General features: G+C 47.4%; 3 protein-coding genes across 5 annotated transcripts; 1 reads left to right on the top strand and 2 right to left on the bottom strand.

Moving 5' to 3' along the window:
* The first annotated feature begins 9,839 nt into the window (after positions 1–9,839).
* On the top strand, positions 9,840–40,495 carry LOC108937567 (rab effector MyRIP-like). Its single transcript, XM_029253529.1, has 16 exons — positions 9,840–9,909; positions 14,448–14,605; positions 23,254–23,475; positions 28,428–28,564; positions 30,722–30,796; positions 31,367–31,464; positions 31,549–31,629; positions 31,857–32,012; positions 32,956–33,133; positions 33,275–33,852; positions 34,260–35,387; positions 37,099–37,392; positions 37,564–37,725; positions 37,821–37,898; positions 38,022–38,121; positions 39,794–40,495. The coding sequence occupies exons 2-16, from the start codon at positions 14,493–14,495 to the stop codon at positions 39,838–39,840; spliced, it is 3,447 nt and encodes a 1,148-aa protein (XP_029109362.1). The 5' UTR covers positions 9,840–9,909; positions 14,448–14,492; the 3' UTR covers positions 39,841–40,495.
* A 7,609-nt stretch (positions 40,496–48,104) lies between these two features.
* On the bottom strand, positions 48,105–58,662 carry LOC108937566 (plexin domain-containing protein 2-like). Its single transcript, XM_018757581.2, has 14 exons — positions 58,383–58,662; positions 55,574–55,743; positions 55,223–55,369; positions 54,126–54,195; positions 53,159–53,281; positions 52,576–52,694; positions 51,860–51,928; positions 51,246–51,372; positions 50,482–50,563; positions 50,088–50,148; positions 49,588–49,789; positions 49,486–49,557; positions 48,588–48,787; positions 48,105–48,505 (listed from the first exon to the last, which is right to left on the bottom strand). Exons 1-14 carry the CDS (start codon positions 58,462–58,464, stop codon positions 48,386–48,388), a joined length of 1,644 nt encoding a protein of 547 aa, XP_018613097.1. The 5' UTR covers positions 58,465–58,662; the 3' UTR covers positions 48,105–48,385.
* Positions 58,663–63,208: 4,546 nt separating this feature from the next.
* LOC108937714 (MAM and LDL-receptor class A domain-containing protein 2) lies at positions 63,209–96,055 on the bottom strand. 3 transcript variants are annotated; one of them, XM_018757804.2, is made up of 53 exons: positions 95,698–96,055; positions 91,658–91,853; positions 90,916–90,963; positions 90,567–90,680; positions 90,174–90,302; positions 89,853–89,952; positions 89,484–89,646; positions 89,033–89,267; positions 88,392–88,523; positions 88,026–88,153; positions 87,487–87,721; positions 87,085–87,347; positions 86,244–86,334; positions 85,181–85,324; positions 84,836–84,967; positions 84,528–84,655; positions 84,276–84,447; positions 84,069–84,188; positions 83,296–83,450; positions 83,012–83,107; positions 82,793–82,883; positions 82,567–82,689; positions 82,362–82,464; positions 81,679–81,829; positions 81,338–81,554; positions 81,041–81,167; positions 80,816–80,945; positions 80,563–80,641; positions 80,015–80,176; positions 79,284–79,409; positions 78,902–79,117; positions 78,251–78,370; positions 77,988–78,149; positions 77,224–77,312; positions 76,955–77,122; positions 75,353–75,517; positions 74,454–74,562; positions 73,722–73,838; positions 73,535–73,634; positions 72,746–72,908; positions 71,939–72,041; positions 70,221–70,364; positions 69,862–70,049; positions 69,389–69,554; positions 69,083–69,301; positions 68,738–68,916; positions 68,402–68,633; positions 67,513–67,672; positions 67,218–67,332; positions 66,347–66,461; positions 65,073–65,163; positions 64,859–64,925; positions 63,209–63,711 (listed from the first exon to the last, which is right to left on the bottom strand). In XM_018757804.2, the coding sequence occupies exons 2-53, from the start codon at positions 91,683–91,685 to the stop codon at positions 63,631–63,633; spliced, it is 7,191 nt and encodes a 2,396-aa protein (XP_018613320.1). In that variant the 5' UTR covers positions 91,686–91,853; positions 95,698–96,055; the 3' UTR covers positions 63,209–63,630. The 3 variants fall into 3 exon arrangements, with proteins under 3 accessions (XP_018613320.1, XP_018613321.1, XP_018613322.1); XM_018757805.2 differs by having other exon boundaries at positions 83,012–83,104; XM_018757806.2 differs by lacking the exon at positions 80,015–80,176.
* Between the last annotated feature and the right edge of the window lie 5,192 nt (positions 96,056–101,247).

The following is a 101,247-nucleotide window of genomic DNA, read 5'->3' as shown; positions in this document are numbered from 1 at the left end:
AGAAGGATGCCAGACGTGTGCTCAGCGGTCTGGGGAACCACCTCTTGATGTCCCTCATTGAAAAGCCTCCTGCGTGGGGGGACTTCCTTGGCCCAGAGGGGAGAACTTTCCAGAATATGGCTTCTTATTTGAATTCCTCCTCTGTTTGTCTTGGTGCCTCTTCACCCTTTTGTCCTGGGGAACAAAGTGACCATGAGAATCACACTACTGGTTAAGTTAGTTGGGAAGCTGGTAGTGTGGTGGTTAGAGCTGCTGCCTTTGGACCCACAGGTTCAGTTCCCATCTATAGTACCCTTGAGCAAGGTACTTACCCCAAATTGTCTCAGTAGGGTTATCCAACTGTATACAGTAAATGCATTAATAATTCTAAGTAGCTGAATATTGTAAGTTGCTTTGGACAAAAGCATCAGCCAAATGAATAAATGTAAGTCCATAATGGAGCGCCACCTGCTGGATAGGGTTGGGTTTGGAGACATGCTCGTCGAAGAGTCTGATGTATGGACATACACATACAAGACGTGTGTGGAATCCTACACAAATGCAGGTTTACACATGTTTGTGCAAATTTGCGTGAAAATAAGATTTCCTTACTGAACTGAGAACGGAGAATGACCCTGGGTTTGGCTTTGGCTTTGGCTTTTTCTTCTTGGGTTTCATTTGTCTTTTCACCCTTTGGGCCTGTGGATGAAGGTCACGGTTAGGGTTATGATTAAGATTGGAGATAGGATAAGGGTTATGATTAGGATTATAATTAAGGTTAGGGTTTTGATTAAGATTAGGTTTAGGATTAAGGTTAGGGTTATTGTTAGGATTGTAGTTAAGATGAGGGCTATGATTAGGGTTAGGGTTATGATGAAGGTTAAGGTTCGAGTTAGGCTTAGGGTTAGATTCAATGTCCCTCCTCTGTTCACTTCCACAGAACATGGATCAGCGTATCACCTGCAGTGGTCTTGCTGTCTCTTTGTATGGTTTATACTGCAGACTTCTAGCGACCACAGTCACCCCAGAGTGTGTTCAGCCGGCCATGGAAACACACCTGTAAACCCCTCTCGTCCAGGATAGATACTTCTGGAACCACCAGTTCTGACAGGATCCTTGCATTCCCTACTGGCTGAGGGGGAGAAGAAAAAATGGGTGAACACCAAAAGTGATCTGTCTTACACCCAGTGGTCACCACCGCGATGCTGTACATTTTTATTAACTGCTCCTTTCTTCAAAGTCAATCACAGCATTAGCTTTGCACACTAAGCTACTTATACCAATTTACCTAGTTTTACAGCTCTGAATTTCTTACTGTATCAGTTCAGTTTGAGTATCTTGACCAAGGGAACTACGGCAGGAGTGCGGCTCAAAACATGGTCGAGGCCTGAACCACTATACCACCTGCTGCTCCTTCTTCACTTGCGATCTCATGCTGTTTTAAAATATACAGATAGAGCACCATAACTGTACTGTTATTCAACTTACAGAAACATTAAGCTACATACAGTTACTTACACAGCTGGGAAATTTTACTGGAGCAGTTTAAGGTAGGTACCAGAGGTACTACAGCTGGAGGCAGCAGTTTAAAACTGCAGTGCCTGACACTTTTTACCATACCATGTTTCTACCAGGCAGGCAGACAACTAGATAGATAGATAGATAGATAGATAGAAAACACTGTGCCAGGGGTTCCCTTGCGACCCAGGACCTTGCTCACATTATGTAACTCCAGGACATGGTGAGTTCCACAGTGAGTCACAGATTGGCCAAAACACCACAGTCAATACATACCAGAGCCCCCCCAACTCAGTCCCTCCTCCCTCCAGAAGAAGTGAAAGGACAACAAAGTGTGAGCCTTCCGTGTTGTGGGTACCAGTAAAGTGGTGAAGTTCTCTGATCTGTCAATTTAGCCAAATGAAACTCCATTTCCATACTGTGGGTCACGTGACGACGGGACACGGCGGGAGACACTGAACTCGTCAGCGATCTCGTTAATGGATTTTCATATGGAGGGAAACACCGAGGAGGAGAACCGATGACCTGCAGTCACTGGAGCATCTCGCTCTTAGCTGGCAGTTCTATAGAGAGCAATAATAATGCGGGTGTTTATGTGCTTCATTTATACTTCAGTACATTTTCTGTGCTACAGCGAAGCATTGGAAGTGAAAAGCTTAAGAAAAGTTTAAATGCCACCCTCCTAAACTTGTTTTTTCCATGTTTCAAGCTCCAGTCTCTTATTACAGACCAACGTTCTGTTTCCAAGAACTTTCCATGTTTGTTATTCTTCTGTTCAGTTCTTTTTTTCCTTCAGGCAGATGAAGTGAACATTCGACACCTTGGCTACTGACACTGGAAACCCTGACGACTCTCTTTACTTCATTGTCCACATTTCAGCAGTTGATGTGCAGCCGATCCTCACGCACAGCAGAGCTCAAACGCACTGGAGTGTGTTTCAAAGTGACTTACCCGCATTCTGCTGAGGTCCGCACCAGCGGTGACGGCCACAGGGTCTTGGTCCGAGTCGGTGCCTCCCCCCGGGGGAAGGAGGATGACGGTCGACACGTACCCCTGCAGACAGAGGAGGCAGACGAAGAGCATAACCTCCATGGCGAAGCACTGGGAGGTGTCCTCGCAACAGGCCCTTTTATACCCCCGCAGACTCACGTCGAGATGGGCTCCGCCAGGGGCCACTGGGTCAGAAAAACACATCAGACCTCCGCTGCTCTCCCATGGCTGCCTCTCATTTCCCAGAAATTACAGAACCCGGGGGGGCTGAAATAAACAAACGAAAGCAGTGGAAAAAATGCAGTAACATCTGTTCCGATTTGATCTCTCCTCATCAAGATAACATCACAGGGGGCACGAGGAGCTCAGCACACGTTATCTTACTTCCACTGCTCACCGCGGTGCTCATTTACTTCCATTTGTTCTGCTGAGGGAATTAACTTCATGGAAGAACCACAACAAACAAAGAGACTTGTACTATTTGGGGCGGTAGTGGAACATGTGTATGTAGTTTGGTGTGTACTCTAAATACAGCGCTGCTCCAAAGTATGGAAACCTCACGCGTCCCTTAGTTTTACCACATTCCATATGTTGCTTTAGAGGAAATGGAGTGTGTAGCAGAAACACGGAAGTAGTGCAATGGCAAAAACAAGTGAAGCCCAAGTTGCACTGGTTAAACCAAGTAGGTAAGTAGAGCGAGGTGTGTAAATCATAATCATTTATTAGTTTTAAACATATTTTAATATCAATATTTTACACAAGAATAATGACCATCCCTGTAGTCAGATACTTTAAAGCAGCACTATGCTGCAATTTTTATACTTGTGTTGGTTTTGTACTTAATGTTTCTATTTACTCCATAATGTTGAGATTCTGCTTTAAGCTTGCTGATATACCACGTTTTTGGGTTATGCTCATCACTGGTGGGAACTGGTGTGGAAGGATGCTGGGAAACACTTTTTGGGGTCGGCTGGTGGTTAGTTTGTGGAGAAACATGGAGGTTACTGGGGGTTAAAATTTTATTCCATTTCAAAATTTATATATAAATATGGGGTTTATATGGACATAGCCATGGGCTTGGGATAATACTTTTCCCTCAAATTTTCATTTTTGCAAATTCCAAATATTAGTTAAATACTTATAAATACACACACACACACACACACACACACACACACATACCACACACACTGTCTGAAACCATCTGTCCCGAGCGGGGTTCCGGTGAACCAGAGCCTAACTCAGCAACACAGGGCGCAAGGCTGGAGGGGGAGGAGGACACACCCAAGACAAGACACCAGTCCATCACTAGGCAACCCAAGCAGGACTCAAAGCCCAGACTCACCAGAGAGCAGGACCCGGTGAAGCCCGCTGCACCACTGCGCCCTCCTACTTATAAATACATAAATACAAATAATTATGTATGTCAGTCAATAGATAATTATGAAAAACATTTTGTCCTTCCCTTCTTAATAACTGAGATCTTTTTGCAGCTCACTTTTAAAAGCATTTTTAATATCTGAGGACATGTCGGTGGGCTGCGTTTGTGTCCGAACTCTTGGACCATCTGAAGGCCATCTGACAGACCTTCTCAGGAGATGAGAATGATTTTGCGCATTGCCGTTGCATGCAGTTGCCATGGCAGCAGCGAGTGCTTTGTGTGCAAAGCTACCTATTGAAAAGAGAAAGAAGGAGTAGAATGTTCCACTTCCTGGAAGGTCCCCATTCTGACTGGTTTATTAGCCTTTGTTGCCTGAAGTGGCTCTTTACCTGCTGACCTTTTATGTGTAACTTTCCATTTGTTCATTTATTGGGAACCCTTTTCCAGAACAGTTACAGATTTATTGCATGCAAATAGAGTGGATACATAAAACCAGGTATTTCTTGTATTTAAATACTCAGTTTACTTATAAATGCTGGGTGATTAGTTTATCCAACAACAGTTGTTTCAAACAGATGCACTGGAAATTAGCTTCAAACAAAATCAGGACCAAAGTCTGTTCGTAACTCAAAATGTTTGTAACTCCAAAGTCACTTTTACCACTAAACCACAATACATGAAAGGTTAATAATGGAGACATCCCCCAAAAAAACAAATTAGGTTCTGAAACTGTTGGAACCAGGCATATTTATATCAAATTATGTAAAAAATTTAAAATAATTTTAATATATGTCAACAAACTGACAGTATTAAAAGTAAAACTCAGTAAAAACACACACACACACACACACACACACACACACACACACACACACACACACACACTGTCTGAAACCGCTTGTCCCAAGCGGGGTCACAGTGAACTAGAGCCTAACCCGGCAACACAGGGCACAAGGCTGGAGTGGGAGGGGAAACATCCAGGGTGGGATACCAGTCCATCGCAAGGCACCCCAAGCCAGATTTGAACCCCAGACCCACCAGAAAGCAGGACCCAACCAAACCTGCTGTGCCACCATGCCCCCCTCAGTAAAAATAACTAAAATAAAAGTACAGTGTGTCTGATTGCAGATTAGTTCATACCAGAAACATGCACAAAAATTTCTCATCATGTCATTGGTCTCCAGCACTCAGGAGCACCAGACATGAGCTGTAAACACCCTGGAAGTGATGCGAATTTAGGGGGTCCCACACTCCTATTCTGCTTTACTGTCATCATTCTGCACACAGAGTTCAACACACATTGTGTTTCATGTGTCACTGACAAATTATAGAAAACAGGTACATGGAGAAAATGCAATTAAAAATGAATAAATTTGAAGCTGTTTGTATCCTTGAAAACCAGTAACTCGAATGTTCATCATACAAGGCGCCAGTTAATTTGTGAGGAAAATGCTAACAATAGAAGGAAGGAATACTGTTTTCAACACCCTTCCAGCTCTTTCTCTCAGTGACATTTTGCAGCCTTTCAGGAAAGTCAGATCCAAGCCAGTATCCAGTTAACAGCTTAATGAGATGTACGGATGGTCCTCTGGACAATGAGTGTCTATACAGCAGGGGTAGTGGGGCACAATCTGTGCTCCATATGCTTGGCTCCACCTCTCTGGCGTTCCTGCAAGTCTGATCACTTTAAACACAGCTTGTTTTCTTGTTCGGGTTTTCTTCCCTGCCCTGATTCTCGGCGTTTATTTCCATTTAGATGTGCGTCTAACATTGGTCAGCAGTTAAGAAACAACTAGCAGGACTGTGATTTTGAACCAATAGATGCCAAGCGCTGCACAGGGCGGGGGCTTTCGGTCAACACTAATAGGACCACTCAGGAGGACTTGAATTGACCGTCTTTGCCGAGAAGTGCAAACAACTTCTTTGAGTTCCTCGATTCCTTTACTGGGTCAATGTTCTCCTTAGTGGCCAGCAGGGGTTTGCAGTAGTTAAGAACCTGAATTTATGGCCAGCAGATTAAATCCCAGGAGAAGCATTGTAGTTACAGATATAAACTAGCTCAGTAAATTTTCAGGGAAGATCAAAGTAGAAAATGTAAAGCTAATGGTAAATTTACATTGCATTTAGATGATACTTTTCTGCAAAGCAACTTATTGATACAGCAAGGTAACTTTTACTGGAGCACAGCAAGAGGCGGGATTTAAAACCACAACCTCAAAGTCAAGCTCTAACCACTACACCACCTGCTACCCCGTAAAAGTTCTGTAAAATGCTATTCATATTTCTAACATGATGCACTGAAATGGTAGCAGCTGAATGAACAGTTAAAAGGCCAGAATGAATTTGTCTGTACCCTTTGTTTAAACATACACTCCTCAAAAAAATTAAAGGAACACTTTTTAATCAGAGTATAGCATCAAGTCAATTAAACTCCTGGGATATTGAGCTGGTCAGTTAAGTAGCAGAGGGGGTTGTTAATCAGTTTCAGCTGCTTTGGTGTTAATGAAATTAACAACAGGTGCACTAGAGGGGCAACAATGAGACGACCCTCAAAACAGGAATGGTTTTACAGGTGGAGGCCACTGACATCTTTTCTGACTGTTTTTCCACTAGTTTTGCATTTGGCTAGGGTCAGTGTCACTACTGGTAGCATGAGGCGATACCTGGACCCTACAGAGGTTGCACAGGCAGTCCAACTCCTCCAGGATGGCACATCAATACGTGCCATTGCCAGAAGGTTTGCTGTGTCTCCCAGCACAGTCTCAAGAGCATGCAGGAGATTCCAGGAGACAGGCAGTTACTCTAGGAGAGCTGGACAGGGCCGTAGAAGGTCCTTAACCCATCAGCAGGACCGGTATCTACTCCTTTGTGCAAGAAGGAACAGTATGAGCACTGCCAGAGCCCTACAAAATGACCTCCAGCAGGCCACTGATGTGAATGTCTCTGACCAAACAATCAGAAGCAGACTTCATGAGGGTGGCCTGAGGGCCCGACGTCCTCTAGTGGGCCCTGTGCTCACTGCCCGGCACCGTGGAGCTCGATTGGCATTTGCCATAGAACACCAGAATTGGCAGATCCGCCACTGGCGCCCTGTGCTCTTCACAGATGAGAGCAGGTTCACCCTGAGCACATGTGACAGACGTGAAAGGGTTGGAGAAGCCGTGGAGAACGTTATGCTGCCTATAACATCGTTCAGCATGACCGGTTTGGTGGTGGGTCAGTGATGGTCTGGGGAGGCATATCCATGGAGGGACACACAGACCTCTACAGGCTAGACAATGACACCCTGACTGCCATTAGGTATCGGGATGAAATCCTTGGATCCATTGTCAGACCCTACGCTGGTGCAGTGGGTCCTGGGTTCCTCCTCCTGGTGCACGACAATGCCCGGCCTCATGTGGCGAGAGTATGCAGGCAGTTCCTGGAGGATGAAGGAATTGATACCATTGAATGGCCCCCACGTTCGCCTGTCCTAAATCCAATAGAACACCTCTGGGACATTATGTTTCGGTCCATCCGATGCCGCCAGGTTGCACCTCAGACTGTCCAGGAGCTCAGTGATGCCCTGGTCCAGATCTGGGAGGGAATATCCCAAGACACCATCTGTCGTCTCATTAGGAGCATGCCCTGACGTTGTCAGGCATGCATACAAGCACGTGGGGGCCATACAAACTACCGAGTACCATTTCGAGTTGCTGCAAGGAAATTTCAACAAAATGGACTAGCCTGCCGCATCATTTTTTCACTTTCATTTTTGGGGTGTCCTTGAATTCAGCCCTCTGTAGGTTGATAATTTTGGCATCCTTTCATTCCTAACATATTACCCAGTCCATATCAGTATAGATATCCAGCATGATTTTCTTCCCCATTGAGATCTGATGTGTTTTCAAAGTGTTCCTTTAATTTTTTTGAGCAGTGTATATCGACAAGCACATTGCTGGTGAAAATGATAAAATGCATTAATGAAATATATTAAGAATGGCTTTTTCAGCTGCTTTTTTTATTATTACTGTTAATACCAATTTATAATTCTGCGCCGCTTCTCAGATATTTTCAGCACCGGCAGCCTAATCTGATCCGCTCTGATTCATTGCAAATTCGCATGTTTGTGACAAAAGCTTAGAGTTTATTTGGGTTGAGTCCCACGCAGACAGGAAAGCGGTGAAATCGGGCCTTAGCAGAGCCAGAGCCGTGTGACAGGAAACAAGTCACAGGTGTCTGACCGAGCCGGGCCTCCAAATGAGTGGTTACACAACGGACCCCTTGTGAAAGCTCTCACCCTCCTTTAGGAGCGCGGCCTTAAGTGTCCCTCATTTTGGTTATCCAATAGACCGGGGAAATTCTCAATCTCAATCTCAGACTCTCAATCCCAGGTTATGCCATTTTTATTCCTTCCTTACCCATGACTGTGGACAGCTGGTAGCGTAGTCTTTAGAGCTGCTGCTCTTAGACCCCAAAGCACAATGTCTTTGCCTCAGTTAATCGCACTTGCTACATGAATGAATGTAAGTGCAACTAACCATGCGTTTAGGCCGCGTCGACCGCGAATACTAAATCCTGCCTCTTATTTACTTACTGAGCTGCTCCACACAGTTTATTGGTAACGAGTAACAAAGCCAAGGGTTACTTCTCTGGGCCGTGGGACGTAATGCCACGTGAAGGACGACAGGGAAATGTTAGCTATTGAAATTACCGTGTTTCTGACGAACCAGCAGCCCAGTTTCACCTCTTTACATGCAGCAGGACTCTGTCGGATCAGAACGGGGTCGGACCCACTCACCCGTGCAACATGTTCCAAAGTTCCTGGGATCACATGATGGAGTAGTAACATGTACAGAGGGCAATGTGGGCCAGATCCTACACACACACACGCACCTCGACCGGTACCTGGTACATCACAAAATACGCGGTGCGGATGATACGCACCTGGGCGAACACGGACTATGGCGCTTTTCCAGAGCAAGAAGGGCCATGTGAGCGATTGAAAAGAGCGATTGCCACACAATAAGTCGGAAAATCCTGCTCGGCCTCGAGGTCTGCGTGCCAACCAAAGCCTTTAGCCGCCTGGACCGGCTGCGGACGGCTTGAGAAACTCAGAAAGGCCAATGTTGGCAGCCTACGACAAAAGATTTAACTATTTTGGGGTCATAAACTGAGCTTCTATGCCCACCACTGAGAGAAGGAGGGGTGTCGAAAAGCGCTTTACAAAGTATTTATTGTAGGAAAAGTGAACTACCACCAGGCAGGCAGGCAAGGGAGCTCCTTCCGGACTCGCTGAGGTAATAGAGCAAAAATGAGGCAACGTCACCGCGGTGTTTTGCGCAGGTAAACTTGTAAAAGTGTCGCGTGTTGGACTTCTCTGAATCACCGACTCACTCGCCTCGTCTGACTCCGCGCCAAGTTCGGACACACGACGGACGAGAGATGCTCCGCTAAGAGAGGACGAAGAGAAAGCGATCCTACGACGAGCGCTCCTTCCCTCCTTCTTCTCACGTCACGTCACGTCCGAACGGGAGAGGCTCCCACGAGACAAGTGAACACGCGCGCGGGCGGCTCCACGAGATGTTTCCGGCGGGAGATCACGACGGACCTGTCGCGAGCGTGCCGACGTGCGCGAGGCGGCCGCGCGCGCCCTTAATTATCTGCTTCGCGCTTCTACTTTAACAAAGAAAGAGGCGGATACTTATCGAGCGCGGCGGACTAAGACTTGTGTTCTTGAAATTGAGAACAAACGGGTCGGTGGACAGTGCAGAGACCACTGTGTCCGAGTGGACAATCAGAGTGGACAACCAGGACAACCGGAGTGGAGAACATCACACATGATGATCATGATCATGCGTGTGAACGGACCCTAGCGGAGCCAAAGCGGAGAGGGTGTGATTCTAACTCTAAGCGAAACCCGGATCAGTGTCCATCTCCCGCGTACGCCGGCGCACGACTGACATCCTCCTGCGTGCGTGTGCGTGTGACGGTGTGTGTGTGTGTGACTGTGAGAGAGAGAGAGAGACACCTGCCGGGTCCGAGCAGCGCTTCGAATTGCGGTGAGTGGCCAAATATCGCGACTTAGTTACTTCTCCGCGAGGAACCCAGGTGTCCGCGTGTGTGACCCGTGAGCAGTGTGTTCCCTGCCTGTGCTCATAGTACGTGTGTGTCCAGACGGGCGAGTGTGTTCCGTGTGTGTTGACGACTGTGTGACAAAGGGACGGCCGGCACTCCCTCAGTGACAGCGAACGAGTGTGTGTGTGTGCGTGTGTGTTAGCCCAGAATGAACTGAGGATTGCCTTCATAACGGGCAACTTCAGAGAGACTCTAAGTACAAGCTGTTCTTCACTATCTTTATATACAGTACAGCAGGTACATGGTCAGCAGGTGGCGCAGTGGTTATGGGCTGTCACTGAGTAGTCTGAAGGTGCTAGGTTTGAATCCCATTTCTGCTGTAGAACCAAATTACCCTGAACTGATACAGTAAAATGACTGCTGTATGAAAGGGAAAATCATTATAAAAGTGATTATCTACCAGTGGGGGGGTGCGGTGGGTTGGACCAGGTCCTGCTCTCCAGTGGGTCTGGGGTTCGAGTCCCATTTGGGGTGCCTTGCGAGGGACTGGTGTCCTCTCCCCCTCCAGCCCTACGCCCTGTGTTGCCGGGTTAGGCTCCAGCTCCTCGCGACCCTGTATGGCACACACGGTTTCAGATGATGTGTATGTATCTACAAGTGAGTCATTTTAGATGAAGGTATCAGATAAATAAACATTAATAATGATATAATATTACCTTTTCATTGCATCAGTATGTGCGCTTGGCCAGTATGTTTAGGTAAATATACCGAGTGTCCTATGTGTGAGAGTGCTGGAGGGCAAAAGCAAGGACATCTGTGCATCTTCAACAACCGCTTGGCCTGATCAGGGTCGCAGGGCAAAGGAAGGACAATGTTCGGGATTTCACAGTGAAATCCTCGTAAACTTCATTTTGGGAATAGGCTGTCTTTGGCCTTTGTCTTCAAACTCCAATAAGGGTGAGTGAAATTGGAGGAAATCAATCAAGTCCATCACATAATTACTGTCATTATTGCTGAAACCTTTAAAGATTCTGCATGGTGAGATGATCTGTCAACTGAGATCCATCAACTATCTAAAGACAGAAGGTGGAGCGCTCTGTGTCTGACCAACAACAGCTGTTAGGTGACTTGACCACTAAGGTGGATGCTGGACATCTGTCCTTGTTAATGTTATAGATACAAGAGAAGTACAACACAGGTAGGAGGCAAATAGGATATTGTTCTGTGTAGAAAATGAGTTGGACTTGGTCAAAGGCTGAAGATGTGCAGGATATGATGATGGTTAGAAGATGAACGGGATGTGATTATGGGTAGAAACCAAGGAGAATGTGGTAATGATATGAAATTGAGTAGGATGTGGTTATATAAGATGGGTAGAATATACTGTTGTTGGAACTGTGAAAAATATAGTAAATATATTTAACCAAAAATTTGAAGGTTAAAACAACACTTTATTTAGTGTTTTGTTCTCCATTCACAAGATAACTGTATTTATATAGTAGTGTCCTTCAGTACATTTGTCATGCATCATGTAGGGAGTAAAATCATTAACATTTTTAATGTGCATTTTTAATTTTACAGAGAGGAAAGAAACAAGTAGTAGTTCTTTGTTCCCATATTTTCTGAATAGTTTTCAAAAACATGTACTTTCAGCTTTAGCTGAAGTCCAGCAGAAGAGGCGGAATTTTACATGATGTCAGTACGTACAGTGCAGCAGAAAACGGGTATGATTTCCATCCCTTTGTGGATGGTGTGTAAGGGCTTGAAGAACGCAGAAATACGGGCAGAGCGATGTTGCCGGTTTGTGATGCGAAGTCATGAAGCAGGTGATTGCGGATCACGTGCCGTGTGAAGAAAAGGCCCGCGGCTGAGTTTGGGCCTGAAAGGTTGCCATCATTTCTGAAGTCTTGTCTCCATTCGACATAAAGACCACAAAGACCACGCTGTTCTCATATGATTCCTATCAAACTCAGGAATGTAGATCTCGAGATTCTGCTGCTCAGCCCCCAAAAAAATAATGTCAGAAGCCAAAGGTAAACGTGCACAGGGTCTCACTTGGGTTCCTATACAGAAAATGAGAACTCTATTATGGAAATGATGCTCTGATTTCCTACAGTGAGGCAGTTAGTGTAGACAGCGAGCGTATGAGGGTCGTTCTTGCGATCTGCAACCGAGCGCTTCTCAACACACACTATGCATGGTTAGTGAAAGTCACGCCAGGTTTTCAGCAGCTTCATTTTCAGAATCTATTTTTTAAAGCGGTAATTGTTTGCAGACGTTCGTTATTCATGCCGATGTGTTGCGCAATCGCTTGTTATAGTCCTGCTCTGCTGAGCATTAATACCAGTCTACTGCTTGTGTTCAGAACCAGATTAGCGATCCTCAGTGGGAAAATAACACTTCGCTAATCTGTCCCGTGATAGAATTATAGGCTGTCGCAGATGTTTACTTGGCAACAAATTGTTTTCAACACATAATTAAAATAAATGGAGAAAGAGAGGAGAGTTGGTTTTAATTATCCATAATGGGCCTCTCATGTCACTAAAGTAGTGAATGAAAATGGATTTTTCCAGAAGGCTATGTGAGGGTCCAGTCAGTTCTGTTCACTCCGCTCTTCCTTTCTTCCGTAACATCTGTGAGTCAACCTGCCACGTGCTGCAGGTGTGCGCTGTACCAGGTGAACTCTTGCTAAGAGATGCAGTCGATGATGCCCTGGCCACACCCACCTCTCGTTAAACTCGTTAAGGAAAAATGAGCACCGATAGCAGCCAATTAAATTTCGGCATAGTGGCAGTGAGTAGCACTGTTGTCTCACTGTGCCTGGGTGGTGTGAGAGGACATGGGTTCGATCCCCACTCAGTCTGATGGAGTTTGCATGTTCTCCCTGTGTCTGTATGGGTTTCCTCTGGGTACTCTGGTTTCCTCATACAAGTGCAAAGATATACTGTTCAGGTTCCCCCTAGTGTGTGAGTGACAGAGAGTGTGTTCCACTTGATGTATGGATGAGTGACCCAGTGTAAGTAGTGTATCTAGCAGTGTAAGTCACCTTGGTGAATAAGGTGTGTGGGCTCATAACACTACAGAGAGTTCATTGCAAGTCGCTTTGGACCAAAGTGTCTGCTAAATAAATAAATGTAAAGAGTATTAAAAAAGCAAGGGGGTGCGGTGGCGCAGTGGGTTGGACCGCAGTCCTACTCTCCGGTGGGTCTGGGGTTCGGGTCCCGCTTGGGGTGCCTTGCGACGGACTGGCGTCCCGTCCTGGGTTTGTCCCTCCCCCTCCGGCCTTCCGCCCTGTGTTACCGGGTAGGCTCCGGTTCCCCGTGACCCCGTATGGGACAAGCGGTTCTGAAAATGTGTGTGTGTGTGTGTGTGAGTATTAAAAAAGGAAGAGCTGAGCAGGTAGTTGCATTGTCAGTGGTTTTGTTCATTTCCCTTCTCCAGCTTTGTCTTCATTTTGGTGTGGCTAGTTTTATGCTATAATTTCTGACTTGAAACACTTCTTTTAGTATTTATGTTTGTCTCTGTTTTATCATGAGAATAAATAAACATAGTGCCTGGTCACTGTCCGGACCAGACGCTCGCCGATGTGCCACAGTGAACCTCTGGCCTTTTCCTTTATCAGGAGCTCGGACCCCCGACGTGGTACTTTGTCCAGACACTCCTGGGGCCGCTGAACTCAGGATGGTGCTGCTGCGTTCTAGTGTCACGTGAAACATAGGGGCCTGGGACAGCTGGACCCAAGTGCAGCCTCCTTTGTCCAGAGACGAGGGATGGAGCGAGTTATCGTGTGGGGGACAGGCGAAGGGTTGGTCGATTGGCAGTCGGGGTCAGAGCAAAGATCCATGGACGAGGTCAGGGGACTTAGCGAAGGGTCGGTCGAACAGGACAGGAACAAGGATCCGTGGACGTGGTCAGGAAACGAAGCAAAGCAAAGAGACAAAAACCAGAGGACGTGAATGAAGTGTCACGGGAAAGGGCGGTTGTCTCTGACGAGATTCCACAAAGGTCTGGGAGTTGCGGAGTGTCTTTTAAAGGGTACGTGCTGAACTGGAGTCAGGTGCTGTTGACTGAGTTGTGGGCGTGGACGTGACATCTAGACCCTTAGGCTAATTTGGCTCATGAGCTCATCATTATGGAGGAAAGAAAATTAATTTGTCATTTCTCTGAAGCTCTGTTGCTGAGATTTTGGAAATTTGAAATGTATCTGCACCAACTTAAAATAGGAAAAACATAAAAGTTATTCTGTGTAGACTAGTGGAGGAGTCCACCCACAAAGCCTCCGTTTGGCTTCTGGACAGAACCTCAGCATGTCCTTCATGTGTACAGGATGTCACCTGGTCTTCACATTGACAGGATGAGGCAGGAAACTGGTGCTTCTGTGTTTAAGGGGTTGGGGGCATTTACTGGAGTAAGTGTATTCAGGCGGCGTTCACCTCCCGATCACATATATGACATGGAATTAAGGTCTGAGACTAGATCCATGAAGGCTCCACCAAAGAGTGTCCTCTTGTTCCTGATCTAGAAGAGAACCCGGAACCACCCAACGGAGCAACTGCTAGCTGGGAACATGATGGGGAAGATGCTGGACCTCTCAGGCCTGACGGAGGAGGAAGTGGAGCATGTGCTGGAGGTGGTGAGGAGAGACATGAGGCTGCGCAGAAAGGAGGAGGAACGGCTCAGGTGAGAACAGCCCCGCCCACCACGCGCACCCCCAGCTCACCGATAGGTTCGGTGATGGAGGATGTACCTTTGTGGCCGTTCGTTCTGAGGACTCTCACTGACCGTGTCCTTTCTGGTTGAGCGGCTGCCCGGGGTCACTGAGTCTCCTCTCAATGCCTTGGTTGTGCTGATGCCACGGCAGGTGACCTTTTACCAGCTCCTGTCTGACTGCGTGATCCTGAGGAAAATGTGATTTCGTAGCCCTACGAGGTGTCGCTGCTTTGAGTGGGAGTCGTGTAAGTCCTCATGAGCGGCGCCCACAGCGAGAGGTGACAGATGGTACAGTCTTCAGGGCATCCTTCTGTGCCTCTGGGTAAAGTGGGCATGTCATTTCTGTGTTCCCTGGTAAACTGGGCACATCCTCGCTGTCTTACTGGGTAAACTGGGTTGTCTTCTAGTCCCAGTAATGTGGGTGTGTCCTCCCTGCCCTGCTGGGTAAACTGGGTGTCGAGCCTCTCTTTGCTTTCACACGTTGCCTCTACCTGCAGTGTGTTTCCCAGAGGCCTCAGAGGATCCCGTCCCCAGGTCCATGTGCAGTGCCAGGCTTCCTGCTCTGTGGGATTGTGGGTAGGAAACACTCATCTTGCCAACACAACAGGTATCGTGCAGAAAGAGCCCGATTATAGCTGACTCGGCAAAACCGCGGCCAAGCGGCTCGGAGTAAACGTTTTAAACATCGAGCGTATGCAGTAGAGCACTGTATATTGGGAATACACACACACACACACGAATAATAATGAGGATAACAGGAAGAAGAGTGATGGACTGTACACGCTCCTCTGGTCATACTGGGCTAGTGGAGCTCCCCGTGTTCCCGGGACTGTGCGACACAGGTCTCCCTTCCTGCTCCCTGCTGTTCGCAAACTTCTCCCCTACCCGGGACAGGAAAGACCCGGCCTTTCCCATTTCTCCAAGACCGATTTCCTGCGAGCGAAGACGGCCGTCGCCAACGAGCATGAGCGAGTCAGTGACAAACACAGAGCTGAGGGGGCGGTTACCCCCTCAAATGGTCGTTCTCACCCGTGCTGCTATCTGGGGTCCTGCCGGTTTGGCTCAACAGTATTTCATTTTGGATCAAGTAGATTTAAGTTTAAATGTTGCAAAAATAAAGGAAAAGCAGGGACAACAGGGGGCATAATAGTTAGGACTCTCATCTTATCTGAAGGTCCTGGGTTCAGATCACCATCACACAGAAGCTTTGATTGAGGTTCTTTCGCTTAATTGACACAGAGAACAACCTGCTGTATAAATGAGTAAATCAGTGGAAAGTTAATAACACAACAGTGGTGTCTTGACAGATACTACTCTGATTTCTCTGTTAAAAATTGATCTGATTTATTGTAAAAGTCAAAAGTGCCAGCATTCTGCTAAATGTAGAATGAAGGAACTTTTTTACATTTATTTATCAGACACTTTTCTCCAAAGCAACTTCTAATGAACTCTGTGTAGTGTTATGAGCCCACACACCTTATTCACCGCGGTGACTTACACTGCTAGATACACTACTTACACTGGGGTCACTCATCCATACATCAGTGGAACACACTCTCTCTGTGTCACTCACACACTATGGGGAAACCTGAACAGCATGTCTTTGGAGTGTGGGAGGAAACCAGAGCACTTGGAGGAAACCCACGCAGACACAGGGAGAACATGCAAACTCCACACAGACTGAGCGGGGATCGAACCCCCGTCCTCTCGCACCACCCAGGCGCTGTGAGACAGCAGAGCTACTCGCTGTGCCCCCATTATTTATATTAATTCAAGCAGAAGACATGAATGAAATCATTTGTATTGTTTCATACTTGAGATGTGTGACGTAATATTGATAAAATGAAACGGCGCTTGCTGACTGGGTGAGTTGGTGTACCTGTATCTGTAGCAGGTTGCAGGTGTAATTGGTTCCCTGCCCACAAGAGCTCCCTGTCTGACTGGCTTCTTGATGTGGACCAGGAGCTCATGTTTTCCTGGGAAAACCTCTTGGTTTCCTTGCACAGGGGGGCCTTTTTCTGTTCCATGCTGTTCCTCTTCCTTGACTCAGCGCTCTTTAAAATGCATATCATTCCATCCTTTGTTTGTTTGTTTATTCGGAGTGCGTAGCGCAGTCGACACTGAATAACAATGTGTAATTTCTTCATCATCAGAAGCGCACCCTTGCATAAATTAGCAGATCGTTCCCTGTCGGTGTCTTGAACATGAATCTAAACTCAGTCGTCCACATTCAAAAGTGCTACTGCAGGAACACCAGCCTGGGAACTGTGTGTGTGTATCATATATTGTTGTTATGTTGTTGTCTTACACATTGGCTCATTGTATCAACACAGAAATGGAACAGCTCATATTTATCCGACTACATTTGTATCATACCTCTCAATATTTTTAATATGCTCAAACTGGTGAGATCACAGAAAAGTGTAAGTGAAAATATTGTGGAGCTCGCCTGCGTTGTTCTCTGGGTTAGATGTTTCTCCTGAAAACCTCCCTAATATCAGAAAGCCCTTAACATTCCACGTGTCTAATATGTGAATGTCCCACCGTTTCCCATTAATCCTCCTCATCACTGGAGTGAACAGTAATCGCTGTGGAACAATGGGCCTCTTTTCATGTGGGTAAACCTGCTTAACGGATAGAGGTGTGTGTGTGTGTGTGCGTGTGTGGGGACATGGTGGCCTCTGGAAAGCCAGATGCTCCCTGGAACGGGCGCTGTGAACATGGACTTCGAAACGCGTTTCATTCCTCGTCTCGTTCCCACACAAAGGGAGGAAGCGCCGACGACGCAGAGTTAAAAATAGCAGTAAAGTCATATCCCTTCCATCCATCGCCAATGTCACGTATGTGTAGAGCGATACGGAGAGCGGACGCCGCCTTCCTCTCCGCCCTCGGTCTCCCGCCTCGTACTGTATGCGTGTGCAGTTTTATGGGTGGAGCTGTAGGTAGTGCTGGTGCCTCACCGCTCCTGGACTGTGGGTTCCAGCTCAGTCTGCCAGCATTTGTGTGGGTGTCCTCCTGGTGCTCTGGTTTCATGTGGTGGAACGACCTTCCCCTGTCACTCAGAACTGCTGAAACTCTGTCTACATTCAAGAAGGGTGTGAAAAGTCACCTTTTCCGGACTCACTTCGCCCATGATCTCCTAAGCCCGTGTAAAGTGTAAATGTTCATGCGCCGTAACTTTACGATCGTCCCCTGATAAAAATTTACACAGCCGCTACTCCTGTATGGTATGTAAATGTTTGCGTACCTTAAAAAAAAAAAAAAAAAAAATTGTAGGAAGGTGATCAGGATTAGTCTATCTGGAGTTTTGTGCAGTTACTTGAGCGATGAACATCGGTGCATCAAGTGGAAAGAAACAAACGAGGTTTACCCAAGAATCACATGTCTGCAGCCATGTCTCTCTTTCTTAGTGTAAAGCACAAATTGAATTTTCGCTGAGATGTTCGTCGCTTTGGAGAAAAGCGTCCGCTAAATGAATTACTGTAAAGGTAAATGTTTCCTCCCACAGCCCAAAGACATGTTTCAGGAGGATTGGTGACTAAATTGCCCTGAGTGTGTGTGTGTGTGTGTGTGTGTGTGTGTGTGTGTGTGTGTGTGTGTGTGTGTGTGTGTAAAAGTATCAATGGCTGTAGGGAGTCGAATACAGTCAGTCGAAAGCTGTAAGTCACCTTAGACTAAGATGTTCGCGAAATACTGTCTCCATCCCTCAGGAGAAGAGCATCTGCTAAAGGAGTGTAAATGTGAAGAAAAGGAGAGCGGATGGACAGAGGGTGTTGAAATGTGCCTCTAGATGTTCCACTGCTCCTTCCCTCCATTTCGGTTAAATACGCATGTAATTTTTTTTATCCCACACTTTTCCCCAAGGTGACTTACGATGTTGGCTTTGTGCACTGAGCTACGTACGCTGATTTACCTGTTTATGCACCTGGGTATTTTTTACTGTATCCGTTCCTGGTAAGTACCTTGACGTAGGGTACAACAGCAGGAGAACCTTGAGCGACTGCAAGGTGGCGGCTCTAAAGGCCGTGCCACCTGCTGCTCCTCTCGGTGCCATAGTGTCCAAAGAAAGGTCCGTTTCCACTTTTGCACGAGGGTCCTTCGCTTTCCTTACGTTCTTAAGGGAGTCCGTGGCTTCGGAACGGGTAAGAACCTCCGTTCCCCAGCGTTGACGGCAGCATTCCGATCGGGCCGGATAGACGCCTCCTCTCGCACGAGGAGAGCGTGTTCTCGGAGTTCACGTACAGCTCTGGTCTGGGGGCTCACCCGAAGCATGACTTCACTCATCGCATGGATCTCAAACTCTTTTCCCTCCCTCTTCCATAACGGAGATGAGAAATTAGTGTGAAGTTACTTGAAACTTTCCAGGTTTTCTTGAGCAGTTGGTCCCTGCACATTATACCCTGGTGGCTGACAGGAAATGCAGCTGGCGCCACCCACTGTCTACAGGAAGTGCCCCTTGATAACGGTGGTGATTGATGTACAGTTGACATCATTTCCGCTCCCCTGCTTGGCGGACAATGTCACACCACAGTACAGGACCACAGCCTTTACTCCCAGGGGTGAACATGAGTTCAAACCACCGCACTACTGAGGTCTGGGAACTACAAGCAGCCTGGCAAGAATGAGCTCTCAGCACAGTGGGAGGAGCTAAGGATGCAAATGATGTGATGTTACCAGAGGGTGGAGCTAATTAAAGAAGCTCACTTCTAGAGCTGTTGGGTCTCTTTTGTGTGGTGCTGATATCTTTTCTGGCACAGTGTCCCTTTCCAAGAACTCTGAGAATCTCTTGAGCTCTACTGATGGCAGTGTGGGGCAGCAGGTGGCGCTGCGGTTAAGGAACAGGACTGTTTGAGGGTGGTCCGCCGTCCATCCTGACATTTTGTCCATCGTTGTTGTGATTTATTCGAATATCATCTCTGGGTTTTGTGTGTGTGTGTGTATATTATTGACTTGGGTATGTCACATGCTCATACAGGCACGCGCACACAGACTCTCGCTGCGTAGATGCCAGCAAAGCAACGGACTCGCTGAATCAGACGTGATCATCCCACTCAGCAAAGTGCGATTAGTGCCTATAAGGCCCGTCCAACTTTATTTTTATTTTTATGTTTGAGTAGGATGTATTTATTTAATTTGGGCGAGTTTGATTTTGTAACTGTTGTCCGAGTTCGTCCAACTTCCTCTGAATCACAGCGCCGAGCCGAGATCCAGTCGGACGAGAACTAGGGTGAGGAAGCAGCGTCATTCAAACGCACGCAACTCTCCTTCACGGTTCGTGGATCCCCAGTACACTCCTGTACATTAACTACTGCTATGAAATACATATTTAATCCACAGCAGTTCACACTTTTATTAAACAGCTGACATGCAGGGATTTACTGGACACGGTGTTGTGTAGAGGTCAGGAGGAAAACATGAAACTACATTTACTTTTATTCATTTAGCAGATGATTTTCTCCAAAGCTAAGTACTAGTAAGAGTAAACATTGTATACTGGCAGGGATTCAGCAGCTCTGAGGGGCAGAGGGAGTTGATCCATTATTTACACACTTGACTGCTTCCTGGGCTGAGATGATGAGGTTGGATATCCACACCATGACTCCACATACCTACATACATTCATACCTACATATGAATTACTGCAATACAAACATTAAAATGTGCTGCAAAACTGTCTTGAAACTGAAACTCTATCAAAAGACAGCGTTTGGTTTTTTCGGGTTCTGTCAAAGAGCCTCTCGTCGAGGACGTTGGTGCAGGAAGAAGCTGTGCTTAGACAGTGAGGGGACGTGACCCAGTAGTGCTACTCAGCACATCTGCGCTATGCTCCACACTTTCAGCTGCTCATGTTTCCTCACACACTGCAGAAATCTTTGCTCAGTGAAAAATAATCCACAGGAAAACAATTCCGCAGCTATTCTTCCACCTGCTCAAGCAGATTCACAAGGGGTGGTTGTCATGAGGGTGATGTGATGGGTCTGGGTTGTCATGATTTAAGTGCAGCCTGGATGGGATTAGTCACCTTCTCCGGCTGGTCGCACACGGTTGTGTTTCTGTGTGTGTCTGTACATGTGTGCGGGTCTGAAGATGTGTGTGTGTGTGTGTGTGCTTACTGAAGGATGCTCTCCCGCGCGCCACATGTCACTGAGCCTTGGGATGCTGTAATGGAAGTTGTGGGTTGCCATGGAAACAGGGGTGGTTTGAGACTGGCAGCTGAATCCAGGGTGATGTGGTTCTGAGGAGGTCTGATGACCAGATCAAATGCTTAACTGAAACAGTCCTTCACGCATCGCATCTCACTGGTTTCACCACCGTGCTGCTCTGCTGGGGACCGACTGTGGGACAGCGATGCTGCTGCTGCATCTGGTTTACACTGAAACTACCTTGGAAATGTACTGGCAGTGATTGATTTGGAGGTTTTGTATTTGGATCTTTAAAAAACTTCTTCCTGCAGCAGACCAAACTCAACCTGTGTTTACCCTTTGAGTAGATGGATGGCAGTAAAGAGCTTCCAAACACAATGGGAGTGTGGGACCACCTTAATTCAACTCAGTTCCACAGTGCCTACAGTCTCAGATGAGAAATGTTGCACACATGTTTATGGGATGAATCGATCGACTGTTGGCATCGAGGGGCTGCACTGGTGCATCGGGTTTGGCCGGATCCTGCTCTCCGGAGGGTCTGGGGTTCAAGTCCTGCTTGGAGTGCCTTGCGATGGACTGGCGTCCCGTCCTGGGTGTGTCCCCTCCCCCTCCGGCCTTGCGCCCTGCGTTGCCGGGTTAGGCTCCGGTTTGCCGTGACCCTGCTTGGGACAAGCGGTTGAAGATATTATGCGTGTGTGTGATTGTGACTCGCGTTAAAAGCGACTGAGTTATGAACAAAACAAGTAATGAATAGAGTTTCAGTCCCAGCTGCATGTGCAGATGAAGGAGCTGGTGGATGTGGTCCTCGTGTCTCGTGCAACACTTGCTCCGCTGTGTATCTACACCACAGGCACACCTGGCAGCGCTGCTCCTGGCATTTGAACATTGAACACCCTCTGCTGTCAGGTTCTCCCAGCCCATCGTCACTCTTCTGACAGTTTTTTTTGCAGTAAACAACATCTGTACTTCTGCCCGCTTGCTTGTTTTTCCACGTCTCTCGTTAATCTGGAGAGATCAGCCCATGTCGGCTCCGTGCCTCGAACCATCTGCTGTCACCTGAATGGAGCGCAGAGATTGTGAGGGCGATGAGGAGGATGACTAAGGACTCAACGTGGTGAAATGGTAACGTTGGTGCTTTGCTTCCAGGTGGCTGTATTGTGTCGTGTTATTATTATAATATCATATTATTAAAATGACATCATTGTTATATCATTAAGATGCTGCGTGTGAGGTGTGAGCTGTGTTTGTTCATCACCGGAGTCAGCAGCCAGCAGAGTAGCAGTTTGGCAGTTTGGAAACGTCGCAGGCCTGCTGGTCCCGTCTTGACCCCCTGCAGCCTTCGTGAGGCGCTCTTCTCAGAGGAGCCTTCACTGGTTGACATGGTAAACATGGTGAAGGGCTGTCCCTGAACACACACACACACACACACACACACATTTTCAGAACCGCTCGTCCCATACGGGGTCACGGGGAACCGGAGCCTACCCCGTAACACAGGGCGTAAGGCCAGAGGGACCCCAAGCGGGACTCGAACCCCAGACCCACTGAAGAGGAGGACCCGGTCCAACCCACTGCGCCACCGCACGCCCCCACTGTCCCTGAACATGTTATCATTTTTAATAACCGGTTCATTAAGCATGTGTTACAATGGTTTGTGGTGCTTCTGGAAGCCTGTTGTATTTGGTTCTTTTTTTTTTTTTTTTTAAATATTTGACTGAATTGTACAACATTTAAAAAAAAATGTGTATCAGGTGTGGGTGATGTTAGAACCGGGGTAAGAGGAGACTTGCGGACACTCTGTAAGGGTTTTACCCATTTGTAGCTATTCTGATTTTAATCACTTTAAAGGTTTATATGTGTAAACTCCGAGAGTTTTATCTTTAGGGTCATATATTTGGAGGTTCTGGTCTCACTTGTAAGTCAGCGGGTTTGTGGTTCTCTGGTGATTTCAGCCGGAAGGTGTGTGAATGTGTTCCCACTGACTGGTGAATGAATGTTTTTGGTGGAAGTGTTTTTCCGTGCATTGTGATCGTTAGTCGCATCCTCGATGTATTATCATCACCAAGTTTTGTGTATTTGGCGTTTTCTCTTTTAATTGTTGTATCGGATTTAACGAAGTGGAGAAAAGTCTCACGCCGGTTGCGTGTTTTAGGCTTTTTATCTATTTGATGTGCTTCGTCAGTGCATTCTCTCGCTCGATCGCAATGGTGTAGGGTCACTGTGGGCATCCGCGTGTCCTATGGGTGCTGTGTGACCGGCGGTCGAAAGCCAGGGTTGAGTTGGGGGGCCATGTATAGGTCAACCAAAAATTCACTTATCCTTTTAGACTATTGCTCATTGACCATCTCTCTCTCTCTCTCTCTCTCTCTCTCTCTCTCTCTCTCTCTCTCTCTCTCTCTCTATTCCTCCTCGGCTTGTACTGTCCCTCTCTCACTCCCTCGTTCGCCCGCTCGCTCGCTCGCTCCACCCCGGCAGTGAGATGAGGCAGGAGCTCGAGGAGGAGGACACGCGCTGCCTGCTGCTGTCCAAGCAGGAGCTCTTCAACAAGCGCTGCTGCATGCGCTGCTGCTCGCCCTTCTCCTTCCTCCTGAACCGCAAGCGACCGTGCGCCGACTGCGGCTACAACGTGTGCCGCAGATGCCGGAGCTTCCACAAGAAGGAGCGCGTCTGGCTCTGCACCGCCTGCACGAAGAGCAGGTCTGTGTGTGTGTGTGTGTGTGTGTGTGTGTGTGTGTGTGTGTGTGTGAGAGAGAGGGGACATGCAAGGCAGGAGAATGAACGTGATCCTATGTGTCTGTGTGCGCTTCTCTCTGTGTTTCTGTGCGTGTGTGTGAGAAACTTAATGTGAATGTGTATTGCGTGTGTGTGTATGTGTGTGATTCTGAATCTGACCTGTGGTCTCTGTCCCTGTCTGTGGAGAAGTGTGGCATTCCAGGACACGGCAGTTCCAGCTGTTCTCTGCGGTCACAGTGACCGCGCGTTCAAGTCCAGGTGAAACACTCGCGGTGAGCAGCGGAGGATGGAGGATGGAGGATGGAACGGGCAGTGAGTGGGAGGGTCAGAAACGCATGCTCGCTGCAGTGGGCGGGGCCTGAGGAGACGTCAGGTGGTGCGGGGTGTTCATCCTTCCTCCCGTCCCAAAAGATTATCTGTCCGCTGGACACATGGGTCACGGAACTCACGGACTGGACGTAATTCCAGCCTCGTCGACATTCATTCATCGCCGCACCCCCCCCCCCCAGTTACTACGGTGCGGTCATGGTTTGTGTGGGTATCCTGACCAAGTTGCCTTGAGGTCATACCCCCCATGGTGCCAACTACTTCTACGCGTGAAGCATCGTCTTCATTTCAGTTTTAGGAATAACTTGACTCATATTGTGCCCTGTGATTGGACAAGGCCCTCCGCATGTGTGAAATGATCAGTTGATCAGTATGCACCTCCGGAGCAGAGCGAGGCTTGTTGGAAGGAAATGGAGCAGAGTGTGACTTTTCGAGCTCTGATGCTGTTTGGACGCAAAACCCTACTGGTCCACACATCTTGGTGGGCGCTCAGACGCTCAGGTGCTCTGGTACAGTCCCACAAAGGTAACACAGTCCACTCCTGTCCTTCAGCGACACAGCAGCAGGTGTACAGGATGAGTCCAGATGTCCTCGACAGGGTGCAGCTTCTCCGTTGTCCTACCAGCCAACACTTACCGCGGTAACATGGGCCATCGTGCCCATGTTTTCTAGGCTTTACTAGGGTGCCAATGAAAAATGCTCAAAATATTTTTCCAAGTCTCACCCCTGCATGTTATTCCAGTTTATATAAAACAAATATGGGCCAAATTTCAATGATTTTTAATAGTCGCTCAAGACTCTTGGATGTGTTAGGGATACATTTTATTGTCATTATTCACTTGTGCTAAAATTTTCAGTATAGAGGAATTCTGTGCTATACTGGTGCATTCGTGAAATATATTTTTGCACATGCAATGAGGCTGAATGCAAAATAAACAAACCTGTCTTGAGAAGAAAATCCGATTAATTATAACAAAACCATTACTATCCTATCCCAACGAGACAGGCGTGTTGCTAGTAGGTATTTAAACTAGAGAAGATGCTTTAAGTAAATAAACATCCTTTGTACAAATAAGTACATTTCAGCATTATTATATCCAAAAGGGATTTTTTTTATTCTAACAAACATTTAGCTGATGCTTTTCTCTAAAGTGAATTATAGTGTTAAGGTACCTACAATTATTTACCCCTTTGTACAGTTGTGTTGGGTAATTTTACTGGAGCAATTCAGGGTAAGTACCTTGCTCAAGGGTACTACAGATGGGATTCAAACCCATGATCTTCAGGTCCAGAGGGAGCAGCCCTAACCACTACACTACCAGCTGCCCCTGCAGTACCAGTACATTACAGTAATATAATATCACTGGTACAACATTAGACAGCGAGTGACTTTTAGACATGAGACATAACAGAAATTATTTTCCGCAAAACTCACTTTATGAAACGGAACCAGTCGAGGAGGTGAGACTCACAAACAAGCCACATTTTCTCCCCATCTTTCATGGGCACCCCTGTGTTTACATCTAAAACACGGAGCAATGCATAGAGATGGAGGGAGGGAGAAATGAAACATATTTCCATAATCACACCATGCGGAGCACCGGAATGTCTGTGGGATTTTTACATTTCAGTTTCCATCTTGCAAACATTTCCATAATTAACCAGGTCAGTGCAGAGCAAAGTATGAGCTCCGCTTTTCTGCTCCTCTGCTCCCTTGGGCCTGAGGAAAGGGTGGCCCCAACACCCTCAAAGTGCTGGTCCTCGTTGGAGCTGCCGTCCCATCGCGTCTCTGGACTGGACACCACACCCAGCCCTCGCTCTCCCTCGCTCGTCCTTGCTCGCCTCCGTGCCAAATCAGTCCTTCCTCCTGCCGTTCGCTGGGAAATGTGGGCCCGTCATTCATCGCGTTCCATCCTTCCGTCATTGGGCTGCGATCACACGTTGGGCTCCGTGTCCTGACCTCTCTGTGAGTTTCTCTGAGAGCACTGCCACATCACCCCATACCACATCAACGGCTTCGGAAGGTGCAGCTTTTGTTGTGTGATACCGGCCCAACTGTGTGACCGCTTTTTCTTTTAACAACCGTGGTTATTGCAGTCAGTGTTGATCGGCTGGGAAGGACAAGCAGTATAGATCGCATGAATGCAGAGGACTGGGAGGTAACGGTCAAGTGGACCAGGAAGACTGGGAGATAAAGGCCAAATGGACCAAGAGGACTAGGAGGTAAAGGTCAAGTAGGCCAGGAGAACTGAGAGGTAGGGGTCAAGGGGACCAGGAGAACTGAGAGGTAAGGGTCAAGTGGACCAGAAGGACCAAGAGGACTGGGAGGTAAAGGTCAAGTAGAGCAGGAGAACTGAGATGTAAGGGTCAAGTAGACCAGGAAGACTGGGAAATAAAGGTCAAGGGGACCAGGAGGACTGTGAGGTAAAGGTCAAGAAGACCAGGAAAATTGAGAGGTTAGGGTCAAGCGAACTGTTCAGGGCACCGTTCAGTGACCATGTGCTTTGTGGAACCCCCTTTACCACATTTCTGGTCTTCTCACTGTGCTCCATTTGGTGATATATCTGAAGATGGACTCATGAAAACATGGGCACAGAAGAGGAAACATGCTAATGAGCTCAATGTAAACAGTGTGCATATGGTGATTGTGGTAATTGTTTGTGAGTCATGCTTTGGGAGAATCCTGTCATCTTCGCTGTTGGGCGTCTTGTCTGAGTTGTGGCAGTGAGCGAAGAAGTTGTGAAGGTGTGAGGCACAATGGGGGAGTTGGACAGAGAGGGAGGCTGTCTTCAGAGTGTGTGTTCATCATTCCGCTTCTCCAGCAGGGGCAGCTGTCTCAGCCGAGCTCTTGCTCACGCTCACACCAGGAATTCTCTTTCTCCTCCTGCTCTCTCAGGATTTCTTCTCCAGGCTTCCAGATCTTACAGGTCCTGTTATCTCTCGTATGATTTGTTGATACTGGCTGAGGAGGAACCCACTTGCTTTGCTGTTGGCTGACGTCTCCACGCAGTATCTGCCCCCCTGGGGATTTGTTTATCTCGCTGTTAGGATCAGAATAAAGAACTATCAGACCTCCCAAGCTCCACATTCAGCATCTTATTTGCCATTCCTCGCTCACTTCGATTCAGAGAAGCATTTTTTTTTGGTTTGTCTTTGGAGCCCAATGGTCCAAAGTTCAGGTCTTAAGCAGCCATTAGAGTCTGAGTGTAGATCATTGTACATCTCTTCAGCTTTCGTGAAGATGTTTTCGAAGATATGAATGACAAGGCCACAGGCTATAAATATTTCAGAAGATTCTTTACCAAGAAAATACAATTTTAGTCCTCTGGTATGTTCCAGGATACACGTGTTGAGTCCAAAGATTTGTGGAGGTTTCAGTGTTTGAATAGATGCTTGTTTGAGACCCTGAGAGCCTTTACTCATGTCAGTGATTTTAATTCATCTCAAACCCATTGGCTCATCCCAAGACCAGTGAGTCAACAGGTGTCTCTGATGTTTCGTTGTCAGCTGCTGGAAACCATGCCAGATTCAGAGAGCCCTTTTCCACCATTAAGAAACCTGTCTGTATTTTGAACCAAGTCTCCGGTTACCTGTTCAGGGAGTTCCTGTGCAGATGGTGGTTTGGCACCCACGGATGCAAAGTCCTGAAATCTCAACTGCGAGGGGTGGTTCCGGTACTCCAGATGGCAGATGCTGGAGTGCTGTGATCTCACATTGTTACTGGGAACTAGGATCCCTTGTACATGAGGAGAGCAGCTGATAGGGAGGTGACTGCAAGAGGTCCTACGATCACCCTCTTTTTTTGGTCTCTTCTTTCTCCTCTAGGCTTTCTAATGGATTCTTCCTCAAGAACATCATACATGTTTTAATTTGTTCAGTTCTGTCAAGGCCTCCTCATTATTTTGTGATTCACATTATACTAAAGGCACATTTCAGACAGTTCATCGTGGAGGGTCTACTGGCATTTAGGCTGAGATGCTGGAGTGGAGCCAGGAGGCCTGGGAGTCAGGCTGTGGGTGTAGGGGGGGGTAGATGGAGTTTCAGCAAGCTGGTGGATTTATGAACTGCTTGGTGGCCTGCTGTGGACGAAGAAGGGATGGATTAGAAAGAGGAGAGTGACGGGGGTGAGAGATGAAGCAGCTTGCAGTGGGCTGAAAGAGCCAGAGCAGACTGGGCTTTGCTCCTGAGAGAAAAGAGAGTGGGAGGCGGGAGGAATGGAAGCAACCAGAGAGCAGGTCTGGGTACCAGAAGATGTCTGTTCTGAGCGGCTATTTCCATGACTGAACTCGTGTATCTTGGTGTCTGGGTGCTGAAGTCTCTTTATGAAACAACTTGAGAACAAGCAGCACAGACATCTACTTTCCTGTGAAGCATATCAGGGTCTGGCCTCACAGGATGAACATTGATAGACACTGTAGATCTCTTAATACCCTTGAACGTTTTTAACATATTGCATCTTATGATGTTAAAATGGGACTAGATTTCCCAATGTATCTACACAGCTTATGCTGGATCTTTGATATGAAGCAACAGCTGGAGAAATGTGGCAAAAGTAGCCAAGCCAAGGTCTTGTGGTTGTTCCTCCACAGACTCCTGAGGACGCGAGCTCTGGAGTGGTACTACAGTGTGCTGAAAAGGCGGTACCGACGCTTTGGGAGCACCAAGGTGCTGAAGTCGCTCTACAGGAAGTACATCACTGACCAGGGCATCCTGGCAGAGCTCGCAGGTACTGCAAACATCTCACTCGAGTTGGACACAAGGCCGAGAGCCTTGAAGAATCCATGACATGTCTGTACAAGACTATATGTCTTTCTAAGTGTCAGAGTCTAAGTGTGTTTGTATTTTCCTCATTTAGTCATTCGGTGTCGGATCAAGGTTTATTTTGTGAGATCAGGCTTTAACAGCGGGATTTTCAATGCTCTCAGATCAACTACCACAAATCAGCAAACCTGCATCATGTTTGCGGAGTGTGTCATTCCCCACATCCCAGCAAGAGATCTGTGCTCCTCATCCTCTGGACTCGTAGAGGTTCCACTCACAAATGGTCCAAAATCTAAAGTACATAGCTTTTTTTATTTTAACCATGATGTGGTGACATTAGCTCCCTTTGTCCCTCAGAATTGCTGAATCCCTCTGAGAAACCAAGAATGGTCTCAAACCCATCTCTCTCAGAGCCATCTCTCTCCTGACAGCTGCATAAATGAGTCCAACACCATCTGCTATGATTACCTATGTATTTGCTATTTGAATATCTTCTATAGGCAGCTACTTGAGGGATGTGAACCAGCAACATGGTGGTATCAGACAGATAAGCTGCGTGTCCATAATCCTGTGTTTAAAGCGCTCTTGTTGTTGATGCACTTTTTTTTGTCTCTGATGTATACATTGCCTTGGAGAAAAGTATCTGCAAAATTTATAAATATATAGTTGCAGCCCCCCCAACAGAGTTACTATATGTTTTACCTGACCTTCATTCCTTTCTTACATTCCTATAAAGGCCATTACAGTAATAAGAGTCCTCAGTCAAAGCTCAGGACCAGATGCTCCCTCATTCATCTCCTGGCTGCAGTTGCTGAACTGCACTGCAAAGTAGGAGAAATAAGATTAGATGCCTCTAAGCTCTTGTTTCACATAACAAGTTTGACAGATTAGACCATACCAGTCAGGAAATGGTTGAAAGCCCAATGGGCACTGCCTCTGGAGCAGATGGTAACCCGTAATGGGGTTGATGACGCAGAGTTGACAAAAAGAGGAGTAGCTGTGTGAGTGTGTAGGGATCAAAACACTAAATCCTTCCATGTTGTTGCACCTCATGACATTTTAGACTTTTTCTGTCAACCCTTGTGCTCAGGTGTGAGGACAAGTACATGTAGACACCCTCAGGATGTCAGGGTGACTCCTGAGTCCTTGTAGACCTCCTCCAAGCTTAAGGACAACTGAGGTAAATGTGGACACCATTGAGTTGCAAGGATGACTGAAGTACATGTAGACCCCCTCCTGGATTAAGGATGATTCAGAACTACGTATAGACACTCTCCAGGTGTGAAGATGTAGAGAACCTCCAGGCTTAAGGTTGACTGAAGTAGATAGACACCCTAGAGGTATAAGGATGACTGAGGAGCACATATAGACACCCTCAAAGCTTACAGATGACTCAGGGCTCCATGTATACATCATTGAGGTGAAGGATGACTGAGGAGTTCATGTTGATGCCCTCAAAGTGTAAGAGTGACTCAGGAATACAAAGACTCACCTTTGAGGTGTAAGGGTAACTAAGAGGAACATGGAGACACCTGTAAGGGGTCAGGTTGGCCTGGCTGGACTTACAGTTACTCTGGTGGACTCAGAAGGACATGTGGAGACATCTCAGATTTTTCCTCCTTGGAGAGCAATGTGGTGGTTGAACCTGGACCCAGCTAGAGTGGAAGTGTGGGCAGGAGGTTGTATGTCACAGCCCTGGGACACCCTCACCCTCAGGATGCCTTTTTCTAAAATGCCATGGATCTAGAGCAAGGAGCAGACAGCTTATGGACCCACCACACTAACTACGTTGGGACGTACGTCCAGGACCGTTTTTTTCTTGCAGACACATTTTTACGACCCTTGCAGTTTTGTAATGCCAGGATTTTCTTTACAAGGATAGATGCTGGAGTGGTTTATTTGCTGAGCTCCGCACATTGCTATCAAAAATAATATTCCAATTAATTCGTCAAACAAGGAAAATGATGGCACGATAAAGACACCAGTTCCTGTGTTCATGTTTTTCATATTTCACAGTGTTCGTGATGGATGATTTTTTTTTTTTTCCCCACGGAGAACTTTGTTACTTTTCTCTGAGCTGTGTTTATGAAGATGACAGTAGCTTTCTCTACCCCGCCTGCAGAGGGCAGTGTGTATGACGACAGTATCTACAATGAAGGGAGCGGCACCGAGTCGCCGTTCCGGAGGAACAGCGAAGGTGAGGATGAATGCTTCTCTGGGAAGCACGGCTGAAGAGCTGAAATAATTGTGTGGAGGTGTGGGGATATCCACTTTTAACAAGCATTGGGGGGGCAGCAGGGTATGGGATGGTGGCCCAGTTGGATCCATCCGTGGGTGGAGGAAGGGAGGGGTTAGGATCCTGCAGGTGTGAGACCAGTCTTGCACCCGTGTTCCTCACTACAGGGGTACTTGCTACTGCCCCCTAGTGGTCACCACAGAAACCTCAGCGCTGTTTGGTGTCATAACTATTTCTTTATTTGACTCATACAGAAACAGAAATTCTGACGCAGCCAGATTCTGACTGAAATCTACTGTACATACTAGTCTTTTTGTCGAGCACGACTGTATTTTGAGGCGGCCGTAAAGAAGAGAGGTTAGGGACCGTCTCCCTTTAATCTGAAGGCCTGATGCAGTAAAAGTTACCCTGCAGTATAAATAGGTAAAGCACTGTAACTGGTTATGTGTGCAGCCTTTGTAAGAGATGTTGGACAAAGGTGTCAAGGGCCTTTATTGATTTTACAATTTCTTAAAGTGCCCGTGTGTCCAGATCACAGCATGGCTGAGACGCTCAACGTTGCTCTCCAGGTGGCCGAGGAGGCGGTAGAGGAGGCCATCGCCAGGACCGAGGAACACTGTGACAACTTGGTGAGCCAACACCTGGTCACTCTGTCCAGCTGTCTCTCCTATCCACCTGTCTCCTACATACACCCACCTTCGTTTTTCCTGCAGGAGAAGCAGGACGAAGTGCGTTACTTGCAGGACAACAAGGATGAGCTGATCGAGGAACTCGCCACATCGATCGTGCAGAAGGTGAGGCTCCGCCCTTTGGTCACTGTGAACGTTAACCTCGCCATGCTGTCCGATGATCAGTCACCATGCTGAAGGCAGAGGCTAGTTTCTCATTGGATGCCTGCGAGTCCCGCTGTGCGCAGCCCCTGTGGGCTCCCCGTGTCCTGGGGGGCGCTGCAGTGGAGCAGTGACCTGGCACCCCCCTCCCCACAGCACGCCCTCCGTTCACCCTCCCCTCCCACCTCCAGATTGTCCGCCGTAGGAGGAAGCTGTCGCAGATGCAGCCCCAGTACGAGATGGATCTGCCCCAGCAGTGCGGTGAGGGCACCTCCTCCCCTTCCACCCTGTCTCGACAGAACACCATCCCCTCCCAGGCGAGCCTGAAGGGCGCCAACTCGCTCTGGGTAAGACAGCCCCCCCACTTGCTCTGGGTAAGACACCCCCCCCCTCGCTCTGGGTAAGACACCCCCATTCACACAAAAGGAAATTCACTGGCTCCTCATGTTACGAACGGTCGAGTTGCAAATTTTCAAATGCAGAAACGCTGCCCAGTTCATACATTTATAGTTGCATTATCTTCATTTATTTTCAGAAATTTCTGTCTTTGTTTACCCTCTGCACCACTAGATGGCAGTAAAAAGCAAGAGTAGTGTGGGACCGCCTTAATTCGACTCACTTCCACAGTGTTTACAGCTCGAGCCGAGTGTTCTTGAGTGTCGGATCAATAACAAGACGAGGAATGTTGCGTGTGTTTATGGGATGAATCCGTCAGCAGTCGACATTGGATGGGAGTTAGGGGAGATGGTTTTTTTTTTTTTTATTTTCAGTCATTTTAAGTTGGTTTTATTGTAATGTAACACAACTCAAATAAAAACGCTAAGTAAAATCTTACAACGTATTATTGCAAGGGGGGCATGGTGGCGCAGTGGGTTGGGCTGGGTCCTGCTCTCCGGTGGGTCTGGGGTTCGAGTCCCGCTTGGGGTGCCTTGCAATGGACTGGCGTCCTGTCCTGGGTATGTCCCCTCCCCCTCCCCCTCCAGCCTTACCCCCTGTGTTGCTGGGTTAGACTCTGGCTCCCCGCAACCCCGTATGGGACAAGCGGTTCAGACTGTGTGTGTGTGTGTATTATTGCAAATCATTATATCAATATCTGCGATATTTACAAGAATGAATCAGAGAATAGATGGAGTGAAGCCTGTATTATGAAGTTTTTCTGAGGGTGACTTAGTGATAAAAGTGACTTGGGAGTTAGAAACAAAAATGAGTTAGACAGAGACGAGGAGCTGGTGAATCAGGAAATCAATGACAGACCCGCATAAGTAAAGGTGCGTGTGGCCACGGTTCCAGCGGTCCCGCTCAGCGTTCTCCTTGACCAGTGAGGCGGCCCCAGATGAACACGTTCCCGAACCGAGGTCTGACAGTTCGGTGGAGGTGCGGGCGGCAGTGAAGGGCTACGCCTCACTGAGGAGGGACACCGTGGCGTCCCTGGCCAGCTGGAAGAGCGTTGACAGGCTGGACAACTCCAGTAAGTCCACAGTGTCTTTGACACGACATGATGGACCACAGGGAGTCTCACTGGGAACAGTGAATCGAAGGAACGCATAGTGTGTGGCTACACATTGTGTCAGCTGAGTCTGGATATCTCTCTGTGTGTGTGTGTGTTCAGTGCTCCAGAGCCCGGATGGGAATTGGATCGCTCTCCAGAGCACCCAACTGTCCCGGCCCAGTCTGCTAACCAAACGCAAGAGCCTTGTGTTCAGCGCGCTGGAGCAGGAGTCTGGCTCCATCTCCGCCTACCATGACATGGGCTCCGACACGGAGCCGGAGGCCGATAGCGGCTGGGGCGCCGCCCTGCTGGAGTTCCGGAGGAAGATGTCCCATCGGGAGTCAGAGTGGACAGACATTCGCGGGCCTTCCACTGGCCCGCCTTCTCCACAGCTGCCCCCGGAATTGGGAATGCCGGGTACGCCTGACACTCCGGGTACGCCGGGCAGCCCCGCTAGGTCCCAGGTTCAGCTGCTGTCCTCCTTGAGGAGGATGGGGCGCCGGCAGTCAATCCCGCGCTGCTCTCACGGCCTGGATATCAACCTGAACCCCGATTTCGCCGGTTCCGCATCGGTGGACAGCAGCGAAGTGGAGGATGGAAAGGGCGAGCGGGTCGGGAGGTCCCGCAGGCGCAGAACAAAGCACGAACGTTTGGAGCAGGCCGGGAGTCCCTGTATGCAGTACTCGTCATCCGTCCCGGTGAGCGACCCCCCCCCCCCAGCAAACAGGTTCCGTCGCTACATTCTGTACCTATCATTTAGAGTCTTCCTGAAGTCGTAAATATAGTTTTTCTTGCTGACTTGCTACCGAAACCCTGTAGCATCTCACTCTTCAGCGAGACTTTGAAGGAAGTGCAGTACTGCCCAGGGCCACTAGATGGAGCCAGTAAACTGATGACCACCTGTTTGTTGGTTTACCTGGATGTTGTGCTAAAATATGACAAAACTATCACCTTTACATCCCCAAAGTTTCTTTCAATAGCGGAACAGTAGCCGACTGTAACGTTTCTAGTTGTTAGTTTAGATCCTGCTCTTAAGGACACATCTGGTCACTGGAGCAGTAGGATGTGTTTGGCTGACGGCTGTTTCGGGTCTCCTTTTCCTCAGGATTACAGCAACTTATTGCTGAACGTCATAGTGAAAAACTTTAAGCTGGAAGGCCCACCTCCCTCGAGCAGTCCAGGCCACCCCATGACCCCTGACACCGTGACCTCCAGCGCCGCGGCACCTGATGTAAGAAACGTTGACTTCGCGGCCCACCGAGCAAAAGACGTGGGGCCCGTCGGCCTCCTCGAGATGGAGCTGCACTCTGAACTGCGCGAGCTGTCGGACCAACCCGCGGAGGAGCCAGGGGCGAGAGGAGCAGAACGAGAGAAGATGCGCAATGACACCAGCAAGGAGGGACAAAGATCAGAGGCGCAAGAGAGACAAGTGGTGACTGGGTGCAGTATGGAGTCAGTGAAGGCAGGTCAGGTGGGTGGGGAGGAGAACGTGAACATAGAGGTAAAAGGACCCAAAGAAAGAGAGGATCTGGAACATATTGGAGCAGAACCAGCCATGGATGGGAAGATAATAGATGAGGAGAGACAAGCCCATGCAGAGGCAGAAGGTAAACTAAAGGATCAGGCCAAAAGACTTTCGGTGCAACACGATGGTGGACAAGTTGAAGTGCAGAAGGGAAATCCAGAGAAGTCAGATGGAGGGAGACGTATAAAGGTGGAGACAGAGAAAGCTGAGGAGAGTGACGAAGTGATAGAGGTTCTCATAGCGGGTGAGGGTCTCCAGGAGGTGGATGGGGAGATAGAAGTTGGCGAGGAGGTAGGAATTCTTGCAGAGATGAACGTTGAGGATGGCCTTGAGGCAGTCTTAGACGATCCAGGACAAGCTGAAACGACAAATGAAAAAGTAGGGGAGTTAGGCAGCGAGAAAGGACCTCAAGTCGACCCGGAAGAACACGGGGAGTCGGAAAAAGGGAAACCTGGTGAGGCAGAGATAGAAGTCAAGGAGAAAAGCGGTGAGAGAGAAGCGGAGAGCGCAGAAAAGGTGGAGACTTTGAACAAAGTGGAGGAGACCGGTGAAGAAAAGACAGAAGTAGGAGGAAATGAACCAGTTGGTTTGGAGACATTGCAGCAGAAAGTCGAGATGATTGAGGGGGGAGACACCGAAGCTGTGGAGACCTCCATGGAGGGGATTCCATCAACTGTGGAGACCATATTGGCAGAAGACGTGCGCAGAGTAAGTACCTGTAATGCTGTCCTTCTTAGCCAATCCAGAGTGAGCACGTTCCCCTGACATCCACTCTTCGGCTCGCCGTAGGACACAGCCAATCAGGACAGCCAGCTGGTCATGCCACTAACCTTATTGGCCAGCTCCTGTTAGGCTTAGCCAATCAGATTAGCTAAATTGAGGCCTACCCCTTATTGGTCAGGTCTCTCTGAAGGGCATTATGGTGCTTAGCCAATCAATACAGCAATCTGAAACAGCTAAATCTGAGACAGCTAAACACTCTATCCACCTTATTGGACAGTTTGTATTAGAGAGCAGAGCCAATCAATATTGTTGCTTGAAAGCTCCTTGTTATTGATTGGCTACCTCTCGAGAGCACAGCCTATCAGCGTAGTTCCCTGAAAACCGTATAATTATTATAATAATAGTAATTAATACTTTAATATCCATAATTATTATATGGAATTATTGCCCTATTAAAGGAGCTCAAAAATAAGGTCTTCATAGTGTGCAGCTGATTGGAATTGAAAGCTTGACATAAAACCCACCGAATTCGGTCGTCTCTCCCTACTGCCAGCCCAGCGTTGGCACCTTCATCGCTGTCCCTTCCTGCTGTTAAATGCCAGGTGTAACGTACACCTTCTTTCTTTCCGTTTCCTATTGCAAAGACTTTCGTCCCGACTTTCCTGCTTCATTTCCTGCTCTGTCTCTCCCTCCCTTCTTCTCTGTGTCCTTCTCGTCCACCAGAAGAGACAGAAAGGCTGTGGTTCTGCGCGGACGCGGCGCTTCCTCTCCTCTGTGTTATTGCAAGTGAGAGCCCAGAAGTCCCACACGCGGCCCTTCTCGAGAGCCACAGCGCGTCACTTAGGTCTTTCCGAGCCTTTTATCTCGGCGTCGCCGGTTCTTCTCGAAGGGGTCATTAAGACCCCCCCCCCCCCGGCCACGATACATCGTGTGATCGTGCCGTGATTCGCGCTGCTTCGCCGTCGCCCTTTTGCGGTGTTTCTTACTAATGGTGCGCGCCGCTAATGGCCCTTCTGCCTCCTGAAAGCGAGACGCCGCTGCTTTCTGCCCTCTGGGCCTCGACGTCCTCCTCACTTTAATTAGTGGTGTTTCCACCAGAGCTGCGTTTACGTTCCTAAAAGTACAGGCTGCCGACCCGCAGCGCTTCATCTGCTGTACACCTGATCAGTGCCGGACCGATCCAGCAAATGCACGGATGGGCGTCTGTATTATTAAGGTTCTCTTTTTTGTGACTTGGTGTTAAACGTGACTTTAGATGTGTGAACCGAACTAATTACAAACACGCTTCTGGTCCCGCTTGTGTTCGTAAGATGATGATGATGATGACAACTTCACTTTATTTTTTAATTAACACAAAGGTCAAATTGTATCCTCACGCTTGTGGTGTTTTCTTTATACGTTTGCATGTTTTTTAAATATATCTAACTTTTGAAGTTTTAAATGACATATGGGAAAACGTGGGAAATTGTCCGTTTTTCACCGGTGCATCTTGAAACCTCCAGTTCCTAATGTGCTCCTAGAGCTCAAGTCTGCGATGTTTTCAGAACCACTCTTCGCACACCGGGGCTTCCTGGAGCGGCTCTCTCGCTCCGACTCGTGATCTTGCGGCGTCCGGGTAAATGAGGGATCACCATGGGAAAACGGTGGCGGTCCTGTTAGCTGCCCTGGCTTGCGGTCTTTGGAAACACACTTCAAGAATACTAACCAATCCATTTTAATCGCTAAAAAAAATCTGTCTACCCTGTGTGACCCCCCACCCCCCCACCCCCCCTTTCTTCCACGCGCGGGTCTGGAGCAGAAGCACTCGGCCGCTTCGCTGAGCAGCATCACCGCCGAGGTGCTGAAGGTGCTCAACGCTACGGAGGACCTGATCGAGGAGGCGGGAGGCGGCGGGCGGGACCAGGCAGCACCCAGCAGCGGCGAGACGCCCCCATCGGACCAACAGAGCGCCAAGAAGCTGGATGAACACCTCACCAAGCTGGAGGAGAATGTAAGAACCCCCGTGCCTGGTCGTTATGGACAGGAAGGAGGAGTGACGCACGTGCATACGCACCCGTACGCACTAATACGCAGCTATAATGATACACGCAAGCGTAGCGCCACTGCAACAGGTCCATGTCGAGAATGCGATGCCACAGGATTCGCTAACCGCCCCTAACAGGTGTACCTTGCTGCCGGTACCGTGTTCAAGCTGGAGGGGGAGCTGGTGGAACTCGAGGAGTGCGCCCGCAGTATCAGCAGCATCACCACGGAGGAGGAGCTCGCGCACCTGGAGGAACAGGTGGCCAGTGCTGCCGCGCAGGTGCAGCAGTCGGATCTCCAGGTGTGTTCCGCCACCTCCGCGGATCGGGGTCCGGCGTCTTCCGCGTACCGCCTGCCCCGCCCGGCCGTCACGCCCGTCCGTCTGCTCTTCCGCAGGTGTCCGGTATTGCGGCGAGAATCTCGGCTCTGAAGTCTGCCGGGCTGAACGTGGCCCCGAGCGCCGCGCCGCAAAAGGTAGAACCTGCAGCTTGGCCCGCTTGGCCCGCTTGGCCTGCAGCCTGCAGCGTGGCACAAATCACAGAGTGACCTCAACATTGCGACCGGGTCGTGATCATGTGATTGTCGTGTGCCACACAGACACAGGCACAGGCACAGACACAGACACAGACCCAGACGCAGACCATAGCTGTGTCGCGCCAGCAGAGGAGAAAACTGCCACATCCTCCCTCCCGGAAAGGTATACGTTCTTTCCCTCTCCTTGTTCATCATTATGTTATATTAAGCCAAAAGCGCTAACGAACCTTGTTTGTAACTCTGTTGTCACTTTTACCTCGAAGACATAGTCAATTAATAGTACAGATCCCCCCCATTTATTCACTAGGTGGGTTCCGTAAAATTCCAGGATGTAGCTATAATAAATAAAAATATTCTGTAGTACCATTTAATATGTTTATTAACTTTGAGCTACACTCAAATTCAAACTAATTTAAAAGAAGAAAATAAAAATACTTCATAACCACAAACTAAGATTATCAACAGGCTAATAATAACAAGAGGGGGGCACAGTGGTGCAGTGGGTTTGACCAGGTCCTGCTTTCCGGTGGGTCTGGGGTTCGAGTCTTGCTTGGGATGCCTTGTGATGGACGGGTGTCCCGTCCTGGGTGTGTCTCCTCCCCCTCCAGCCTTCTGCCCTGTGTTGCTGGCCTAGGCTCCGGTTTTCCGCCACCAGACAGTGTGTGTGTGTGTGTGTGTGTGTGTGTGTAATGGCAATTAATAGTACAAACATCCATCCACTGCTATAGGTATTTTTTAAAATAATTTGTCATGCTATTAAGGTTTTTATAATATTTTCAAGTTTGAGCTACATTACACACACACACACACATTTTCGGAACCGCTTGTCCAATACAGGGTCGCGGTGAACCGGAGCCTAACCCGGCAACACAGGGCGTAAGGCAGGAAGGGGAGGGGACACAGCCAGGACGGGACGCCAGTCCGTCGCAAGGCACCCCAAGCGGGACTCGAACCCCAGACCCACCAGAAAGCAGGACCCGGTCCAACCCATCGCACCACCGCCCCCCCCCGAGTTACATTACTAAAACAAATTTTAGAAGTACAAAATAAAAACATATCTTCTCAGCAAACTCCTATTCAGTTATTGACTGATTCATCCCGTGAACATGCGTTCATCTTGTTATTGATTACCGACCCTCAGGTACACCGAGCATGAGCTGAATCGGGCTTTTGCTCTGCTACAGACAAACTTTATAAAATAGATAAGGAAATGATATTAAAAATAAAGAGAAAAATGTTTATGCCTGAAAATGTGAAAATCAACAATTTAAACATTGAGGAACTAGTGCGCAGAGAACGGTGAACAGGACTGTGTCACATGCGGCACGTCATGGCAGCGCTTGCGACATGTTCAGCTTTGTATGAAATCTAAGAAAGAGTTTTTTTGAAGAACCACCTGGAAGTTTCCAGCATTTTCCCTAAACGGCAACGCGTGAAACGAGAGGTAAAAAGGAGAGGCGTGCGGAAAGGCGCACGTCCGTGCGAGATGTTGTGAAAGGGAACGCTCTTCAGCGGCGGGCCTCAATGGAGGTGTCGTGACCCGGCCCTCGTCTCGAGAGCCTTGAGTGCGACGGAGCCGAACGCACGCATTAGTCAGGGCCCGCTTTCAAAGGAAACTTGGAAACGCCGGCAGCGAGATGCGAACGCAAAAAGTCGGATTCATAAAGCGACTCGGTGAGAAAGAACACGAAAGGCTTCCATTTCCGTGACTTGTCCTTTGTGCCGTTCACTCAAGATGTTCGTGTATTTTCTGAGAGCTAATTACGGCTGATTTTGAGAACGTCCGGGTGCAGGCGAGGTGACGAGGCGCCGCGTCTTTCTTGTTTTTCTAACAGGGAGCGACCACAAGTCGGGGCCGAAGTCCAGGGCGCTGAGATCCTAGAGCCGTGCCTTTACCCAGCATGCCCCTCGCTCTCTGCTGCGGCCTGCTGCGCCGGAGGCACGGAGCTCTTCTGCCTTAACCGGAGCCTCAAACCCTGCACACGTACACGCCAAGCGTGTCCCTTCCAACGTCACATAACGTCCTGTAGGAAATAGTGCATGGCTCATAATAGAGATTTATCGCTAATTTTCATTCTCTTCTCTCTCATCTGATTTTAAGGAAATGATCCTTACGCTTGAAACTGGACTGGACTGTTCTTGGCGGGATCGTGTAAAAACGATATTCACACATTTATTGGAGAATTCGTTAGAAAACTGCTGTTTCCAGCATCTTTGGGTTTTTTTTGTGGAAATGAGGTTTCTGTTGATTTAAATAAAATATCCCTATGAAAACATGCGCAAAGGTTTATCGCCTTCAGAAGGACTCGGTACAGGTTCAGTTCGTTCGCAGAAATCGGGTTGCCAGGTGCGTCGTTGTAAAACAAACTTTTAACTGCCATTCATTTAAATGGAGAGAAAATGTGCTCCTGAACCATAAAACAGAGGAAAAGTCATTTAAAAAAGTATAGAACATTAGAAGATGAAGATTAGGGCGACACGGTGGCACAGCAATCAGTGCTGCTGTCTCACAACACCTGGGTAGTTCGATCCCCGCTCAGTCTGTGTGGAGTTTGCATGTTCTCCCCGTGTCTGTGTGGGTTTCCTCCGGGTGCTCTGGTTTCTTCCCACAGTCCAAAGACATGCTGTTCATGTTCCTCCATGGTGCGCGTTCCACTGATGTACGAATGAGCGACCCGCTGTAAGTAGTGTATCGAGCAGTGTAAGTCACCACGGTGAATAAGGTGTGTGGGCTGATGACACTACATAGTATCATTGTAAGTCGCTTTGGAGAAAAGCGTCTGCTAAGTGAATAAATGTAATGCCTGACACCTTTATTTGGCTTGCCCTGCTCGTTGTATTTTACCATGTTTCAGATGGAAGGGTCAGGCTTTCCTTTGCCTTCCGAATATCTTTTAGCGCTCAAACTTATTTTTTCACTCATAGCTCCTTATGACAGATGGTGGTTTTAGCTTATTTATTAAGTCATGACTTGTGTGAGACGCATGTGGGGGGGGGCTATGTGCAACGGGATGACTGACATGTGCGGGAGAAGCCACGCTATGGTCACCTTGTGTGGGACTCTGCGTCGCCGAGGCTTGTGTTTCGAACCGAAATGCCTGTCGTCCATACTGTGGCTCACTATGCAAATTTTAGAGTACAAATGATGCGCTTCTAGCAGCAAATCATAAGCGTCGGTGATGTGGGGGGAGGACTCTGTTGTGCTCTTCTGCTTGATGAAGCCAAAGAACCGTTGCTTCAGCGAGCAGGTTTTAGCCTGGTAACCGGGTTCCCTGTCACCATGGCCGTGCAAACACAGTCCCCACCTTGAACACACCTTGTTACGTGAGCTTTGATCGATTGGAAGCGTATCGATGACACGTGGGTTATAAATATGGATCGCTGACCGGAAAGCTGCCAGTTAAGGTCCAGGCTGGAATCCAGCCATAATTCCGTGGAGAAAGACACTTGTCACGAATTACTCCAACAATGTATCAACATTTCTAATGTTAAGTGTCACCTCAGCAAATGCATCACCTGACGCACCGCGATAATAGTGCTGATCCACCATGATAAATCGTTACTGAACTGAATATGTAATGTTTCGGTGTCATATTTTGCTTTGTCGGATTGGTTTTTCGATGGATGTGTGGGTCAAGTGGAAGTCGCGCGTAACGGAGCACATGGTGTAAAAACTGCAGATCTGGCAGCAATAGACTCCGTATCTCTAAGTGAGCCTTTAAAACAGAAATCCTTCCGTTGGTTTGGCTTCAGCTGTGCTCTTTCGCGCTTCTTTCACTCACCTGGATGATGTTCTGCCAAAATCCTCCAAGGTCCATGTTTGGGTGTATCACTGTAGAGCTGCTGTGGGAGAACAGTGATTCTGCAGACTCTTTACAGGTCTTAAAGTGCCTGTATTCTCTCTCAATATTCATTTTTTATAAAGCTTTTCTTTTTCTCTCAGATTGTTTTCAATATGAAACTGTGATTTTTTTTTTTTTTTTGAGTTTAAATGAAGCACAAGATTCGCAAGATTTCCTTGAGATGTTCTCTGAACCGCCTTCTGCCGTCGTCTTTTAAGGTTGATTGAACTTTTCAGAACATACTTGCAAATTTAAACCGATCTCGGTTTCAACAAAAAAGCGCAACCAAGGTACTGATCATGAACAAGCCGAGTAATTTTATATACCGCAGTATTTTGGTTCCACTTTTTTAAATACAAAAGAAAATTGTATAGTGAGATGTGACATTTTAATGTAGTGGTGTGACACGGTGGTCAGATTGCAGCGAGCTCAGCAACGTGAAGACAAGATTTGTGCGGTTGTGCCAAACTATTCTAGCCGGGGAAAGATGTAAATGAATAAAAATATGCATCCTGAAATTTGTTGGTTTTATTTCTCTTCAGTCAACTCTAAGCGATTCGCTATGAAGTTCACATCTACAGCTCTTCGCTATGAATTTTATTAATGCACTCAGAACACTCCCTTATTTCAGTGGAAAACAAATGTAGTTTAGTTTCATTTTAAACTGAACAAAAACATTACCTTCAAACACGATTTTAAAAGATGAATCTTTGAAAATATATTTTCAGTCTTACGAAACACATGCACAATACACTGAAACTTAATTGTAACTTTATTTTAATTTGCTCTCATCCTGACAATGTACAGTATGTTCTATAAGACAAAGGCAGCTACCAATAAAAAGCAAAAATTTTGCCATATGTGTCTAGGTTCACGTCTCATGTTCTTTACACAGAATAGTTGCAGCCCATTTGGAGAAATATAATGTTATAAACTTAATTTCACTTCATGTCAACACATGACTAACAATTCCCTTAACGCAATCTTTTTTAAATAACCCTCTATACTACACACTAAGAAACACCAAAAAAGGAAAAAAAAAAAAAATCTGGAAGTTCCAAAAACACAAATTCTCTATTCAACACTTTCAAAAATCTCATCTTTGTTTCACTGGAAATTCATAGTACCACACACACACAAATTAAAATTCTCACATTCTAAATTCACCTTCAAAATTTAAAAAGAAATTGTTTTTCACATGCATTGCAGATTTAATAGAGGTCCATTTTCGTTTCAACAAATGAGGTTACGATCGTCTAACTGATTTATTACTATTCTACTGATGACATTTTTTTTCATTCATTTTAATACACATTTATGGGGAGGCCTGGAGATACGAAAATAACGTACATAGTCGGGAGGAAAGTTTAGACATAAATATTTATGCAGACCAATGATTCTCGGATTTTAATATGTTTAGTGAAACGGTCACAACAAAAAAAAAAAAAGTCAGGAAAAGGATAATATTGGGAAAAGTTCAAATAATTTGCATCAACACGCTTGTTTTCACACACAGCTTTTCCAGACCGGGGTGCGACGATTCGTTCACACGTTTAACTTTAATCGTTCACATGGACCGTCACGCGCTGACACCGGTGCGGTAGCAAGGCCGTCGTCATGGCAACCAGGGGTTTCTCCGCGGGCTCGGCCCCCTGCGGCCCAGGAGGCTGAGGAGGGTCTCCAGGCTCGTGAGCAGCGATGGAGCGGCGCTCTGCCTCTTGCCGAAGCGGCCGATGGGCCTCACGCCACGGTCCACGTACCAGTAAGGGTCCACCACGAGGCCTGGGCGCGCACACGTACACGTACACGCACACGCACACGCACACAAAGAAAGGGGGTAAATGCAGGATCTGGGTATCGCACTGTGTCCCGTTTCGCCAGCCACAGGAGTGGTTGGGATCAATCAATAAATCAATCAATGGGCCAATTCCAATACAGGAATGGGCCAGACAACCCAAAAATGGGACACACGCAAATATTGATATACCATATTTATTAACATATACTGGGAAAAGCACGAGCAACAACTGAAAAAATTAAACCTGAATATGTCGAGTTATTGAATGTGAACATTTATGTATTTTGTATCTTAACTGTTTGCAAAAACACGTGTCATTTCACACAGTTGGTGAACCACCCGATTATATCTTTCTTTATCATAATATTTTTGGTCTAGAACCCATTCTGTACTCATTGTGACGCCGGCCAAGTGCAACATGTTATTAAAACGTGGAGCCAGAAGCGGAATTAACTCACTTCACACGTGCTGCGACTTAAAAGCGGACAGACAATAAAAATAAAGTAACGGGATTGTTTCCGTACCCTGTTATACCAGCCGCCCGATCGTATCCCACAGCTCATAAAATTACCTCCCACGTGACTGTAGACGCCCTGCGACAGGGTACCACACGCCTCGGTAATTATATAACCACTTGTAACCGTATTCCATAACCGTAGATTCGTTCGTCGGGTCCCTTCAGTTTTAGTGCGATCGAAAAAACCACTTTACTGTGGTACTTCACACCAGCACCGATCCGATTTACCGCAATGAGAAGAACACAGAGATCACGGATTTTATGCGTGTCACTTTACACACATACTGTACAGGTGTATTTCTGTGCGGGGACTGCGGGTGGCGAAGTCCTTAGAGTTGTCGCATGCACTCTGAAGGTGATGGGTTCGAGTCCCCGCTCTTACTATAGCGCCGTCGCACAATGAAATGGCCTTTTTGTTTAAATGTGGCTCATGCAACATTGGCAGCGGACAGCAGAAGACGTTTGACAGGAGTCAAGAGACGCAGGAGGGGCGAGAAAGTGCGACCCCCGCACGAAGCACACGGATTGAGTTTGTTTCGTTCGAGTTTGTTTGCACTCAAATTCCTTCAAAAATTGAAATTTTCTTACCTGTAAAAATGCTGAAAAATCAATGCTTAAAAAGTTTCAACGCGCAATTCAATCGGTGAAACAAGCAACCGATCTGCTCTTTTCCTGGGACTAAAACCAACAACCTACTGCTCCTGTTCGCTCATGTCTCCCAGCACACCTTCCACCCGCACTCACCGCGGTCCTCGGCGCCGTGGAAGCCCGCGAGCTCGGGTCCGAGGGTCGTGCCGCGCGCGACGGCCACGAGACCCGCCGCCAGCAGAAGCAGCGCGAGACATTCTCCGACGCCGGGGCACGCGCCTCCGACGGCTGCCATGGCCTGATGATTTCAAAAAGCACAGCGTGTTTGTTTCATTTTATTAGTTTGGAAAAAACAAATTAAAATTATTTAAAAAAGAGCTTCATTAAGTGTTTTGCTCACAGTTTCACCCAAAAAAGCGACACGCATTAAAATGACATGATTTTAAAATTAGACGTACGATCGATCCTGCGATGCTGAAACACATCACATGTTCTTCAGTGACTTACTGGAGTTGTGCGGGCGGACGAGCTCACCTTGACTTTGTGGGTTCCGCTCCCGCGCGCGTCCTGCCCCGATGACAGTGCCCTCGCGCGCGCGTCAGCTCTCGGAGGTCGCGCGGACGCAGAACTTATAGCGGAGCGCAAGTGCGCGCGCGCGCGTCGGAACCAGCAGGGTCACCTTTCCCTGCAACAGTGATCGCTGGTCATCGATGGTCCTCTTCTTATAGCGCCGTGCTCTGCATCCCGCATCCTGCCCCCACGAGGGAGGATCAGGATCAGCATCAGTACGAAGACTTGATCCACCGCTACAGCCCAACCTCACCAGACCCCTTCGCTCGTCTACTTGTTGTGCTCGCTTGGCAACTTGGTGGTCTCGCGCACAAAAGGAGAAACACGGAGGTTCTCGGTTCCGGCTCCGTCGTGGTGGAATGACCTCCCCCTGTCACTCAGAACTGCTGAAACTCTATCCAAATCTAAAAAGAGTCTGAAAACTCACTTCTTCCCGACTCACTTTGCCCAAGATCTCTCCAGCTCATTTACGGTGTGAAAGTTCATGCACCGTAACCTCGTGATCGTCCCCAGATGAACCTTTACACACCGCTACTCCTGCACTGCATGTAGATGTTTGTGTACCTCTAAAAAAAATTGTAGCAAGATGATCAGGATTCGTTTATCCTGCGTTTTATGCACCTACTCGTGCGATGAACATTGATGCATCAAGTGGAAAGAAATAAACTAGGTTCACTCATGTCTGCAACTATGTCTCTTTCTCCTAATGTAATGAACACCTTGTATTTCTCCGAGATGTTCGTAGGTTTGGAGAGAAGCGTCTGCTAAATGAACCCATGTAAATGTAATGTAATATCAGTGATGCTCACAGTGCAGAGGCGCGGAAGCGCAGAGCACAACCTCGGCGACCGCTGGCGGTTGACCAGCACCTGGAGGGGACCGAGTTCAGTCCAAAAGCACAGCTTCACACCTCCAGATGAAGTACCGCAAGTGAGGTGAGGTGAGGTGAGAACCAGTGGGGTCCACCAGCTGGGCTTGTCCAGGGGTCACGTGGAACCTCTGGTCACATGGAGCACATGAGCCCCTCCAAAGACACGCAGTGCACAGAGAGACACCGATCAGCGCATCACCTGTGGGAGATGGATGTGACTCACCTGGTCACAGCTGGCCTCTCGAACCCAGAGCCCACAGGGGTGCTCAGGTGAGGGTTAGTGATCAGCCCACCGAGGGACAGGACTTTGGAGTCCTGCGCTTTACATGGATAAAAAAATATATTAAAGGTGAACTAAAGGAAAAAATAATTCTTCCCATTTAAGTTGTCCAGTGTGTGTGTGGAAGATCAGTGTAACATTGATCTCTGTTCCACCTGGAATCAGCTGTGCGGTGCTGCCCTCTCGTGGACACTGGGAGAATACTCACTTCCCCCTCCACTGCAGGTCCAGTTTGAACTCACTTCTTGATTATTGTGAGCCCATTTTCCTCTATTAATAATTGTAAAGTCAACAAGATGATCATTCCCACCCTTTAATCCAGTCCCTTGTTGTTACTGTGTGTTGCTCTGGCCTTTTGTGTGAATCCAGCGGCCTGGTTCTGCGTGGCCCTGTAGGGGACCTGCACTCCATCCGCATGCCACCGACGCACGGCGTGCACCGTGGCGACGGCCAGTTTGCACGACCGCACTGCAGGGTCATGGGTACGAACACAGCAGGTCACTGTGACACGGGTGAGAATATGAAAGACATAAAGCGTGAAGGCTCTTTTATTTCAAAACCGACAGTCGAAAATGGATTGACATGGGGACAGAGCTGCGATCTGCGGTCCACACGCTTTTCCAAAGGAGGCAACACGTCCAAAACGGCAACGTCCCGCTGATCAGAGCTCTACGCAGGATTATTCTAGAAACTGTCCCCGTCATCTCAGGCCTGGAAATCCCTCATGACAACAACATTGACCTTTGCCTTGCCGTGTAAAAATGTGTTCGGACACGAACCCGCCGTTCCCCGGATGGACTGGTAAACGATGTCAATTGCACATGATCCGAAGATCAGTGCGGTTCTGCCTCCTCTGCGGAACCTGAACTCAAAGCCACCTGTCCTGCCTTTATAGTCGATTTCTTCCAAAACAGTAGTTCATTCATGCACTGACCTGTACACTGACTCCTCAACTTATGAACACAGTTAGGACTGGAAGTCTGTCTGTAACTCATTTTGTTAATAAGTCACTTTTACCCCAAAGTCAACAAAAGCTTAATGATACAGACCTCCCACAATTTATTCACTGAGAGGTTCTGTAAAGACCTTGGATATAGGAATAATTAATTAAAAAAAAATCTTTTTCATTTTAATATTTCAGCTAATATTAATATTTCACCGAAATGTCATCTCCATAAAATTATTCAGTGCCGATTGTTGACTGATTCTTCCCATGAACATGCGCATCGCCCCCCCCAGCAACCCCAGACGTAAGCTGTAAACACTGCGGATGTGAGTTGAATTAAAGCGCTCTCATTGTCCTCTTGTCTTTGATTGCTCTTTACCGCAATGTACTGTTTTGAAGGGTAAACACAGGTCACGTGCTCTGCTACGAAAAGAAGTTTATGAAAACTGATAAGAAAAGAAGCGGCTACTAAAAATAAACGAACTGGAAAGTGATCGTATCCGCAGAAATTATGAGATATTAATCATTTGCAGTATGAGGAGCCAGTGTATTTATTTCTCATAGCATTGTTAAAAAAAATTCTTTTGCAAATAAACAAACAAGATACCACCATTCGACATATTAAGTGTGGAGTTCTGACAAGAATTATTGGAATTTTCATCTCCTGTTTCATCTTCTGCCCCAGAAATTTTTCTGCAGGGTCATCCAAGATCTCAGCGGAAAGGTCAGCGTCGTTATGTCATCACCTGCGCCAGCAGTGCATTGTGGGTAACTAGCTCCATGTGTTCATTTTCAGTCCTCTCACCTTCGACCTCCAGCTCAGGAGCTGTGCCAGTGTCCATGTAGTTCTGGACCACAAACAGATTGTGGAGCTGGATCCTTGGGGATTGTTTGTTTGTTTGTTTGCTTCTTGCACGTTGTTCTCCAGAACCCAGCAGCCAGATTGTGTTTGAGTCCGAATTTTAAAGATCGAGGCCCCTTGTCTCTGCGGGTGAGATCTCCAAGCGGGAGGCCATCAGCACTGTTGCATCATGACAAAGCCCTCCTTCTCCTGGCCTGGCGGCTCCACCTCGGCGTAGGAGGGGTTTCCCGAACCCCTGCGGAACTTCATGGACGGCCAACGGCTGGGACGCCTCTGCAAGACAAGGTCTCCGGTCGACCTCCAGAGCCACAGTCTGAGGATGGGGCTGAAAGACCAATAGGATGCAAGTTCTCACCTCCAGGAAGAAGAGGCTGGCGCTGGAGGTGGGGTGGTGGTACAGGTAGATGGTAACCAGGATGACAGTTGCCATGGAGAGCAGGGAGAGTAGGATGCCAGCAATCAGGCTGTAGTGTGCCCCTCCTTCCTCATTCTTCTCCTCCTCCTCCTCCTCTTCCTCCTCCTCTTCCACCTCCGCCACACTCTGGTTGGGCATGGCTAACAAAAACGATAAAGACCCTCACCGGTTCTCAGTAGGTCTTAAGTTCACAACCGCCGGGATACTCGTTCCCTTCTAGACCGTGTGCATTTGGCAGACTCCATAGTGGAGAACTTGTTGAAATCAAGAGGAAGGAAGATGCACCAAACTCAAAGAGAGGCAGCAGGTGGTGTAGCGGTTAAAGGTTCCGCTTGAAGGACCTAGGTTCAAATCATATTTTCTGCTGTAGTACTGTACAGTGAGGTACTTATTGAAAAATTACCCTAAACTGCTACAGTAAAATAAATACCTGACTGTAAAAATGTCTAAATTGCTGTAAGAAGCTTAACACTGCAAATTGCTTTGGAGAAAAACATCAGCTAAATAAGTGAACCTAAACAAACATAGTGAGTGCAGGGGTACAGATGAGGGCCTATGGGCCATGTGATTTCTCAAGTTATTAATTGTTCATTTATAATTAGCGTCTTGCTTTGTGGTTCGGAATCCTTCGACTCCTAAGGATGTTACTGTAACTCAGGGCTGAAGTTGGGTGGTGAGACACTTCTTGTCTGCCCTGTGGTCAAAATCACAAAGTCTATAAACACCACATCTCCTCTCTGATGAGAGATGCATCCACGATTTAAAGATGAACTTCAGTCGCAGGCATCAAGACGTGGGATTCATGTGCGAAGCAAAGGAGAACGGGGACAGGACTGACCTTCGCTCTCCTCACGCAGGATGGCCATCACGGTACCTCGAAGACAGAGAGACGGATGTTCAGCGTGACAAACTCGGACTGATCGTAACGGTCACAAAAGGCTGTAAGGATGGAAAGTGACCGGCTCTTGGTACGAACCCTCACTGGGGGGGCTGTTGGGGAGAGCTGACCGTCCCGCCGCGGTACTGGCCACTCTGGCGGTCGCGATGGACGCTTCTCTTACCGTCGCCTTGACAACGGCCACGGTGGTGACCGGGGAGGGCCGCGGGTCTCCGGCGTCCTGTTTACAGCTCGGCTGCTCGGTCTGAAAGGTGCCGAACAATGTAGAAGCCCTGCAACATCTAAAGGGGGCAGAATTTGGAACGCCCAGGTTTTGACCACGCGACCATCCCTCAGGAAGAGTCCGAACAGCAATGCTCAGCAATGCAAAGAAACTTTAGATGAGGCTCTTTTCCAGTTTGGGCTGCAGTTGGTTACTTAGCTGCTCATTCAGCAGGGTTTCACCGTATGATCTTATGACATAAAAATACATTATTAATATTAACTCTTTTCTAACGGCTCCCTTATGGGTCAAATGAACTGAGCAAAAGGGGTGCGTTCACCTGGTTGGAACAGCCGCTATCCACCCAGTCCTGGCGGTGGCGGTCAAAGCCGCTGGAGCACCTGGAAGAGGAACGGAGGTTCAACCCATGTCTTGGTGGGGAGGAGGGGTGCAGACATGCAACATGCGAAAAACAGTTGTGCAAAAACACTGTTTATTTTTTTGGTGGAGACCACAGCATTAAAACATTTCTTTGCCAAATACGCAAAGTAGTTAGTCTACGTACATGATATCATCAAGGAATGAGTCCAGGTTGTGATTTATCAATAGAATTTGGAAAAAAAAAAAAAAAATTGGTTTCTTGGATAGTTACTGCACCCAAGTCTAGTTTTTCTGCTGTTTTTAAGGGAGTGGGAATTGACCGCTGCAAGGAGTCAACGGAGAAAGAAGTTCACCTCTGGAGTCGATGGCACCAGCTGCAGCGGAACCCAATGAGAGAGAAGATGCAGGAGCCACAGCTTGAGAACTGGAGGCAGGCTGACGGGGGAAGGTGTTTCGGTACGTTACTTCATTTACTTACCCGCAGCAACTCGGTCAAACAGTGCTTTTCCTTTGCTATCAAGTTATGAATTTAGGATTTTTTTTCCATTTTATTTGTTATTAATCATATTTTCTTCACCTGCATTTTTAAAAAGTTCTGCCCATAGCAGTCGGAAGGTGCGCTTACCCTCCAAGCCAACCGACGGCAGCGAAGAGCTCGCGACCGAAACAAGAGTGCGGGACCACTTTCATTCAACTCACACCCACAGTGTTTACAACTTGTGTCTGGAGTTACTGCGCGCCAGTGATCAATATGATGACGTTTTCATTCTCAGCCTTTTAAAAATAGTTTAAAGTGGCTCAAAGTTAACAAAACACTGAAGTAAATTTCACAGAGTGGTTTTTTTTTTTTTTTTTTTTGTCCTGTAACCATATCTGGAATTGGGGGACGCAGTGGCGCAGTGGGTTGGACCGGGTCCTGCTCTCCGGTAGGTCTGGGGTTCGAGTCCCACTTAGGGTGCCTTGTGACGGACTGGCGTCCCGTCCTGGGTGTGTCCCCTCCCCCTCCAGCCTTACGCCCTGAGTTGCCGGGTAGGCTCCGGTTCTCCGCGACCCCATATGGGGATAAGCAGTTTCAAAAATGTGTGTATCTGGAATTTTTAGGCTTTTACTGACTTACTGGGCAGGGGTCTCATATCCACCGCTGTGGAGCTGGAGATCTGATCCTTCAGTAGCTCCACTCTGTGGTACTCATAGATTGTCCTCCTGCGCACATCTGCCAGGTGGGAAAGGGGCAGAGCAATGCGCTGAATGTAGAGAGTAGGTGAGGGGTTCCAAGAAACACCTACTGACGGACGGGCAGATCTGGGCCACGAGGTACTATCGCAATAGCGCACAAAGCAGTAACCGAGGTATCTGGCAGAGAGGTAGTAAAACAGTTCCACAGTGACATTTTCTAGGGCAAAAGTTGAACCGAAAAGGAAATGTGGGGGTTCGATAGGTGGCTTGTTTTAACCTGCAGGCAGCAACAAACTCAGAAGCAACTGGCTGCCCGGTCGTTCATGTCTTCACCCAATTCGCAATCGCTGAGATACTACATCTCCTCACGGTAGGCAGTATCTACTCTCTTCTCGTGGAAATTCAGTGCTCTGCGCAGACACGTTCACGTCTTCAGCCGTGCATCTAGGATTCAGAGCCGTAGCTCAGTGATGAATCTGCTGTCTGCTGTGAACCCAGCTTTGCGGAGGTTTTCTTGGACTCACTGTGGAGCTGCTTGATCCGGTGGAAGACCACAAAGGCATCGGACAGGCCCACCTTGACGGGGTGGTTGGTTGAGTTGATCCGGGACACCGATATCGGCACCTGATGAAGGAGAGAAGGAGAAAGGATTGAGCCGGACGCTGAGCTGGTCAACAGCTAGGGTGGCACGGTGAGTAGCGCTGCTGTCTCACAACACCTGGGTGGTGTGAGAGGACGTGGGTTCGATCCCTACTCGGTCTGTGTGGAGTTTGCATGTTCTCCCTGTGTCTGTGTGGGTTTCCTCTGGGTGCTCTGGTTTCCTCCCACAGTCCAAGGACATGCTGGTCAGGTTCCCCCATTGTGTGTGTGTGTGTGTGTGTGTGTGTGTTCCACTGATGTATGGATGAGTGACTCAATGTAAGCAGTGCATCTAGCAGTGTGAATGAGGTGTGTGGGCTAGTAACACTACGCAGAGTTCATTGGAAGTCGCTTTGGAGAAAAGTGTCTGATAGGTAAATGTAAGCTAGACACTCAACCAGAACACTGTGTTCATACAGAATAATGCCTCTGATGGAGAAAAATAACCTCCATGCATTAAAAAAAAAAACAAGAAATTTGGTCACTCATTATTGTACTCAATCTTTTTTTTTCATAAGAGGATAATGTCACATTTTCAGCAAAAAAAAAAATGTTGCTATACAGAAAAGAACTCTGGTAAAGGCTCTCGGACCACCACAGCATCAGGTGTGGTGAAAAGCGGTGAGACTCACGTCCTTGTAAGCAAACACGATCCTCCCATTACTGTGCAGCGTGGCCTGGAATGCGAAGCTGCCAACGCTGTAGCCGTCTTGGAGACGGACTTGGTCCCACTGGACCACCAGGGCTGTGCCTGCCAGACAGAAACACAGACCCATTCCAATCTGACCCGGACCTAACAGAATCCACCACAGACCCACGAGTCTTCAATGGGAGCCCTTCAGAAATCGACACAAACCTGCCATGGGTTCCCGATACGGATCCACAAGAAAGGCCCATCAGAACTCGAACACAGGCCCACAAGGACTCTGCAGTTCGCACATACGTCATACATGTTTAACCAAGTTTGTTTTACAAATGACCGGCATGCACTCATGAGGGGGTGCGGTGGCTCGGCGGGTTTGGCCTGTGCCTGCTCTCTGGCGGGTCTGGGGTTCGAGTCCCGCTTGGGGTGCCTTGCGACGGACTGGCATCCCATCCTGGGTGCGTCCCCTCCCCCTCCGGGCTTACGCCCTGTGTTGCCGGGTAGGCTCCGGTTCCCCTCGACCCCGCTCGGGACAAGTGGTTGCGGACAGTGCGCGTGGCACGCCGTCATACCGTTGTCAAAGTAGATGACGCTGGAATTTCTAGAGATGCTGGGGTCAAAGTTGGCCATAAGCGGCGCTATATACTGCATGGCCGTCAGCATCCTGTGGACCACGTCGCCCGTGTAGATGAATCCTGGTGTGAGAAAGATTGCGAAAGATCAGACAGCTTTAAAATTGATTTTTTAAAATTCAAACCAGTTTGCCAATTCAGTCTAGTCCTTTTCACGTTGAAACATATTGTGTCACGTACTGCTTAATTTGAGCCCGCCGATTTTAGGTTCTACCACTGAGCATCCAATGTCTTAAGTGTTGCCTCAATCCTTGCCCCTCATTTGCCTCTATTTCTTGACCTTCTCTAATATTACACCATCTCACCACACTCTGATGGGAACACATCTGGCCGAAGAAATGATAGCGACACGGACAGGTGAGCGAAAGGTTTAACGCTCAAGCTGAGTTGAGTTTACGCACCTGAAGATACGACAAAAAAAACGAAGACGTGCCGGTCAAAACTGAGACCGTGGAGACCACTGAGCAGGAGCCAATAAGATTCTGCAGTGAACTTCTTCAATCAGCTCCCATTCGGAGGCAGTACTGCCTGAGACAGGTGGGCGAGAGGAGCCACTAGACCTCAGCGGAGGGAGATCCCCGCCGTTGATCGGCGATGCTCGCGCCGCATTTCACGGCACAAATCCTCCAGAGCCAGTTTGTTTCGGGTGACTCCAGAACGCGGTAAATAAACGCAGCCTTACTCTGCTAAACGCGGTAGCGCGGAGCCGCAGGTGACTGGCTGCATGCGGTCGCCCGACCTTCTCGGCAGCTCTCCTTCTAATTTCCAAGAGGCTGTGTGCCCAATAAACTATTTTCGTGCCAGATTTTTAACCACGGTTAAGAAAAGGACGTTGGATCTCAGTGTTTGTGTTTGTCCTTTGACCAGACCCATCCAGGTGAGAGCAGACCGGACCCCCCCCACTCACCCCCGGTGGTCACTGTGACCTCCTGCAGCACGTGCCCATAGAAGGGGAAATCGAAGGACAGGTTCACTCTCTGTGGGAGGACACCGGAGGCGTGTTGGTCACCCTACACTTCCATGCCGTCTCCAGCACACACAGACACGCACGGAAACGCACTGGCAGATGCTATAAGAGACACGCTGTTACTCTTAGCAATTTTATCGCTGCTGATAGCCATCAGTAATACACAGTAATGTTAAAATAATGTTTTATTCATCTGTTAAATGGTGCGGTCACGTTTTTTGCTTTTTAAACAACAAAATTTCAAAGAATAGAGGGAGAACTGACTTGTCCTGGAACACCTGTTCATTTGTTTATATTGCTAATGCTTTTTTCCACACACACATCATTTTAAGATGCTTGGAGTGATTTACCCATTTATTCAGCTGGGTATAGAGAAGGAGAAGGAAAAGAGAATGAAGGAGGTGGGACTGAACCCAGATCCCTTAAGTGCAAGACATCAGCTTTAACCACTACGCCACCTGCTGCTCCCAATCAGTCACTTCATGAATTTACTTCGATTTGCTGTTTGCGACAGATTCGGGATTCAAACCTCCAGCCAAGCGTATGAGCGGACTTAACGTGCCACCTCAAGAGCATCAATCTCAGCTTCTCTTTGTTTATGAGAATGCTGGAGGTGCATCGATGCAACGCTTTGTTTATTTTTTGTTTATTTTGATCTCTCCTGAAACGCAGCCACTTAACTCTTAAAAACAACAAATCAGGCTATATATTCGGTCATAATCCCTGTTCAGTTGAAGTACTGAGCAGTACTGTTCCAGAACATCATCTCACTATTCTATAATAATAAAACAGAATAAAAGAGATTCTGCTGAAGACAATTTCAAATGATTTTGAGTGCTGCAGCTAATGTCTCTGGACTAGAATAATTTGAATCATGTGACACATTACTGATGTCTGAATCGACCAGCAGAAATTCATCCCTCAGCCTTAACACAAACTGGCAAACATCGGGGGGTCACTAGACCAGACTTCAAAACTCCTAATCTAATGATCCATGACATGAATGAAAATAATCCGAAATGCCAAGATGTCCTTACCGCCGCCTGTCTGTGCGCGTTGGACAGGATTGCGTGGATCTTCACCTTCTCCTTGTCCATGAGGTCAAAGTTCACCCACAGCTCCCTGCTTTTGGGGTCCTTGGGTCCGTACATTTTGGACACGTAATAGCTGTGATCCACGTCCTCCTTCGCAGCAGGACAGAAGACAAAGTTTTAGCTGCCGGACACTGCACGCTGACCACTGCACACACACCATATTACACAAATATACATATAAAATAGAAAACACAAGAAGTAAAGAACAAAATCACCCACTTTTTAAGAACGAGGTGAAATGGTGCCACACGTTTGTGTGTTTAAGTGCTGTTTCCGACTGCTGTCCCCTCCCACCTGCACTTGGCTGCTGGCCTCTGGGTTCTCCTCCTTCGGTGGGTGATGGTGGTGCCGTTCATCCGCAGCCAGCAGCCTCCTCATTGGCCAACGCAGCTGTTCCACGGCCACCGTGGTGCCCTCCTGAGAGTTGGGGTGAGTGGGATCTGGGAACCAAGCCTGATCGACACCTGGTAAGTGAGAGGGAAGGGTTCATATAAGCCACTCTCGCACGACGGTCAAAGGACCTGCACTCAAACACCTACAGGACCCGATCGCTCCCTGTTATACCCCAGCAGGATGGTTGTGCCCCTCCACCTCTGGGCACGTGGTGGTCTCACCGACAAGGAGGCCAAAACTGAAAGTCCATCCGTTCTTAATTTTTGGCTTCTATGTGGTGGAATACTCCCCTTCCCCTCAGAGCTGCTGGATCCCTCCCAGCATCGAAAAAGGGTCTCAAACCCATCTCTTTCAGAACCACTTGTCTTCTGTTTGTTTACTCTGAGTTGTACACCAAATTGGAAAAAAGTGTCCGATAAATGAATAAATAATAATGTAAATGTTTGCATTGAGGTACTTCAGAACAATCAGCAAAGCGGACTTTTCTGGAAAACCGAGACTTAAAATTGATGTGACACCATGTGACTTAGAAAACTCCAGTTTGAATCATCTTAATCCAATTTAATGCACAGGATGAAAGGAAATGAATTAAACACATATAATGCAATTTTAAAGTAATGCAGTACTTTTCCCTTAGCGTGCGGCTCCAGGCCGTCCTACCAGTCTCCTTCCGGTCCTCTCCATCCTCTCCTCCCCAGCTAGTCCTGGTGGCCCCCATAGCATCAATATCCTACAATGGTCCTTGGGTGCTATGCGGAAGCTCATGGAAACCCATTGTGTTCCCACTGACCAAAAAGGGTGGGGTCAACTTGGTCAGTGGGTGTTGGACATTACTGCAGCTGCTATTACTTTACCTAGCAATACACACACACACAATCTGAACGGCTTGTCCCATATGGGGTCACGGGGAGCCGGAGCCTAACCCAGCAACACAGGGCGTAAGGCTGGAGGGGGAGGGGACACACCCAGGACAGGATGCCAGTCCATCACAAGGGGGACTCGAACCCCAGACCCAGGGGAGAACAGGACCCGGTCCAACCCACCGCACCACCGTGCCCCCCACACCTAGCCATACCCATTCCGTAAATAAACACGTATGCAGTGGAAGGTGTTTACTGCTGCTCTGGAACACCCCCCCATTCTCGCAGTGATGGTGGAGACATAACTCAGATTCCTCTGGTCTACTTGGTCAGGCGCCCCACAGAGTCAAGCAGCCCAGAGTCAACAAGCCCAGAGAAACATCGAAATCTGCATGAATGTGAAATATTTACACAGACGACGTTCACGTCCTGAATGCCAAACACGGAGGGCAAGGATGGAGCAATCGGTGCACCAGCAATAACAACACACTAACGGCAATCATGTTAAACAGAGAGGCTCATTTGTAAGTAGCGTAAAATATATCAAAAACCTCCAAACCATGTTCGAACCCCACTGTGTGGTGGCATTATGACCGCGGTTGGCAGGATAGGATTCTGTGGAGCCACATTGGTGTCACACTCAAGAATGGTCCTTCTGGACTCATGAATGTGTAGGTAGGAAGAAAACCAGCAGGAAGCCAACTTCTACACAGGAATAAAGAGGGAGAAAATAGGTTCAGTGTGGGCAGGGACAACTACATTTATTTAATTTAGCACACACTTTCCTCCAAAGTGACTTCCAGTGAACTCTGTGTAGTGTTACGAGCCCACACACCTTATTCACCGCGGTGACTTACACTGTTAGATACACTACTTACACTGGGGTCACTCATCCATACACCAGTGGAACACACACACACACACAATGGGGGAACCTGAAGAGCACATCTTTGGACTGTGGGAGGAAACCAGAGCACCCAGAGAGACAGGGGGTGAATATGCAAACTCCACACAGACTGAGCGGGGATCGAACCCACATCCTCTCGCACCACCCCAGCGCTGCTCGCTGTGCCACCGTGCTGGGAATAAGGAGCCCCACTTTGGTCCAGCGGTTGTGTCCAAATGTGTGCACTGTGTGTTGAGATGTGTCCAGATGTCTTAGACTGTGTGGACGCTTGGAGGAGACACACGGTCTGGACATCTGGACACATCTCAACACACAGCGCACATATTCGACCTGGTGGTGAAAAAACAGGCAGTTCATGGAAACTCTATATTGCTGAGCTAATAATAATAATAATAATAATAATAATAATAATAATAATAATAATGTTTAAATGGTTATGAGAGATCAATCACAACATTACAATCCCGCTAATAATTCTGAATTCCAACAAGACCTATTTCGGCAACTTCCGAAACACGTCGAAGGTGTGAAAGGAGCGACTGAACACAGAATATTGATGAGATCATTCTCAGAAAGAAGGAGCGCAGTCTCAGTCTGCTTTTCAGCAGAAGCCTGCATGATCGTATCGATCGTATCGATCGGAGGGAACAAATAAAGGGAAATACGATCACTTTCCACGACACTAGAGCTCGACGCGAGGAAGGAAAGCCGTCCGTCGGACCACAGACTAGAGCAAAAACTGCAAAAATCGTTCCTTGAAAGACAAATGAATGAATGCGAATGAATAAATTCATGTATTATAATAGTAATAGATCGTGACATAAACACAAAATGATGAAAATCGCATAGGAACAATTTTGAATTTCACGCACAGATACACGGACCGGGAGCCCAAGTGCGGAGCGGAGCTCTGAGTTTGAAGAGAGTAAAAAGTGAGCTTCACCCGTGGCGTTGAGGAGGACATCTCCCAGGGCTTGGAGGAGCAGAAGGACGGAGATCTTCTTCGGAGAACCTGCGGGGGACATGATTCCCACGGACGGAGAGCCACGCGCTGCACCACACTGACTAACGCTCCTCCTGTACCACAGTAAAAACAACACGCTCGTTCGCAAACTCGAAATAGCCTCACTGATGGTGGTGATGATGATGATGATGATGATGATGATGAGTGCAGTCCAGATACATCTCCTGAGTGTGAGACGAGATGTCCTCAGAGTCCTGCGCAAGACTTGCCTGAGTTTACACTGACTGAGAGACTTTCCTCCAAACGGGGAGGGAGGGAGGGGAGGGTTTTACACACACACAGTGTGTCCCTCCAAGTTTCCTCCCCCAGGTAACTTCAGACACGATCAAATAAGTGCAAAAACGAGCAGTGTGGGACAGGCAAAGCGCTGGTGATGCTCACACACCTTCACCTTCACCTTCCCTTCACCTTCAGCCCAATCCCCACCCGACAAATATTTACACCGCTGCGGTCTGGTGTGAGCAGTTTTACTGAACGGCACTAAAACATAAGTCCTCTTTATAAAATACACTGACAAAATATATTGGTGTTCAACAAAGGAATTACTTAAAGAATATGTGCTGTACACAAGGGGGCTGCGGTGGGTCCTGCTCTCTGGTGGCTCTGGGGTTCGAGTCCTGCTTGGGGAGCCTTGCGATGGACTGGCATCCTGTCCAGGGTGTGTCCCCTCCAGCCCTACGCCCCGGATTGCGGGGACAAGCAGTTTCGGACAGCGTGTGTGTGCATGTGCTGTACATATTTGTCTACTACGTTTATTTTAAAATAGGCTAAATAAAGCATGTAAAGGTATTACACACACACACACACACACACACACACACACACACACACACACACATTTTCAGAACCGCTTGTCCCATATGGGGTCACGGGGAACCGGAGCCTACCCGGCAACACATGGCGTAAGGCCGGAGGGGGAAGGGGACACACCCAGGACGGGACGCCAGTCCGTCGCAAGGCACCCCAAGCGGGACTCGAACCCCAGACCCACCGGAGAGCAGGACCGTGGTCCAACCCACTGCGCCACCGCACCCCCCTCCGTAAAGGTATTAATCACGGCAAAATATGTGTATCATTTTACATATGACATATACTGTATGTAAATATTTAAGTCAGCATTAAGCTCTTATGTTGACTCATGTTTTTTATTACTTGTATGTATTGCCCTTAGAAAGTGTTATTATTATGGGTCTAGTGGGAGCAGTTGTGCCCTGCAGTAAACATCAACATAATGCTCTGGTTATTATATTACAAACTGAACATTACTGTGTTTCTCCATAATGAGAAAACACTTCTTGGATGTGTCCCTGCAGCCTCTTGGTCACAAGCCTGCTTTTACACCTACAATCCCCACAGCAGGTGGCATAGCGGCTAGAGCTGTCACTGCTCAGTTGAAAAGCCCAGGTTCAAATCCCATTCCTGCAACAGCAGGTGTCATCAAGGTAGTCACCCAGAGCTGACAGTAAAAATTACTCTGCTCTATGAATGGGGACATCACTTTAAGTAGGTTAGAGTACAAAAACTTGTAAGTCACTTTGGAAAAGCGTCACATTAAAAATGACTAATAATAAAACTGTGATATGGATTGAGAGCCGGTATATTTTTTGTATTGCCATCACTTATGCTTCGACAACCCATAGTGTGCTGCTGCTGTTTACATTGTATTTGTGTGGAATTTGGAGAAAGTTTGGGGTTTTCTTGTTGCGAGGGAGACTCCACCTTCCCTAATAATGCAAGGAATGTCTTCATATCCTGACCCCGAGTGCTTCTGATCAGAGAAGCAGCAATGCCGTTGGAAGGACCATCCTAAAGCCAGTGGCGCATGATGTAATGAAGACAGACTGCTGAGCCTTGAGTGGTGGAGGTCACGTGTCCTTAGGTAACAAGTGTGGTTCACTGAGGCATCACCAGCCCCCAGATTCCAGGAGTCAAAGTCTGGAATAGTTTGCCTTCCCTCTGCAGCTCGTATGACTGTAAAATTGTAGAGCCAGCCTATGTTTATCAATAATTATAATTCATTCATCTGATATTTTTAACTCGTGTAGTTTAAAGTGTTGAGTTACATTTATTTACTCATTTATACAGCTGGGTAACTTTTACTAAATCAGTTCAAGGTTAAGTAGCCTGATCAAGGGTACTGCAGCAGGATGTGGGGTTCAAACCGGGGTCCTTCAAGTAGAAGACACCAACTCTAACCAGTGTGCTACCTGCTTCTCGACCAGCTTACTTAACGTCTTCTTCCACCGAGGCATCAAACCAACGAGGTTATGGCGCAAGGCTGCTGTTGCTTGGATTCTGCTCCTCAGAGTTCTCTAGTCTGTGCTGCTCCTTGAAGGAAAAAACCGTTTCCAAAAGCTGCCCTTTCATTCTGCTTCCACATCACTGATGGATGGACATGAGTCTCAAGTGGAGACAGTGAGCTCAACATTCAGTGGATTAATAAAAACAATTCAATGAGCTTATAGGAAAAAAAAAGAAAAAAAAAAAAAACAAAGAGGAGGGAGAATGGATTTTTTCCACGATGAATTAACAGAATAACTAGTGACTGGAATCTCACAGGTGTATTATGGATGCGAAGGGAAGCAGGGGGTGAAGTGGACGTTATTCCATACGAATGCAGGCACCATGCAGTCTCTCCTTCTGAGGAAGGTTTATGTGCAGTGTCTACAGTGAAATCACATTCCCACCAGAAATGCTAGTGTAAGAAATGCAAAAGGACCAGTAGGGGTACATTTAATTCAGCCACGGCTGACACTGTACTATTCATAGAAATGTTGAGCGACAGACAAAAGAGGGCCAGTTATCATGGAACAGAAGCAAATCAGCTCCAAAGCTTTTTCTGTTTTTGCATCCAAAGAGGAAACATTGGAGATATTTTCAGTTATCTGAGCAGATGTGGGAAGGTTTGTTCATGAAAGAACCTGTCACTTTAGAGAACAGCAGGAAACAGAGATGCTTTTCTCACGTCTCATTGCTGTCTACACTTGATTACGTCTTAAAAAGGCACTGTGAGAATACACCACGGTTCACTGCACATCTGTCTGCCTCAAACCGAGTGAATTCACATCAGTTTAATGTACTTCTCTATAGCACCTCTTCCCAACAGGTTGCCTTAGGGTGCTTGACAGAGAATAAAAATAAGAAATAAAAATAGCCTAGGCATATGTGCAACAAATAGCATAGGTAATATGAGAAAACATTGCAATGAGTTAAACCAAACGAGTGGTGTTCCATCCAGGGTGCACCGTGCCTCACGCCCTGTCCTTCCGGGATACACTCTGGACGACCTTGCACTGGACAGGCGGTTCTTGATAACAAATGGATAAATGAGTTAAAACAAATGTGGGAAGCAATAAGAACAAAACTCAAAATAGTGGCAGAGGACTTAGAAACCTCTGGGAGTCTAGGGGCACCTGTGTGACCCCCCCAGATATGTCAATCCCACACAACCAGGCTACCATGTTAGTGTTTTTAGAGGAACCTAGTAAATAAAAGACAAAAATGTCATTTTAAAATGTATCCATTTAAGACTCAGTATATAACTTATAATTTTTTTTTTTTTTAAAACATATGCTTGGACCTTTCACGAGCTCACAGTAATGATTGTGACCCTTGACTGAAAAAGAACGGACCCCCCTGTTTCAAAGTGTGTCCTGCAGTTTCCTCCGCACTGAGAACTAGCACAATAAGTTCTTATTTCCTGGTTCTTATTACAATTACTGCTGCACTTTTCAGTATTCACTGGGTGCTGGAAAGGGGTTTACACTCCCAGAGAGTAAGACATTACAGTAATCCAGTCTGCTGGAGAAAAATGTGTCTAATAATTTGTGTCGAACAGAAATGTAAATATCAATGTTCTTAAAAGAACTCATTGCTCATTTTGAAATTCCATGCTCATTCTGCAAAGGCAATATTAAAATACTTCAATTTCAAAGCCAATAACAATGTTACACATTAATTCCTGGAAGGAATAGGGCTTATTTTCCAAATTTATAGACAAATAGACTGTTTCCATTCATCCACTTTTTGAATCTCAAGAAAATTGCTATGGCAGCAATACACACAGTCATCCAGTTATACTGATAAACAGATTTACGGGCCATCAGTACAGAACTGAAAATTGACTTTACGTCTCTGCACGAGTCTCCTCAGCTGTACCATGTAAACAGATCATATCAATCATGTATCAATCACATCAATAATGATGCCGATTTATTACAAATGAGCACATACCGAAATAACTAACTAAACAAACCAACCATTTAAAGACTGACCTATGCAGGACCTGGGTACAATATATCGTGTCTAAAGCCACGCTAATGTCTAGAAGCATTAACGTAGCAGAATATAAATAACTACAGGCATTTCTGCAAAGTAGCCAAGGCAAAAATTAAACTCATTTTTTCTAGCATACTGCAAGTACCAAGTAAACATTACAAAACAATTACCGGGTTGGCTCCGGTTCCCCCGCGACCCCATATGGGACAAGCGGTTCTGAAAATGATGATGTTTGCATTAAGTTTGCTAAACCAACCTGTTACTTAGCTTACAAATGTCCTGGAATTACTTGTCCGAAACAAATAAATACCAGTCACGGTGGCTCCCCTTGCATATTAAATACTCGTGGCCTGGTACAGTTTAAATGAGTGACCAAAGTGGACCAAATCATGTTTTGAACCAATGTCTTTGATCATGTGTTCAAACAGATTTTTTTTTTTTCTTTTTTAAAGAAAACAACTCCTGAATTACCTTTAGTCATTCATATTTTATTTCCCAAACACTACATTTGGAAGAACTTATAATCATTATGTTTCTAAGCTGTTTCCAAAAAGAAAAAAAAAAAAAAAGATTAAAATTAATGAACACTGATGTTTGAAATATTCAGTGCATATCTTGTAAATGGCTTAACATTAAATTAGACACAATGATGCATTTATTAGGGCTATGTAATCTTAAAAGCTGGATAAATCTTAGTTTGTGTTTTAAAAAGACAAAGACTTCCTCTGTATAAAAACGGCCCATGAAATTCAAATATCAAGTGAAGGATGTAATGAAATGTTGTGCAAACACTTTACTTCATACTTTTATTGACTTGGACGGTTTGTGCACAGTCCCCTGCACTCCGCTGGTTGGTGTGTGTGCAGTCAGACACCCTACATTCCCAAGGTCAGGCCTCTGAAGACTCTGTGTCGGATTCTGCGGTTATAGCGGGCACGTAGAGTTGGTTGGCAAAGAAGTGTGATGTGTCCTGAAGAAGAGTGACATGGATTCCATCACTGCAGCTGCTGGTCATCAGCTTTGTGATTCATTACTATTTCATGAATAGTATATTTCTGTTATTTCTAATATTAATTTCTATTCATTCATCACTATTTGATATCCGTTGATTCATTACCTGTGGTTATTCATTCATGTGCTTACATGAAAGACTAACAGCAAAGAATGCACAGAACTTGCCACTCCTCCTTATGAAGATTCGACTTACTGCTTTAAAAGATATTAATGTCCTTCCAGATTATTTAAAGGAGCATTTTCAACACTATTCTGTTTTCTAAAATTTCAGAGTGAAAGTGGCCTGTGCTTCCACATCCAGCTGTTATCTGGCCTTAAAATGCATGAAACCAAAGGAATGTGTGAGTTATTTCATTCAGCTCCCTTCCAGTGTTTACAGCTCATGTCTGGTGTTGAGTGTCGATAAATAAGATGAAGAGTCCTGCACCTGTTTATGGGATGAATCAATCAACAATCAGTATTAAATGGAAATGAGATACTTTGCCAAAAAAATGTCATATCAGTTTTAATGCATTTCAGTGTTAAGAAAAATGTTAAAATGGTCAAAGTAGTTTTTTTTTTTTTTTTTTTTTATATATACAGGTAATGTGTAATACATATGTTTGACATATTATAGCCTTAACTGAGACTTTTACAGAATGCAACCTGTAAATAAACCAAAGGACAACTGCATTTTTAACCTTTTGACTCTGTAGATAATGAAGAAAGCATACAGTGGCCTGAAGCTGACAAAATACTGCAGATGCTTATAGGATTAATCTGTCAACTGTTAGAACTGATTAGAAGGTTGGGGAAATGTCAGATTTATCCGAATTTTTACATTAACTATAGGTTGAGGTTAGAAAATAAGTCCTACGGAAAATTGTTCACTTACTGTAGCTTTATCCAAGATTATTACACAGTCTAGCCAGGAAGTGGCTAGAGGAACACCCATAGTACTGAGCATTTATCAATTATGAATTAGTGGTAAAAGTAATTAGAATTATGAGAAAACTGTTAATCCCAGGTGTGTTCGAAAGCCAAGGAACCGGTTCGCTGAAAGCTGACAGGACCGACTAAAGCTGTTTAACTCACTGTGGCTGATCGCAATGAGGAATACTCACCACCCGTTTACAACCGGAAACACTGATGAATGAAATATCCACGTCATGTTCATCTTCAATAAGTGCCCTAAAGAAGGAGAGAAGAAAAAAAAAACAACACTCAAGTAAGTGAAACAATGTTGTTGATTGGAAAAAACCATTGAAGTTTAAACTCACTCCAGTTAGTACACATCTGTTACCATGGTTGCTGTCACCACGGCCCTCATGAACTTACGGTGCAGAGGACATCCTCTTCGCAAAAACGATGACTGTGATCAACACCAGGGTGAAGATAAACAGCAGACCCACGGTGAGACCTATGTGTTCTGCACAAAGGGAGAAGCTGGCTGACACATCATCTCCCACCATTCTCTGATGGAGCTCAAAACCACAGCTGTGACAAGTGCATAAAGAAACCTCACCAATATAGAAAATTCTCTCAATGGCCCTCAACTTAACACACACGAGACTTACGAAGGCCGTCCCATTAACCTAACTCTACCATTTCTGAGTTTTGACATTTGGTCCTGACATGTAACCACAACCACTCCATCTGCTGTACAGTAACACTAGCCGTTCATGCTGCCACACGGCACCACGTTTCTTTTTGTTTGGGTCTCGGTCAATGTTTGGGTGTCTAGTGGTGACCAAGTTTTGTCCACAAAAATTTTATTTACAGAATGTTTAATTTGTGATTCTGTTGAACTGCTTTTGTTTTTTTTTTTTAAACAATGACTAGCAAGTAAAAATCTGAGTGTTCTGGTGGTGCAGAAAAGGAAAAAAAAAAAAAAAGATTTGAACAAACATAATATTGGAGCCTGAAAATGTAATTATAATACTGTATTTATATTATTATTCTATACTAGTATAAGTGATGTATTTTAGTATGAGTATTGGTAGTATTAGTAATAGTTTGAGTATTAGTTGTAATATTGTTGAGTATTAGTATTTCACGAGTACATCAGAAACCGACCTCCAGCTGTCACACAGGGCCACCACCTACTCCCTTGATCTTATCCCTTCGGCACTCCTACAGGGCATTTCCCCACAACTTACCTCCAAAATCATCAGTTCCTCACTCTCCTCTGGCTGCTTCTCATATTCCCTCAGAACTGCCCTCATCTCACTGCTGTTAAAGCCTTTCTGGATCCTGACTGAGTCCAAAACTACAGGCCATACAGTCTCCCTCCTCCCTTTTCTGTCAAAAAACCCCGGACAGGGTGATCTGTGACCAACTATCTGTATTCCTTGCCCAGAATGATCTCCTTAACGGGTATCAGTCTTAATTCAAAGCTGGACATTCCACCAAAACAGCTCTCCTGGCAGTGTCAGATGCTCTCCGCTCGACTAGAGTGGATGCATTCTTTCAATGATGCGTGTTCAAACCACAGGATTTAAAAACATGCACAAACAGCAGAAGGAACTGATGGGCACTGCTGATTATGCACAAGGTGTTACATGACCTGTGAATTGTTAGTTACTTCCCAACCAATGTGTGAAGACCCTCACCTGAAGTAGAGAAAGGGGCGGGGTGTGTGGCAGGGCAGATGCCTGGGGTGAGCTGAGTGTCATCCAGGGCAACATGTCCTGCTCGGCCTGCTCCCTTCTCATATACGAAAGCCAACTGTAGGGGGTAGAATAAGGACAGATAACATGCAATCACAGTGGCCTGTTGCAACAACCAATCTTTCCAAATTCCACACTGAAGTATGTATGGTACACAGGGGGTGCGGTGGCGCAGTGGGTTGGACCAGGTCCTGCTCTCCGGTGGGTCTGGGGTTTGAGTCCCACCTGGGGTGCCTTGTGACAGACTGGCGTCCCGTCCTGGGTGTGCCCCCTCCCCCTCCAGCCTTATGCCCTGAGTTGCCGGGTTAGGCTCCGGTTCCCCACGACCCCGTATGGGACAAGCAGTTCAAAAAGTGTGTGTGTCAAAGTATGGTACACAAAGGTACCAATACACTGGCTCCTCAATTTACAAACACACTGGAGAGCACAAGTCTGTTCATAACTCATTTTGTTTGTGACTTCAAAGTAATTTTGTCAGTGAAAACACAGACAACCCTCGATTTACAGGGACAGGTCCTATAAAAATCTCATAGCTAAACGAAGTAAAAAAAGCACTTTGCAAGACTTTTCATTTCAACTTTGAGCTGTAGTAAATTTAAAACTAATTTTAAAAAAAGTCTAACGATAAAAACGTTTGTATCTTTGGACATGTAACTCAACTGCGTGTAACATGAGGAGTCCAAGTACTGCACAGGTAGAGTGGATTTACTGCATGTAAAGTCTGAGGGATTGAAAACACTAACACTGCTCTACACACTCACATCCACCATATTCACAGTGAGACCCATAAGAAAAAAAACAGCAGTCACGTTACCCAGAAAGGCTTTGCAGAGCTGAGAGACACTTGGACCTCCCTCCAGCCATGCGTCTCACTGTCCGTTTCTGCCCAGAGCAGAATCAGGCCCTCGTCCTCCCCTTCCAAGGGTCTTCTACAAGTGAGAAAAGCAGAACGTAGGTTCCCCATCAGAATTACAGGCTGGGTTACGTTGTGTCCAGTGTCATTTATAGGCGTTCAACATAAGGGATTGGGGTACAATGGTCCCCGACTTGCATTCTTGGATGTATGGTAATCCAAGGCCAGAGGTTCAAGCAGGCAGGGCAGTGCCTACCTGTTACTCCTGTAAAGGCTGAGTGTGCCGATGTCCTGGCCGTACGCATGGTACCAGAAGCGGAAACAGTTCCCCATCCGCGTGGAATAGAAGAACTCGCTGTACAACCGGGCTCTGTCTCTGGGGTGACCCACTGCAGTGTCCATGTACATGTAATATCCTAGAGGAGTGAGGGCATGCATCACGTTTGTATCAGTTTCCAAGTGCAGATACCAGATGGACTTCAAAAACAGTAGGGAAGCAGGGGGAGTAGTGGTTAAAGCAACCGCCCTATGCTAAAAAGATTTGAGGTTGAATCCCACCTCCTGCTGTAATACCCCCGATGGAGGCGTTTACCCTCAAGTGATAGAGTAAAAATGATCCAGCTGTATAACTGAGTAAGTTATTTTAAGTAGCTTAACACAGGAAGTCACTCTGGGGAGAAACACACAAACACACACACACACACAGAGGCTGAAACGCTTATCCCAAGCAGGGAGGCGGTGAGCTGGAGCCTGACCCGGCAACACACGGTGTAAGATTGGAGGGGGACACACCCAGGAGGGCTCTGGGGAAAAACATCTGCTAAATAAATAAATGTCAATGTAGAAACACACTCCAGCCCTGATAACCTAAGCTGTAGTTTCTGAACTTATATTCTTGTTGGCAGTGAAATCTAAACTACACAGCTGATATCCAAGATGTAAACAATCACCTCTTCGAAAGGAAAAGAGAACAGACTCCTATAGAAAGAGTAATTAAACAACATTACATGTTTACATATGACAGTAAATAGCTATTAAATATAATCAAAAATTTAAACATCTTTTCCAGTGTGGTGAACCTGCACTGAGCTACTTTTTAAAGATAATGTGGCTCAAAAATTGTTACTTAATCGCTGTGGTCTCACCGTGGCCAGAACCAGTGGTGTGGTCCACATGGGGTCCCGTTCTAGTCCTGGACGAGGCCCCGCGACCCCGGAGCCAGACACCCTGATCGCCCACCCCAACATTGGTCCATCCGCAGAGGCTGATCTGGAAGTCGCAGTGTCCCGGGGGCAGGCAAGCGCCGGGTGACAACTTCACGTCATCAATGGCGATGCCCTCCGACAAGCCTGGTCCTCGCACACCCTCCACCACGATCTGAAACAGAACCGTGGAAGACCCTCCCATGAGCCTCAAGGTAGAAACTCCCATGATCCCCTACATAGCTTGAGAAGACTTTCAATCAACCACCGAGCCCTCACCCGAAAGGCTTTCTCCATGCGATCCATCGTGGCCTGTCCATGCCTCCACAGCACACCCTGGCTGCCAGTCTGGAAGAAGGCCATCCTGAGCCTTCCCTCTGCATCTTGTTGGTGTATCTTCAGAGACCCAACACCTTTCCCATACATGTAGTACCAGAAGTGGAAGCAGTACTCCTTGCCTACAACAGGCACACATTTACATGTATTCATTCAAACTGACGCGTTTCTCCAAAGCGACTTACAATGTTAAGCTACTTACAAGACCCATGTGCCACACAGGAACAATGGTCAAACCGTACATTCTGACAGTGTCGTGAAGGTGCACTGCCTTCACGCCTGGATCACCTGCAGGGAAGTGCGGGGAGGCCATGGTGGCCACGCAACCAGGCACGACTGGGCTGGGGGAGTCCAGGTAGAAGAAATGTCCATGGGACGTGCTGGTCGTGTGATCAGATTTAGGCTGAACGCCCACCGCAAGGTCCACTGGAGAACACAGCCGCCACTGGTCACCGCTGTTTGCTAAAGCAGTCCAGCTGCAGTCACCCTCCTCGAAGTCACACAACTCTGTTGAAGTGGAACACAAATTCAGTCGCCTGGGACCACAAAGTCATAGACTGCCAACGAATGCATGAGCACGAGCAGATGTTATACCTGAGGAGGGGCACGGACCCTGGGTGAAGGATATGTCATCCACGGCGATGTCACCAGCCCACCCACCCACTGAAGCTTCCAGCACCACCTGGTGAACCTTCTGCAGGGTCACATGGCTGCGAGCAACCTGCCACTGGTCACTCTGTGTACGTTCTCTCTGCCACACCTGAAGGGGTGGGGGTGCCCATCAGCTGCCTCGAACCGGAAACTTCTAGGTAGTATTCTTATCCGCAGGATGTGACCTCTTTTCACACACTAAGCCCGTTACAGAATTGTGCGGGACATTTTTACCTTCCTCATTTTGGGCAGATAAAGTGTAACCATCTCACTGTTTACACGATTTAGAGGCCAGTGGCACAAAACAGTGTGAAGAATTGAGGTGAATGAGCAGCTTTGAAAACAAATTAAACATGTGACAGGTAACTAAGGCACCCGCAGTAAATGTGCTGAGCTGCCGTGCACGTTGGCCTTACCAGCATCCTCTGCGGGGGGTCACTCTCCCGAAGGAACACTTTGAGGGTCCCCACTGTGGCACCGAACATGTGGACCCAGAAAGTGAGGCAGTAACCCTGGCGGCCTGCAGGGGGCAGCAGAGGCGACCTCACCTCGGCCACGTGACCCTTCGCACTGGGGCATGAGCTTTCCACAAGGAGGTAATGACCTTTAACCCATGTGGGGAGGGTGGAAGAACAGGCAATAAATGTTCGTTCATATTAAATACGTAGACAACAATAATAAAATGCGTTCATACAAAACAGCTGTGTCACTGCACGTGTTCAGTTCTTCACTTTTTGACAAACGAAGTAAAATACTTTGCTTATTCTGCACTGACCCGAACCGCTGGTGTGGTCCTCCGTGGGCCCGGTGTTGGCCGTGCTGGACGGTCCGGTCCACCGCACCCAGTCCAGGTCGTCGTTGGCTGCTTGGACCCAGTCGCAGGAGCGTTCCTCGAAAGAGCAGCCGAGGGCGCCGAGAGCTGCGTCCACAAGGGGGGGGGAGGAGGAGGAACCCGGGCACACAACCCGCCATAAGTGGCGTCGTTATCAATATGATACTAATTATAACAGGAACTCAGCCGGTGAAGGCGATCGACAGTCTTTTGGTTAATTGCTACATTTGACCAAACACACAGCCCACCGAAAACGTTTACTACACGACGTCGTAGTACCCGTATGAGCCCCAACTCGCCTCAGGAGAATTAAGACCCTTCTTCACTATCCGCCCGGTCCCCCCCGCTAATATAACGCCTTTTGTAAAAGCATTTAAAAAACGTAAATAACCTCTAAAAGCGTTTCCTTGTATTTTGTAACTCAAACGGACAAAAAAAAAATGCCACAAAACATGTCGAAGCGACGGGGGCGGCAGCGCTGCCGCTGTGTAAATACTCAAACACGGTGAGGAGTATCGAGACTCCCGCGTTCTGCTCTTCGCGAACTTTCGGCAGTTTTGCTTTCTAACGAAACGAAGACGCAATAAAGCCCGTCTTCCGACACTTGTTGCCCCCGAGTCGTCTTTCTCTAGTCAATTCTGTCTTTTCATAGAGCACTGAAAAGCCTGGCAACTGAACTGAAACCGATTCCCGCTGAGTGTCCGCATCTATTAGTAGTATTTTATTCTAACTTTAAACACAATTCCATTACGGCGATGTTGTTCTTTTATATGAAATGTGTCTCAATGAGCATCCATCACATCACATCCTGTATGCGCAAACGTACTCGTCCAATAAAGTGGCGTATTCTTACTTTTTAATTTAATTTATTATTATAATCGATTACTCTATTATTTACCATTACTTACCTATTAAGTCTTTTGCTGTATTATGCATTTTTGTATTCTTTTCATTCTTATTGGGAACTGCTCGTCACAGAAAGTTCTAGAATACAACGCTCCTCACACTTGGCATAATTCCACAGTGGGACAGGAGCCCCACAGGACTTAGATGGTCATGGTTTGAGTAGAAGTAGGTAAGTAAGTTTTACGCTGTGTTAAGTGACGGAACAGAAGCGTGCAGGTGTGTGCACGGGGCACACGCATATGAGAACACGCATGTTATTCGGAAACTGTGTGCAAACCTCAGTGACTGGACAACACTTGGTGAGATTCTATAGAAACAGTAATAAACCTTTTTTTAGTTTTATTGTGCCTCATAGTTGAGACTCCAAAGAATCTTGAATTGTCTGGAAAAAAGATCCATTACAAAAAAGTGTGCCAAAGTGTATTAATATACTGACATCTCAGAATTTTCTAGAAAAAAAAAGTGTTTTTTTTTCCCCCTTGTTTTCCCTCATCTCCCTCACCAGACTCTCTGACAAGATGCAAGAACGCTGATCGATTCATTCGATCATAATGGTCATGCCGCTTTGGTTGCTTTGGCCACTTTGGTTGCTTTGGCTGCTTTGGCTGCTTTGGCCGCTTTGGTTGCTTTAGCTGCTTTGGTTGCTTTAGCTGCTTTGGTTGCTTTAGCTGCTTTGGTTGCTTTGGCCCTTGTATCTGCATCAACGGATGGAATGCCCTTTATGACCTCACAGGTGGAGAGAGAAAGCGTCCCACCTGGTGGCAAGTGAGACACTTCACAGTTGTGGAAGGAGATGTCGTCGATGTCTACAGCGCTGGTGGAGTCTGGTGACCCCAGAGAGGGACTGCTGAACACAACCTGGGGCAGGAAGCACAGCATCGTCACCACACAGGAGTTTAAACGCTTCACGTACAGGTGGTCCTCAACCCAAGACAAGACACATGACTTAAAAATAATTTGATTAATGGGACAGGTGTTGTAAGTCCCAGCATTTGGCCACGAAATTTAATGGCCACTTCATCTGCTGGGCAAGATCATTGACTGGGCGTGCTGGGGCAAGGCTCCATATTTCTTATTGTTTAGGTCTCAGTCAGCATTTGGCTGTGTAGAAGCGACTGGGTTTTGTTTGCAAAATTTTGTGATTCCCTTGAAGTTACTTTTTATTTCGCTAGCAAGCGAAAACGTGAGCCATTATCCATAATCAATACTGTACAGTATGAACTGCAGTATTCACAAATTACCTGTACTGTATTTCATTTTATAATTACTGTTCTGTATCTATATTATTATTCTATATAAGTATTCACATGAATAATGTGGGAATTTAGTAAAAAAACACAGCCACATTATACAACAGCACTCACGCATGGTAGTTGTTTCTATATTGTTATGGTTCATATAACACAGTATGAAGGGATTTCAAGCTAACAAAGTCAATTTATGACAAGGTTGTCAGAATGGAACCCCATTGTAATCCAAGGACCACCTATACTATTCCTGGTTATTATAAACAACAAGCTGTGCAGCCTTGCAGTGACCTCACTGTGACCCCACACACTCACTCTGTATGGCTGCGTTATCTGCCCCACGGTGAGCAGTTCTGCATTCCACTGGTGTTTGCGGTTGCCGTGGTGGTAGGACCACAGCAATGTTTCTGAACCGTTGCTTTCCTGCAGAAAAATGTTCAGGCCTCCCTGTCCTCCTCCTCGTACCCGGAAGTGAAACCTGCAAGCGGGGGACACGCCAGTGATGTTTAATAATAACCATGGTGAGGGAGCGGAAGGTCCTGGAAACATTGCCGCCTGCGCTGGTGTTCCATGCGGTATTTCTGCTGATGCATTTGTACTATTCCTACAGTAAATGGATATTATTATGGTACTGTATCATGTTAGTAGAAGAAAACAGGACTTTTTAGAAGGATCGACTGGAAAACACAGAAACACTGTACACATTGACTGAAACCGCTTTTCCCAAGCGGGGTCACGGCGAACCAGAGCCTAACCCGGCAACACAGGGCAAAAGGCTGGAGGGGGAGGGGACACACCCAGGACGGGACGCCAGTCTGTCGCAAGGCACCCCAAGCGACACTGGAACCCCAGACCCACCAGAGAGCAGGATCTGGCCAAACCCGCTGCACCACCGCACCACCATCAGGAAAACAGTACATTTATTAATTTACTACCTGACACCTTTGTCTATTTATGTTATTCATTTAGTCAATGCTTTTTCTGCAAAGCAACTTACAACTATTTACCCATTTACACAACTGGATAATGACACTATTAAGTTCAGGGTAATTACCATGCTCAAGACTGACCTCTGTGCCTTCTGCAATGGTGTGTGTTACTCACCGCATCTGGCAGTAGGAAGATGAGGGTGGAAGACTTGGGCTAAGAAGACGAGCCTCATTGGGGAACAGGACTTGGCTGGTGTTCACACTCATGTAATACCCTGAGGGGAGGTTTGTGGAAGAGGTCATGGTGACTGAACTGGGAAATTCAATCATCACTCTGCCAGTGGAGGGATGTGAGGGGATACCTGAGCCTGTGGTGTGGTCTGGTTCCATGGGCCCTGTTGCCCTCTGTCGGCACCACCCACTGCCCCCCACAGTGCCATCAGTCCACTGACAGGGTCCAGTCTCGAAAGTGCAAGGTCCTGGGGGCAGACAAAGCATGAGGTGGACAGTGATGGACACAATCTGCATTGGCAGCTGGTCTCCTGTCAAAATTACCGGGGTAACAAGTCTGAGATAATGGTCTTCATTGTTAGGATGCTTTGATTTCTGTGTACAGGTCTTGCAATGAGAGGTCTGGAAATGATGCTCAGAAGTGCCAACATATGAATAAAAATGAACAGTAAAACTATTCAATCAGTGGTAATATAATGTAACTAGGATTTTGAAAGGAAGATACTGATGAATCAGGACAGGAAATTCATAGATTCATTTGAACTGTGGAGCTGGAGGACATTTTTGAGGACATTTTTAAGGACACTGGAAATAGAGGAACACAAGCAGATGGATGTTGGATCAAATGAAACGGAACCCTCACTGGAAGCACAAATGAATAAGAGAACGAGCAGCAACCAGGAGGATGGACTCAACCAAAGTGACAATGGACACATCCTTTTCTAAACTTGGGACACAAGTGAAGTGCAGAACATTCTGGAAACACTATCTAGGTGGTCCATAAGAGTCGACACCAATTCTATGGCACTTCACAACAATAAATACAGTATGACATTTGGGACAGAAAGGATAGAGTGTCTCACCGCAGCTCTCCTCATCCTCCCCGCAGGGGCAGTCTTTAACATAGTCACACTGAGAACTTGCAGGGATGCAGTTCATGCCTTCTGACAGCCAGCAGAAGAACTCTTCAGCCTGAGATGAAGGGCACAGGAGGTGATCGGGTGTAAAGAATGTCAACCGATTGATCCTTAATATCTACATTAATTATGTTGCACAGTCTGTGTGACAAAACCAAAGATACCAAACATCCGGCTGGAGATCATGACCACTGCTTTGGAGTGACAGTGAAAGTGCACTTTGTGGAAGAGTAAGAAACCAACAAAGTATGACGACTTGAAGTACGAATCAGGTAAATTGTTGTACACGGCTGAACATTTTAAGTCTAAGGTTTAAAGGACTGAGGTTTTCGGTTTCGGCTCCGATGCGGTGAAATGACCTCCCCCTCTTACTCAGAACTGCTGAATCTCTCTCTACATTTAAGAAGGGTCTTAAAACGCACCTCTTTCGAACTCACTTCTCCCATAATCTCTTAAGTACATGTTAACGTGTAAATGCTCATGCTCAATAACTTTTTGAGATCATAACTGTTGAATAACAAACTTTCATGCAGCTACTCGTGATCTACGTTGGTTCATATGGTGGAAAGTAACAAATTAACTGCGTTAAGGAATCACACGTCTGCATCCAGGTCTATCTTTCTGTCGATGTAATGAACACATTGTATTTTTTGATGAGATGTATGTCACTTTGTAGTCTGCTAAATGAATAAATGTAAGTCACTACGGAAACAGATGAATGATTTAAAAAGTGTGGAAAAAATGAAAAAGGAAAACCTATGCTCTCTGGAAAGAAACTGGTTATGAGCTGCTATCGCCCTCCGTCTGTGTGTGAAGACAGTGATGTTTCCCGTGGAGATGCTCACTTTACAGGGTGTGACTGAGGGCTGTGGCGAGGGCAGCGTCGACGGTGAAGGGGGCTGAGGTAAAGAACTGTTCTCTGGATCGTGGATGCACTGCGAAGAGAAGGACACGTCGTCCACTGCCACATCCCCTCCAATGCCCACTCCTCTCTCGTACCGTAGTACAACCTGCAAAGCATTCAGTGTAGCTGTTGTAAAGACAGACTATAAAGGACCAGGAATGTCTGTAGATAATGATTCAAACAGATAGATTCTATGGGACTCTCAGCTTGGGATCAAAGGTTCGGCACTAAGATGGTTTGAGTCCTATATATCTGATAGATCTAGTGGTCTGGCGGAGCTCTTGTTCTTCTCCTCTGCCCCTCTCAACTGGTGTCCCGCAGGGCTCGGTATTGAGTCCTCTTTACTTCTCGATCTACACCTCCTCCCTCAGTCCGGTCATAGCCTCCCATGGATTCAAATACCACTGCCATGCTGATGATACCCAGTTCTTCCTCTCCTTTCCATCTGGTGCGTCAGACATTTCCGCATGCATTGCTACCTGCCTGTTAGACATCTCTTCATGGATGTCTGATCACCACCTCCAACTCAACCACTCTAAAACAGAGATTCTTCACCTCCCAGCTGTCCTGTCCTCCTGTCACGATCCATCGATCAAACCGGACAACTCGCTCGTTTTGCCCACCTCCTCGGCTCGGAGTCTGGGAGTGACGAGTGACTCAAGTCTGTCTTTCTCTCAGCACATCGAAGCCACAATCCGGTCCTGTAGATACATCCTGCATAATATTCGGAGGATCCGTCCCTACCTCACAACTGATTCTGCCCAAGTACTTGTCCAGGCCATGGTAACATCCCGTTTGGATACTGCAGCTCTCTCCTGTGTGGCCTTCCCGCTACTGCCATCAAACCTCTACAGCTGATACAGAATGCTCCTGCACGAGTTGTTTGACTTGCCAAAGTGTTCCCACATATCTCCTCTGCTCATTTCTCTGCACCGGCTTCCTATAGCTGCCCGAATCAGTTTCAAGACCCTGGTTATTGTCTACAAATGCATCAATAGAACTGCTCCCAGCTATTTACAGGACTTTATCAACCGCTACACCCCATACAGACCCCTTCGCTCGTCTACTTCTGCTCACTTGGTGGTCCCGATCCTCAGACTCACCGAAGAGCAGGACCTGGTCCAACCCACTGTGCCACCGCGCCCCCGTCAAGGTAACAATTATTAGTTAGTAACACTTTACACTAAACCAGCTCACAATGTGTAGTTTTTACATTGAGTGACTTCCAATGATGTACTAATTTATGCAGCAGGGTATTTTTTTAATGAGGCAATTCAGGGTAAGTTCCTTTCTTAAGAGAAAACAGGGGTTCAAACCTGAGTTCTTCAAGTAGAAGGCAATGACTCTAACTCCTACGCCACCTGTTGGCCCTATACTGATGACTGGGTTTATTTTGGGGTCTTGGCAAAACCAAAGCCTGCAGATACTTTGTTGCACACTGTCATTCCACTTTCTCCTGCATTTGCGGTTTCTGGGCAGAGACACATGGATGGTCAATCTGTGACTTCTGACGTGCAGTGATATGTGAGGTATGTCTTCTTACCTTGCTCTGGACATGAGAGGAGAATGTGACCTCTGCCCTTTCCCAGAAGAAGTGGCGCGACTCTTCTCGAACCCACAGCACCTGGTCATCGCTCGCATTCTGCACGCTCCTCAGCTGCACCGTCAGCCGCCCCGAGCAGTCGCTGTGACTGCAGTGATAAAAGCGAACCTGTAGGAGGACAAGAAAAGCACACGTTACATGATCCTTTCTGGGAACGGTTCACAGCTAAAAGCCAACTGTGGTTCTGTAGAGACATCGGTCAGACTCACAGTACAGTTGGAGCTGGGCAGCAAAGTGGCCGACAGCATTTCTGAGGTTTCTCCTGGGTGGAGACGAGCTCCAGGAATGGCGTAGTGACCTACAATAACAGCAGTGAGCTCCTCTAGACCTGAACTGATCACCACACAGGTACAAAACACAGCGGGTGGCTAATCAGGCCACAACCAACTCCTAATGCTTACATTTATTCATTTGTCACACACTTTTCTCCAAAGGGGCAGACAACCAATAGTAGAGAAAAGGGCATCAAAACAGACTAAGAGGTGTAGACACAGACACAGGATTACTGACATACAGCTTGTCATACCACCATGTTGCTGGTTCACATCCTTTAAGCAGCTGCCTATAGAAGTGACATTCAAATTGGAAATACATAGATAATCACAGCAGATGGTGTTGAACTCATTTATGTATCTGTCAGGAGATAAGGAAAGAAGTGGCTCTGAAAGAGATGGATTTGAGACCCTTCTTGAATGCTTGGAGGGATTCAGCAGCTCTGAGGACCAGAAGAAGCTGGAACTGAAAACCTATGCATCACTGATTTTGAACCACTAGCCCCAGCAGTGATTAACTGTATTCATTTTACTGCAAGGTACTGTTAGCTGACTGAATTTGATATAAACATGTGATTAATAAGCTTATGTTACAATAATCATTGGCCGTTAATGTGGGCCTATTAAGTGCTGTGCTGGACTTCCTTAAGGAATAGTCAGATGACATGGTGTCATGATATAGGTGGGAGCAAAGGCTGTACCGGCTGCTGAGTTTCGAGTGTGGTCTCTTGGTGGTGCGTATTCGGACAGGGTAGTTTCGGCACTTTGCCGGATCCACTCTGCCCCCGGTGTGTCTAGGTCGCTCTGCTGCCAGGAACATAGGCCGTGCTCAAAACTGCAGCGGTTCAGGAAGCCCCGGAGCTCTGTGGGGGCAGGGGACATCAGTGTGGCGTTAGACCACACCCAACCACTCTTCTCCACCCCCAATTCACATCAGCGTAGGGTGAATCTCGACTGCTCCTACCGCAGTCCGTCTCGTCACTGCGGTCCCCACAGTCATCGCTGAAGTCACACACTGCACTCGGGTCCACACACACCCCATTGGTGCAGCGAACCTCATCCTGCGGACACCTATCCTGGGGCACTGAGGGGAAACAAGGAGAAATGAGCAGGTAACACACCAGGCGTACTCTTTCCTTTGTTTTCAAATGTCCTCTTGTATTAGTGGGCATATAACATAGAAACATTCCTGATCGTCAACTGTTTTTTATAACAAGCGGGCCACAAAGTGGTGCAATGGTGAGAGCTGCCTCCTTAGGACTTGGAGGTTGCAGGTTTGAATCCTGCCTCCTGTTGTAGTACCCTTGAGAAAGGTACTTACTCTAAAGTGACACAGCAGAAATTCCTAAGCTGTATAAATAATTAAATAATTGCAATTACCGCAACAGTCTAAGTCACTTTGAAGAAAAGCATCAGCTAAATTAAAAAATGTCAATGATAATCAGTTGCATTAATGGCCTTTTATGGGTAGTTCAGAGAAAAAAAGTTTAACAAGTATATTAGTGAGGGGTCCAACAGCAAGGCTCCTAGAAACTTGATCACTGACAGTGTTCATTCCCAACTCCCTACAATGCTCCTTAATCACAGGGGGACAGAGTTGGACAAGTTCCTCTACCAGGCAGGGAGCAGTTGAGGAAAGCCACATCATCTATGGCGATGTCCCCCAGGATGCTGTAGGTCCGACTGGCCTTGAAGATGAGCCCAAAGAGCCCTGGTGCGCGACCCACATCCACAGCGGCCCGTCTCCAGCCCTGGCCTTGATCACCCACCAACTTCCATAACTGTGTGTCCCTGGGACCCTTGGAGAGCAGAACGCTGAGCTGACCGATGCCTGTGCAAAGACAGATGGACAAGCGTATACACACACGCACAAGCACACAATTATATAGTATGTGTATCATTTTGGGAACTTCATGGGAACAAGCATTTTAAAGCTGTAAATAACCCCACCCCATGTTACTCCGTTTTGAACACATACGCAATACACACAGTCCTACCTGTCCCATACATGTGGTAGTAAAATTGCAGCACACACTGTGAGCTGCTCTCCTTCATGGTAGCACTGCGCAGAGCTGCGTAGCTGTTCACATCTCCATACTGGGCCTCCACTGCCATGTACCAGCCTGTATTGCTCAAACGTAACAAAATAAAAGCAATTAAAGCAACTGAAAATGAGATACTTCAACTCCAGAAACTCCCTTTCAATGCCGACTCCTATCCGGTGTATCGTTCAAACACGTGCAATGCTCCTCATCTCGTTGATTCAGGAACACCATGAGCTGTAAACAACTTCCGTGCAGGGGGTGCAGTGGGTTGGACCGGGTCCTGCTCTTCGGTGGGCCTGGGGTTCGAGTCCCGCTCGGGGTGCCTTGCGGCGGACTGGCGTCCCGTCCTGGGTGTGTCCCCTCCCCCTCCGGCCTTACGCCCTATGTTGCCGGGTTCGGCTCCGGTTCCCCGCGACCCCGTATGGGACAAGCGGTTCAGAAAATGTGTGTGTGCTTGTTCCATTTGTGTGTTTTTTTACTGTCATCTCTCTGCTCAGTGGGCAAACAGAAATATAAGAAGACATAACCAGAAAAAAAAAAAAAACAACTAAAAAGAAAGAAACTAGAAAACATTGGTGTCTTTGAAATTATGAAACTTAATTGTTCATAACATGAGAATAAGAAACGTGTGTATAACTAAAACTGGTGTTTTGTAGTGTAGGAGGTTGGAGAAGCAGTCTAACCCAACTCTGTGCCCGTGGTGTGGTCCACAGATGGGCCTGTGTTGTCAGTGGTGGTCCCATTGCGGTCCCGCTGCCAGGCAAACTGCCCTATGCTCACATCCTTCCAGCCACAAGCATCCGTCTCAAACGTGCAGTCGGCAAAGTCGGTTGTCATCTCCTCGTCTGCGGAGGAGAGGCCCGAGGGCAGAAGTACGCAAGAACCACATGGTCAAAAAAAACACGATTGGGATTTGTCTCTCATATTAGCTAAGGTGTTCACCACTTTCTGCAATGTTGATGAGTGTGGCGTTGAATGTTCACGAGCGAGTTCATAATTCCACCGATGTCTCTCTGTTACTCTGCTCTATAGTCCTGTGGACAACATCTTCCTCTTACCATCATTTACATTTATTCACTTAGCAGATGCTTTTCTCTAAAGCATCTTACAATGGACACTATGTAGTGTTACTAGCCCACACACCTTATACGCCAAGGTGACTTACACTGCTAGATACACTACTTACAATAGGTCAATCATCCATACATCAGTGAAACGGACTCTCTCTCACCATCACAAGCTCCTGGGGTCACATAGAGGTCATCGATGGCAATGAACCCCTCAGATCCTGCCTCTGCCTCTATCACCACCTGTGACCACAGAGCATCAAGACACCTGTTAGAAAGCCCCACCTACCCAGTCATCGGGCACATGTCCTGTTTACAGCAGAAGGGGGCACAGTGGTTGGATAATGGACTCAGACAATTATGCATGAAAATTAAGTTATGAAAAATACACCTACACACAGACTAGCATTAATCTACCTGGAATCCTTTGGGTCCACGAAGAGTATAAGAAACCCTGGTCCAGCTGTTCCCACCTGTCTGGGTCTCAAAGAACAGGTCCTTTTGAGAGTTTCCAGCCCACAGGTAGGTGCGCAGGACCCCACACCCACTGTGAAAAAAGGGTATATGTCAGGCCTGGACATTTTACTGTCCCCAGAATCCAGGGGGTGCTCAAGGGAGACACACCCCTTTCCTACTGCTCACCTCGTGTTCATGTGGTACCAGAACGAGAAGCAGATGGCACCACCCTCTTGGAACCTTTCGGAGACCAGTACTGCTCTGCTGCTCTGGTTCATAACGCGGTTCTGGGCCGGGCTCAACAAAAACCTCCCTGGGGATTGTCAATGCACAGGGACCACGTCATAAAGTCATAGATGATCAGCAAGGTGGTTTGGACATCGCAGACAGCAGCGTGTGGATGGGAACCTTCTATATGCAAGAAAAGCCCAGGGATTCAGAGAGAACAGGTACTGAGCCGTTAGAACCGAACTGCAGACCCACCGTCTGGAGTGTTGGTGGTATGGTCCACATCAGGCCCCGGGGAGTGCCCGTCTGCCTGGATCCAGTCATGACCGTTGCCATGCCAGTTTCTCCAAGTGCACTGGCCAGATTCAAAATCACAACTTCCTGTCGGAACACAACCTCCGCCCCTCACCAACACGTCATCGAGCTGCATAAAGGAACTGGGGGCAGCGTCCATGCCTGCCTTAAACAACACCTGTGCGTGTGTGTGTGTGGAATGAGAGAAAAGAAAGAGTTTCAAGACAAACAGAAAGTCCTCATTTCCACTGAACACGTGCATGGAGACAGAGGTCCTAAGAACAGGTGATGGAGGAACACACCCTGAATCTGGTTGGGGAGGACACAGTGACCTCAGCCACTTCCCAGCCCTGAGAGGACCCCCCAGGGAGGAGCCACAGCGCAGGTCCCAGCTCCTCACCCTGGGTGATGTGGACCGAGAGAGTGTCATTACCACTTGCCCTTAACCAGTACCTACAGAAAGAGAGGGAGACATTACCACCTGCCCTTAACTAGTACCGAACAAACAAAGCGTACGAGTTCTGCCTGACATCCTATGCTTCCAGAATAAGTTCTGGATCACCGTGACCCTTTATTGAAACAAGCAGGTCAAAATAATGAATAATGTGATAAATGAATATTAAATAAAATCACTCAAAGTCATTTGTAATAATATTGCCTTTCAAGAAAATTCTACTTTTTATCACATTAAATTGCTAAGTAAGGCTTTTCTTTGCCTTTTCAACTTGAACATTTTTTTTTTTCTTTAGGACTCGTTATCCTGATATTATTATAAAAAGGCAAGCAATTTCTGGATGCACACGGCTACAAGACAACTGACACCTGCAAGGGAAGTCACACAAAGTTTAGGGGAGGGGCTGTTCTCATAAGGCATTGCTTATGGGAGTCTGAAGAAATTTAATGGCGTCTTCAACACTTACAAACTCATTAAACAGCTTTAAACAACAATGAATCACAGAAGACCAATGATATCACGGAAGCTCACCAGAACTGTACACAGGACTCGGCTGTAGTTGGAAACTCTGGGGTTCGTAAAATGGCCACTCCCTGCTTCTGCAACTCTTTCCCGAACACAGCCATGGAGTGGCCTTCCAGAGGGAAGGACCAGAGTCAGTCTCCAAAACATCTACCAGAAATTTCCCACATGCTGCTGTGACAATGTGGCCTGAATCAACCAGGTGCTCGCTCACCCAGGGGAGTTTGGTAGGTGCGGTCAGGTGTGTCCTCTGGGCTGGCAGTGCGAATCCAATCTGTGTCGTCCATCACGTCCTGCTCGTACTCACACATTGATGGGTTCTCAAACCCGCATGGGTCTGCAATGGAGGGGGGAGGATCCGTGAACACCACTGGCACCACGCAATCCTGGCTTGTTCATGATTTGTTGCTGTGATGAAGTTTGATCTACGGAACCCTCACCACAGTTTACGCAGGACCCTTCCCTGACAGTGATGTCATCAATCGCAATAAATCCACTGCCTGTGGTCTTCCTCCTTCCAGACAACTTGACCTGTTGAAAAACGGAGATGGGTGTGTGCAGTTGGGTGTTTAGAGCTGGGTCATTGAGTCAAGGGTTCTGAAAGGACTGCTTTACTCATTTCTCTTTACATGAACAAGCTCTACAGATGAAGGTCTTACTCTCTGCACGCCGGTCGTGTTGATGGTCACCTGGGCATTCAACCACTTGGCATCCTGAGTACCTTGTCGGGTCCATACCACTGTTTGTAATTCCTTCTAGAAGTAAAGAAATTCAGGAAAATGAACTGCAATCAATACATTAATAAACAATGTTATAAATTAAAATTGTGAGCGGTATTTCAGAATGAGATGACTGATAATCCAATCAGAGACGATCTGAAAATCACTGGTGGTACAAAAACAAGGTGTAGATTCAGAGAATTCAAAGCACATGGCTCGCTTACGGTCTCGACCAGAAGCTCCAGGCTACATATGGAGGAGCCCAGCATGTGATACCAGAAGCTGACGCACACATCCGTGGACTGGAGCATCATGGGTATCGAGATGACGGCCGTTTCGACGTCCTTGGTCCCCACTGCTGAGATCATCAGGTAGTGCCCTTCCAGGAAACAAATCAAAAACCAACATAACACACAACAAAGCATGTAGAAAGTGAAATGTTTATATCAAACTACATGCATCCATTCTCATATAAGTTTACACACACACACACACACACACACACACACTGGCTGAAGCCGCTTGTCCCAAGCAGGGTCAGGGCAATCCAGACCCTAACCCGGTAAAATGGGGTGTGAGGCTGGGGACTCACACACACACCCAGGACGGGATGCCAGTCTGTCACAAGGCACCCCTCGGCGGGACTGGAACCCCATACCCGCCAGAGAGCAGGACCCGGCCAGGCCCCCTTTCATATACATTTATTCTCATATAAATGTAAAAAAAACTGCAGTAGTTCCTACAAAATAAACAGTGGTGAGTCAACTTTAAGGAAGAATTACTTATAGAAATTTCATGAAAACAATGATGCTTTAACTTACGGAGACTGTTGATGTTGACCTTTTGTTATGAGCTTGCTTAGAGAGCTCAGTTATTAATATTACTGATATTATTGCTAAAAAGCAAACAAGTAAAGGTTTTGAGTGCAATCAGATGAAAGGAGAAAACCATGTCAATACATCTAGGATGTGAAGAAGGTACATGAGGATGACCTCACCTTCACTACTGCTGAGACTGTGGTCATAGCGAGGCCCATCTCCAGGCATGACCACGTGCAACCCTGTCTGGCGGACCCAGTCGAAGGCATCCCCAGTCTCTTGGACCCAGCCGCACAGGTCTGAGCGTGGACAGGAAGAGCTAAATGACCAATGTCTGATGAACATGACCAGGTAGCAGACCCAGATCAGGCCAACGCAGCCTTCACCTGTCTCAAAGCTGCAGTCCATCAGACTCTCCGGGATGGTTGTAGGCTCTGTGGTGGGGGCCGCTGTAGTTGCAGCCAGGTCTGAACAGGTGACACCCGTCTTGATGTAAATGTCATCTAGGGCTATGTCCCCGACATCGAACGAATTCTGTGCTTTCGCCTCAAAGAGGATCTGGAACAGACCAGCAAAAGTGTTGTTGGGCTTTGCTTTGTTTGAAGTCACTGTGCCGCACCCTTCGAAGAAGGACTTACCTGATGTCGTCCAACAGCCTTGTAGTCTAGCTGGGCCTCCAGCCATACGGCCCCCTGGCTCTGCATCTCACTCCAGATTGAACGGAGACCGTCAGCGTCCTTCACGTACACTGTGAGCCTCACATCATCTGATGCAATGTGTCAAGTTAGCAACTCAAAGTGCTTTCAAGACGAAGGTGGACACTTATGGATTACTTATGAATATTGGAGACCCCAAATGACCTAATGCCCCAAATCCCAGATGTGTTGACCTCCAACGAGTGTTTACTAACACAGGACGCTGTGGAACTGAGATCTTCCACACTTACCAGTGGAAAACATGTAGTCCATGTAGTACCAGAAGACAAGGCAGCTGGTGGAGGAGCCCTCCAAGTATTCGCTCAGTAGGTGAGCGGTCACTGCGGGAATCATCATCTGCTTGCTGTAGTACATGTAGTGACCTATGGAAAACGTGTCCAAACCCACAAACTCAAGGCAAATGTTCACAGGAGCAGCAGGTAGACTCAATGAAAAGACCAAAAGTTGAGTACACAGTAGACATCAGTCGAAACTGCAAAAATCTACCATTGGCACAAGTCATCACACTCGACCCTGACTTATATCATCATACTCAACCTTCAGTCCACACTGCCAGGGTCGTGGACCTGACCTACCCAGAGCGGAGTTGGTGGTGTGGTCCACTAGTGGGGCAAGGGCCCTGTTGGGGGCAGAGGCTGAGCTCCAGTCCCAGTCTACTCCATCGGACACAGGACGAGCGCTCACCCAGCTACACAGGTCCGTCTCAAAATCACAGAACCCTGCAAGACATAGCACTGAAGTCAGAGATACTGCCCCCTATAGGTGATACATAGTCCCACTGTGTTTTTGGCTGTAAATATACAAAAATATTAAGAAATATTTATGAAAATATCATGATAGTCGCACAACTTCTGCAAACTAAGCAATTATATTGCAGACTCTTTCGAAACGTGTAACATATTACTTTGACTTATATTATTGCAGAGCTCTGAGATATGCTTGCCAGGATGGCCTCTGTTGACCTTGTGTTATAGGCTATAAATGGTAAAAAAAAAAAATACTGCATGTATTCAGTTTTACAGCACTGTTGGAATATGGCAAACAGCCGCAATGAGTGGATATATCAAGGACAGGAAAAAGGACATGTCCACCATTTACAGTAGCTCCTCATGTTGCAAATGGTTGAGTTACAAGGCTTCAAAGATACAAACATCTTCACCCTTCTTTGCTCATTTTGAACAGCATTTTCTCTGTACACCTTTTTTCTAAAATCTGTCTTCAGTGGAGCGAACGTGATCCGTATTTACCAAGTGAGCAGTAAGGTCGTGCCAAACAGCACCCAAACAGGCGTGTGGGGCCACCTTAATTCAACTTACTACCACAGTGTTTACACCTTGCGTCTGCTGTTCCTGAGTGTTGGTGATCAACAGCAAGATGAGGAACATTACACAGTCAACAATCAGTAACGAATCGGACTTTGCGGAGACGACGTATTTTTATTTTCCGTCTTTTAAAATTGGTTTTGATTTTAATGTTGCGAAAAGTAAATAATAAAAAGTATAAAGAGTATTTTTACATTTTTTTTTACGGCTATTCCTGAGATTTCGACAGCACCTAACCATCGAAACCACTGAGGATTGTCTCTGCTAGTTGTTTTTGTTAGCAAAGATGCCTCCACCTCAGAAAAAGTGCACCTACCCTGAGGGGGGCAAGGTCCATTCAGCATCAGGAGGTCATCGATGGCTATGTCCCTTCCTGAACCATCTTCAGTCTCAGCCTCAAACACGATCTGCCAGTGGAACACCATGCGAACAGTCAGTTCCAATCTCAAATCCACATTTCCCACATTCCCAGGTGGACTCTCCTCCCATCTCAGACCTAACACTGTTTCTCATATGCGGTACAACAGACACTTAGCCAGTCCAGCAGGGAACTGGGAACTTGCTATACTAGTATCTTCTTGGAATTACTGTCATTACATCAAGGTCAAAATTCTTGAGTTCAAGAAGGTCAGAAGAATTTTGCACTCCGCAGCCAATGTCGATTTTTCCTGGAACCGTTTCTTTCCCTTCCTCTTATCGCATCTTGTTCAAACGAGAGGATGTTTACTGGTGTTGCTATCTGCTCCGCTGCTGCCGACGTGCCAAGAGGGAATGTTATCTGGGCACATCGTGGCACCACTTGCTGCAACGTCTGTAAAAATCCTCACGCTTTATGAAGTCTGAGCAGCTTTTATCAGTGTGGACAGCGACAGAGTTCATTCATTTATCTTCTCACAGGGACGATATCCATTCCTCAGGAGTGTGTGTGTGTGCATGCGTGCGTGTGTGTGCATGCGTGTGTATGAATGAAAAGTCTATCCATGCCGTTCCCCAGGAGAGACATGTAGTGCAGCCTCAGCAATGCCACAAAACTGTGACCAGGCTGTGCCACGCACACACACACACACACACACACTCACTGGGTGTCAAAGTTTTGGATCCTTTCAGCAAGCACACAGACCTCAACAGTTTGTATCGTGGTTCAGGACCTCACTCACCTGGTAGGGGGTGTCATAGCTGAGCACAGTCACCCTGCCATGTCTCCACAGGTCTCCCTGGTCCCCACCCGTGGCCCACAGAAGCACCCTGGACCCATGCAGCTTCTGGAGGTAGATTCTGAGCATCCCGACCCCCTCACCCTCCATGTGGTACCAGAACTTGAGACACTCCCCGCTTTTTGCAGTCGGGTTATTCAATGGGGTCAAGACCCGTCCCGTGTGGCCTGCTGGATGCTTCCAGATCTGAGCACTGAGGTAGTAACCTGAAAAAGGCCCACCAAACCCCTTGCAGGTCATTAAATATCAATTTCTAATATCTCCTGCCTAAGGATGATGTCATGCAACTGAGAACTGAAACATTTATATGCAAATATATTAATTAACCATATCGTAGGCACTAACCATGGGTGGTCCCCAGAGTGTGGTCATGGGCAGGGCTTGTGGTGTTGATAGACAGCGCCCCAGTGGTTCTGGTCCAGTTGAAGTCCCCTGTGATGTCATCCAGCAGGCCGCAGCGAGAACCCTGGAAGGTGCACTCTCTCTCCGGGGGGCACGAGCCATTCTGGGCCTCCGAGACTACCACGTCATCAATGGCAATGCTGCTGTAGGCCCCGTCTACACTGGCCTCGAAAATAAACTGTCACACACCAGTAACAGCACCGGTGAATACACGCACCTTATGGGTTGTTACCACACAAGGCAACGATCTGCAGATATTGACCGTGGAACCAGGGTTGTTGAAAGCCACCAAACTGTCAGCTTTCAAAAATGACATCTTAACCTGCAAGATTCATTTTAATTTAGAAACCCCCGATATATAGGAAAACATTCCCATCGGACAGGTTGCGAGGTGGGTGTTTCCACTCAGGAAAAGGAGCTTTGGACACAAGGAATAAGAGCTCAAACGCTATCATGGAGCCCGGAAGAGTACGGAACAGTACCTGCACAGGCGTGTCACTTCCTTCAATGCGAAGGTCCACAAACCACCACTTGTTCCCCTGGGTCCCAGACCGCATCCATTCGATGATCTCCAATCCACCTTTTCGGCGGGACAAGAACCTCAGAGCCCCTGGAAGTGAGACACACCCAAGCAATCTGGAACTGTGTGGAGCCACTCACTTCATATTAAATATGTCATTGTCATGTTACAGCTGTAAACTCGTAATCCCATCAAGACCTTTAACGGTTATTCAATATCAGTTTTCACTGGATGGCAGAGAAGTGATATGAAAAAAATAGAAAACTCATGTGTCAGCACTCAAGCTTTAGACATATCAAGTCTCGGCATGCTGCCCTGAGCCACTCACCTGCCCCCCCGCCATACATGTGGTACCAGAAGCTGATGCATCGTGGGGTGTCTGCAGTTTGGGGGTAGCTCAGGATCCGGCCATTCAACGGGAGCCTCCTTTGGGACGATGAGGCTATAAACATGTAGTAACCTGTAGGGACAACAGCGAGAGTGTGCACAACAGTACCACGGTAACCATGCAAGAAGGGCAAGCTTGCAATGAACTGGGACTCTGAGCTGGTACTGCCCCTCCCCGGAACAACCCAGACCCTTTGGTCTAAGGAGAGGGCTAGTTCCTGCTCACACTGGCGCTGTCACCTTTCAATCAAAGGATTCGGGTTTGCATCTCTCCTGCTGCTGTAGTACCCCTAATCAAGGCACTTACCGTGAACTGATACAGTAAAAATTACCCCGTGTATAAATGGGTAAATCGTTGTAAGCAGCTTGGTGTACAGAGTTAAGAAGACACCATGGAGAAAGGGGTGAGATTAATAGTGATTAAAAATTAACAATATTTTGCTCTTTAGCAAAAATTTTAATCCAAGTCTTATATAAATATATTAATAGCAATTTAGTGACAATCATCAATACTGGCTGAATACATTTCTTCACAGTACAACAGTCAAACCCTTTCTTGGGCCGCAAACCAACACCATGTACCGGAGCCAGTGGTATGGTCGTGACCCGGCCCTCCCTGCGGGTTCTTCCCGTCGGCTCTGCTCCAGCGGTCCGGTGCCTGCTCATCCGGGAACCAGGCGCAGGTGTCCTCCTCAAACGAGCAGGAGAGCCGGGAGGAGCTCGGCGGGACATCCTTCTCGGAGCAGTCCAGCAGTTGGACATCGTCCAGTGCCACATCCTGTTCGCCGATGAACGTGGGCTTGACGGAGAACAGCAACTACGGGAGAAGAAGAGAAACAGTAGGTGTGGGGGGTGACAGAGAGACAGTGTGTGTGTTACAACCTCATATCCCAAAAAGCAGAGGAGGAGGTCTCATGGTGGACTGAGAGTGAAACAAAGACCATTTGGCTTCTTTGAAGAACAAGCCTGGAGTCCGGAGCGGACATTCTGACCATTGTTCCTAAAAAACACGACCACACCGAAGAGAACCCACCCTGGAGGCTGCTGGCCTGTTTCCAATGTGAACGGTGGCGTTTTCCCACCCGCTGGTCTGGCCTTTCTTCACCCTCCACAGCTCCACAGGGGATGACTGCGAGACCTCCTGCAGAGAAACTTCCGAGGAAATCCCAGTGCCATCGTGCAGGTGGTACCAGAAGCTACAAGCAGTGAAGACAAGGACAATTCATCTTGTGAGACTCTGACTCATAAGCACGCATATATTTGACTCATTTTACTTAAATTTCCAGTTGAGATAGTTCTGAGGGCAACTACCCATCATGCCTCTAGCTCATGTGCAGCTGCTGCACGTAAGTGATGCCTTTGCCAGCAGGCTGCTGTCTTCACATCACGTGGCTCCTCTCACCGTATACGACAGCCTATCGCTGTGGGTTTGTGAAGAATGAGCTCCAGCTTGGCTTCTGAAAACAGGGACGGGTCTGAGCCCTCCACGTGCATCATGCCCCCTGCAGGAGGAATCACAGGACAAACAAGTCTCAGACAGTCAGAAAAACTGTTATGTCCAAGAAATATGACAGAATAAGCTCCCTCTGGCCCTCAGAGCTGCCGAAACCCTCTCCGTACTCAGAAAGAGTCTCAAAACACGTCCGTTTCAGAGACACTTCTCTCCTGATCTCCGATCTGCTCCATAAACTTGCACTCCATTATTTCTTCAAAGAATAAATACCAAACGGAGAGCCAGTGGTGTGGTCCTCTCCGGGGATGGAGCTGATGTTGGCCATTTCCAGCCTCCACCGAAAAGAACCGCTGCTGTTGTCCATCCAGCCGCAGGTGTGCCGGTCAAAGTCACATGACCCTGGGGGCCCCCAAAGGGTTAAACCATGAAGAGTGTAAAGAAGGAGAACTACTATGGTCATGTACATGGACTGACAATAAACTAAGTATGACTGTTCTTTGAGCGGAGCATTCGGACCATCATTCTTGCTTGCATCTCTTTAACCACTAATATAAGTGCTGGGAACCATCTTTAGAGGTCATGAACCCCCCTGTGAAGTTCCGTCAGTCAAATTCGTTGGATTTGCTCCGGTCTCTGTGCTAATGACCACTGCTCATGACGTACCACAGAATTCCTCGTCGATGCCATTGCTGCAGTCGCCGTGGTAATCGCAGACGGACGCCTGGGGGATGCACTCCTGGGAGGCGCACTGGAAGTCCCCTTCAGCGCACTTGTGGCCTGCGTTTCAGAAGAAGGACGAAAAAATACCCCGGTGCCAAAATCACGTTATCAAAACATGGTCAACAAGCACAGGAATTCAATTACCCCCATGGCCAGGACCGTTCATCAACTAACCCTAACCACTTCCAAATCCCAGGACTGGTAACGTCCACCTCGAGCCCCGTTCTCTCACCGTCCCCAGACCCCCCAATGGTGCTGATCTCCATAAACCGCAGACATGGTGACCACCCACCTGTGGAAGCTGACCCCCAGGGCAGGACTGCCAGGAAGCTGAGGAAACCTGCAGGTCCAACAAACACTGATGATTTGAAGTGATAAATCTGTTATTTTTAGCTGACCACAACCAGGTGTCGGTAAAAGGAGGTGTCACACGTCCAGAAAACTGGTTGCAGAGCCTTTACCGTGTCCCAACAGGGGTGATGTCAATGTCTGACTACCACACACACACACACACACACACACACACACCACTGTGTCTCTGCTGCCAGTTTTGGGGAAACTTTGCCCCTTAGTCTCTCTGGACGTTTGTTTGTGAGCTGACCCACTTGACACACAAACTCGTGATGAAAACACACACACGTCACTAACACACATACAGACACAGTATAGTACTTTTCGTACATGATCTAGCGTGTACTGTATTAGTACTGTACATCGATGACTGACATGGGATTGCTACCATCTACTTTCAAAAACACTGATGTATTATCGCAGTCCTGACATTACAAGTCACCTTAAACAGAAAAAATGTAATAATATAATAATACTAATAATCATAACAGCAGCCTATCATACACAGACAAACAGTTCCCTGACAGGTCGTAAGAGCCCAGAGGCTTTGACCCTGCTTCTTCAGCAGTCCAAACCCCTCACCTCTCCCCCCACTTTCGCACCCTGGGCCAGGATGTCAGTGTGAAGCATGTGTGCTGTTGTGTCGTGAAGCCCCGCTCGTGAGGAAGCTGTCGGAGTCTCACCTAGGAGGAGGCAGGACAGGGGTCTCATTCCGAAGCTTGGGAGTGGGGGGTCAGCCTGTCTAAACACGTATCCAACTGGTGTGTCTGCAACTCGAACCCCTGCCCTCCTGACACACTCGGTCCAGAGCTGGAGCTCAAGTGAGGAGTGCAGGTGACTTTATCAGGAGCTCCTTATCAGCACTGGGCGTAAAGTCCTCTGTGGATCAGTGGGGGGGGGGGGGGGGGGGTAAGGGCTTGTTAAATGGCAATACTCTCATCAACACACACACACACACACACACACACACACACACACACACACACACACACATACACACACACACACACACACACACAGAACCCCAAAGCTGCAGGTCCAAATGAAGACTTCAGTCAAACCGCTGATGTAACTCAAGTTTATTTATCCACAAAGAAAGTAGTGCAATAAGAAACCAAGGCTCCTCTATTATCAATACATTTTCATGTTTTCCACAATGCATAAAAAAAAAAAAATCAATACTGAGGTTCAAAACTGAATCAAAATTAACCCCCCAGAGATTTAGTAAAATCCCAGAAACACCATGAAAATGCTGTTGTATTTATACTTGACATTAACTCCCGTAAAAAAAAAAAAAATTCTCTCTCTAAATAGTTACTTTTGTGAAAGATCTTGAAATATGAAAGTGATCAAGCCTTGAACTCTGGGGATAATCTGGTTCCTTTCTACCGTCAAACCACTCAGCCTGAATTACACATCAACACACACCGGAACTCCCTGCATTTCGATGTATTCAATTAAGAAATGAAAGGACAGTGGCACGGTGGTGCAGCAAGTAGCGCTGTTGCCTCACAGTCTACATACAGTTTGCGTTGTTTCCTCTCGGTGCTCTGGTTTCCTCCCACACTCCAAAGACATGTTACTGGTGAGTCTACATTGCTGCGTGTGTGTGTGTGTAAGACCAGTGCTCACACGGAGTCACTGTTCCCTTTGGCAAGTGGACTGCCTGTTGTCTCATTCTCATACTCCCCACAGCAAGACATCATCGTTTGATCTTCCTTCGCTGTATCTTCACCTGGTTGGTAGGTGTCAAGGAGGTCTAGGACCTCACAGGCCTCCCACTTGTGCTGTTTAAAACTTCAGCACTGCAGAAAGGATGGGGTCTGGGTTCCAGAGACCAAGATTTCTTCCTTGCTGGGGTCTTCTATGTGATGGCTCTGCATCCTTAAACACTTTTCTATCAAATGGGTCTCATTACGAAACCATGACATTTTGTCCTGCTGAGCGTGCTGAGAAAAGGCCACTCCTCTTTTATCGAATGGTCAAACACACACGCTTCTCAAATAAGGGTATTTGACAGAAAGCATGAAGGTTCTCTGATCTCATAACTTAGTGCACTCCAGCAAGACAGAGAAGGCAAATCAACAGAAGTGTTCCTTGCCCACACTCAATAGATGGGCTACACTCTTTTTCCTCACCCTAACACCTCTCTCTAACTGGGTCCAGACACACTCTTCAATTTGGTGTGCTAAATGTGTAATAAGGGTGCTCAGATCAGGAGTGGTTGTGTGACTGCACACTTATATTTATTAATTTAGCTGATGCTTTTCTCCAAAGCAACGTACATCTCAGCAAAAATTCAATTTGTACATTAGGAGAAATAGACATAGTTGCAGATATGAGTAAACCTAGTTTGTTTCTTTCCACTTGATGCACCGATGTTCATCGCTCGAGTAGGTGCACAAGACGCAGGATAGACTAATCCTGATCACCTTCCAATAATACATTTTTTTTAAGGTACACAAACATTTACATACCATACAGGAGTAGCGGCTGTGTAAATTTTTATCGGGACGATCGTAAAGTTACGGTGCATGAACATTTACAACATACATGAGCTGGAGAGCTCTTGGGCAAAGTGAGTCTGGAAAAGGTGACTTTTCACACCCTTCTTGAGTGTAGACAGAGTTTCAGCGGTTCTGAGTGAGAGGGGGAGGTCATTCCACCACAACGGAGCCAGAACCGAAAACCTCCGTGCTTTACCTTTCATTCGTGGGACCACTGAGCGAGGAGATGTAGAAGAGCGGTCTGGTTCGGGTGTAGCGGTTGATAAAGTCTTGTAAATAGCTGGGAGCAGTTCTGTTGATGTATTTGTAGACAATAACCAGGGTCTTGAAACTGATTTGGGCAGCTATAGGAAGCCGGTGCAGAGAAATGACCAGAGGAGATACGTGGGAACACTTTGGCAAGTCAAACAACTCGTGCAGGAGCATTCTGTATCAGCTGTAGAGGTTTGATGGCAGTAGCGGGAAGGCCACACAGGAAAGAGCTGCAGTATCCAAACGGGATGTTACCATGGCCCGGACAAGTACTTGGGCAGAATCAGTTGTGAGGTAGGGACGGATCCTCCGAATATTATGCAGGATGTATCTACAGGACCGGATTGTGGCTTCGATGTGCTGAGAGAAAGACAGACTTGAGTCACTCGTCACTCCCAGACTCTCAGCCGAGGAGGTGGGCAAAACGAGCGAGTTGTCCGGTTTGATCGATGGATCGTGAGAGGAGGACAGGACAGCTGGGAGGGGAAGAATTTATTTACCCATTTATACAGCTGGGTAACATTACTGCAGCAATTTAGGCTAAGTACCTTGCTCAAGGGTACTACAATCAGAGGTGGGGCTCAAACCTGCAACCTTTGGGTCCAAAGGCAACAGCTTTTGAGTCACACATGTACAACACACTAAATGGGATTCAGCTAAAGCTTTAACCCTTGGTGTCTGCCTGTACCCCCGAAATATCTTCCGCACCTTAAATAAGATTCACCTTCAGAACGGGGAAGCCCCCCCACCCCAAGAAAAAGAAGATCAAAGGATCAAACAAAAATAATCAGCCAATCCATTACATTTTCTTCATCACAAACACTTGCAAAATCAATCACATGCTTCCCAGAAACACACCTCACAACCCCAATTTGTTTATTCTAAGTAGTTAACGGAGGGTTCAGCCACTAAGGCTATTTATGAGGAAACTAATGGGGTGACTTTTTGGCAGGGTGTGAAAGAAAGCCTAGGGGCGCTAAGCAGGCTGGGAAAGATGGCTTGGGGCACAAGACCGAGAGCGTTATTTCCCTGTAATAATGCTGCTCTAATAAACGTTCAAAATTAACACTCCGTGCGTCCCTCTTCTTCGCTCCAAATCCAGAGCGCCGCGCACCACTGTATTTTTGCGCACAAAAAATGCGGGTGCGGTGGAATCTCTCTCTCTCTTACACACACACACACACACTGTGTGAAACCGCTTGTCCCATACGGGGTCGCGGGGAGCCGGAACCTAAACCGGCAGGGCGCAAGGCTGGAGGGGGAGGGGACACACCGAGGACGGGACGCCAGTCCATTGCAAGGCACCCCTAGCGGGACTCGAACCCGAGACCCACGGTGGAATCATTGCTGGAATATTCGAATAAAAGACGATACAGTGAAATAAAGAAGTCAAGTGGGTGCGTAAGAAATGGAATGCACAGCCAGTCTCCTGAACGGAACCAGCAGTCAGTCATTTTATTTGTTGCGCTGCACGCGGGCTTCGCGTTTAGTGCCCAGACCACAACTCCATGTCCATATATAAAACACGCATTTTTTTAAACCGAACTAAAACAACCGGAGGGGGGGTCCTACCCTGGTGCGTCCGGAGTTCGAGTCCTGCTCGAGATGCCCTGTGTGATGGACTGACGTCCCGTCGTGCGTGTGCCCCCTGCGCCTCGCGCCGCTTGGCTCCGATTCGCCGCGACCCCGCTTGGGACGAGCGGCCTCAGCCAGTCAGTCAGTCAGTGTGTAAAACAACCTGGCGCTTTTAACCAAATACGTTCCAATGTCTCCCGCATTTTATTTCACCTGTATATAACTGTGAGTGACGAGCCACAGGGACAATACCTCTAGCGGCCAGAAGAGGCGCCACTCAGTGCCGCGCATCTAAGTTCCGGCGAAGCACGAAAAGAACAAAGAACTGAGGCAGGATCGCGGATTCTTAATTAGAGGTCCACCGTGGTCTCCCGGCGAACTTTAGTTACCTGTTTTCTCAAGTCTTGTGTTTATGTTTCAGTCCCGAGAGTCTGTCCCGTCTAGTACTCCTGCCTCTTGTTCTCCAGTCCGGTATTTCGTCACACCTCCGTGTTCCAAGTCCCACTCACAGATGATTCGTCGTGTTTCATATTTCGCCGTTTGTCAGAGCGCGCCGTGTGTGTCTCCGTGTCCCGCGTGCATCGTTTTACCTCCGCACTCTACACTTGACAGTTTACACTGTGCGCGCGGTCATATACTTCGTCCGCGTTCGGGCGTTGCAGTAACACGCGTCCGCGTCCGACTCTCCTCCCTGACGCGACAATAACGGTATTCGGACTGGCAATCACCTCGCAGCACCTACGCACGCACGCACGCACGCACGCACACCTGACCCGCAGCGGAGCGGTGGAATAAACTGCGTCGTGACGTCATCCGCCTCGCGCATCGAGTTGTTTTCGCGTCAGCCGCGTCTCTTCTGCTGCCGCCGCTGTGTGATGATTGCGGTGTCACTAAAATCCCCATCAAACGGTCACATTTCACGGACAGCTGCTCTTGGCCTGGCCACGGCCTTATAAACATAATCTGGAGTAACAAGGATGCTCTTGTCTGTATGGAACAAGTCATTATTTATCAAAATGGGGTTAAAAGTAACATTTCACTTTCCTCTAAAGCCACTAACTAACAACACAGCACCAACCTACACAAGTACTTTCCCCACAACTGGGTAATTTTAAGGGAACAATTGACTGAGTGTAAGTACCTTGCTAAAGGGTTTTACAGCTAGAGGTGAGATTCAAACCTGTAACCTTCAGGTTTAAACTAAGGCAGCAGCGCTAACCACTATATTATTCTATCTATCTATCTATCTATCTATCTATCTGAGGGGGTGCGGTGGCGCAGTGGGTTGGACCGCAGTCCTGCTCTCCGGTGGGTCTGGGGTTCAAGTCCCGCTTGGGGTGCCTTGCGGCGGACTGGCGTCCCGTCCTGGGTGTGTCCCCTTCCCCCTCCGGCCTTACGCCCTGTGTTGCCGGGTTAGGCTCCGGTTCCCCGTGACCCCGTAAGGGACAAGCGGTTCTGAAAATGTGTGTGTGTGTATCTATCTATCTATCTATCATTTTTCTTCTCTTTGCTCTATTCCTTTTACGTTATTGTAATATCTAGATGTGGTCCTTCATTTTATTTGTGAGCCTAACTTTTCATAATTGCTGCTTTGTCAAGAAAGCTTATAAAAACTTTATTGTGGGAGCTGGTAGCCTAGTGATGAGTGCTACTCCCATTGAACATAAAAGTGTGAGGTTTGGGTCTCACCTCCTGCTCTTAGCAAAGTCACCCTAAATTGCTCCTGTAAAATTACTCAGCTGAATAAATAATTGTAGGTAGGATAACACCATAAGTTGCTCTGGAGGAAAAATGCTGAATAAATGTGTTTAAAAAAAAATAGTCTCAGTCTTCTGCAACTTTAGTACATAAAAACACCCAAGAGGGTTTATTTCATCCGACCTGCAGAGCCCACACTACAGCCAGATCTGCATGCAGAGTTAAAGCATTTTTAGTATATGCATAAAGTGTGTTTTGGGGGCGTGGTGGCACAGCGGGTTTGGGGTTCAAGTCCCGCTCGGGGTGCCTTGCGATGGACTGGCGTGCCGTCCTGGGTGTGTCCTCTCTCCCTTCGGCCTTGGTCCTGTGTTGCCGGGTTAGGCTCCAGCTCGCTGCGACTCCACTTGGGACAAGCGGTTGTTGACAATCGATGGATGGATAAAGTGTGTTTCGCGAATAAAATGACACACTGACTGCAGACACTCACCAGCAGAGGCCAGTGTGAGCACTGAACCACCTGGCTTTGTGTCCCCCTACTTTTACATTTATGTCGACATTCATTCATCTAGCAGACACTTTTCTCCAAGTGACGCACCTCTCAGAGAAAAATACAAAAGAGTGCATTACATCAGCAGGAGATACTTGTATGCAGACATGCGATTCTAGAGTACAGTCAATTTGTCACAATCCATATGAACCAGTGTTCATCACACGCATAGCTGCCTAAAGGTTTATCCATTATTCAACAATTTCTCATAAAAAAAAAATTAAACACGTATTTATCATGTGTTATCACCTGCCACAATGAGTTCAGTATTGCTACAATCAAGAAGAGCGCAGTGCTTCTTGGATGGGCTCCAGGCTATCGGGACCCTGCCTTATGATCAGCGGTTATTAAGTGAGCAGTAGTGAGTGTATGAGAAGGTCACCTCAGGAATGTGGCAGGGATTAAACCCATTCCCACAAGACAGCCCTGTGAAATTGCTGAGTCCTTACTTGCAAAATCCACCCACAGTAAAAGTGGTGCCACATGGGGAAATTTTAAGGTCAGATGAGAGCTTTTATTGACCATTTTCATAACGACTAAAGAAAAGCGACAACAATAAGGACAATTTCCATCATTCAAACAAATTCCCAAGGGTATCATTTCTCCCTTGATTCCTCTTTTCCATCCTGGATGCTGAGTGATGGGTGTCCGCATGGAATCGGCCAAGTTGATCACCAGCGCTCAGGTGAAATGGACATGACAGATGGGTGACTGGGATTTTTCAAGCACAGTATTAAACAAAAGCTGTCCTGATTCATCCAAATGTGTCCATAACCGGTCCATTTACAAACACCTGGCGCCAACTCCCTGTCTCCGAGCAGCCAGCAAGGTACACACCCTGACTGCTGGTCCTGGTGGAATTCCATGGAATGCGGATGGGTTCGGACACATGTGAACGACAGCTGACCTCAGGATGAAGTCTCAGCACCCCTGCACCAACTCTCGGTGAAAAAGATGCCGAACAGCAGCTCATTCTTTGTGAATAAAAAAAGTCCATAAATGGCATCACTAACCCTAAAACCCACCATCACACTTGTAGTGTGAAAACATCCCATCAGCACACAGAGAGGAACACGACATTGGCCAGAAAAGAAAATCCACAAAAACTCAGTTCACCAGGAATATCAGCATTTCAGATATTTAAATCCAGCATAATGTGAAAATGTTTATTATGGGTACATATGTACATATATTACATATATTATAACTTGCATGTTCTGACACACTTCCCCACCCACAGTAAAAAGGGGAAAAAAACTGTAGCTATGGTAACAGCACTTTGACTGTTCACCCTCTGTGTGCACAACAGACCAGCCCCATGGGATGGACAGTAGGAGTCTTGTGGGTGTGGCCACCAGAGGGCATTTCCCACAGTGCTGTTGTGTTGTTACTGATAAGGACTGTAAGGTCCCACTACCCCCCCCCATTCCCGAGGAGAGCGCCGGTGGGAGAAGTCGTGAGGGTGTGGTCTTCAACACACATGTCCAGTAGTGGGTGTGGTCACTGATAGGAGTGAACATCCATGATCCACGGAGTGAGGAGCATCCTGTGGATGTGGTCAGTTGTGGGTGTGGTCAGTTGTAGGCGCTCACTAGCGAGTGTTCAGTGGTGGACATAGATGTCCCTGCCCCAGTCCCCCACCTCCCTGTCCCGGTGGTAGTGGGGGTGGCGTGTCCGTGCTGAGTGGGACTGGGAGCTGAAGTCCTGCTCGTGATCCCTGACCTGGTGGATAGCGTATGTCTCGTCACCATGGTGACGGTAATGATGACGATGGTAGTGGTTGTGCTCTCTGCGCAGCGGTGTCCTGTGGCTTACCAGCTCCTCCTCTTCCTCCTCCTCCTCCTCCTGCTCCTGCTCCTCTTGATGGGGTCTTCTAGAGGAGCAGCCCCGGGCATCCGGACCCTCCCGGGCACCCCGGTTGCTATGGCGATGGTGATGATGGTGGCTGTGATGCTCCACCTGGCTGGAGGAAGACCGGTGGTTGGCACGGTGAGGCCTCCTGGACGCTGGCCGGAGGAGGCGCTGCTCCTCCTCCTGCACCTCCCCCAGCTCATCACCCTCCTCCCCCTCATACTCGCGCTGCTCCTGATGTTCCTCCCTGGACTCCTTCCTGCCAGTGGAGGACTTGTCGTTCTTCTGCTCAGCACCAGAGCCCTGGGACACACACACACACCATTAGAATGGTATAGGCACACAGAGGGTTAGTATGCTATAGGCAATTTCTCACACACACACACACACACACACACACACACACACACACACACACACACACACACACGCACGCAATGTCCATACAGCATATGAACATATACTGTACTTGCACTAGTTCTCGATGCTCCATTTCTAACTGAATCACTAGGGGGTGACAGTGGTCCTGGAGGCAGACAGAGCCCTGTGCCTTCAGCACTGTGTGACAGAAGCAGACCTGCCGGTGACCCAGAGCACCCCAGAGGCAAAGGTGTGTCCCACCCCAGCACTTCACACCTTCAGGACCACCACTGGAACAGTGACACCAAACGGTAGACGCATGCGCTAAGCAGTAGGACTGCTGTCTTGCAGCTTGGACCACTCACCAACAGCAGCGCCGCCTCCACCAACGGCTCCTCTCCTTACTATTCCCGACGGGGGATGAGGGTGACAAGAAACAAGTGACACACACATATTAGACAGATGGAGGGTGACGGTGATCTGCCATCAGCGCAGGGAGCGTGTTGGAGCATCAGGGAAACACATGGAGGGTTTGGAGGCGGCATCAACAGGTGACATGCTCAGATCCCTTTGTCTGTACCCTCACTGAGAGCTCTTCCATTATGGCTGGGTGTGTGTGTGCGTGCAGGAGGTAACAGGAGGGAAGGCGCTCCCTGACCGAGCTCAAATGAGCCGAGCTGAGCTGGACTGAACAGGAGCTGCTCCTTCTAGTGGAGAAGAGGAAACCAGCAGCTTCTGGCTGATGGCGCAAAGAAGGGAAAACCATGGAGCAGGAATGAGCAGCTGTTGTCTTAAACACGGCACTATTTACCGGAACTATTGAAACACGGCACCGTTTTCTGGAAGTGGGAGCAACGAGAAAAACCAAAAAACTGGGCCTGAAGTTTAATTAGAAGTTGCCCCTTCACTGGGCCCTTATAAGGAAGTACAGAAGCTTTGAACAATAAATACCTCTAACATCCAGCTTCTCTAAAAATAAGCTGAAATTGACCAAAATATTTAATCTGGGCTGCCAGGCCTGAGTCACATAGAAATAACTGCCATTTATTAGAACTGAATGCATTTCTGGCTCGTTAATTGTGACAAACTGGTTGAAAAGTTTTCAACATTCACTCGCTGCTGTTTATCGAAGTGATTTACACTGGTTGCTTGCTAACAGTTATTCACCTATTCATACAGCTTGATAACTTTACTGGAGCAATTTAGGACAAGCACTGTGCTCAAGGGTACTGCAAGAGTAGGTGAGATTCGAGCTTGTGACCTTTGGGTACAAAAGCATCCACTGTACCCAATGCACTAGCGGCAGTGCTGCCTTCTAACACACACAGATGTATTACTGCCAGAGCGGGAAAATCAGGGTAAATATTGAGTGTCCGGATTTACGAAAAGCTTTGAATAACATCAAAAAAGGGACTGTCGCGCAGATGGCCGGAACACAACGCCGGACATTGGTGACTGGATGATGGCTGCTGATGGGTTTTGT

The sequence above is a fragment of the Scleropages formosus genome, chromosome 7 (genome assembly GCF_900964775.1).
Source record: "Scleropages formosus chromosome 7, fSclFor1.1, whole genome shotgun sequence".
Classification (NCBI taxonomy): Eukaryota; Metazoa; Chordata; class Actinopteri; order Osteoglossiformes; family Osteoglossidae; genus Scleropages; species Scleropages formosus.
This window is presented reverse-complemented; position numbering and strand designations above follow the sequence as displayed.

Coding starts and splice junctions, on each gene's coding strand:
- LOC108937567 (XM_029253529.1), top strand. CDS start 14,493: ATGATGGGGAAGATGCTGGACCTCTCAGGCCTGACGGAGGAGGAAGTG. Junction 33,853..34,259: donor AGTACTCGTCATCCGTCCCG/GTGAGCGACCCC, acceptor CCTTTTCCTCAG/GATTACAGCAACTTATTGCT. Junction 37,899..38,021: donor CGAGCGCCGCGCCGCAAAAG/GTAGAACCTGCA, acceptor TGTGCCACACAG/ACACAGGCACAGGCACAGAC.
- LOC108937566 (XM_018757581.2), bottom strand. CDS start 58,464: ATGTCCCCCGCAGGTTCTCCGAAGAAGATCTCCGTCCTTCTGCTCCTC. Junction 51,929..52,575: donor TCGTGTTTGCTTACAAGGAC/GTGAGTCTCACC, acceptor CTCCTTCATCAG/GTGCCGATATCGGTGTCCCG. Junction 48,506..48,587: donor CCAGCCTCTTCTTCCTGGAG/GTGAGAACTTGC, acceptor CTTGTCTTGCAG/AGGCGTCCCAGCCGTTGGCC.
- LOC108937714 (XM_018757804.2), bottom strand. CDS start 91,685: ATGAGACCCCTGTCCTGCCTCCTCCTAG. Junction 78,150..78,250: donor CAGTGACGAGACGGACTGCG/GTAGGAGCAGTC, acceptor CTGCCCCCACAG/AGCTCCGGGGCTTCCTGAAC. Junction 72,909..73,534: donor TCTTCCTACTGCCAGATGCG/GTGAGTAACACA, acceptor CCCCGCTTGCAG/GTTTCACTTCCGGGTACGAG.